Genomic DNA, 136,408 nt, shown 5'->3' with positions numbered 1-136,408 from the left:
GGAACAGTATATGACATGATTGGTAAAGCTCAAAAGTTTTGTAAACATTTATTTATTTATGATAACATTTATTTATTTTATTCCCCCTTTCCTCCCAGAAGCTCAGGGTAGCACATACATTCCCCACTCCTTTTATCCAAATAACAATCCTGTGAGGTGGCTAGGCAGAGAGAGAGAGGGGGGGGGGGCCTGCTCACAGTCACTCAGTGAGCTCTTCATGGCTGAGGATTTGAATCCAGACCTCCCCAAATTAAATCCAGCACCCTGACCACTATATCACCCTGGTGTGTGTGTGTCTGTGTCTGTGACAGATTACATCAGCAAGCAAAGGGCTTCCTATGTGTCGTCCGCCATCCCCCCTGCCCTGCTCTGGCTCCCCATGGCTAGACAGCCAATTTCGGCTGTCTAGCTGCAAATGCAGGGCAGCTGAAGCGCGGAGGGGACGATCCCCTCCATGCTGCTCCTGCCCTGCATTGGAAGGCAGTCACCTCTGAGTTCGGAGGCGGCCGCCCATCCCAACAGGATTGCACACTCAGTAAATTTGTAATATAGTGCACTAATATTTTTTCTTTTCTTTTCCCCACATAAAGTGCTGTCATGCTAAACAATTTTTTTTTAAAGAACAAGAAAATAAGGGCCAGTTTCAGTAATGAAGGTAGCAGGAATAAATGCAAGGAACAGCAAAAAAAGGGCCAGTTTCAGGAAGAATAGCCCACTTTGGTGTGATTGAAAGTGCCCCCTTTGTCCTGGCTACCAGCCTTTCAGAAAGCCTTCAGTCAACAAAGACCTCCTTGTTTTGTGTGTTTTAGTTCCCTCCTGACTTAGTTCAGGAAACAACTAATTAAACACACCATATGACAGCTTTCCTTGAGCTGGTGCTAAGCTGGCTGAGGCATGCTTAGAGTTGTAGTCCAACATATCTGGAAGACACATCTGGAAGACAGGGATGGTGTCAGGGAGGCTAAAGCTGAGAACGAGCTGAGGTTAGCGAGGGAGGCTAAAAGCAACAAAAAGGCTTTCTTCAGATACGGGCATAGTAAAGACTTAGGAACAAAATGGTGGTTCAACTATTTAGTGAGGATGGCAAAATGATAACAGATGACAAAGAAAAGGCAAAGTGCTCAATTCCTACTTTGGCTCAGTCTTCTCCCGAAAGAGGGTCTATGACCCCCCTGGCAAAAGCGAGGTACAGGTTGAAGGGGCAGGATTGCAGCTTGAGATCGATAGGCATATGGTCAAGGAACACCTAATGACTTTGAATGAGTTCAAATCTCTAGGGCCAGATGAACTGCACCCTAGAGTAATAAAGGAACGGGCAGAAGAACTCTCAGAACCACTGTCTATTCTCTTTGAGAAATCATGGAGGGTGGGTGAAGTGCCAGATGACTGGAGGAGGGCTAATGTTGTCCCTATCTTCAAAAAGGGTAAAAAGGAGGAACCTGGGAACTACAGACCAGTCAGTCTGACATCAATCCCTGGGAAAATTCTGGAGCAGATGATCAAGCAATCCATCTGTAAGCACCTTGAAAACAATGCAGTGATTACTCGAAGCCAACATGGTTTTGTCAAGAACAAATCCTGCCAGATGAATCTGATCTCATTTTTTGATCAAGTAACCTCTCTTGTGGACTGTGGTAATGCTGTAGACATCATATACCTGGACTTCAGCAAAGCTTTTGATAAAGTGCCCCATGATATCCTGATGAGCAAACTAGCTCAAAGTGGGCTAGATGAAACAATGATCCGGTGGATCCACAGGTGGCTACAGAATCGGACTCAAAGAGTGTTGATCAATGGGATATTCTCAAACTGGGGAGAGGTAACAAGTGGGGTACCGCAGGGCTCAGTCCTGGGCCAGCACTCTTCAACATTTTTATTTGGAGGAGGAGGTGCAGGGAATGCTGATCAAATTTGCAGATGACACAAAATTGGGCGGGATAGCTAATACTTCGGAAGACAGAAACAAAATTCAAAGTGATCTTGATAGACTGGAGCACTGGGCAGAAAACAACAGAATGACATTTAATAGGGATCAATGCCAAGTTCTGCACCTAGGAAAAAGAAACCAAATGCACAGTTACAAGATGGGGGATACGTGGCTCAACAACACAACAAGCGAGAAGGATCTTGGAATTGTTGTTGATCACAAGTTGAATATGAGCCAACAATGTGATGTGGCTGCAAAAAAGAGCAAATGCTCTTTTGGGCTGCATTAATGGAAGTCTAGCTTCCAAATCACCTGAAGAACTAGTTCGGCTCTACACAGCACTGGTTAGGCCTCATCTGGAGTATTGTGTCCAGTTCTGGGCACCACACTTTAAGAAGGAGGCAGACAAACTGGAGAGGGTTCAGAGGAGGGCACCAAAGATGACCAGGGGACTGGAAACAAAGCAATGTGAGGAGAGACGGAAAGAATTGGGCATGTTTAGCCTTGAGAAGAGAAGACTGAGGGGAGATAGGAGAGCGCTCTTCAAGTACTTGGAAGGTCGTCACAGAGAGGAAGGCCAGGATCTCTTCAACGTCCTGACTGTTAGAGCAGTACGACAATGGAAGCAATGACCTGGGGAGGTGTGGGCTCCCCCACACTGGAGGCATTCAAGACGAGGCTGGACAGCAACCTGTCAGGGATGCTCTGACTTGGATTCCTGCACTGAGCAGGGGGTTGGACTTGATGTTCTTATAGGCCCCTTCCAACCCAACTATTCTATGATTCTATGATTCTAAGATTCTGTACCGGGTTGAGAAAGGTGGTCATATGATGAGACCTTTGCTGATTGCAGGCTGCAATCAGGAAATGAAGGGCCAATTACCAGGAGAAGCAGAAGCCACATTCAAGCATACCAAACAGGGAAACCTTTGCTGCACTGACAGCTTCAGTGTCAGACACGCTTTCTAGCAAGTAGGCCGTTTTGAGTCCAGTGAGCCTCCCTTCCTTCTGAGAAAACATACGTTAGAGCTTTCCCACGGGGACAGGCACTGCTGTTTGCAATAGGGGAATGAAACAAAATATTAAATTCCACCTGGAGCCACAGTTTTAATTTTGCTTCCTGGTGATTGCGAAAGCGCAATGCCACAGCAGTGCTAAAGGGCCCCTACCGAGGCAAAGATGGTAGTTTTAATTAAGCGCCACCATTAACAATGCCTGTTACAGAGTAAAAAAAACAACACCCCAAAATATTGTTGGGAAGATTCACATGATATAGTCATCCTGGGACTACACTATTTCAGACTTGGATGGGGTTTTTACTATTTTTGCATACTTGCCCACATCAAAACTCCCTTCCTCTAAAAAAATGCCAATCAGGGAGAGGGTTTTTTCTCTGCAAAAACAGCTACTCCACTCCACACAATTACAAATACCAATAGAGGAGTCAAGTGGGAATCAGAGACGTTGCCGGCAGTTTGAACAAGAACTTGCCAGCCAGAATAACTTAGGGGGGGATGCCCCTCCTTTACAGTTGTGCCCCCCTATGTAGGCTCTCACTCATAGCCAACCGGGCGGAACGTCCGAGCTCCGCCACTAACTTTTCCCACTTCGCTCTGTGCCGGACTCTAGCTTCCTTCAGGTCACACCCTGCACTCTCCTCCTCCTCCAAGACCTGTATTGTCAAGGGGGAGGAAAGGGGGGCCTTCAGGTCAAGCCATCTGCCAGCCAAGTTCCTGAGAAGAATGCCTATCCATATCTGAGCTCACTAGGGAGGAAACCTCCCCAGGTTCTGGTTGTTCCCAATCTGAATCTGAGCTGCTAACTATCTCCACACACTCAGAATCATTCCTGACAGTGGGACTCTGATCCAGATTTGGAGGAGGGGCAAAGAGTTAAAGGGTAGTATCCAATGTTAGTCCTACCTAGAGTAGACCCATTGAAATGAACAAGGCTTGGGTTAGAATAATAGAATCATAGAATAGTAGGGTTGGAAGGGGCCTACAAGGCCATCGAGTCCAACCCCCTGCTCGATGCAGGAATCCAAGTCAGAGCATCCCTGACAGGTGGCTGTCCAGCCTCGTCTTCAATGCCTCCAGTGTGGGAGAGCCCACCCCCCCGGGAATCAGTTCCATTGTTGTATTGCTCTAACAGTCAGGAAGTTTTTCCTGATGTTCAGCCAGAATCTGGCTTCCTGTCACTTGAGCCCATTATTCCGTGTCCTGCACTCTGGCATGATTGAGAAGAGATCCTGGCCTTCCCCTCTGTGACAACTTTCAAGGACTTGAGGAGCGCTATCATATCTTCCCTCGGTCTTCTCTTCTCAAGGCTAAACAGGCCCAGTCCTTTCAGTCTCTCCTCACAGGGCTTTGTTTCCAGTCCCCTGATCATCTTCGTTGCCCTCCTCTGAACCCTCTCCAGTTTGTCGGCATTCTTCTTAAAATGTGGTGCCCAGAACTGGACACAGTACTCCAGATGAGGCCTAACCAGTGTTCAGTAGAGGGGAACTAGGTTAGATTAGTCATAACTAATCTAAGTCCCATTCATTTCAGTGGGTCTGCTCTAAGGAAGACTAACGTTGGATACTACCCAAAGTCCCCTACTACTCTACCACTAGGGTCCCAATCCAGATCTAGCCCTCCATGAGCTTCTATTTACTTTAAAGAAACCCACACACATGCATGCCGTTGCTAATAACTGCATGAATGGCATCTCATGCACTTTAACCCTGGCCGCAGAGCAGAGCTCAGTCCCAGCTATAGTGGGGGGTGGTTTCTCTGGAGCTCTGTCCAGGATGTAGCTGGATCATCATCCCAAGCCCATGGAATGTTTCTCTTATCCTTAGTGGTACCAACCATCACTGGCAACTGTTAGTGGGAAAATCTTTCAGGCTGGGTTGGACTGGGCTGGGTGGAAACACAGCTTAGTTCAAAGAAAAGCTGACCTGACGTTTCTCCCGAGACGTTTTGCTTCTGAGAACATTGCTGAGATTTTTTCTTTTCCTCGCCCTGTTCCCCCCCCCACACACCACGCCCCCAGAGAAGGCCCCTTCGTAGAACTTTCTCCAAATATTCTCCACCCTCTTTGGGGTGGGGGTGGAGGTTGCCCCAGGATGATGCAAGGTGTGGGACACTGTGGAGGATGCAAAACAGTGGCTAGGATGTCAACGCTGCTGCTGCTGCTGCTGTCGCTTTGCAGGATCAACCCCACCCTCCATACCCCTTACAAACAAAGAAAGAAGCTGTGCTGCCGCCACTGCTGATGGTGAACCCCACCCCTGAAAAACTGTTGGAGAACTTCCCCTCCCACAAAAGAAATTCGGTGAATGAGTCCCTCGAGTTTCTCTGCCCACAAACAAGGTGGAAAATGTTGAGAGGCCATTTGCATGCAGCAGCAACCTGGAACTTTCAAGGGTCTCCTAACCCTCCTGAGCTTGCAGTCTGGTTAGTGGGTCTCCCAGGAACTATTGTTCACCAGCCAAGATTCATGTAAAGAATGTGCGTGCAAAATAGCTGGGAACCTTCCATGGATTCTAGCAAGCTGAAACATCTGGGATGATGCTGTGGACAGAAGCACAGCTGGGGGACAAGGTTGCTAAGGGAAACAACAGCCATAGCGTAATCAATCAGAAAGGTCCTGCACTGAGCATTTCCAGCAGGTTGGAAGGAGATGTTGCCTGTGCCTTTGTCTACATGGCAAATCTGGAATCGAAACAGGCTTCAGCTGCAGCAGGTGACCCTGGGGTAGAGATGGATGAACCTGTCCACTTTCTCCCACATTCAGTATTTTTACATCTGAAGGACTTTCTTTCCCAAATACGAAGAACTTTGTGAATTTTGGTACACGTGTCTCAAAAAGGAACTGAAATGAAATTCTCATCCATCTGAAGTAGCCAAATCCAACAGGTAGAGCCATTTCCAGCATGAAGAGAAACACGGTGTACCTGCTTGTTGTAAAGATGCTGAAGATGAGGATTGTGCCAGAAAAAAAGAGGTGCCAACTCTAAGCAATAATATAGCTGAATACACAGGGGTTCAAAACACGCAAAGCCCCGGGCTTGGATGGATGAGCCTGTCAGTTTCGGTTTTCCCCAAATGACATTTTTTAAAATATCAAGTTCTTTTTGTCCCAAATATGGAGAATTTTGCAAAGTTTTGAAAATATGTATCCAAACCAAGCTGAAACAAAATTCACACACATCCCTACCTGGGCATGGGTGAAGGCACCCAAGGAACCCAGGACTCAAGTCTGCATGGGTTTTAAGATGCCCTTGCTAAATTATAACAGGGCACAAAGTGTGCTTTGGGACATTCATTGTTAGAAAATCCATCCCTTTTTGAGTCCGACTGATCCCCGCTGCCCACCTGGTTCAGCTTGCATTCATGAGCCAAGCTGTGGGTTTTTCCTGTAATCTGGGAACTTTTCTCAAGGGATGGGGGTTGTAAAAAGAATTTTTTGCAAATTGCAGCCACAAAATGCATAATTTGCACAAATTGCAGCCGTAATTTACTTAATTTGTGCAAATTGTGGCTGCAATTTGCACAAATTAAACATGTTGCAGATGCAATTTGTGCAAATTAAACAAATTACAGCCACGATTTGTGCAAATGAAACCCATTGTGGCCACAATTTGCACAAGTTAAACAAATTGCAGCCACAATTTACGCAAATGTCTTTTGCAAAAAAAAAGGGAAATCCATGAGCTGGCCTGACCTGATGCCAATCGAGTGGGGAAGCAAGCTGAAGTCTGGGGAGCCAAGCTGCTGAAAGTTCAGTGAGCTTCACCCCCTGGATGGATTTTCCTGACATCCCTAAGTGTGTTGAGGTGAATACTGGAATTTATCCCATCTTCCACTGGCGTTTTGGCTGGGGTTTGGGATCTCCTGTCCCTGTCTTTCATCCTCACTTATGATCAAGCTCAACCCTCCAGGTTTCCTGTTTCCTGATCTAGTCTAGCATTCAACTCCCCACAGTGGACCAGTCTGATGTTTCCTGGAAGACCACAAGAGAAGCATGACGGCAATAACTGCCTCCCCACCCTCCTCTGCCACACACACACTGTTGGCCAACCAACAAGTAATATTCAGAGCTAGGCTGGAGAGCCATGTGGTGTAGTGGCTAGAGCACTGGACTGGTACTTGGGAGTAGGGGTGTCGGAGAAATCTGCGATGGAAACCAAAGAGTTCAGATTTCTATGAATCTGACCCTCACATTCTGCAGTGGAATGGCTTTTCCTGAGTTGCATAGATTCCTCAGACAGGTGTGTGTGTTTTTTTACTACCCAGAATTTTACCCAAATGTAGTTGTAGAAAAATATGTAATTAAAAAAAAAATGGCTGAAAATGCACATTTCCCCCATAAGCTAAGGCATGAAAATGCACATTTGGGGGAAGATCTGCACATTTTGGAAAAGATTTGCACAATGGGGGGGATTTGCACATTTTGGGGAGGATCTGCAAATTGGAGGGAGTTGTGCATTTTTGCAAGTGTGAATTTGCGCAAATGAGAATTTGCACAAATTGGGAAACTGGAAGCAATCCAATTCTGCCAATGAACCAACTACAGAACAAAAGGCATCTGACAATCAACGAAATGGATTTGACAAAATCTGTACATCCCTACCTGGGAGATCTTGTCCCCACTTGGCCATGAAGCTCACTGAGAGTTAGGGATGAGTCCAAGTGCCTTCAGATGTCTGACAGCTCCAATTCTGAATCAGAGTTGGAACAGCTAGATCAGCGCTTGGGGAAGGGACCCTCCCTAGTGAGCCAAGACACTGGGAGGGATTCCTCTGAAGGCATTGACAAACAGATGGCCCAGGCTGAGTCCCTGCCAACCTCTATCCACCATGAAAACTCAACTTTCCAAGGAGGAGGAGGAAGAGGGGCACGACTTGAGAGATGCTATAAGCATCGTAAAGCAGGAAAAGTTAGGGGCAGGGCTCAGACACTCCACCAGTTTAGCCACTCATGGAAGCTCACGTAGGAGGGAGCCGCCCTAAAGGAGGGGCATCTCCACGAAGCAAGTTTGGCTGTGAGGTTCATGCCCAAACTGTCAGCAATTTCACCACCCTCTGGTTCGTCTCCTCTAATTGGAGATCGCAGATTAATTGTTTAGGGACCTGAGGCAGTCTGAGAGCTTCCTGGAATCTGCATTTGTAGAGAGGCTCGCCTCTAGCAAAATAAAGTAATATTAGCCTGAAGCTTTGTCTCCTTGTGGTGTTGATTGAGAAGGGGAAGGACAATCCATTTCTGACACTGAGTGACTTTGGGCCAGTCACTGACTCTTAGCCTAACCTACCTCACAGGATTGTTGTTGTGAGGATAAAATGGATGGCTATAAATGTAATAAGTGAACAATCTGACTGTGAAGGTTCTATTGAGCAGCGGTGCTTATTTGCGTTTTGGTAGATGACATGTCTGCATGCAAAAGACCCCAGGTTTAATCCTCATCATCCCTGGGTAGGGCTGGAAAAGACCCCCAGTCTGCAACCCTGGGTAGTCAATGTAGGCAGTCAGTGTACACCTGGGGTCTCCTGCGTCATCTCTGTGAACACCTATCTTGACACCCATCATGTCCTGGTTAGCTTGTTCGTCTGTGTGGTGCAGGAGTGTGGTGTGCTTTTGCCTTGTGCTGCTCGGAGAACCACCTGTTTGCCTTCTGTGAAACAGGTATTCTGTTGTGCTTTGTGGGGGCAAATATGTGATTTGGTATTTGAGGCTCAGACGCCACCTCTGCCTTGTACTCCATTCCTTGGCCAAGTTCTTTGTCTCCGAGCTTCCTTGGTTTGCCTTCTGTGAAATGGGTGTTGGTGCCGAAAACGGTGAGTTCAAAAGAGCGGGTGTTGTGTTTTGGAGTTCAGACCCCACCTCTCCCTGGTACTTAGGTTCTTAGGCAAGTTAGTTTTCTTTTTGTCTTGCTAGTTTGCCTTCTGGGAAATGTTTTGTGACTGGCCACACCTACCATGACAGTCTTTGGGGAATGGGCAAGCCTGCCATGGCAGCCATTTTGTGAGAGCACCCACAACAAATTCCAAATGTGCCCATCAACCCAAAAAAGTTGGGGAACCTGGTGTGGACAATACTGGGCACCATGGACCTGTGGAATGACTCAGTAAAAGGCACTGTCCTGTGTATCTAATCCTTTATGAGAACATAAGAAGAGTTCTGCAGGATCAGACCAAGGGTCCAACCAGTCCAATATCCTGCATCCCAGTGTGGCCAGCCGGATGCCTCCAGGAAGCCCACAAGCAGGGCATAACGGCAACAGCTTGCTGCTGGTATTCAGTGGCAGATTGGCTTGGAGGTTCCATTGTGTCTGACATCTGTTGATAGTCCTCTCTTTGAGCTGCTGCTGCCAGTCCGTGTAGACAATACTGGGCCAGATGGACAAATGACCAGCTATAAGTCAGCCTTCTATGAAATCCAATTTGGAAAACGGGCCGTTGCTCAGTGATATCACACATACTTTGCATGTAGAAGGTCCCAGGTTCAATTCCTGGCATCTTCTAGTAGAGCAAAGAAAGACCCCTGTCTAAAGGCAATTTCCACATGAAGCTTTTATCTCACATGTTTACTGGGACTTCTGCTTCCGGATTCTTTGCGGGATTAAGATCAGCTCCTTTACACACGTTTTTTCCCCCAGTGTTTTTCGTTCTCTGCCTTTCCAGGTGTTTCATTATACAGCCACTAGGTTGTATAATGTGGTATAGCAGAATTGTGCAATTACACGCCATAAATATAATGCCATTCGGGAAAAGAATGCACTTTCCTTGATCTAAAACCCCCCACGATGACGGTTGCAAAGCACATGAGAGGCCTTGGAGGATGATAACGTCATGTAAAGGACCCACAAAGTACCATGAGTGAGCAGTCTAAAACCTTGGAAAGCCACTGCCAGTCAGTGTTGAGCATACTGTTCTAGATGGACTTCCTACATTGCTGTTACTTGCCCTGAACTCTTGGGTACTGGCTGGCTTTAAAATTCAAACAAACAAATGAAACAGGAAATGCTTCAGGAAATGAAACAGGAAATCCAAAAAATGATACACTGGAAGGAATTGGTAGGCCAACTGTTGGCTGGGACCTTCTCTTGACTGATGCGTGAAGAGTGCCATCTTCTCTAACGATTCAATTTCCCCTTTGCCATGTGGTTTGGAAGCTCAAGGAAGAGTGATTTATTGCGGGACTGTGCTTTTCTTAAAGGGTCATAAATCAGGGATTTATTGTTCCTAGTCGAAGTAGTTTATGGTGGTGTACACAGACACCATTAATATGAAGGAAAGAAGGAGGCCGTGCCTAAAGAGCATTAACCCAGCTGGGTGAACTTTGGAACAGGTTTCCAGATTACCAGGTCGCCAGGGAACCCACATTGCACTGGGTCTGAGGGTAACCCTCACATGTACTCCAAGTACCCCTATATATCGGGAACAGGCCCTATTTTCTAGGATCTGCACCCTACATTTTTGCATTTGGGGAATGCTGGGTTAAAATGTTATTAGCACTAGGTGCTGCTACCGCCATTCTTCAAGGTCCATGCCTTCCCCAGGGTGTCTAGACCAGACTTCCCTGGCCTGGTGCCCTCCAGATGGGGTGGACTAAAACTCCCATCAGCCAGCATGCCAAGAATGATGGAAGTTGTAATCCTAAAACTAGACAAAACTAGATGGGCCAATGACCTGGCTAAATACAAGACAAATTTCTATGAGTGGTTCAGGGTGCAATCCTATGCCTGTTTAGACAGAAAAAAAGTCTTACAATTCCCAGCGTGCCCCAGCCACACAATGCTGGGAGTTGTAGGACTTTTTTCTGTCTAAACATGCATCGGATTGTACCCTCAGTTTTTTAAACTAGAAAGACAAGATATAAATGTTGTTAATAAATATTCTTAATAAAAAAGAAGGGAGGGGCAGTGGCCATCCGTTTTCAGTCTGTGAACCCTGAGAATTGCAGTGCCTCTTACCTTGTGGAGTAACAGAAGACAAGAGTGCCTCTGATCACATACAGAGTGCATTTCCTTCAGCGCTGAGAAACTATAGCCTACCTAGGCATTTCTGTGTTTAGAAAGAGAGAGGGGAAAGAAAGAAAAAAAACACCTGTTCCTGGACAGTGGCTGGACAGCGGCATGACAGCGGCATGACAGCGGCACAGAAAACATTAAAAGGGGATTGCACAAATTCATGAAGGAGGACCGGTCTATCAATGGCTACTAGTCATGATAATTAGATTGATCCTCCAAGTCCAGCAGCAGTTTACCTCTGAATATCAGATGCTGGGAATGCAATGTAATGAAGCACTGTTGCCTTCAGGTCTTGCTTGGGGGCTTCCCAGAAGCAACTTATTGACTACTGTGGGAAACAGTACTGTGACCTGATCCAGCAAGGCTCCTCTGATGTTTTTAGCCTAAAGACTTCCACCTAGGTCTGAGCTCGAGCATCTCTCTTTAAACCCCCCAAAACCACTGAGCTGTCTTATCTCAGATAAGCTGTTTCTACATTTGTAAACATTAAAATGAATGTAGACCCATCATAAACTAATCAATCCATCTAACAACGCTTGTTGAACACTTATCAATTGCCTTATTAATTCAGCTCACAAAGAACATGCTTGCGGTATTTGATCTTCCTGGTTGTGGAATTTTAAGTTTGCATTTATGCTGAAATCGTTGCAGCTAGGAGCTTCACTGAAATCCTGGATACAGTAAAGAGGAAAAGCTCCATGTTGATGCTTCTGCTTAATGCTGGGCTCATTTATGTTTTTTTTTTTCTCTCTCTCTCCTTTGCATCACCCAATGAACTGCTATCAGTATAATTTATCTCAGAATGAGAGGCCAGAAAAGGCACAGGCACTCTTCATTCGCAGAAATGTGTGTGTGTGTCTTAAGACTTCAATATTTCCATGACGATAGCCTCGGTAATTCAGCCTTCCCCAACCTGGCACGCCACAGACAGGGATCAGCAAAACCCGACCTCACCAAAGTTCTCCGAATTCCACCTCAAAGTTTATTCCAAGACAAGTTCATATCAGATGATGACTTTTGCTTTTTCCCTTTTCACATGAAAATCCATGTGCATTTCCATGTGCATTTCCCCCCCAAATGTACACAATTGTGTGCATTTTGGAAATGTACACATTTTGGAAATTTGAAATGTACTCATTTTGAAATGTCCGCATACCGTTGAACACATTTGGGGGGGGGGGGTCTGTGAATCATATTGTAAGCTCGGAAATGTACAGACTTCAACCGCAGATTGTATCCGAGTCCATGCTCGGTCCAGAAGTGTGAACTGGGTAAAATCCTGATCAAAAGCGAACTATAATGACTTTCTCATTCATCCCTACTGAAAGATGCCTGCCAATGGCCATGTGGGCTGTGGCTGATGGGAGATGTAGTAGTCCAATGCATCTGGATGCACTGGCTTGGGGAAAGCTGGTATAGACAATACTGAGTTAGATGGACCAGTTGACTGACTCAGGATAAGGCACTTGCCTAACTTTCCCCAGTCCACAAACGGGGGAGAAAAAGAGTAGCTCGAAGGGTGTGGATGTGAGAGTGAAGATGATGGGGTTAGGGTGGGGGTTGACAAAAAGGGCCTAATCAGATCCTAAATGAGAGATCTAGGATCGCGTCCCCCATACTTGTTTTGCAAATTTACTTTGAAACAGCTGTGGGGGGCAGCCGTCGATTGAAAGCGTGGCTTGGAGAAGGGGCATTCAGTCCTTTCCTTTTCTCAAGCGGATTCATACATAGACACATTGGCTATTAACCCAACTGGGAGTAAATACAGCTGCCTGAAGTATGCTTTTATACCTACAGATATAGATATATACAGAGATATATACGTCAGTTTTGAGCACTTTTTAAGTCACTGTACCTGTGGCGATTTTTATTGGATGCTTTTGAAAATGTGCACAGTTGTAGAAGCCGTTAGGTAGATCACAGAGACATCACATTTCAATTTATTCGCTCTACAGCTGTTGTTTTTATAAGCAGTAGAAATGCGAGACATATAACATTTGTCTCGGCACCTTTTTCATTCTTTTTGTGTGTGATTTGCCGTAACTAAAGAGGCACACCCGTGCCCCTTTGATATCCCAGTGGGGCTAATAGAAGTTTTGGGGGAGTGATATAGGTTAGGAAAATGACACAGATAGAAAGGGTTAAACACCCCCAGCTCCCAACTGCACTGCTTCAGTGAAAATCAGAGCCATACTCACCCCTCCATAGTTGCTTTACATTCGATGATAACAATAACGATCGTGATCACAACAACTTATGATCCAGTCCCATCATGTCTGTTTTATTTGGTTTAAAGGAAAGAAAAAGGTAAGGGGAGAGGGAGACAGACAATTGGGAGGTGTGGAAACAGTCTCCCCTCCAACATCTGGAAATAAGGATGTGCCTGCAACAGCCACATAAACTGGAACTCAATCCAGACAAGACGGAGGTACTGTTAGTGGGTGGTTCGTCTGCCCAGCTAGGTGATATTCAACCTGTTCTGGAGGGGGTTGCACTCCCCCTAAAGGATCAGCTTCGTAGTTTGGGGGTGCTCTTGGACCCAGAACTGTCACTTGAGGCACAGGTGAACTCAGTGGCATGGAGCACTTTTTATCAGCTTAGGCTGGTATACCAACTACGCCCTTATCTGGACAGAGATAGCCTAGCTACAGTTATCCACGCTCTGATAACTTCTCGTCTGGATTACTGCAATGTGTTATACGTGGGGCTGCCTTTGAAAACGGTCCGGAAACTTCAGCTGGTCCAAAACAGGGCAGCAAGATTGTTAACAGGGACTGGCCAACGAGCTCATGTTATGCCAGTACTTTTCCAGCTGCACTGGCTGCCAGTCCATTTCCAGGCCCGATTCAAAGTGCTGGTATTAACATTCAAAGCCCTTAACGGCTTGGGGCCAGGTTATCTGAAGGATCGCCTCCTCCCATATGTGGCTGCCTGGACCCTAAGATCATCCTCAGCAGCCCTCCTCCATGAGCCTCTGCCAAAGGAAGTGAGGCGGGTGGCTGCTAGGAGGAGGGCCTTTTCTGCTGTGGCACCCCAGCTGTGGAAGGAGCTCCCTAGGGAGGTTCACCTGGCACCTACATTGTATTCCTTCCGGCGCCAGGTGAAGACCTTTTTATTTTCCCGGGCATATTAGCATTTTAGCTTTCTAGACTTTTAGCTTTGCTGTTTTAAATCTGTATTTTAAATCTCTGCATTGCTGCTGGGTTTTATTCTGGTTTTATTCTGGTTGTATTGTTATATTGTGGCTTTAATGTTTATATATTTTATATTGTTTTACTGTGTGCTTTTTGGTTTTAATTTTTGTGAACCGTCCAGACAGCTTCGGCTATTGGGCGGTATAGAAATGAAATAAACAAACAAACAAACAAATTCTCTCCTCCATAGGATCACTCCCCTCCCCACCACTATTGCATGTCATATTGATGAACAGAATTGTCCTCCAATAGATGATCAACAGTTCAAAATATACCTCAGGGCTCGCCAAGAATAATAGGGTGCTATCAGCATAAAGTTCCAACTTTATTTCCTGGACACCCAAGTTTTATTTTTTATTTATTTATTATTAAATTTATTAATCGCCCATCTGGCTGGTCACCCAGCCACTCTGGGCGATGTACAACATACAATAAAACAGTTTAAAACAATAAAATTCTTCAATAAAAACATTTTCTAAATGGGCCTGGAACGCGAAATGGGCCTGGAACGGAGCACCTACCTGCTGCTGTCCGTGCTGACTTGCCATTTGCATCCCTGTGGAAGCCATGATAGGCTACGTAAGTATTTACGTAGCCTATCATGGCAAAATACAGGGACGCAAATGGTGGTCGCTATGGCTGCCGCCATTTGCGTCCCTGCAGGCTGCCCAGCGGCCGGATGTCCGGCTGCGGGCGGCCCCAGCCGGTGGCTCCGCGGAATCTCCGTGGAGAGGAGCCGGCCAGAGAGAATTTCGGGGGGAGGGACAGAGCACCTCCCCCCCACCACGAATGTCACCCTTCGAAAAGGTAAGTGACTTTCGTACATCCCTACACAGAAGAGATGGGGAGGGCATCGCTGGCTGGTACCTCAGCATAGGGGCAGTGGTGCAGTTAAGTAATTTTAGACCCTGTGCTGAAAGGTCTTACGGGGTCGGCTCTTTGGGCATGTGTTTTATTGTGTACTAATCTGTGTTACTTCATAGGGGGAAGAACACTCACCAGACTCCAGTGGGAATATGAAGTGAGTCAAAGCAAAGCTAACTCAGGCAGCCTCAGAGGGGTCGGCATATACAAGGCAAAGAAAAATTGAAACATTTAAAAATCTTTGGGATACATTTTTGCAGCTGTACATGGTCTAGATGCCACTTGGACCACATTTGGGGGGGGTCAATTGTGTGAACTTTAGCTATAAATCAAAAGCGTTTTGTATGATGTATGTTTATTATATATACCTATTTTAAAAAAGAAATTCCATTCCACCAACTACAATAGAAAGGGAATAGGAAAACATCAATATTTAAAATAAGGAGCCTATAGTTTTTTTCACAGATGATGGGCACAAAAGGTTGCCAACACATGTTTTCAGGAACACTTTTGCGTGACTGAGTTTTTATTTTCTTTTTTCTGTTAACTGCCCTTTCTCCTTTAATCTGTAACCAATCTTCCTGAAATTTTCAGGCTATGTAAAACAGACATTTCTTTCAGGCACATGCAAATTTCAGGAAGATTGGTGAAACCTTTTCAATCTTATTAAGGTTAGAAAGACCCACCCCCTGATTTCCTTTTAACCTTACAGAACCCTTATTTTATGGATGCCTTATCTAATAGGAGCCATGCCTGTGACTCCTATAATTACTGTCAGGGTGGAAACTGAGCCGATAGAACCCCAGAGCAGTTCTGATTCTGAGGAGGAACAGCAATCCGTGGGAGAGGAGCTCGCTCATCTCTCACAGGCACAGCAGCTGGCAGAGATTCCTCCTGCCAGCATTCCTGGGATAGATAGTGACCCTGGCAGCGAGAGAGTGCTGGAGCGGGGCTTGCTGGACGCTCAGCGCCGGCACAGAGAGTGCTGACAGATGGAGGGCGCGGAAATGAGGCGTAGCGCTCGTTTGGCGCGCAAGCAATGGTCGCGTCCTGAGGACCCAAGGGAAAGAGGGGGGATCTCTCCCTAGCCCATAAGTTCAGGGTCTTTCCGTAATTCTCCTTCAAACGGGGACCAACTGCCTACCCGGAGCATAGGCTACTCTGCTATCTTTCCCCAGTGCTGTTCCTTGCTTAGTCGCTGGTGATTAGCATCTGAAAGAGTCATTAAGTTGTAAAGGAATAAAGCCTTGAAAATAATCCTTTTCTTCTGTGTCTTGAGTTGGCTTTTGGAGTAGACTGTAAGAGGCAGCTAGGGCGCTCCTGACAGCTTGGTTCCCGTTCCTCTTTTTTTTCTCTCTCTCTGCTCCTACTGCCTCTGGAGGTTGCCATGGACCCGGCGGTGCAAGCTCTCACACAAGAGAACCAGGCTCTTCAGGATCAAGTGGCTCAACTGACCACTGCCATACAGAATCTGCAAGCTGCAGTTCAACCCCCACCACCTCCAATTCCCCCGCGCCGCAAGTGCCCGGTAGCTTTGCCAGAGAAGATTTCTGGTGAGAAAGGACTTTTTCAGACTTTCTGGGCCCAATCGGAGCTGTACATGTGCCTATGACCTGAGGATTTCTTGACAGAACAGGTTCGTGTGGGCTTCATCATTAACCTACTTTCAGGCGTGGCAGCTAAATGGGTCTCAGGACTTCTTCTCGCTAATGACCCCCTGCTTGGGGACTATCAAGTTTTCATGACAGCGATGGCCCGTTTTTTCGGTGACCCCCTGCGCATGCAGATGGCTTCTTGGGAGATTCGCCACCTCAGGCAGGGCAAGGACTCTGTTTCCAGCTACAAAGCAAACTTTTTTGCTTTTCACTTTTCACAAACTTTTCACTTGCTGATGCAGGATTTACAGTGGAACGATGCTGCGCTGGTGGCTCAGTTTTTGGACGGTTTGAACGACGAGATCTTGGATGAGTTGGCACGTACGCCTAGCCCACCTACTTTGGAGGACCTCATCCAGACCTGTCTTCAGATAGATAGTCGGCTGGAGGGGTGCCAGCAGACCCGGCGGGGCGCTGGGGGCCGGGATTTCCCTCCTCCCATTCCCCCACGTTTCCTGCCCCTTCCCCCACCCCCTGCCCCAGCGGTGGGGGCGGAGGAGATCCCGATGCAGCTGGGAGCTACCCAAGCCCTGCTGCCGCCAGAGGAACTAGAGCAGTGGTGCGCGGAGCGCCGATGCTTTCGGTGTGGAAAGCTGGGACATTTCACCAAAACCTGCCGCGCTAGACCCGCAGCCTCACTGCCTCCCCCTCCTCTCCTTCCTCCTCCTCCTCCTCATCCCCAGGCCTGACTAGGCTGCCCCCCAAGTCTATTGGGGGTCTCCACTGTGGGGGTCGGTTCCCCACCAGGTGGTTGCCTTCCGCAACCCCCCTCACCCTCCCATCTGCTATTGCATGTTCACCTCCGCTCCTCCCAGTGGGGTGGGGTGGAGGCCCTAGCTTTAGTGGACTCTGGGGCTACGACCAGTTTCATGGATGAAATGTTCGCTCTCTTCCACAAGATTCCTACCCTGCCTCTTCCTGCCCCCTTGGCAGTGGAGACCATCGATGGGCATCCTCTTTCTTTGGGCGCGGTGACCCGGATTACAGCTCCGCTCACTCTGCGCGCCCAGTCCCACATTGTGCAGATTCAGTTTCCCTTGGCCAAGGTTCCCCAATGACCTATCGTGCTGGGTGTTTCCTGGCTCTCTAAGCATAATCCTCAGATTTCTTGGGGGCTTCAGCAAGTGGAGTTTGCGTCTCCCTACTGCCGGGAGCATTGCCTCCCGATCCAGGTGCCAGTCCCAGTCCAGGCCTTAACCCTTTCCTCCCCCTCCTCATCTGCTTCTGGCAGTTCTTCAGCTACCGTGATCCTCCAAGAGAAGTATGTGGCTTTTCGGGATGTTTTCGACAAGAAGGAGGCCGACCAGCTTCCCCCCCACACCTTTTTGACTGTGCCATTAACCTCATTCCTAGGGTGACCATCCCTGCTGGCCGGCTGTATTTGATGTCAGAGCCAGAACTTCGAGCTCTGCGGGAGTTTTTGGACACAAACCTCAGACGTGGCTTCATTCACCCCTCCTCCTCCCCCGCTTGCGCCCCTACCATGTTTGTGTCCAAGAAATTGGGTGAACTCTGCCCAGTGCATGATTTCAGAGCATTGAATTCGATCTCGTTCCCTGACAAGTACCCCCTCCCCCTCATACCCGAGATGCTGGAGTGCCTGGGGTGAGCTAAGATTTTCACAAAGTTGGACCAGCGTGGCGCCTACAATCTGATTCGCATCCGGGAGGGGGATGAGTGGAAGACGTCTTTCGTGACCCGGTACAGAGCATATGAATACCTAGTGATGCTGTTTGGGCTTGCCTGCCCCCCCACCCACGTTTTCGCATTTTATGAATGCCATCTTTCGGGACTATTTGGACGCTTTCCTCATTGTGTATCTCGATGATTTACTTATATTTTCTGAGGACCCCCACGCCAATCAGCACCATGTCTCCGCCGTCCTCCAGCGCCTCCATGAGCACCATCTTTATGCAAGCTGGAGAAATGTGCGTTTGACCTAACCTCTTTGGACTATCTTGGCTACATTATCTCAGCTGACGGCATCAGGATGGATCCTGCAAAGGTCCAGGCTGTCCTCTCCTGGCAGGCTCCATCCACCAAGAAGGACTTTCAACGTCTGTGTCTTGAGTTGGCTTTTGGAGTAGACTGCAAGAGGCAGCTAGGGCACTCCTGACAGCTACATACTTATACGTTATTGCTTTCACAGAGGGTGTGGAGAGAGAGGGGAAATTACTGTTTATTCATGTATGTATAACAGTGGTGGGCAGCCCGCAGCCCTCCACAAGCCCCAGGGGTCCTGGGGCAGGGGCTTTAGCCCCTCCCCTCCCCCACACCCCACCTCAGTGATCCCAATGGACCAGAATGGCTGTTTCCCCACCACAAATGTCATCAGGGAAAAAGTGATCCCAGTTGGGGCTGCTGGGAGGTGGGACAGGTTTTAATCTCCCCTCCTTAGTGTTCCCTGTGCAGCTGAGGTATCTGTTTCCCCACCATTAACAGTGGGGGGAAAATAGTAATCTCAGAGGGAATCCCATCTCAGTGGTCAGGGAGCAGAAATTTAAACCTCCCCGTCCCTGTGCACTGAGATGTCAGGGATGTGTTTGTGATATGCATTGGAAGCACTAGAACGGGAGCCCAGCCAGAATGAGTCTTCATTACTTCATAAGAGTCTTCTGCTTGCAGAACCAGACATTGGTTCTGTTTCTCTAAAATGTGGATGAGCTGGGAAAATGGGAAGGGAGTGCATTCAGCTGAGTGACTGAGAATTCTGCCTGCAAATCCTATTCCTAGGACATTGCTTACGAGGGGCTTTCCAACTGCTGCACTTTGAGGGGGGGCCATTTATCCAATGCTATGAGGCTCCACTATATACGTTTTAAAAACCTCAAGGGTGCAATCCTATGCATGCTTAGACAGAAAAAAGTCCTACACCTCCCAGCATCCCTCAGCCAGCCATGCTGGCTAGGGAATGCTGGGAGTTGTAGGACTTTCATCTGCACTTTAAACTGCATTGCACTTCAAACTCCCAGCATCCCTCAGCCAGCCATGCTGGCTAGGGAATGGTGGGGGTTGTAGGACTTTCATCTGCACTTTAAACTGCATTGCACTTCAAACTCCCAGCATCCCTCAGCAGCCATGCTGGCTAGGGAATGGTGGGGGTTGTAGGACTTTCTTCTGCACTTTAAACTGCATTGCACTTCAAACTCCCAGCATCCCTCAGCCAGCCATGCTGGCTAGGAAGTGGTGGGGATTGTAGGACTTTCGTCTGCACTTTAAACAGCATTGCACTTTAAACTGCATTGCACTTCAAACTCCCAGCATCCCTCAGCCAGCCATGCTGGCTAGGGAGTGGTGGGGGTTATAGGACTTTCTTCTGCACTTTAAACTGCATTGCACTTTAAACTGCATTGCACTTCAAACTCCCAGCATCCCCCAGCCAGCCATGCCGGCTGGAGAATGCTGGGAGTTGTAGGACTTGCTTCTGCATTTCTTCTGCATTGCACTTTAAACTGGATTGCACTTCAAACTGGTTTTCAATCATAATAACTCCCTAGCCCCTGCATCTATCCTTCTGAAACTTTGCAGGTTTCTTGCCTGGGCTCACCTCTATGATTTGTGCCATTTTCATATAAATTACCCAAAAAAACCTGAGGGGAGGGGTGTGTCCAATTTTCTCAGATCAATTGTAGAAATTCTCCTAATGCAAACAGAATTTTGGCGGAGTGGGACAATGGGCAGTGTCATAGAGGAACAATAACGGAATGGAATGAGGGAAATACTCTTATCCATAGACACAATCGATGGTTCTCAGTGCAGCTGATTTAAAATGGGGGTTCTCCTTCACCCCTAAAGGTTGAGATTGCATCTGCTGCTGGAATCTGATCCGTTCAATAAAGAGCTGAATAAAATTGGTGGAACTGGCTGCTTTTGCTTTTTGAGTTGCATGCACGTGGCCTGTGCCGTCTTTGATTGCTGCAATATAAATGTGCAACTGTATATCTCTGAACCTACAGGCTAGCAATTTGCCAGCAATTTCTTTCCTGGCTCCCCATAATTTTGCCTAATGCAATTCAAAGCAAATTCAGCTTGGGCTTCTTCAACATGAAATTGTACATGCAAAAACCTGGGAAGCAAACTGAAGTCATACTCTCTGTGTTCATGCATATCCCCAATGTCTGAAATAGAGGGATGCAGGAGCATTTGTAAGGCACTCTGTGTATGTATGTGTGCACGTGTGCATCTTGAACCGGGTCCTCCATTTGGCACCATACCTCCTACACAACCAGCCATCCAGACCAGGATGCCTGAGAGAGTGACTCCTTCTTTACCAACCTGCCTGGTCATTGACGTCATCAGAGGGCTTCCTCCTGCTGGTTCCACATGGACCCATGGCCTGACTGGAGTCCACCTGGAGAAGAGCCTTCAGTGTGGTGGCCCCCTTCCTGTGGAACTCCCTGCCTTTGGAGGTCAGGCAGACACCAACGTTGTGTTCCTTCCAGCGCCTCCTGTAGACATCATTATTTCGAGAGGCCTTCCTTGAGTGACCAGCAGCAGTTTATTAAATTCAACCTTAATGGAATTTATCTTAAAAAAATGTTTTAACTGTTTCAACCTGGTGTTTTATTCTTTTACCATTGTTGTTCACCACTCCGAATTCTTCTGATGTGGAACGGTATATAAATATTGTGAATAAATACGTAATTAAGCTGCATAGTCCAAGGGTGCCCTCTAGGCTGCAGTACTGACCGGAATGCTATTTTGGGCTTAATTAATGGAAGCATCGCTTCCAAATCCCATGAACTACTAGTTCCCCTCTACTCAGCACTGGTTAGGCCTCATCTGGAGTTCTGTGTCCAGTTCTGGGCACCACACTTTAAGAAGGATGCAGACAAGCTGGAGAGGGTTCAGAGGAGGGCAACAAAGATGATCAGGGGACTGGAAACAAAGCCTTGTGAGGAGAGACTGAAAGAACTGGGCCACCTGTCAGGGATGCTCTGACTTGGATTCCTGCATTGAGCAGGGGTTTGGACCCGATGGTCTTATACGCCCCTTTCCAACCCTATTCTTCTACGATTCTATGATTCTATGCTGTCAGCTGACAAGGCAGTCTAAAAGTGGTCAGCTGACATAGCAGTCCAATGGAGATGGATCCGGCCCTATAAATCCCTTCCTTCTAGGCTGGTCTGGCAGTCTGAGCAGCTTGTCCCAATGGGTAACAAGTAGGGATGGACAAATGCGGTTTCTCTCATTTCCCTCCCCATGTTAAGTTTGGTTCGTCTGGAACTTTGATTGATTGAGAGAGAGATTTTTTAAAGTTTGCATGAAAATGCACAATCAGTTTTTGTGCACGTTTCCCCTAACTTGTGCATTTTTCCAAGCATTTTTGCCTAACATACAAATTTCTTTCAAGCAATTTTTATGATGCATTTTTCAATGTGATGTGCCCTTTTTATATGCATTTTGATTGGCGAACTCCATTGCACCGTTCAGAGAAGGGCAAATTTCACAGGATAAGTTTGGTGCGCGTAGTCGTTTGAAAATGCAAAATTAGGTAAGCTTGTGTTAAAATGTGAACTGAACAAATGTCTCCCCACTAGTAACAAGACACTTTTTTCTGCATTTCATGGGGGGCGGGCACTATGGTAAATAGAAAATATCCCAAAGATTGGGGCAGGGCAAATTTCTAATACATTTTCAGGGTAAGTGTTGGTTTGGCTTCTTAGGTTAGGGTTTTTCTCTTTTCTCTCTCCTTTTTATTTATTTATTTATTTATTTATTAAATTTATTAATCGCCCATCTGACTGGTCACCCAGCCACTCTGGGCGATGTACAACCCACCATAAACAATTTAAAACAATAAAATTTTACCATAATTTTTTTTAAAAAAAATACCCTAACCCACCCCAAATGCCTGCCTGAACAACCACGTTTTTAATGCACGACGGAAGCTCATTAAAGAGGGGGCATGACGGAGTTCCCTAGGGAGGGAGTTCCACAGAGTGGGGGCCACCACAGAGAAGGCCCTCTCCCTCGTCCCCACCAGTCTAGCTGTCCTGGCTGATGGGACAGAGAGAAGGCCATCCGAGGCTGATCTTGTTCAGCGGCCTGTCTGGTGTTGCTGGAGGCGCTCCTTAAGATAGGCTGGGCCGGAACCATATAAGGTTTTAAAGGTCAAAACCAACACCTTGAATTTGGCCCAGAAAACAACTGGTAACCAGTGCAACTCCTTCAGCACTGGAGTGATGTGATCTCGCCGGCGGCTGCCTTTAATCAGGCGAGCCGCCGCGTTCTGTACCAGCTGCAGTTTCCGAACCGTCTTCAAGGGTAACCCCACGTAGAGCGCATTACAGTAGTCTAAACGAGAGGAGACCAGGGCGTGTACTACCGATGGGAGCAGATGGTCGGGAAGGTAGGGGCGCAGCCGCCGTATCAGATGGAGTTGATACAGCGCTGTCCGGCTCACAGCTGACACCTGAGCCTCCATGGACAGCTGGGAGTCCAAAATGACCCCCAGGCTGCGGACCTGGTCTTTCAAGGGTAGCTGTACCCCATTCAACACCAGGTCAACATCCCCCAGCCTCCTCTTGTCTCCCACCAAAAGTACCTCGGTCTTGTCAGGGTTGAGCTTCAGCTTATTCCTCCCCATCCAGCCACTCACCGTCTCCAGACATTTGGACAGGGATTCTACGGCCAACCTTGGTGAAGATTTGAATGAGAGGTAGAGCTGAGTGTCATCCGCATATTGATGACACTGCACCCCAAACCTCCTGATGATAGCCCCCAGTGGCTTCACATAGATGTTAAATAGCATCGGGGAGAGGATGGAACCCTGTGGCACCCCACAAGTAAGTGGCCACGGGTCCGAAACCTCCTCTCCCAGTGCTACCCTCTGGTACCTGCCAGAGAGGAAGGACTGGAACCACCGCAATACAGTGTCTCCAATGCCCAACCCCTCCAGGCGGTCCAGGAGGATACCGTGGTCAACGGTATCAAAAGCCGCTGAGAGGTCGAGGAGAACAAGGAAGGAGCATTCACCCCTATCCAGAGCCCTCCTCATATCATCCACCAAGGCGACCAAGGCCGTTTCTGTCCCATGCCCAGGCCTGAAGCCCGACTGAAATGGGTCTAGATAATCAGTTTCTTCCAAGTGTGCCTTCAACTGCACCGCCACCACCCGCTCAATCACCTTGCCCAAAAATGGCAGATTTGAGACTGGGCGAAAGTTGTTCAGAACTTGAGGATCCAAGGAGGGCTTCTTTAAGAGCGGTCTTATCACTGCCTCCTTGAGGGCTGATGGCATCACTCCCTCCTCAAGGGAGGCGTTCACCACCGCCTTGATCCCCTCACCCAGTCTCTCTCTGCAGCTCATAATGAGCCAAGATGGGCAAGGATCAAGTAAGCAGGTGGTCGGCCTTACAGATGAAAGCACCTTGTCCACTTCATCAGGAGGAAGAAGCTGGAACCGATCCCACAAAACCGGTTTGCCACAGGCTGCCTCTTGCTCACTAACTGTATCCACAGTGTGCAGAGTAACACACCTAATCTGATCAATTTTATCTGCAAAGTGCCTTGCCAAAGCCTCACAGGAGGCCTTAGAATGCTCCAGTGGTTCCGGAGCCACAGGACCGACCAGGCTCCGGACCACTTGGAACAGCCTCCTGGGGCAGCACTCTGCAGACGCGATGGAGGCAGCATAATATTCCTTTTTTGCTGCCTTCACCGCCACGTGATAGCCTGAAGATACAGCTCTAGCCCGTGTCTGATCGTCTTTGGAGCGAGACTTCCGCCACCGGCGCTCTAGCCGTCTCACCTCCTGTTTCAGAGCTCGTAACCGCGGATTGAACCATGGTGCAGTCTGAGCCCTGTTCAGGGGGAGAGGGCGTTTCGGAGCCACCTGATCTAATGCCCCAGTGATTGCGGCATTCCAGCCACCCACCAGGGTCTCGACCGTGTACTAATGGATCTAATGTACCGTGGATCTAATGCCCCAGAGAATCCCCAAGCGCGTTCAGGAATCCATTTGGATCCATAAGACGCCTGCGGCGGACCATTTTAATGGGTCCTCCACCCCTGCGGAGGGGTTGTGGAACCGAGAAGTCCAACATCACCAGATAGTGATCTGACCATGACAAGGGGGTGGTGGATATTCCCCCGACTTCCAGATCACTCCCCGCTTCTCCAGAAACAAACACAAGGTCTAGTGCATGACCGGCTACATGGGTGGGCCCAGTTAGAATATGGTGCAGCTCCCAGGAGGCCATGGTCTCCATGAAGTCCCGAGGTGCTCCTGTGAGGATGGCCTCCGAATGTACGTTGAAGTCCCCCAACACCAGTAAGTTAGGGGACTGTACACGCACATCAGAGACCACCTCAAGCACCTCGGCCAGGGAGTCACTTTTTTCACTTATAAAAGCTGCTGCTCATAATAGTGGCAAGGTTCTCTGAAGCCTTCTGCATTTTCTGGTTCAGAGGACCCCAAGGAACAAAGCTATGTTATGACATAATGCTATTCCCATGGGCATAATGCCATTCCAGTGGGCCCAGGAAACATGGCTAGCAGGCCACAGAGGGGCATCATTACCACTGCAAGCAACAACAACAAAAGGTTTTTCTTAAAAGTGGCAGGGGGAGCGAAGAAAAATCTTTGGCCACTACATCTAAACTAAGCCAACTCACCCCCAAAGATTTCTTAGAAATTTGTTCACCCACCCCTAAAAACACCAGAATATCCCACAGCACACCTTTGGGGGGATGAATGGCCCCACGAAACAGGGGAGGATATTTGGTTTATCTCTAAGTCACAGACCCTCTTTCTCTCACATTTAGGGTGGCCATTTACACAGTGCCAAAACAAAAAAAAAAAGGAAAAGAGGAGGAGGAAATGCATCACCAAAAAAGAGGACACTGGTATGGATTAAATTTGCATGTGCTCCTCCAGGTGCCTAATCTGAGGGAGTCTTGGAAGACAGCAAGAAAGGACAGGGCCTTCTCAGTGGTGGCCCCACAATTTTGGAACGATCTCCCCAGCAAGGCCCGCCTGGCATGCCAACGTTGTTATATTTTCGGAACCAGGTTAAACTCTTCCTCTATTCTCAGGCATTTGGCAGCATAGCATAACCAAGCCCTGGATTTTCGTATTGCTGATTGTTTAAAATTGCATATATATATATATATATATATATATATATATAGTGTGTGCGTGTGTTGTGAGTGAGTGCTGTCTGTTTATATGCAAAAGGCTTTTATACTATGCAAAATATTTTATTTTTAAGGTTCTTAATCTTTGTAAACCTCCCAGAGAGTTTCAGCTACTGGGGAGTATAGAAATGTAATAAATGAAAATAATGAAATATGTGTAAGAAGCACATTTAGAAATTATGGCTAGTTCAATAGAACTACAGTGCTTCTCACCACAGCGAGGAAGTCTGAGCAGGCAAGCTGTGTGCCTGCTCTGTGTGTTGTCCAGGTGCTAACTGAGGATGGGCTACTTCAAGACCCCTGGGGTCTCTCTTCTTAGGGTTCTTTATCTTCAAACCGGCCTTAGAATCACAGAATAGTAGGGTGGGAAGGGGCCTACAAGGCCATCGAGTCCAACCCCCTGCTCAGCGCAAGAACCCAAGTCAGAGCATCCCCGACAGACGGCTGTCCAGCTTCATCTTGAATGCCTCCAGCTTGCGAGAGCCCACCACCTCCCTAGGTCATGGGTTCCATTGTCGTCTTGCTCTAACAGTCAGGAGGTTTTTCCTGATGTTCAGCTGGAATCTGGCTTCCAGTACCTTGAGCCCATGATTCCGTGTCCGACACTGGACTGGACAGCCCTTCAAACAGAGGACCCTTCCAATAGAGGTATGTCCTCTGATACCCCTTCAAATATAGCTGCCCTCTGTAAAGTAGAACACATGGCCAACATACTCTCACTTGCCTCACCTCTCCAATCCGGTATCTCACCTTCAACTTGTCCATGACGATGCCTCCTACCTCTGGCCCTCAGTTCCTGTTTGCCTGATCCAGTATCTGACCTCTGGCCCACTCACAGCCAGGGCCTCCTGCTCTGCCTGCACACCCATCGCCCCATGTCAGAGCCAGATTCTGAGGCGGCCTGTCACTCACAATCCACACCCCTGGCCTGTCAGCGTTGCCCTTGAGCTCCGGCGGCATTAGCAATGATGCCTCTTGTTAGAAAGGCAAGTTAGCAGAGAAAAACGAAAAGGCAAAACAGAATGAGTGTTTACCAGTCTCACATGCACACCGTCTATCTTAGGATAATGCAAGGGAAACCACGCCTTTCTTTCGTGAAGAAAGAAAAACAGTTTACTCACAAATGTTCTTGCACATACAAATGCAGGCACAGTGTAGGGTTTCAAGAGAGTTTGTTCAGTCCATTTTGTGTTCCTTTACACAGGCAGGAGCGAGAGAGCAAGCCCTGTGCTCCCAGCAATGGAGGAGGTCGGAGAGGGGGCACAGGGAGGGGATTGGAGGAGCAGGAAACCACACTGCAGGCCATAGAGATCCTAAGGCTAGCTCTGCCCAAATGCCCATGAACTAACTGCAACACTGCCCCCTTCCTGTAACTTGCAGACAAGGCTGCAATATTCCCAGCAGAGCACACCTTACAGGAATAAGCCAGGGGTTGTTAAGATCCGCAGCAGACGTGAGAGGGAGCCACCCGGTTGCTTCTCCCTGGGATCAGTTGTGGTATCTGTGCTCTGCACAGGATGGGGTGAGCACAGGGGAGCAGAAGAATGCACAGCCCATGTGGTATACAAAGGAACGCCAACTTTCCAGGAGCGAAGGCACGATTTAAACACAGTTTCACACACGATGGAGTCTTGATATGAATGTTCATAATTGCCTATGAAGAACAAAGCCTTTATCTGAATCAGGATTGATGTGGGTGAGGGTGGGTGCGACGGTACCTTGAACAGTGATGCATTTAGGTAATTGTAGACTCTGGATTTAATGGTCTTACGGAGCGGGGGAGGTTGTCTAGATCAGGGGTGCGCAACAGCGGCCCATGGGCCATATGCACCCCCTGCCCAAATTTCAGCCACGGTGAGAGGAAAAAAAGCCACATTTCCCATTTAAAACAAGGGAGCACAATTGTGCATTAAAACAAAGCCTTCTCACACGCTTGTTTTAAAGGGAACATGCTGACTTTTCTCATCACTGAATTCGGTGGCAATTCAGTTTTGGCCATACTGGGGGTCACAGCCCCGGGCGGGTTCCAGGGGCAGAAATTGGCCCCTGGACCCTCCAAAGTCCCCCACATCTACTCTGGAGGTGTACCATTACTTCATAGGGATGTTGGAGGAATCCTTCTAGAGGGTGATGCTTCTCGAGCTTTCATCAGCTCGCCCCCTCCCCCCGACTTTGGCTCATTTCCCCACATGCTGGCCTGACTCAATCTGTATCGAGTTGGGCCGCCTCTTGGATTTTTCCAGGTTTTAAAAATGCACGTAAAAAGAAATGTGCGCAAATTGCAGGGTGCAATTTGCATGCTTTGTGTAAATGCTGGCTGTCATTGCAGAACTTGTGCAAGTTGTGGCCGAAATTTGTGTAAATTGTGTCAACTGCGGCCAAAATTTGCCTAAGTCACACAAACTGCACCCTGAATTTGCACACGTTTCTATTTACGTAATTGAAACAAACCAAACCAGAAAAAGTTCCCAGATTTTGGGAAAAGCTCTGTGGCTCAGCCTGCAAACGTGAGCCAAGTCGGGAGTCCGTTGAGCTGAAAATTCCACAGCAATGGACATCCCGATTACTTCACTTACTTCAAAATGTGGAAAGACGAATCCTGCCCCTGTTGCATATGGGGCCCTTCTGCTGTGCGAGGAGCTGGACGTCTGCCTGGCACCCTAAGCCTTGACGTTCCAAAGGCAGAGAAGCTTCCTCAGTGGGATGTGCCATGAGCAGAGAGGGCTTTGCTGGTCTCCGTGTGCAACAGGCCATGTGCAGAAGGGAGGGAGCTTCTGAGTAAAGGACCGAGCAACCCTATGGCCCCTGGAGACGCTGCTATGACTGCTGGAGGGGGACTCCAAAATCTGATCCCTCCCTCTTGCAATCACTGCAGAAAGAACCGAAGCAAAAAGGACCTGTTTTCCAAGGTGGCAAAAGCGGCCTTGGAGGACAGAAAGGGGGAGTTCCAGTGGGCAGGGAAGGGAGGGAAGAGGACAGGATATGAAAAATCCTATGGCCTTTCCAGCCCCAGCCCACCCCCAGAAGCGTGCCTCCTCTAGACAGGCTCAGAAGCCCATCTGGAGGGAAATAAAACAAAAAGAGGACAGTGAAACAGAAAGCGCCTTTCCCACTCTGCTGGCTGCAGCCCTGCAGGGCACCGGGTACTCAGAAATCTGTGGGTTCAGAGGCTTCCTTCTCACAGGGGTGCAACCCATAGGACTGTGGCCTAAAGCCAGTTGTGTTAGAAGAGTCAGGGCTGCTGCAGCCCTTAGGAGCCAGCCTCCCAAAGTGGCATCTGGGAGATCTGGCAGCTCTCCAACACAAGCCAAGAGTGCAGCACTCCACTGTGGACACAATTCCTACGGACAAGGATGCTTCAGGTGTGCACGGATATGATCAATGTCCAACACCACTTTTATTTTTTAATTAAATTTCTTAATCGCCCATCTGGCCGGTCACCCAGCCCCTCTGGGCGGTCACCCGGCCCCTCTGGGCGATGTACAACAGTACAATTTAAAACAGTAACATTATACATTAAAACATTATTTAAAATACCCTAACCCACCCCAAATGCCTGCCTGAATAACCAAGTTTTCAGTGTGTGGCGGGAGCTCATTAAAGAGGGGGCATGGCGGAGTTCCCTAGGGAGGGAGTTCCACAGAGTGGGGGCCACCACAGAGAAGGCTTTGTATGTGGGAAACAGCCACACAAAGCAGATGTCTTCCAACTCAACCCCTCTTTAATATAAGGTACAGAAACACAGAACAGCTTTGTAAGTGGTACAGTCCTGTCGGCCCAGGATTGTCCTGACCTCTCAGGAGAATGTGTAGTTACTGCTCCTAGTGAGTTCAAGTGAAAGCATTCCTCTCACGTGGCCTGCTAACACTGAGGCCTTCTGGACTTATTTATTATTTATTTATTCATTTCATTTCATTTCTATACCGCCCAATAGCCGAAGCTCTCTGGGCGGTTCACAAAAATTAAAACCAAACAACACACACAAAAAAACAATTTAAAATATATAGAACATTAAAACCACAATAGGCAGTACACCATGACCAGTATTATTTATGAAAGCTTGAGTGCTCTGTTTGAACACTGGCTGTAACTGGTGCAAACTGAAAGAGCCGGCGTCAAGGGTAGGCATGATCAGACATCTGCCAAGGGCCCACGCCCCAGCAGGGGCCCACGGACAAGAGCCAACTGGAGCCGCTCCTCCTCTTCACCACTGCAACCTGCCTCTCGCTCTGTCCCAGACAACAGTGGTGGTGGTGGTGGTGGTGGTGGTGAGGAGGAGGAGGAAGAAGAGGAGGAAGAGATGCCATGGCCTCCTTGCTCACTGGCTGTCTACCTGTCAAGCAAGGAAGTGGTAGCCATGATGAGAAAGAGGATAAGGAGCAACATCAGCTGGCGACAACGGCGGCGAGAAGGGAGACTCGAGGGAGGGGCCCATTGAAGGTGTCTTGCCCAAGGGGCCTCCAAGACCTGGAGACAGAACTGTAAACCGGTGAAAGGGATGTGGGGCCATTCGACTTCTCCAGAGCTCAAGTGGTCACTTAGGGCAGTAATATTTTTAGCTTGCCAATGGCGACAAGGCTAGAGGGCTGGGATCCACTTCCATATTCAGGTTAAAATGGATGCCAGACTATGAAAAACAGAGGGAGTCTGAACGCAGACCCGGACTATAGTCCTGCCCTTTGGACAGGACGTTCTGTCCAAATGTGTGGCAACCATGTGGCAGGGCTGGTGGCGCGCTCGGGCATTTGCCAAGGAGACAAGTGGCCCAAGAGGACCCACTGGAGCTGATGTGGGTTGTGGGAACCGGATCCCCCACCTGCATGTACCTCTGGCTCTGTTTTCAAACCGAAGGACGGGCAGCAGTTTGCTACCTGCCATTTTAAGTTTCCCTCAGTGCTGTGCAATAGTTGCTTCGGCAGGACTCTGTGGGGAATTTAAAATGGAGGGAGGTGAGATGGTGCGGCCCTGCACCACTGGGGGTGGGGGTAGGAACCCACCACACGACACTTTGCTAGGGACCCCCTCAAATCAGGCACCAGCCCGGCCTGGTGGTAAGGGCAAAACACTCTGCATATGTTCAAAGGTACGAACTTCATTACTACTATTTCACACAAATGTGGATAGGGAGGCATTTTTCTCCCGCTCTCAAAATACTAGAACCCAACAGGGTCATCCCATGAAGCTGAGTGGTGGGAGATTCAGGACAGATAAAAGGAAGTTCTTCTTCACGCAGCGCAGAGTTAAAGTATGGAATTCTCTACCACAGGATGTATGGATGGCTGCCAGTTTGGATGGCTTTAAAAGGGGGTTGGAGAAATTCCTGGAGGACAAGGCTATCAATGGCTACTAGTCTTGATGTCTATGTGCTCCCTCCAGTACCAGGGGCAGTGAGCCTATGTGCACCGGTTGCTGGGGAACATGGGCGGGAGGGTGCTGTTGCGCTCATGCCTTGTTTGTGGGTTCCTGGTCCACAGCTGGTTGGCCACTGTGTGAACAGAATGCTGGACTCGATGGACCCTTGGTCTGATCCAGCAGGGCTCTTCTTAGGTTCTTTTGCAAAGGCTGATACTAAAACAAGGTTCTGGGTAGAGATGGGTGAAATCTCCCGCCATTCATCTGAGAGTTGTCTTGGTATTTGCAAGCTTTTTCAAAACATTCTCGGCGATGTCTTCCTATCCCCCCCCCCCGCCCGGTGTTCTCTCCCAGCTTGAAACTTTGGCATAGTAAGCCTTTCACTCGATGGGTGCTTGGGGAAAAGGGGGTGGAGCCAGAGGAAGGAGCCAATTTGGCCCACAGGCCCGAGGTTCTGCCCCCTGACCTAATGTGACCCCTTGGCCCCACCAGAAACATGGGCGACCAGCCGCCACTGGTAAGGACCATACTTCCTTAGACGCTCATAAAAAGGCTGCCCCCAACCACAGCGTCTGCAAGCAGTGGCAAAAGGATTTTATTTCATTTATATCCTGCCATTCCTTCAAGAAGCTCAAGATATGGCGTACATGCTTCTCTCCCCATCCTACATTTTATCCTCAGAACAACCCTGCGAAGTAGGTTAGGCTGAGAGATAGCAACTGGGCCGAGGTCACCTTGCGAGCTTCCGTGGCTGTGCAAGGATTTGAACTCAGCTCTCTCTGGCCCTATAACCCAAACACACCACACTAGTTCATGGGACTGGGCTTATCCTCTTCCTGGTGTCTTTGCTCAGAGATGTCTGTTTTAATCTTGAAATGCAAATGCCAGCCTTCAGTTTGTAAAAACACAAGAATTAGAAATAAAATAACGATGCATTTAAATCAGAAGAACAATATACACAGATCCACTGTAGGAACAGTAACATCTATGAATCCATCAGATTAAAGTTCGCCCAGTGCCATCTGAATGTCCTGGGCAAATGAAACAGGTCTTTGCCTGGCATCAGAAAGGTGACAGGTTCAGTGCCAGGTAAGCCTTCCTGGGAAGGGAAGGGTGCCCCCACTGAGAAGTCCCCGTCTTTGATCATCACCTGCCTAACTTCAAAGGGGGGGGCATGGAAGAGAGCAACCAGGCAAATACACATGAGAGGGAGCAGCCTTTTAGGTGGTTTGGGATTTTAAAGGAACACACCATCACTTTGCTCGGACCACACTTCAGAGTAGCCAATTAAGGACTAGCAAGATGTGTTTCCTACATCCAGCCCCAGTTAGAAGCTGTATTTTGAACCCACAGCAGTTTTCAGCCAGCCTTCAAAGGCAGCCCCATGTGCAACACATTGCAGTAGTCTAGTATTCAAATTACACAACCATGGATAAACACGGCCCTCTGACTGCGACAGACCCTTGTAAATCTGTGGGCCTCAGCCGGTGCCCAGACACACCAACACTGATGCTGAAACTGACCAGCAGGCATCCAATGCTCCTTTGCGCTAGTGCATCGCAAGAAAATATTGGTGCTTGTCCGAAGCCATATTTCAAGAAAGCTTGTCTGCCATTAAAGACCTTCGCACTCAGGAACTCCTGGAACACAATTTCAAATCCGCTGCTCCGGAGGTCTGTTAAAGGTACGAGCCTGAATACTTGTGAGATGTGTGGAAACCCTTTTCCTGCTCAGGATCACTCCAATTCCAGGGGAGGCAGTAAGGTACAATCACATCATCTTTAGCCAGCATCTTGAGGGCTCCAAATTAGGGAAAGCTGGAACAGCGTCTCTGCACAGACAACTATGTCCACGTAGGGTTCTCTCTGCACGATCCGGAGCCCTGCACTTTCAGGGCTGCTGAATGCAGGGCAACATGCATCTAATTGTACACATGGTGTCTCTATACCAAGTGGTACACATGGTGACTCTTATCCCACGCACACGAAGGGACACCATGAATGCATGGAGGACAGGAGTGTGGAGAGCATGTGCATTCCGCCCACCCTTTCACACATTCATGTTGCTCTCGTTGGTGGGATTCCTAAAGTTTTCTAGGTGCTGTACAAAGAGTAAAGAATAATACAGTCCCTTCCTGTGTTAGAAGCTAAAAGACATGAAACCAAAGAAAAGGGGGAAGGGGAGGGAACCAGAACACAAGCCCATTCGAGCACTAATTCTGCTTAAAGTTTCACGACCAGGTGGAAGAGTTAACGGACAATGCGAGATTTCTGTCGAATACCACCCCGCTCTTAAAAAGCTGTGGGTGGGTCGGTGGGTGGCTGCTTCAGCTCTTTGGTTTGGCAATGGTACATTTGCCTCTTGAGATTTTGCTCATTCTGCCAACGCGCAAGAGAATGTAACGGATCTGAAAGGCACATGCCGGAGTTTAGATCACGCATTTAAGCTGTCTCGGTGTTTGATTTCTTCCCCACAATGGAATGGGAGGGTAGGCTCAGTAGCTCTCACAGAGGTTGACAATAGAGAGCCTGTGATAAAAAAGGGCCAATCAAAATATGACAGATCTTACAGGGCTTAGTCTGAGACGAAGCTACCCTGCGATTAGCTCTCGCGCCTGTTTACGGCGCGATGACTGAGTCCTGAGTGAAACATGAAGACGATCAACACAACTACAGGGTGCTTCTGACTATGTTCCAAAGTGCTCTAGTCTTCTCTTCCCTCACTATTAACCACAACCGGCCCAAAACATCACGGAGCCATGGAAGGTCTTCAGGGGCAAACCTTCCAACCCTTTCAGAAGAGATGCCACCCTCCCCACCAACAGAACTCATTTCAAAAACACACCAAAGTGCTATTAAACGTCTTTCCATGCTTCAAATTATTTTAACTGAGAGCGTTCATTATGTTACAAACTGAGATAATATAGTGCAGTGAACGTATGCAGAGCTTTCCAGAGCAACGTAAAATCAGGTCCCTGCCCTGCACAGCTTACAATTTACATGTAATAAGGAAAAGGGGAAGAGGGAGGGAGGGAAGGAAGGAAGGGACAATGATGAGAAAGAAAAAAGAAGGGAGGAATGGGAGAGGTTCATAATGTTTCATATGATCTAGGGGCTTCGCACCCATTAAGACAATTAGTAAAACACAGTTATGGCTCTGATGAAAACCCTGATGGTTGGCTACATGTTAGCCAAGAGGAATGGTCTAGACATGACCTTCAGGTCCTTTGCAGCCTCACAGAGGCTCCGATTCTGTAAGGCAACTCTTTCTTCCATCACCTCCAGACATGTCAAACCTCAAAACAAGGCTGAATTCAGGAGTCAGATGGATCTGCTAAGGGAAGCGACAAAGATACCCTGGCTGGGTGATTGCTTGGCTAGGGTTCTGCTGCTGTTTTCTAAACACACACACGCACACACATCTTTATTTTTATTTTTCACCAGCAAAGAGAATTCAGTACAGATCCAGCCCGTTCCTGCCCGATTCCCCAAGCGTCTCTGCTTTTTACGATGCCTTTTCGAAGTGATGGAAGGTAATTATTGTTTTGATGGTGGGGTGGTGGGGAGTGGGTTTGTGCCATTTTGGCATCAGAGAAGCTGAACAGGTTCCTCTCTCTCTCTCTCTCTCTCTTTCTTTCTTCCTAAGTGTAAGCTCAGCTGAAGCCTGCAGAAATATTCAAACGGGGAAACTGAAGTGCCACGCACAACTAGGCATTATATACAGCACTTTGCAGGGAAAAGTACAGACACGCACAGACAGAAATACAGAGCCTTGCAGAGCAGTTCCTACCCACACGTACATGGAGGTCGAGAGCAGAAAGTAGCAATCTGTGTTGTCTCTCTTACCTTATCTGGAAGGAGAAGATGTGCTGGGAAGCTGGGGAGGGTGCGGGGAGGTGATGCTGGATCAACTTTGCAGCTTCCTGACAGCTTTCTCACTCTCCCCCTTCTCTCCTGCTGGGATCAGTGGTCCAGAAAGGCTGGGCGGTTCTAGGAGATGGCAGGCAATCCTTTCCTCACTTCTGCTCCCTCTGAAAGACACCCAGAGAGGAGACATGAGACAAGGGAGGGAGGGAACAACATGTGGCTTTCGCAATAGCGCCCAGCATCCAGCTAGCAGCAGCAGCTCAGCTATGCCTGGACCACTGCTCTCCATCCAAGTCAGGTGGAGGGAAGGCTTCAGCCTCACCTGAAGAGCGCCTGTCTGCAGCCACTTCTGTTTGCCTGTGAATCTCCTCCACCTCTCCTCTCTAGCTGTCTGGAGCTGTTTGCCAGCGAGGGTGCCTTTGCCAGCCGGCAGATCCACGCACCCTTCCCAGAGAGCTGTTTGGGTGACCATCCTCAAACAGACACCGACAAAAATACTACAGCCAGAGAAGTAACCATAGCGATATACCCCGGTGCACACCTGTGTCTTGTTCAGGCAACTTCTACCACTTCTCTTTGTGGTTGTCCTTGTGGTTGTTTCCTTCAGTCTCCTCCCTTCATTTTGGAAGGATTGGGAAGAAGTTCTTCAACATGCCAGCGATATTTCCCGCGTCTCAGTTTGGGATCCTTTGCATGGTTCAGCAGTTGCAAAGAACAGGTGGAAGCAGGCCACTTGGGTTGCAATCCTGTACCTGCTTTAACTGGGAGTAAGTCCCACTGAACTCAAGGGCACCTACTTCTGAGTAGATTGGAATGGGGTTACGCTGTGAGTGAGCCATTCCATAAAATAGTGTAGAGGGGATCATATTGTCTCCGACCATCCATTTCTGTGTGAGCTCCAATGGAAGCCCACTTTTATCCTTTCCCATCCCCAAACTGATTTTTGTTGTTTATTCGGTCAGTCGCTTCTGACCCTTCGTGACTTCATGGACCAGCCCACGCCAGAGCTTCCTGTTGGCTGTCGCCACCCCCAGCTCCCCCAAGGTTGAGTCCGTCACCTCTATTTATTACATTTCTATACCTCCCAATAGCCAAAGCTCTCCGGGCGGTTTACAGAGATTAAAAACCTTAAAAATACAATATTGTACATTATATAAAAATAGTTTACATACAAACATATAAACAGACTGCACGCACATGCATGCATGCGCGCACGCGCACACACACACACACACACATCCAACCAATTTTAACCATCAGTAAGAAATCCAGGACCCAAATTAAAAATTTGACTGCCAAATGCTTGAGAGTAGAGGAGGGTTTTAACCTTGCACTTGAAAAGATAACAATGTTAGCACCAGGTGGGCCTCTCTGGGGAGTTCATTCCACAACTGGGGAGCCACCACCGAGAAGGTCCTCTCCCTTGTTGCCACTTTCTGAACCTCCCTCGTAGAAGTCATATGAATATAAGAACATAAAAAGAGCCCTGCTGGATCAGGCCAAGGGTCCATCTAGTCCAGCATTCTGTTCACACAGTGGCAGACCAGCTGTTGACCACGAACCCACAAGCAGGACATGAGTGCCACAGCACCCTCCCGTCCATATTCCCCAGCAACTGGGGTACATAGGCTCACTGCCTCTAGTTCTGGAGGTAGCACACAGCCATCAGGACTAGTAACCATTGATAGCCTTTTCCTCCAGGAATTTGCCCAACCCCCTTTTAAAGCCATCCAAATTGGTGGCCATCACTACATCCTGTGGTAGAGAGTTCCATAGTTTAACTATGCACTGTGTGAAGAAGCCCTTCCTTTCATCCGTCCTGAATCTCCCACCAGTCAGCTTCATGGGATGACACCGAGGTCTAGTATTTTGAGAGAGGGAGAAAAATGTTTCCCTATACATATTCTCGACGCTGTGCATAATTCTGTAAACCTCTATCATGTGTCCCCTGACCCTCCTTTTTTTCCAAGCTAAACAATCCCAGCTGCTGTAACCTTCCCTCCTAGGGGAGATGCTCCAGCCCCTTGGTCATTTGAGTTGCCCTTCTCTGCACCTCTTCCAGCTCTACAATATCTTTTTAAGTCACATGGAGGAGGGCCTTGATGATGAGCGTTGTGCATGGGTCGGTTCATGCCAGGAGAGGCCCTCCATCAGGTACTGCGGCCCTGAGCCATGTAAGGCTTTATAGGTCTAAACCAGCACCTTGAATCAGGCTCAGAAACAGATGTGTACTATAATTCCCATCATCCCCAGCCAATGGCTGTGCTGGCTGGGGATAATGGAAGCTGTAGTCCAACACATCCGGAGGGTGTCAGGTTGCGGAACACTATCTTACCCCATCCCACCTTTTTAAAAGGAGCAGATATGCTGTGCTGTGATAAAAATGGGACAGACAACATGCAGAGGGGGACAGTGAGGCAAAGGAAAAGAGGCAGATCAAGGGATCTCAGGGGATCTGGGAAAGGCACTCTCAGTCTGTCAGAAAGGGCAGGGCATGCAGTCTGAGGATTCTCTCAAATTGCGGTAGGCCGTTTGTTGTTCTTGAGGACACAACAATTAGCTGAGCTTGCCACTCTCTGGCGCCAGGCCTGTCCGCAGGCATCGCTGCAGGGGGGGAAGTTTAGCCTTGCTGGCATTTCCTGTTGTATGAAAAAGGTTAGATGCGTGGTCGCACAGTATAGCATATCTTCCAGTGTTCCAGAGGATGAAACCTGAAGAACTCTCTTGCGTTCATTTGTGTCGTTTAATTGTGTTGCATTTTTATACTTTGATTTCTTGTGTTGCGAGCTGCTTTGTTTCATTTCTTGAAGGAGGAAAGAAACATATACAAATTTAAAATAAATAATAAAATAAACATAACACCAGATCCATTCCAGCAGTGCGTGTTTCCTCAGTGCTTCCAGGCCCAGCTCAAAATACCAATGCTTACCATTAACAAAAACCCTTTTATCACTTGCAATTTCTGTTCCATATATTCTATCTATCTATCTATCTATCTATCTATCTATCTATTTATTTATTTATTTATTTATTTCTATACCGCCCAATAGCCAAAGCTCTCTGGGTGGTTCACAAAAATTAAAATTAAAAAGAATATATGTACTCTTTGCTAGAGGTGCATACTATAACTATAAGATTCAACGCAGACCCCAATTCAGCACTTCAGAAAATGGTCTGATTCTTTCTTCTTGGATCAATTCGGATGCTGTCTGCTTCGACTCGAGTACTACTCCCAAGTTGTGATCTGGAAATCTGAGGCTTTGTGTCTCCCGTGGGTGCCTTTTCTGCCAAACTGCTCATCAGTAGCACTTCAGCTTGAATGAACTGGCTGCTTTGCCCTCTTGCCTTTAAATATCTCGCAATGCAGTCCATTCTCCTGTTCCTTTTCATCAACCATCATTGCTTTGTCCTCAGTTTTCTCTTCTTTTCTTCTTTTTCTCTTCACTTCACCTGGGAGTAGCAGACCATGTGGCATCTATAGTTCTGGCCTCCAAAATGTCACCTCACACCTGGCGCGCTGGAGGCTGCCTCAGTTTGTCTAATGGTAGGAAGAGTGTCAGCTGATGCAAAACACGGCAGCTAGACTGAAAACAAAAGTCTAAGTATTCAGTCCTGCACCTACAATATTGTATCATGTTCATCGGCTCCGGCTATGTTTTACATCCCAATTCAAGGTACTTATTTATTGTTCCATTGTTTTATTTTATCAGTGGAGGCTGCTGGCTCCAATTTCAGCGGGGCTTTGAATCCATCCCAAGCTTCAGTCAGAACCAGCCAGAACTCTAAAGGTGCTATCCAAGGTGCTGAACCCATTTTGGGGGTAGGGTTCAGCACTTTGGATAGTTCCTTTAGAGTTCAGGCTAGTTTTGACTGAAACCCAGACTGGATTAAGAGCCCAACCAAAATCGGAGCCACCTGCCTACACTGTATTTTATTATATTATTATTTTGTTGTTTATTTATGTTGCGCTTTAAAAGGGAGCTTGAAGAGGATAGCCACTTATGAATCACCAAAACAAAGGACAAAAGGGGACAGTGATTCACATAATATTTGCATGTTCTACTTTATATGTACAGATCCAAAGGTAGACATTATTATCATCATTTAAATAGAAATATAGGACATCTCAGCATAGTGTGGAAGACTGTGACCAGACGACCTGTCTGTCTGTTCAGTCTGCTGTCCAGGTGCTAACAAGTGTGGATGGGCATTGGGCAACGGTTCTTAGAGTTCTTTATCTTTGATCCATAATTGGACCAGACAGCCTTTCAAATAGAGGATAGTCCTCTGGCAGCCCTTCAAATAGAGGACTTTGCTCTGTGAAAGAGGACACCTGTAAAGGAGGACACAGAACTTGCCCACAGAACATGAGGAGGCCCTGGTCCATTCTCCTTCTCTCATAACACTAGAACATCAGGGCATCCCATGATGCTGATTGGAATTCCCTACCACAAGATGTAGTGATGGCCACCAGTTCGGACAGCTTTAAAAGGGGGTTGGACAAATTCCTGGAGGAGAAGGCTATCAATGGCTACTAGTCCTGATGGCTATGTGCTACCTCCAGTACCGGAGGCAGTGAGCCTATGTACACCAGTTGCTGGGGAACATGGGTGGGAGGATGCTGTTGCGCTCATGCCCTGCTTGTGGGTTCCTGGTCCACAGCTGTTTGGCCACTGTGTGAACAGAATACTGGACTAGATGGACCTTTGGTCTGATCCAGCAAGGCTCTTCTTGTGTTCTTATTACCTTCTGCCATTTGAAGTGGAGAGGGAGTGGAGGGATGTGGAATAGAGCCTTCTCATGCGTGATACCCAGAAGGTGGAACTCAGTGCCCTGTGAGATCCAGCTAACCTCTTCTCGGCACATTTAGGTGCTAGGTTCAGACAAGGCATGGAGGACTCATTATATTTCTGGTCCGTGTCAGCTTTGCATGCAGGTACAGTCTATTCTGTCCAGCTTCTACCGTAGTCTATGTGTGTGTTTTTAACCACATGAAAATTGCATTTATTGTTATATGGAATTTCCCCTAATGTCAGCATTTTTGTACACTACTTTCCCTAATATCTGCATTGTTGCATGCCATTTTTGAGCTGAGAACTGGGACAGGATAAAGAGATCTTTTAATAAAAGAGAGCCAGTGTGGTGCAGTGGTTAGAGTGTTGGGCTGGGACTCTGGAGACCCGGGTTTGAGTCCCCACTCGGTCATGACGCTCACTGGGTGGCTTTGGGCCAGTCACTGACTCTCAGCCTAGCCTATCTCACAGGGTTGTTGTGAGGATAAAATGCAGAGGAGGAAGAGGCCCATGCAAGCCACCTTGGGCTCCTTGGAGGAAAAGAAGGAAAGAAGGGATTTAAACGTAACAATAAATAAAATAGTTAATGAATTAAATAAATAAATTAGGGCCAAATGAGTAATCGCTGAGCAGGCACATCTCTTTAAATGGGGGTATATCTTCCCCGATTGTATTTAAATCAGAGGCTTGGAAAGGGTCAGATTTTAAGAGCATGGAGGAATGTGGAAGAAGGGTGCTAAATGCTCTCCCCCCTCACCCAAGCAATGGCTGACCTCCCTGCAGGCTGACCCCCAAACCCATCTCCAGTGGAGTCTGGTGGCCCCGATGTCAGTGGGGCAGTGAATCCAGGTTTTAATCAGAACCAGTCAGAACTCTAAAGGAGCAGTCCAAGGTAGCCAGGTAGAAATTTAAACAGAAATGACTATCCAAGGTAGCTCCTTTAGAGTTCTGACTGGTTCTGACTGAAACCCGGAGCAGATTCACTGCCCCACTGACGTCGGAGCCAGCAGCCTCCGCTGCTCATCTGTCCTGCATCTGGGGTCTGCTGGAAGGGAGCCTGGATGGGGCAGATCTACCCTGGGGAGATGAGCGATGAGCCATGGGGCGTGGGGTGGAGTTTTGGGCAGCCCTCACCCTTAAGCTGCCCATTAAGGATAATAGGGGCACCTTTGCAGCATCCCAGGTCTCAACCTGAGGATCCCTGCCAAAGCGCCCCCCCGATCCACACCCATTACTGCAGTTGACTCTGCATTAGCCCCTCCCCTTGATTGAAAAGCCCAAAGGGTGGCTAGCGAAACAAACATACTTGTGGGCGGGGGTGGGGGAGGAAAGGATGCTCCTCCAGGATGTGACCAGCAGCTCACACAATGCCTCGGTAGCAGGCGTGTGCCAATTTTGCCCTAGCGTTCATGCGCACGCATTGACATGGAGGCGTGCTAGAGACAAGATGCATCCATGCTCCCAGGGGCACAGCAAGGTAATTTTAGGCTCCTCCAGGATGTGACCAGTGGCTCACATGATGCCTCGGTAGCTGGTGTGTGCCAATTTTGCCCTAGCGTTCATGCGCACACATTGACATGGAGGTGTGCTAGAGACAAGATGCATCCATGCTCCCAGGGGAACAGCAAGGTAATTTTAGGCTCCTCCAGGAGGTGACTGGTGGCTCACACGATGCCTCGGTAGCTGGCGTGTGCCAATTTTGCCCTAGCGTTCATGCGTATGCATTGACATGGAGGTGAGCTAGAGACAAGATGCATCCATGCTCCAAGGGGCACAGCAAAGTAAGTTTAGGCTATGGGCTCCATGGTCTTATGGGAACTTCCGTCTTTAGGCGGCCAATGGTAGGGCTTCACTTGCTTCAAAATGTGGTAAGCCAACACCGGAGTCTGGTGGCGCTGATGTCAGTGGGGCGGTGAATCCGCTCTGGGTTTCAATCAGAACCAGTCAGAACACTAAAGGAGCTCTCCAAGGTGCTGAACCTATTTGGGGGGGTTGAGTTCAGCCACTTTGGAGAGCTCCTTTAGAGGTCTGACTGGTTCTGACTGAAACCCAGAGCGGATTCACCGCTGCACTAACATCAGAGCCCCCAGACTCCACTGCAAGCCAGCCCTCTTGCGTTTGCTGCCCGCTCCCCACCTGCTCATCCTGCTGGGTGGGGCCCTGAACTTCTGCTCCATGTTCGTGCCTGATGGCGCCACTGACAGGGCCGGCCCTACCCTTGGGCAGAGCAAGGCCATTGCTTCAGGCGGCAGACGCTGGGAGGCCGCGGCAAGGTTTTGGAGCGGAGAACTGTGGGCCTGCCTCCCTTGGGAGCGGCGGAGGATGCTGCCTCATTGCCGGTGTTGAAGAAAGATTAGACTGACAGTGCAGTCAGCTTTTCTACGTAAAACGGATGCCGCCATCTTGTCCTTTGCCTCAGGCAGCAAAATATCTTCAGTCGGCCCTGGCCACGGATTCCCCGCTCAGAGATGTGACTGCTAGAGGCTCTGGGGTGGGAGCCGAACCTCAGAGAGTCGGGCAACTCACGCCAAGTCCCAAAAGGCAAGGGGGGGATGGGGCTAGTAACTGGCTAGAGACCAGGTCCAGAAAATAGGGGTTATCCCTGGTGAATGGGAGGGGGCTGTTGGAAGGTATGCTCGCCCACACATCCCTTTTGCTCTGAAAATCTGATCTCCTCACACACGGCTTTACACATGATTTACAGCCCCTGCCCTATGCTTGTTCACTCAGAAGGAAATGTCACAACTGGGGTTATACATGTAGGAGGGAGGGGGCTGTGCCCGCCAGCCCTGCCCCAATGCCCCCCCTAACGTCATCTGTTCAGCAGGGAGGTCTGCAGGGGACTTCTACTTGCATTCCCTTGAACACGAGTGGAACCCTTAGTGTGACTGGGAACCCTGGTTAAAACAGAGCTCAGACCCTCTCCCCGCTTCTCAACAGGGTCAGGGACTTAGGATTTGGGGCCAGCTCACGAGACCCCATGTCTTTGCCCAGGTTACTGGACTCTACTCAGGCGTAACGCCTGAACAGGCCTTGTGCAAAGGAGCCTAAGGGTGCTTCCAGATGGAGAGGTCTGGCACTACGACTCAGATGGTGCTCTGCAGCTGCTTCCCTCTTCCCTCCCTACTGCTTTTTCCTTGCGTGTCATGACTTTTAGATGTTAAGCCTTTGGGCTGTCTGTTTTTATTGATTATTTGTAAGCTGCTCCAGGAACCTTTTTGGCTGAAGAGTGGGATAAAAATACTCCAAATAACTAACTAAATAAGTGCATCTTTCCCGCCTTCGTGGATTTTCTGCGGTAAGGGGGTGGCGGTGGAAGAAGCAGTAGGAAAATAGGGTTACGAATGGAAGACAATGACATCTGGACTTGCATAAAATTACATCTATGGGGCAGGTGATGGTGCTGTAAAAGCCTCATTTGGAAGCACCTTAAACCCCGGGTAAATGCGCACAGGATTTGCAGCCTGATGTTATTTGTCTATTTTTGTAAAAATACTGCCCTTCAGCACATGATTGTAGGCTGCGATCCATTATGTGCTTACCTGGGAGTAGATCCCGTTGAACTCAACGGGGATGACTCCTGAGCAGGCACGCCTAGGATTGCACCATGATGCAAGCGCACAAAGCCGCCGTCGCGTCTCCCTTGGCTCTTAGCCACTGCTCCTTCCCAGCAGTGGGAAGGACTGGCTGAAATGCAGGAGGGTCATTCTCGGTGACCGGCTGAAGGACGCAGAGGGAATAAACAGAGACATCCAAATGAGCGGGACATGGATGTTGCTGGCGTTCAGCCCAGCTTCCTCAACTCATTCAATCACGCTTCTACATTAGCTTGTCAGAACAACGCAGTGCCCTGATGGTGATGGGGTTGCAAGGAAAAGGAGGCAAAGGAGAGGTTGGCTGTCGGACTGTAGGACCCTTGCCCAACCGGGCACCGTCCAGATGTGCTGGACTACAACTCCTATCAGGCCAGAGTCGTACTCCAATACAGTTGAAGGGCGCCCGGTTGAGGAAGCTTCAAACTGTAGGGCAGCCTCATTTTGTGTTCATGGATGTTTCTTGAATGTGGAGATGAACAATTAGCAATGTTGGTCAAGAGAGACACTCGCCTATTAACAGCTGCTTTCCCCTGAGTCACACGCCTGGTCCCTCACGCTCAGTACGCTGACTCAGTCAGTACACACAAGCTCAGCACTCTACACTGCCTGGCAGCGGCTCCCCAAGGTTTCAGATGGGGTCTTTCCCAGTACTAGCAGGAGACGGTGGGGACTGTATTTACTGTATCTACTGGGATGCAGGTGGGGACCCTGTAGCCCTCCCATCATACAGTACACCATGAGCTATTGCACTGGGCTGATGTCCATATACAATCCTGAGCTGCAACAGATTTGCGATTTCAGCAGCCTAATTGTGCTCTTTTGAGGGAGGGGGGAGTCTTTTTGTTACCGCTACTCTTAAACATTTATTTATGTATTTATTACATTTATATCCCGCCTTTGTTCCTCCTTAAGGAACCCAAGGCGGCATACATAATCCTCCTCCTCTCCATTTTATCCTCATCACAACAACCCTGTGAGGTGGGTTGGGCTGAGAGTCTGTGGCTGGCCCAGAGTCACCCAGTGAGCTTCCATGGCCGAGTGGGGGCTAGAACCTGGATCTCCCGACTCCCAGTCCAGCACTCTAGCCACTGCACCACTCTGGCTCTCAGGAGCTGGAAATGCTTGCTGATCCACTAGCGATCTATCAACAGATCCTGATCAAAACCCGTGGTGTAAACAAGAGCTACTTCATAGTTCTGCCTTTGGACACAGGGGCTTTTCCTCCAGAAATTGCTTGATTTGGATTGCCCTCCAAATTGGAGTTAAGGTCACGGGTAGCTTGGCCATTAAGAGCTAATGGACCACTGGTCTACTCAGTACAAGAGACCTCACGAAAGCCAGCAATTCTGCTGAGTGTCAGCTGTCAAACACTGAACGCAGCAGCCTTTCAGAGGTTGACTGTAGTCAACTGTCAACTGATGAGGCCCACTTCTTCTCTTCATTATTCTGTTTTTCTCTCCAACATCTGCAGCAGTTGAAACACTTCCCATCTAGCCTCCATGACAAGTCTCATGATGTACATCACAACAGTTCCATTTTACAGGTGGACAACCGAGTCTGAGCGTTAGCGACTGGTCTGAGACCACCGACTGAGTCTGTGACTGAAGAGACGGATTCAAACTCACATCTGTGAGGGCCCAAGTGCCCTCTGTTAAACTTCCCTCTCATGTCTGACTGTCAGTTGAAATGTCTAGATGTGCAAGATCAACGGAGAAAAAGAAGTTCTACTGCTTTCCTTTGGAGTGGAGGCTGGTGGGTCCGATGTCAGTGGGGCAGTGAATCCACTCCAGGTTTCAGTCAGAACTCTTTAGATAACTCTTTAGAGTTCCGACTGGTCCTGACTGAAACCCAGAGCGGATTCACCGCCCCACTGACATCGGACCCGCCAGCCGACGCTGCTCCCTTGCATTGGGGGGCAGGGGTGAAAGGAATGTGATTTTGCACAGAGAGACTTTTCCAGTGCTATCTCTAATTATCTCTAAAATTATCTCTCTAAAAGACAAGTTTCAAACATTGCACCACTGTCACCATAGAGGTGTATAAAATCACGCATGATGTGGAGAAAGTAGATAAGGAGAGGTTTTCTCCCTCTCATAATATTATGGACATCTCTGCATTAAAAGAAAATCCGGGAGCCCCCCCGGAGCATTGTCTCCCATCTCCATGATTGACTTATTATTAGATGAGGAATGCGACCAAACTTTTGCTTTTTATAACTCCTACACTGATGATCTCATCCTAGGTTTTGGACCTGATCATACCGCTACTCTTGTTTCTTTCAACGTAGCTAGTTTTGTCATAGACACCAGTAACACCTAAATGGATGTCTTCTCCATCATCCCAGAGTGTAGGACACGGAATAATGGGCTTGAGTTACAGGCAGCCAGATTCTGGCTGAACATCTGGAAAAACTTCCTGACTGTTAGAGCAATATGATGATGGAACCCATGACCGAGGGAGGTGGTGGGCTCTCTCACACTGGAGGCATTGAAGACGAGGCTGGGCAGCCATCTGTCAGGGATGCTCTGACTTGGATTCCTGCACTGAGCAGGGGGTTGGACTCAATGGCCTTGTAGGCCCCTTCCAACCCTACCATTCTATGATTCTATGACTGTATCTCCTCTGCTTCCAATACTTAACCAACCCACTTGTGGCGAACTTCTTTCTCCCATTTCCAAGAACGCATTCCAGTGCTCCCCGTTATCTCACAACACACCGAGAACTAATCAGATCTGTTACTAATCACTCACAGTCAGCAGCCACAGATGATGGCTCCAATGGTTGCCAACCCTGCCACCATCACCGCCACAGCATGGCATCGCTTCCGCCAACTCCTGTCGATCCCTCGCTCATCTCACTCCCCAGGCACTTTTTCTGGGCGAGTGGCTGCTGGTGGTGGTGGTGCATTGGAACGGGAGCCAAGCCGGTGCCATTTTACATTACCCAGAATGCAATGCCCAACCCAATGCTGAGGTCTGGCACTGCAAGTTGGGTAATATAATATGGTGGGAAGCTGCTGTGGATGGGAGCCAAGTACTTCGCAGCTGCATCAGGCCCAGGTTGGTGTCTAGGGAAGGCCCGTTGGCAACATGTGGAGGCCCGGCCTAGTTCTGCATGAGGGCCCACAGTTTGGGCTACGTAAGGATCCACGCTTGGGGAACCAAGTTCACTATGAATACGTAGGATTGGTTAAATGATTCATTATGTATTTGTATTGTATTTTATCACTAGCTGCCTTGGGCATTTCGCATGGAAGGATATAAAGTTAACAAACACTTTTCTCCACTGTTTCACAGAAAGCTCTAAACAGCTTGGGACCCAAATATCTGCAGGAGCAGGTCCCCTATATCACCCATAAATCCCATATTTCATTCCTATTTTTCGAAGACCATTGCAGTACTTTCCACATTGGGCTTCAAACAGATTCATCCTTACCGACATTTTTGGGTACTCTTGAATATTACTGTTAGGGTTCTCTGTGCTTCACACATCTGTTTGCTTTTCTTTTGTCTTTGGGAACTTCCTCCTGCTGGTTTTCCACGCTTTAAGATCATCCTGGGAAACGTATTCTTCAAGTGCCATCGATCCTTCTCTCTTTTGGGAGCACCCTATGGAGGTGGGACTGATGCTGACATTATATTCTTTTTGGCACCAGGTCAAAACCAATTTGTTTTTAAACTGGCTTATTAAGCTGGTTGATGTGAGCTGTTTTACATATGTCCTATCTTCGATTGCTTTTATTTATAGTTGACGTTGTTGTATCATTTTTATTGCATGTTATATTAGTACGTTGTACAAGATATTGTATTTTATATTATATATGCAATAAGAAATTATTACATTGTGTATCACAAGACAGTATTGTGAGATGAAGGGTGGTGTAATGATAGATAAAATTAGCTTACTGTACAGTAGTCCGTTGTCCACCGTTTGAAAATCCAAGACCATGTTTGTTTTCTGGGTTAACGGTATATTGTGGAAACAACATTGTCCTACAACAGCCTTCCCTCAACCTGAGGCCCTCAGGACTACAACTCCCATAATTCCCATAATTTGGACTACAATTCCCATAATTCCCAGCCAGCATAGTCATGTTGGCTGAGGATTATGGGAGTTGCAGTCCAACACATCTGGAGGGCACCAGGCTGGGGAAGACTGCCCTACAATATATTTCTCAACCAATCAAAGGATTCCTCCACAGCTGCAGGGCTTGATATGGCAGGCTGCGCACCGCACGGCACCTTGGCGTTCATGCGCATGCATCGAGGCGCATGTGCGCTAGAGACAGGAGGCATTCCCCGCCTTGGAGATTTAAGAACTAGAGGAAGGGGACAGGGCCGAACCTTGTTGAACAACATCTTGCGCAAGTCACATTAAGACAAATTCCATCCTGCGGAGACACATTGGGACTGCGATGTAGCAGGGAGAGCGACCAAGAGACCACCCATGTTAAGTTGAGACAGAGTGTTTGCAGCAATGGCTTCCATGATAGACGCAAGGGCAGGGGGGGAGTGACAAAAGAACGTTCCCCTCCACCATTCACCACCCCACTTGTCACTGGGTCTTTTGCCATGCGGGGGCAATAGGTGGCGGCCAGGGGAGCAAGCTTCCCTGTTTGGTGCGGACGACTGTGGAAAGAACCCGAATTCCCCATCACGGCCTGCTCCCTGCCCGTCAAATGTGGCAGGCCTTTGTTGAGCAAGGATCTGATCAAAGCACATTTGCATCTCTGTGATTCATTTATTTTTATTGGCAAGGGAGAATGTTCCTGATCTCTTCGCAATCTCTCCTCCGGGTCTTCAATTAGGCTTTTAGGCTGCCGTTTCCCATTGACAGTCTCCTTGTGGCTTGCAGTCCACGGCAGCCTCTTAGGCCCAGCGACACGTTGCCATGGTGAGAGCTGTGATGTCACCTTGGAAAAACCAGGCCGCGAGACCCCTAAGTTCATTTCGGCGCAAGCGGGCAGCGTTCGAGAAGCAAAAGTTAATTAAGCTGTGCCGGGGGGCGGGGGGGAGCAGGCTGGGCAAAAATGCAAAACTGATTCCTGGTATGCCTTTCATACCAAGCAGCAAATATTCGGGTAATTATGGAGGCAAGAACAGCAGCTCCCAGACAGGCAAAAAAAAAAAAAAGCGGGGGGGAGAACAAGCAGACAGGTTGCAAGGCGGGAATGGGGCGTCTGCTATTATTCATACAGCGTTGCCACTTTTTGAACCTGGCAGAGCTTTAGCATGGGCACGCCAGAGCAGAAACCCCCAAAGTGCTGCTTTATGTCCTGGTACGGGGACACACGGTCACGCGGGGAAACCTCACCGATGAATTTCGGGCTGCCGGCCATGTAGGTGTTACAGCGGAAGCATGCGAAGTGGGAGCAGGGTCTGATCTTCTTAACCGGAGGCTGGGGACAAAGCAGCCAGGTATAACGGAGGCATGGTGGTGTAGTGGTTAGACTACCTTGAGCTTTGGAATACCAGCACGCACGCACATGTCAGGGTGGACACTGAGCCCATAGAATCCCAGAGTAGTTCTGATTCTGAGGAAGAGCAGTCGCTCCTGGGAGAGGAGCGCGCTCCTCTTTCCCAGGGCCAACAGCTGACGGAGATTCCTCCCACCAGCATTCCTAGCTTAGATAGCAGTCCTGGGAGTGACAGAGCGCAGGAAGCAGACTTGATGGACGCGCAACGCCGACGCAGAGAGCGGCGCCAAATGGAGGGCGCGGAAAGGAGGCGTAGTGCCCGGTTGGCGCGCAAACAACAGCTGCGCCCAGAGGATCCAAGGGAAAAGGGGAGGGACTCTCCCTAGTCCTTAAGTTCAGGGGTCTGCCAGTAATTCCCTTTCAAACGGGGACCAACTGTTCCAACTTAGGGCATAGGTACTCTGCTGCTCAGATCTAGTTGCTACCGGTAGAGTTGTTAAGTTGTAAAAGAAGAATAAAGCTTTGAAAGGAATCCCTTTGTCTGTGTCTGGACTTGGCTACTGGATTAGACTGAGAGAGGCTTCCAAGGAGCCCTTGACAGCACACATTAGGAGAGGGAGAAGGAGAAAAGACCAGCTGCCCAGGTAGACCGTTTTGTCATCGGCTGCCGTTCTCCAGAAGCGCCTGGTACCCAGGGAGTCTTTCCTCCTAGGAACCCAGGCAGTCTCCAAGAGCAGCTTCCTGAGACAGGGACAGCAGTAGTCCATGCTCTGACAACTTCCCGGCTGGACTATAATTGGGCGGTCAAGCTCTTTTGGTCCAAGGGCCGCATTGTTCCACCTCAGACCAAGCTGGTGGGCTAGACATAGCCCTCTACCTTGAAGCCCTTCCTGCTCCTGGCCATCATCCAGCCCCCACCCCGCCCACCCTTCTTTTTTCTGTGCAGACAGAGGCCAGCCCTTTGCAGGAGCTGGTCCTTTGTGCGGCTGCCTTTGCCTGCTTCGTGCACTGCTCGCATCCCAATTGGGAAGCGGGCGGTGTGCGAAGGAAGGGAGCCCAACGTTCTCTCTGATCTGTGATCGGAGATAACAAAGGGAGAGCGGCACACAAGGGAATCCCTCGGTTATCTCTGATCACAGATCGGAAATAACATGGGAATTCCTCTCGTCTCCCAGGAAGTGGGGCTTAGGGAGGGGCGGAGCTTGGGGCGGGTGCCCAACCCTCCATGGACTGCTGCTGGACTACAGCAATGCCCTCTGTGTGGGGCGTCCCTTGAAGACAGACTGGAAGCTGCACCTGGCACAGAATGCTGCTGTCTGTGCGTTAACAGCAGCAATGAGATATCCATTGTGAAATCTCTGCACTGGCTGTCAATGAGCTAGCGGGCCCAATTCAAGGTGTTAACATTAGTGTACAAAGCCCTAAAAGGCTCCGAACCCTGGTGCTTGGACCACTTTCCCTAGTACTGATGAACCTAGGATTTAAAGTTAGACGGGTAGGCTTTGCCTGCGGTCCTGCTGAGGGATACAACCCATGGGACTACCACAACTAGCAGGGCCTTCTCAGTGGTAGCACACCAGTGCTGGAACTCCCTTCTGGTAGAGTTTCGACTGTCCTCCATCACCCATTAAAGACATATTTATTTGTGCAAGCTTTGGGGGTATAGGCAAGTGCTCTATTTGTTTTTCTGTTGATTGTGACGACGGTTTTATTTTATTTTATTATAAATTTGTGGGTTTATATATTTAAGATTTTAATGGCATTTAGGTATTGTGTTGTTTTATGTGCTTGTTAGCTGCCCTGGGATTTTTACTGAGGAAGTGTGGGATATGAACATCATCATTATCATCATCACCGGGATGCTGTCTTGGGAAGAGAGACACTTCAGGGTGAACAAGAGTGAAGGCTACCCTATTTGCCGAAGAGTGGGGAGAAGGGAAAGGATGGTCTCTAGCTTTTACCTTTAAAAATGCATTTTATCTGAATTTTACATCAACTGATTGGGCTGTGGGACCACCACCTGCTGGCGGGAGAGGTGCATCTTGAAAAGGGGTGGAGAGATCGCGGGAAGGAGGGTGCAGCCATTTTAATACTAAGGGGCAGAGAGAGATAACGGCAGAGGAAGTTAAAGGGGAAGGGATGCACCAGGGTGTTGTTGCGCCTGGACTGTATTCACACAGCCTGCATGGCCCTGGGGTCGGAACTGCTGCTGCTGAATGTCAGGAGGGTGACTGGGAAATAGGGTTGGCGGAGAATTTCTCCCCGAAACTTCGGGGGGCCGAGCGCCAACGTGTTCGGCCCCCCGAACAAGTTTCGGGGAGAAATTCTCCGCACTCCCCCGCCCCCCACACCCCCCCCGGGACGGGACTTACCTTTGCCGAATGTCAAAGGTAAGTTGACAAACGCTATTTGCGTTGCCCTTATTTTCGCCGTAGTCTACGTAAATCTTTACGTAGACTACAGCGACCAAATAAGGAACGCGAATGGCGGCTCCCTATGGGGGCTGCCATTAGCGTACGTGCTTTTTTTTTTTAAAGTCACCCGTGATAGGCTACGTGACGATTGACGTAGCCTATCACGGCTGACTTTCCAGATCTAGCCGTGATAGGCTACGTTAATCGCCACGTAGCCTATCACGGGGGCGTTTTTTTTTAAAAAAAAAAACTTTCACGTTCGCGGCCGGGCAAGGTGGGAAGCCTCCTCCCTGGCCTGAATTTCGGCCGGGCGAGGCGGGAAGCCTCCCCCCCCGGCCTGAACTTCGCGGGGGGAGCAGCGAAGCGCCTCCCCCCCACCGCGAACAAGCTTCGAGGACAGGTAAGTGACTTTCGTCCATCCCTACTGGGAAAACAGCAGCCAACCAGGACTTGATCCTGGATGAGCGTCTCTCGTGCCTTTGAGATATGATAGAAGTGTACAAAATTATGCCTGGTGTGGAGAGTGTGGATAGGGATATATTTTTCTCCCTATCCCACAATACTAGAACCCAGCGGGGTCATCCCATGAAGCTGAGTGGTGGGGGATTCAGAACAGAGAAAAAGAAGTCCTTCACACAGCGCAGAGCTAAACTATGGAATTAGCTACCACAACCTGTAGGGCTTCTTCACACGGAATCTTTATCCAGATATTGAGATTAGTTGCTCACGCAAGTTTGCAGGCCCTTTAGATGACGTCGTCAACCTCCAGGGCGTCTCCCGCACTAAATGACCTTTATTCCGTTTTTTAAAAGATCAGAGATAATGAGCCATCAAATTACAGCGTAGTTTGTAATTTGTAGCTTGAGTTCTACTTGAGTTCCCTCTGTGGAAAAAGGAAAACTCGCAGAAGAGGAGCTAGACCACAGCGCCATCTAGCGGCTGTAGAATGAAACGTATCGAAGACTCGGAGAAGGGGGAAAAGGATGGCGGAAAGGAAGCACATGTCAAGGGAGTCCATTGTGGTCCTGCATTTCAAACGGAGGCAGAAAGCCCCATTTTAAATGCAAGATTTTAGGCTGGTGTAGAGATGCTCATAGTGATAGCCACCAACTTGGATGGCTTTCAGAGGGGGTTAGACAAATTCCTGGAGAAGGCTATCAAGGGCTACTAGGCCTGAGGGCTATGTGCTCCTTCCAGTACCAGAGACAGTATGCCTATGGACACCACTTGCTGGGGAACAGGGGTGGGAGGGTGCTGTTGCACTCATGTCCTGCTTGTGGTTTCCCAGTTGACAGCTGGTTGGCCACTGTGTGAACAGAATGCTGGACTTAGGGTTGTATGAAGTACTTACCCCGTTCTGGTCCAGAACATCCGCAGGCGGGGAGAGGCGATCCGGTCCTCCCCCCGGAATCCTCCCTGGCCGGCTTCGCTCTGTGGGGAGTCCACGGAGCCACCGGCCGGCTCTGGCTGCTGCTGGACTTCCGGCCACAGCCGGTCTGCGGACGCGTAGGGGACGCCATTTGCATCCCTGCCGTTGGCCGTGATTGGCTACATAAATATTTACGTAGCCAATCACGGCCAACAGCAGGGACATAAATGGAGTCCCCTACGCTGGACCCCATTTTGTTCCGCAGCCCGGCAGCGGAACGAAGACCGCGACCCGGACCAGCCACCGTCAGGTAGGTTCTGTCCCGGAGGGGATTTCGGGGGGTGGCGGGGGGGCTAGTCCATGGCAGATTTCTCCGCCATCCCTAGCTGCACTAGAGGGCCCCTTGGTCTGATCCAGCAGGGCTCTTGTTATGTTCTTATGAGCATGCCAACCTGGTTTGTATCACAGGAGACCTGGTTGGATGAGACTGGAAGGGGAGAATCTCTCCCAGCTTTGCCCACCTGGAATCTCCGTGTAGCAGCAGGCAAGACTTGGGGGAGCGGGGAGGTGGGGTTGCAGTGGTCTGTTACAATCCTGTCTGCTTGACAGGTAACCCATCCCAGAGGTAGTTGGCTGGGACAGAATAGGGATTCTGCTGGTGTACCGCCCCACCCCACTGCCCAACAAACCCCCTTCCTGAGCTAGCCAGGGTGGTTTTGGGGGTGGTGATGGAATCTTGCTGTGCTGGGGGACTTCAACATACATTCAGTAAGGCATACTCTGGATCTGGCTTTTGGTGTTAGCCGGGATGATGGTGAGATCTGGGTCTGCAGGAACTTTCTATAGTTCTGTTGTCATGGGCAGATCATTACCTGGTGGGGTTTTGACTTACTGGGACCCGGAGGCTCTGCTGGGGTGGGGAACAATTAAGATGGATCCAAGCGTTTTGCTAACGGCTCTTGGGGATCTTCCTGTCAACATGGCAGGCGGTTCTGTCAAAGCCCTTGTTGACCTCTGGAATGGGCAAACAGCCCAGGCGGTTGGCACAATTGCTCCTGAGTCCCCTCTCCCACTGAGCGGAGCCCAGATGAGCTGTCCAAGGAGCTGGGCATGGGATGACAGCTAGAGAGACGTTGGAGAATTTGGAATGGGTCTGACTGAACATGGGCTAGGACCCACATGAAGGCCTACTTCATGGTGCTGATGGCAGCAAACATATTATACTTCTCCACATCTGCCCAGAGTTCTCCAGCAGAGCTTTTTGGGTGGACAAAGGCTTATTACATTCTGGCCCACGAGAAGAAAATATAGATAACTCGATAGCTCAGTTGCTGCAGCAGAAGAACGGCCAGCACAGCTCTCTGGAGCAGCTGCCCGCCGATGCCTTGCTCCGAGAACTCCTCCTCAGAGCAAGGCAGTGGGCGGGTGAGATATGTGGAGAGCCATGCCAGCCGCTTTCCTGCTGTGGCAATGTCTTCCTCTCATGCCTGTCTTAAAAAAACAAAAATATTCCCAAGGCAGTTCACAATCAGCTCAACCATCCATAAGGAAACATTAAGAACAATAACAAATTAGGCCTTCCTGGTGGTGGCTCCTCAGTTATGGAACTCCCTTCCACATTCCAGCTGAATTATGCCTCGCTCCTTCAGTACAGGCATTTTGGTGGAAAGTCTGGTGTGACCTACAGCAGAGCTGCTTTAGTTTATACAGAGAGAAAACATGGCAACATAGCATTTAGTATTTGAGACAATAAACGCAGGCTAGAGTCAATTTAAAAAGAAGTGCAACTCACCTAAGAGAGCAATCCTATGTCCCTAGACAGCATCCGGGGGGGGGGGGAGATTGTTTGGTGTCTGGGATCCGAGGTGGGAACCAGGGCTCCGACCTTGGAGCCCAGAAACTGCGCTCCCCTCCCCCTTGTAGCCAGTGTGGTTCTCTCCACGCCGGCTACGTCTCCGTGCTCGGAAACGGAGTGTGGAGACAGGGAAAAGGGGGGGGGGGTCCTGTGGGTGGAGAGGAGACCACAGAAGCTACTTTACACAACTTCCTATTGGGTCTCCAGACTCCTTCCCTCCCCCTCACCGACGCTGCGGCTAGATGGGCAAGATCACCCATCTGGCCAAAATGCAGGGCGGTTGGAGCATAGAGACGAAGTTCCCCTCCGTGCTCCAGCAGCCCTACATGGGATAGTGGGCAGCCTCTGATTTCCAAGGCTAGCTACTATCCGGATAGGATTGCACCCTTACTTTATTAATGCTTTTACACACATTGTCAAAGAAGCATACAATCCGTGTACGTCTTGCAAAGGCAAGAGGGAGAAAGAGGAGAAGTGAAGAGGAAGCTACAGGACAACAAGGGGGTGAGCTGGACAAGGCACTGTTGATGCAAGAAGTTCTCTATCCCCCCCCGCCCCGGTGTCTGGAAAGCATGCGGAGTTGTTCCTATTATCCAACGCACCTAAGCTTTCCTTGACGATGTTTTCTCTTCACCAACGCCTTTGACTAGGTTCAAAAATAGCTTGTATTAACTGTACATCTATCTGAAGATAAGAATCGTGCTGGATCAGACTAAAGGCCTATGTAGTCGAATATTCTGTGCCCAATGGCCAACCAGATGCTCCAATGGGAAACCCCAAAGTAGGATATGAGTGCAGTAGCACCCTCCCACTCTTGTTCCCCAGCAACTGGAGGTGGCATATCGCCATCAGGACTAGTAGCATGCATTTCTCTAATCCCCTTTTAAAGCTGTCCAAGTTGGTGGCCATCACTACACCTTGTGGTCATGAATTCCATAGTTTAACTATCCGTGGTATGAAGAAGCCCTTCCTTTTAGTGTCCTGAATCCCCTGCTGTTCATCTTCATGGGATGAGCCCATTGGGTTCTAGTATTATGAGAAAGGTTTCTCCCTTCCCACTTTTTCCACACCGTGCATGATTTTATGGATGCTTAACAGTCTGCGGTAAAAGTCCAAACTGGACTTGGAGGTCCGTGCCCAGCTGCCCCCCAATTAAGCTCTGGACACACGGGTAAGATTCAACTCGAGTTTATTCGTGTACAACCAAGGCAGTTCTGTCAACCCAGAGGCAGCCCAGATCAACACTCACCAGCTACATTTATAATAATAATGTGGCTAAATAAGCGACATCAGCCAAACCTAGCGTGCATGTCTGCTCATTATCAATTAAACTTTTACTGGACCATCATCCCCACTTCTTCTCAGAGCCCTGCAACTTTTGCAATGATTCTTAGGTCTGGGGTGAGTTTCTGTGGAGACAAGATAACTTATATCTACTATCCTAACAGTTTCTTCTTTTGTACGAAATAGGGTTGGCGGAGAATTTCTCCCCGAATCTTCGGGGGGCCGAGTGCCAACGCATTCGGCCCCCCGAAATCGGCTGTGAAATTCTCCGCCCCCCCGCCCCCCCCGGGATGGGACTTACCTTTGGCGAATGTCCCTCCCGACAGCGGGTCCCGGCGGCGGTTCGTCGGCTTTTTGGCAGGGGCAGGGGCGGCAGCCGGTCTTCCGACCGGCTGCCGCTGCCGCCATTACAAAGTAAAGTTAAAAAAAAAAAAAAAACCGTGATAGGCTATGTAACGATTAACGTAGCCTATCATGACTAGATTTCCAAAGTCAGCCGTGATAGGCTACGTAAATCGTTACGTAGCCTATCACAGGTGACTTTGAAAAAAAAAAAGCGCGTATGCAAATGGCGGCGCCCCATGGGAGCCGCCATTTGCGTTCCTTATATGATCCCGGTAGTCTACGTAAAGATTTACGTAGACTATGGCGAAAATAAGGGCAACGCTATTTGCGTTGCCCTTATTTTTGCCGTAGTCTACGTAAATCTTTACGTAGACTAGACGTGCAAACTAAGGAACGCAAATGGAGGCACCCCATGGGCGCTGCCATTTGTGTATGCACTTTTTTTTTTTTCCAAAGTCACCCGTGATAGGCTACGTAACGATTTACGTAGCCTATCACGGCTGACTTTGGAAATCTAGCCGTGATAGGCTGCGTAAATCTTTACATAGCCTATCACGGGTTTTTGTTTTTGTTTTTTTACTTTTGTATTTCGCGGCCGGGGAGACGGGGCGCTTCTCCCTGGCCTGAATTTCAGCCGAGCGAGGCGGGGCACCTCCCCCCCCGGCCTGAATTTCGGCCGGGCGAGGTGGGGCGCCTCCCCCCCCGGCCTGAATTTCGGGGGGAGAAGCGAAGCGCCTCTCCCCCACCGTGAAGCAAGCTACGGGACAAGGTAAGTCCCTTTCGTACATCCCTAGTACGAAACAAACAAAGACAACAGTTATAGGCTTTCGAGGAATCTACTACGTAGGCACGAAAAGAAGCCGAGACAACATGGCCTTGCCTTGGTTATTTTCCGCAACACGACTCGCCTTTCTTCTAAGCAACAAGCCCCAAATGTTGTAAGGTTGCACCTTCTCCGTATTCTTTTCGAGCCGCCGTGATGCAGCCTTCCAACTGTGGTGACAACAGAGATTAGCGTGATGGCATTACAGTTACTCTCTCTGTGACATCTATTATCACTTGCATTGCTCCATTTCTTCGTACATGGGTCAGGGAGGCCGTGGCCTTAAGAAGCCACAGTATAAATAACTCGAAATAAATAAAAAGTGTATAAACGTGCATTTAACGTTGGACTGTTTTATTTTCTTTGACCCACCAAAGGGCAAGGTATTAACTGTGTCGATATTCTTAACATCGGAAAGACAGCTTTCCTCCCGATCCTTGATGTTGATTGATAGGCAGAGAGGAAAAGGTCTGGGCTATTAGAAAACCTCCGCGGGGAATGAAAGGGGCATAAATAAAAAGTGTATAAAAACGTGCATTTAACGTTGGACTGTTTTATTTTCTTTTGACCCACCAAAGGGCAAGGTATTAACTGTGTCGATATTCTTAACATCGGAAAGACAGCTTTCCTCCCGATCCTTGATGTTGATTGATAGGCAGAGAGGAAAAGCTCTGGGCTATTAGAAAACCTCCGCGGGGAATGAAAGGGGTGTTATGCGCGGGTGACGTGCAGATGCCCTTTAGCAATGGGGCAAAACCACAACATCAATTTTTTATTTATTTTTTTATTTATTATTAAATGTATTACTTGCCCATCTGGCTGGTCACCCAGCCACTCTGGGCGATGTACAACATACAATAAAACAGTTTAAAACAATAAAATTCTACCATAAAAAACATTTTCTAAAATACCCTAACCCACCCCAAATGCCTGCCTGAACAACCACGTTTTTAATGCGCGGCGGGAGCTCATTAAAGAGGGGGCGTGGCGGAGTTCCCTAGGGAGGGAGTTCCACAGAGTGGGGGCCGCCACAGAGAAGGCCCTCTCCCTCGTCCCCACCAGCCTAGCTGTCCTGGCTGATGGGACGGAGAGAAGGCCATCCGAGGCCGATCTTGTTGAGCGGCCTGTCTGGTGCTGCTGGAGGCGCTCCTGAAGATAGGCTCTTAAATTGTGATTGCGGGGCCGACAAACAAACTACCCAGCATATTTCATTTCATTTATTTTTATTTTATTCATTTACTGCGTTCATACCCCGCCTTTTTCCCCTCTTGCGAGGAACCCAAGGCGGCGTACGTTACCCTCCTCCTCTCCGCTTTATCCTCGCAACAACAACCCTGCGAGGCGGGCCGGGCTGAGAGCCTGTGACTGGCCCAGAGGCACCCGGCGAGCTTCCACGGCCGAGCGGGGACTGGAACCCGGATCTCCCGGCTCCCAGCCCAACGCTCTCGCCGCTACACCACGCTGGCTCCCCAGTGTGCGAGACTATCGACAGCAACTGTCTACATCTGCCTTCCCCAAGCTGATGGGAATGATGGGAGCTGTAGTCCAACACATCTGGAAGATCAGGCTTCCTGTAGGCCAGCCAGGGAGGCAGGACTACAGGACATAACCCTGCGCGGGGGAAGCGCGAGGCGGCCTGCAAGGCTGCGGCGGGAGGGGCGGCGAAGCGCGGCGGCGGCGGCGGCTCCCGCGTTCGCGGAGCGAGGCAGCCCGGCGGCAAGCCGCGGCCAAGGGGCCGGAACGCGTCGGCCGCGGAACGGCAGCGGCGCGGCCGGAGTCCCCCGGCCGGACGCTCCAAGGCGCCGCGCCGCCCGGCGCCTCTTCCTCGCGCGCCTGCGCAGCCCGCCCCGGCGGCGCCGCCGCGGCTCGCGGAACTTCCCTTTCCGGCCCCGCGCGCGAGCATGGCGACGGACTCCTGGGCGCTGGCGGTGGACGAGCAGGAAGCGGCCGCGGAGTCGGTGAGGCGGCGGCGGGGGGCCCCGGGTGTGGTGGGGAGGGGGCCGGATAGGCAGCGGGCCCCGTGAGAGGTGCCTGGACCGACGCACCGAGGTGGGGGAGAGATCGGCACCTGCGCCTGGACCTCGCCGCTTGAATGTGCCTGGATCTAAATGGGGGGGGGGGTCCTGTGTGTGAGAGGGATCTGCATCCATGTATCTAGCTCTCTCTCTATAAATATGGAGGGGGGTCCTGTGAGGGGGGGAGAGAGAGAGAGAGAGAGAGCTGTATAGCTGTATCTCGCTATATAAATATATCCATATATAAACATGGAGCGGCATCCTATGAGAGAGATATCTATATCTATATATCTAGATCTCGCTATATAAATATACCTATATCTAAATATGGACGGGGGTCCTATGTGTGAGAGGGATCTGGATCCATGTATCTAGCTCTCACTATATAAATATGGAGGGGGGTCCTGTGAGAGGGGGGGGGAGAGAGAGAGAGAGAGATCTGTATAGCTATATCTCACTATATAAATATATCCATATATAAACATGGAGCGGCATCCTGTGAGAAAGATACCTATATCCATATATCTAGCTCTCACTATATAAATATGGAGGGCGGTCCTGTGAGCTATATCTATATCAAAATATGGAGGGGGGTCCTGTGAGAGAGAGATCGAGAGAGAGAGATCTATATAGCTATATCTCACTATATAAATATATCCATATATATACATGGAACGGCATCCTATGAGAAAGATACCTATATCTATATCTCGCTATATAAATATACCTATATCTAAATATGGACGGGGGTCCTGTGTGTGAGAGAGATCTGGATCCATGTATCTAGCTCTCACTATGTAAATATGGAGGGGGGTCCTGTGAGAGGGGGAGAGAGAGAGAGTGATCTGTATAGCTATATCTCACTATATAAATATATCCATATATAAACATGGAGCGGCATCCTATGAGAGAGATATCTATCTCTATATATCTAGATCTCGCTATATAAATATACCTATATCTAAATATGGACGGGGGTCCTGTGTGTGAGAGGGATCTGCGTCCATGTATCTAGCTCTCGCTATATAAATATGGAGGGGGGTCCTGTGAGAGGGGGGGAGAGAGAGAGAGAGATCAAGAGAGAGAGATCTGTATAGCTATATCTCACTATATAAATATATCCATATATAAACATGGAGCGGCATCCTATGAGAAAGATACCTATATCCATATATCTAGCTCTCACTATATAAATATGGAGGGCGGTCCTGTGAGCTATATCTATATCAAAATATGGAGGGGGGTCCTGTGAGAGAGAGATCGAGAGAGAGAGATCTATATAGCTATATCTCACTATATAAATATATCCATATATATACATGGAACGGCATCCTATGAGAAAGATACCTATATCTATATCTCGCTATATAAATATACCTATATCTAAATATGGACGGGGGTCCTGTGTGTGAGAGAGATCTGGATCCATGTATCTAGCTCTCACTATGTAAATATGGAGGGGGGTCCTGTGAGAGGGGGAGAGAGAGAGAGTGATCTGTATAGCTATATCTCACTATATAAATATATCCATATATAAACATGGAACGGCATCCTATGAGAAAGATACCTATATCTATATCTCGTTATATAAATATACCTATATCTAAATATGGACGGGGGTCCTGTGTGTGAGAGAGATCTGCATCCATATATCTAGATCTCACTATATAAATATGGAGGGGGGTCCTGTGAGAGGGGGAGAGAGAGAGAGTGATCTGTATAGCTATATCTCACTATATAAATATATCCATATATAAACATGGAGCGGCATCCTATGAGAGAGATATCTATCTCTATATATCTAGATCTCGCTATATAAATATACCTATATCTAAATATGGACGGGGGTCCTGTGTGTGAGAGGGATCTGCGTCCATGTATCTAGCTCTCGCTATATAAATATGGAGGGGGGTCCTGTGAGAGGGGGGGAGAGAGAGAGAGAGATCAAGAGAGAGAGATCTGTATAGCTATATCTCACTATATAAATATATCCATATATAAACATGGAGCGGCATCCTGTGAGAAAGATACCTATATCCATATATCTAGCTCTCACTATATAAATATGGAGGGCGGTCCTGTGAGCTATATCTATATCAAAATATGGAGGGGGGTCCTGTGAGAGAGAGATCAAGAGAGAGAGATCTATATAGCTATATCTCACTATATAAATATATCCATATATATACATGGAACGGCATCCTATGAGAAAGATACCTATATCTATATCTCGCTATATAAATATACCTATATCTAAATATGGACGGGGGTCCTGTGTGTGAGAGAGATCTGGATCCATGTATCTAGCTCTCACTATGTAAATATGGAGGGGGGTCCTGTGAGAGGGGGAGAGAGAGAGAGTGATCTGTATAGCTATATCTCACTATATAAATATATCCATATATAAACATGGAACGGCATCCTATGAGAAAGATACCTATATCTATATCTCGTTATATAAATATACCTATATCTAAATATGGACGGGGGTCCTGTGTGTGAGAGAGATCTGCATCCATATATCTAGATCTCACTATATAAATATGGAGGGGGGTCCTGTGAGAGGGGGAGAGAGAGAGAGTGATCTGTATAGCTATATCTCACTATATAAATATATCCATATATAAACATGGAGCGGCATCCTATGAGAGAGATATCTATCTCTATATATCTAGATCTCGCTATATAAATATACCTATATCTAAATATGGACGGGGGTCCTGTGTGTGAGAGGGATCTGCGTCCATGTATCTAGCTCTCGCTATATAAATATGGAGGGGGGTCCTGTGAGAGGGGGGGAGAGAGAGAGAGAGATCAAGAGAGAGAGATCTGTATAGCTATATCTCACTATATAAATATATCCATATATAAACATGGAGCGGCATCCTATGAGAAAGATACCTATATCCATATATCTAGCTCTCACTATATAAATATGGAGGGCGGTCCTGTGAGCTATATCTATATCAAAATATGGAGGGGGGTCCTGTGAGAGAGAGATCAAGAGAGAGAGATCTATATAGCTATATCTCACTATATAAATATATCCATATATATACATGGAACGGCATCCTATGAGAAAGATACCTATATCTATATCTCGCTATATAAATATACCTATATCTAAATATGGACGGGGGTCCTGTGTGTGAGAGAGATCTGGATCCATGTATCTAGCTCTCACTGTATAAATATGGAGGGGGGTCCTGTGAGAGGGGGAGAGAGAGAGAGTGATCTGTATAGCTATATCTCACTATATAAATATATCCATATATAAACATGGAACGGCATCCTATGAGAAAGATACCTATATCTATATCTCGTTATATAAATATACCTATATCTAAATATGGACGGGGGTCCTGTGTGTGAGAGAGATCTGCATCCATATATCTAGATCTCACTATATAAATATGGAGGGGGGTCCTGTGAGAGGGGGAGAGAGAGAGAGTGATCTGTATAGCTATATCTCACTATATAAATATATCCATATATAAACATGGAGCGGCATCCTATGAGAGAGATATCTATCTCTATATATCTAGATCTCGCTATATAAATATACCTATATCTAAATATGGACGGGGGTCCTGTGTGTGAGAGGGATCTGCATCCATGTATCTAGCTCTCGCTATATAAATATGGAGGGGGGTCCTGTGAGAGGGGGGGAGAGAGAGAGAGAGATCAAGAGAGAGAGATCTGTATAGCTATATCTCACTATATAAATATATCCATATATAAACATGGAGCGGCATCCTATGAGAAAGATACCTATATCCATATATCTAGCTCTCACTATATAAATATGGAGGGCGGTCCTGTGAGCTATATCTATATCAAAATATGGAGGGGGGTCCTGTGAGAGAGAGATCAAGAGAGAGAGATCTATATAGCTATATCTCACTATATAAATATATCCATATATATACATGGAACGGCATCCTATGAGAAAGATACCTATATCTATATCTCGCTATATAAATATACCTATATCTAAATATGGACGGGGGTCCTGTGTGTGAGAGAGATCTGGATCCATGTATCTAGCTCTCACTGTATAAATATGGAGGGGGGTCCTGTGAGAGGGGGAGAGAGAGATCAAGAGAGAGAGATCTGTATAGCTATATCTCACTATATAAATATATCCATATATAAACATGGAGCGGCATCCTGTGAGAGAGATATCTATATCTATATATCTAGATCTCGCTATATAAATATACCTATATCTAAATATGGACGGGGGTCCTGTGTGTGAGAGAGATCTGCATCCATATATCTAGATCTCACTGTATAAATATGGAGGGGGGTCCTGTGAGAGGGGGGGAGAGAGAGAGAGAGAGAGAGCTGTATAGCTGTATCTCGCTATATAAATATATCCATATATAAACATGGAGCGGCATCCTATGAGAGAGATATCTATATCTATATATCTAGATCTCGCTATATAAATATACCTATATCTAAATATGGACGGGGGTCCTATGTGTGAGAGGGATCTGGATCCATGTATCTAGCTCTCACTATATAAATATGGAGGGGGGTCCTGTGAGAGGGGGGGGGAGAGAGAGAGAGAGAGATCTGTATAGCTATATCTCACTATATAAATATATCCATATATAAACATGGAGCGGCATCCTGTGAGAAAGATACCTATATCCATATATCTAGCTCTCGCTATATAAATATGGAGGGCGGTCCTGTGAGGTATATCTATATCAAAATATGGAGGGGGGTCCTGTGAGAGAGAGATCGAGAGAGAGAGATCTATATAGCTATATCTCACTATATAAATATATCCATATATAAACATGGAACGGCATCCTATGAGAAAGATACCTATATCTATATCTCGTTATATAAATATACCTATATCTAAATATGGACGGGGGTCCTGTGTGTGAGAGAGATCTGGATCCATGTATCTAGCTCTCACTATATAAATATGGAGGGGGGTCCTGTGAGAGGGGGAGAGAGAGAGAGTGATCTGTATAGCTATATCTCACTATATAAATATATCCATATATAAACATGGAGCGGCATCCTATGAGAGAGATATCTATATATCTAGATCTCGCTATATAAATATACCTATATCTAAATATGGACGGGGGTCCTATGTGTGAGAGAGATCTGCATCCATATATCTAGATCTCACTATATAAATATGGAGGGGGGTCCTGTGAGGTATATCTATATCTAAATATGGAGGTGGGTCCTGCGTGTGTGTGTGTGTGTATGAGAGAGGGAGAGAGAGAGAGATCTATATATCTAGATCTCGCTATATAAATATATCCATATATAAACATGGAGCGGCATCCTATGATAGAGATATCTATATCTATATATCTAGATCTCACTATATAAATATATCCATATATAAACATGGAGCGGCATCCTGTGAGAGAGATATCTATATCTATATATCTAGATCTCGCTATATAAATATACCTATATCTAAATATGGACGGGGGTCCTGTGTGTGAGAGAGATCTGCATCCATATATCTAGATCTCACTGTATAAATATGGAGGGGGGTCCTGTGAGAGGGGGGGAGAGAGAGAGAGAGAGAGAGCTGTATAGCTGTATCTCGCTATATAAATATATCCATATATAAACATGGAGCGGCATCCTATGAGAGAGATATCTATATCTATATATCTAGATCTCGCTATATAAATATACCTATATCTAAATATGGACGGGGGTCCTTTGTGTGAGAGAGATCTGGATCCATGTATCTAGCTCTCACTGTATAAATATGGAGGGGGGTCCTGTGAGAGGGGGAGAGAGAGATCAAGAGAGAGAGATCTGTATAGCTATATCTCACTATATAAATATATCCATATATAAACATGGAGTGGCATCCTGTGAGAGAGATACCTGTATGTATCTAGATCTCACTATATGCCTATATCTAAATATGGAAGGGAAGGTCCTGTGTGAGAGAGAGATCTAGATCCATATATCTAGCTCTCACTATATAAATATGGAGGGCGGTCCTGTGAGGTATATCTATATCTAAATATGGAGGGGGGTCCTGTGAGAGAGAGATTGAGACAGAGAGATCTATATAGGTATATCTCACTATATAAATATATCTATATATAAACATGGAGCGGCATCCTATGAGAAAGATACCTATATCTATAGATCTAGATCTCGCTATATAAATATACCTATATCTAAATATGGACGGGGTCCTATGTGTGAGAGAGATCTAGATCCATATATCTAGATCTCACTATATAAATATGGAGGGGGGTCCTGTGAGGTATATCTATATCTAAATATGGAGGTGGGTCCTGCGTGTGTGTGTGTGTGTGTATGAGAGAGCGAGAGAGAGAGAGAGATCTATAGCTATATCTCACTATATAAATATATCCATATATAAACATGGAGGGGGTCCTGTGAGAGAGAGATCGAGAGAGAGATCTATATAGCTATATCTCACTATGTAAATATAGCTATATATAAACATGGAGCAGCATCCTATGAGAGAGATACCTATATCTATATATCTAGATCTCGCTATATACCTATATCTAAATATGGAAGGGAAGGTCCTGTGTGAGAGAGAGATCTAGATCCATATATCTACCTCTCACTATATAAATATTGAGGGCGGTTCTGTGAGGTATATCTAAATATGGAGGGGGGTCCTGTGAGAGAGAGAGAGATCTATATAGCTATATCTCACTATATAAATATATCCATATGTAAACATGGAGTGGGGTCCTGTGAGAGAGATATCTATATCTATATCTCACTGTATGCCTGTATCTAAATATGGAAGGGAAGGTCCTGTGTGAGAGAGAGATCTAGATCCATATATCTAGATCTCACTATATAAATATGGGGGGGGGGGTCCTATGAGGTGTATCTATATATATATAAATATGGAGGGTGGGTCCTGTGTGACAGATGTATTTATTTTTTTATTTCATTTCTATACCGCCCAATAGCCGAAGCTGTCTGGGCGGTTCACAAATATTAAAACCAAACAGCACACAATAAAACAATTTAAAATATTAGAACATTAAGACCACAATATAACAATACAACCACAATAAAACCTAGCAGCAGTGCAGGAGTTTAAAATACAAATTTAAAACAACAAAGCTAAAAGTTTAGAAAGCTAAAATGCTATATAGCTATATAACTATATAACTATATAAATGCTATATATAAAATGCTATATATAAATGCTATATTTATATAGCTATATCTCACTATATAAATATATCTATATATAAACATGGAGGGGGGGTCCTGTGTGAGAGATATCTATATCTATATAACTAGATCTCACGATATAAATATGTCTGCATATAAATATGGAGGGGGGGTCCTGTGAGATATATCTGTATCTAAATATGGGAGGGTTCTGTGTGAGAGAGATATCTATATCTGTATATAAACATGGAGGGGGGTCCTGTGTGAGAGAGATATCTATATCTGTATATAAACATGGAGGGGGGTCCTGTGTGAGAGAGATATCTATATATATCACTATATAAATATGCCTGTATATATTTATGGAGGGGGTCTTGAGGGGTCCTGTGAGAATCTCTCTCTCTCTCTCTCTCTCTCTCTCTCACTCAATATATCTATATATAAATATGGAGGGGGTCCTGTGAGGCAGAGATCTAAATTGGGCAGGATAGCTAATACCCTGGAAGACAGAAACAAAATTCAAAGTGATCTTGATAAGCTGGAGGGCTGGGCTGAAAACAGTAGAGTGAAATTTAATAGGGATAAATGCCAAGTTCTGCACCTAGGAAAAGGAAACCAAAAGCACAGTTAGGAGATGGGGGATACTTCGCTCAACAATACTACAAGTGAGAAGGATCTTGGAATTGTTGTAGATCACAAGCTGAATAGGAGCCCAACAATGTGATGTGGCTGCAAAAAAGGCAAATGCTCTTCTGGGCTGCATTAATAGAAGTATGGCTTCCAAATCACATGAAGTACTAGTTCCCCTCTACTCAACACTGGTTAGGCGTCATCTTGAGTACTGTGTCCAGTTCTGGGCACCACACTTGAAGAAGGATGCAGACAAAGTGGAGAGGGTTCGGAGGCGGGCAACGAAGATGATCAGGGGACTGGAAACAAAGCCCTATGAAGAGAGACTGAAAGAACTGGGCATGTTTAGCCTTGAGAAGAGGAGACTGAGGGGAGATAGGATAATGCTGTTCAAGTACTTGAAAGTTTGTCACAGAGAGGAAGGCCAGGATCTCTTCTCGATCATCCCAGAGTGCAGGACATGGAATCATGGGCTCAAGTGACAGGAAGCCAGATTCCAGCTGAACATCAGGAAAACTTCCTGAATGTCAGAGCAATGCAACAATAGAACCTATTCCCTAGGGAGGTGGTGGGCTCTCCCACACTAGAGGCATTCAAGATGATTCTGGACAGCCACCTGTCAGGGATGCTCTGACTTGGATTCCTGCACTGAGCAGGGGGTTGGACTCGATGGTCTTATAGGCCCCTTCCAACCCTACCATTCTAGGATTCTGTGATATCTCTGTCTATAAATATATCTATATATAAATATGGAGGGGGGTTCTGTGATATCTCTCTGTCTCTCTCTTTCTCTCTCTCTCTCTCAATATATATATAAATATTGGGGGGTGTCCTGGTTGAGAGAGATATTTTGTTTGTTTGTTTGTTTGTTTAAAATAGTTATATCCCACCATATAACATTAAGATATCAGGGTGGCGTACAGCTATAATCAATGTGAGAATAAAACAATAAATAATTTAGGGAGCAATCCTATGGGAACTCAGAGGCGACGGCCTATCCAATGCACAGCGGGAGCAGCCCGGAGGGGATCGTCTCTCCTGTGCTCCAGCTGCCCTGCATTCGTGGCTAGATGGCCGATTTTGGCTGTCTAACCACGGGACATCAGAGCGTGGGGTGGGGAGGCTGGACAGCACATAGGAAATGTACCGGCACCTCTGCACTCCTTGGCCCACCCCAGCAACGCCTCCTTTTGCCTTGCTGCTCTTATGAGCATGGAGCGCAGGGCCAATCAGCGTTGCCTATGAGGGGGAGCGGGTGGGGAGGGGATTCTCCAGGAACTGACCGATCCTGTGGCCATCTAACCACTCTCTAGCACCAATAGGATTGCTCTCTTAAACAGCTAAAAAAGTATTAAACCATGAAGCAAGCTAATACCAATTTAAAATGTAAAACAATAAAACAGTTAAAACAGTGTGCTACTTTAGAGAATGCATATAGCCCTCAAAGGCTTTGATAAAAAGCCATGTTTTAACTTGGCGCTGAAATGAAACCAATGTCTGTGTCAATCGGGCTTCCAAGGGGAGGGCATTCCATAACCGGAGTGCCACAGCTGAGAAGTCCCTCTCCCACGTCACACCATAATGTATGTCTCGCACTGGTGGGATGCAGAGGAGTGCTCCTCCAACAGATTTCAAACCTTGGTCAGGCATATATAGGGGGAGGTGCTCCCTCAAATATCGAGGTCCCAAACTGCTTAGGGCCTTAAATGTCATTGCTAGCACCTTGAAGTCTGACCGGCAGTGTATCAGCAGCCAGTGCAGTTCCTTTAAGACTGGTGTTGCGTGATTTTTGTGAGATGTTCCCATCAGCAGTCTAGCTGCTGCGTTTTGCACTAGCTGCAACTTCCAAGTCATCTTCAAGGGCAGCCCCATGTAAAGTGCATTGCAGTAGTCTAGTCAGAAAGTTACCAGCGTGTGTACTACTGTGGCTAGGTTATCCCCATCCAGGAAAGGCCATAGCTGGCGGATCAGCCGAAGCTGGCCCCAAGTACTCCGGGCCACGGAGTCCACCTGGGGGTCCAGTGACAGAAATGGATCTAGGCGTACCCCCAAGCTACGCACCTGCTCCTTTAGCGGGAGTGCACCCCCACCCAGGACAGGCCACTTATCCAATTCACAGACTCTGGAACCATCAATCCACAGAGCTTCCATCTTGTCAGGATTCAGCTTCAGTTTATTGGCTCTCATCCAGCCTTTTAAAGCCTCCAGGCACCGGTCTAGCACCTTCACTGCCCCAGCTGACTCTGAGAACAAGAAAAAATCTATATCGCGCTCTATAAATATATCTGTATATAAATATGGATTGGGGGGCGGCCTGGAGACACCCCCCCACACACACACACAAAGATAGAAAGACTAACAACAGAGTATTAAAAATTCATATTTTAAGCTAAACGTTTCGACTTCTGCCCTCATCAGTAGCTGTGCTGTTAAGTGGGGATCAGGAGTAGCAGTTTGGAATGCATGGAGATGAAAGTTCCTTAGGAGAATAAAAACCAGAGCTATGATTGGTGTAATGCCTACCAATTGTCCTCCAGATTAAGGCCATCTGGACTAAGAGTTCTGAGTCTGTAGATCCAGACATTTTCCCTTTTTTCAAGTCATAAAAATGCATGGATCTGTGGACTCAGAACTTAGTCCAGATGGCCTCAATCTAGAGGACAATTGGTAAGCATTATGCCACTCGTACGTCTGTTTTTTCTCCTAAGGAACTTTCATCTCTTGGCATTCCAAACTGCTACTCCTGATACCCATTTAACAGCACAGTTACTGATGAGGGCAGAAGCCAAAATGTTTGGCTCAAACTATATTTTTAAAAATACCCTGTTTTTAGTCTTTCTATCTTTCTTATACATTTTACCTTAAGACTTCATCCACAATAGATCCAGAACTTCCTTGTTGCTTCCCTGTTGGTCTGCTTTACACCAACCTCTCTATATACATATCTGTTTGTTTTATTAATTACATTTCTGTACTGACCAATACCCAAAGCTCTCTGGGCAGTTCACAAAAATACGCGCGTACACATATAGATTCCCCCTTTCCCCCATGGAGTTTAAGGGAGAGTATATATTCCCCCTCCCCCATTTAATCTTCACAACAGCCCTGTGAGGTAGGTAAGGCTGACAGATGGTGACTGATGCAAGATCAACTAGTTTGCGCCGTGGCCAAGTGGAGATTTGAACCTGGGTCTCTCCAGTCCTAGTCCAAACACTCTATAACCACTGCACCATACTACCCTTGGGCTTACAGTCTGAATAGGACATGCCGAGGAAGGAGAACGGAGGGTTTGGAGTTATGTTGGGGAGCTTGGAGGAATCCTTGGGCTCGTGTGTTCCATCCTTGCCTCACATGCTCCTTGGTTATATTTTATATCCCACCGTTCTCTGAGGCGGTGTGTTGTTGTTGTTGTTGTTCCCCCTCCCATTTTATCTACACAACAACCCTGTCAGGTAGCTTAGGCTGAAAGGTGATGACTGACCCATGGTCGCTTGGGGAGTAGGGATTTGAACCCAAGTCCCCCGAGTCCTAATTCAACCCTCTAATCACTTCACCACACTGGCTATTAGCATTATTAGTATCCCTCTTAGCATTATTAATATCCCTATTATTATTAGGAAGAGGCGGGAGAAAGCATTTTTCTGAGACTTGTAGACTGGGGGGCGGGGGGCAGTGGCCGACTTCCCTAAAATAGTGGGTGCTGGGATGATTGGTGTCCATTGGAATGATGGTGGGAGCGTTTTTGAGATTGGTAGGATTGGGAAAGGGTGGTTGGGGCAGTTTTCCTTAAAGTAGAATTTATCGCTATTGATATTATTCGTATGATTGTGAGTGTCTGTTGGAGAAGTGAAGGAAGAAAGTGTTTCCCTTGGTCTTGTGGGAGAAGGAAGAATGGGGTGTGTGAGCGGAGATTGCCTGCTGGAGAGAATGAATGTTGTAGGCCAGGTATCTGCTATGGTTTAATGATATATCAGCAGCTTAGTCTAGATGCATGGGACATTTTTGGGAAAATGTTCCAATTCAGAAGCTTCCGGAGAATTCACATCACTAGGGACAGACCAAAGAAGAGTCGAGGCATCTGAGAGAGAGAGAAGAGACCTCTGAGGTGCACCGTGAATAAAGTTTCTTGATGTAAGGCCATTCTTCATGGGCAGCTGACTTGATCTGTTTTAGCTATTCCTTGAAGAAATGTGAATATAACTCTGGTATAGTGCATGTACGTCTGTTCTGAAGTAGGTCTTATTAACATCAGTGGGGCTTCCCCCCAGGCCAGTTTGCTTCCTCTTCCCGCCTCTGTTTTCCCCAGTGTCTATTTTAGATAGTAAGCTCTTGTGGGGCAGGGACTTGTTGATACTGCTCATTTAACTCTGTAAGTTGCCATGTACACTGATGGTGTTGTAGAAGGGGCCATAGCTTAGTGGTAGAGCCCTTGCTTTGCATGCAGAGGGCACCACGTTCAATCCTTGGTATCTCCAGGCTGGCCTTGGAAAGAATCTTGCCTAAAGCCCTGGAGAGCCATTGCTGCCAGTCAGGGTTGTCAACACTGGGCTAGATGGTTTGACTTAGTATGAGGCAGCCTCCTATGTTCCTTTAAATAATACTAGCATTGATCGCATGCCCTCAAAATACCTCACGTACTTAATCTTGTACATGAAGATTGCAACAACCCTGCAAGGTGGATCTATAGTATTGTCTGCAGATTAAAGAGGGCTGAGGCTAAGAGAGGGTGGCTAGGCAAAGGTCTCCCAGCGCATTCATTGCAGTGGAAAACTGTGGTAGATTCACATGTCCATAGGGTTTGTCAAAGGGCCTGGGGCCAGCAACGCCCTGTTCAGAATGGGGCTTGTTCTGCTCTAACACTGCTTCTGATCGGCTCCAGCGACTCTCACAAGATCTGGACATACCGTGCATAGATACGAGGAAATACGTTTCCATAAATATCCTCAAGCATGATCTTCAGTTTAGCCACATCTCCCCGCCCCCATGTTAATTGGGTTGTAGCCTCAGCTGCCCCCCCCCCCCCCGAATTGCTTCCCCATCCCAGTGAATCTCCAGGATTCCCTCCCCACTCTATGCTTAGGCCCTGATGACATATGAACTGAAGTTGTGGTGTTTTTTTTCACGTTCCCTTTTGAGGAACATCATACTCAGTGAGGGGTACCGAAAACAATCCAGTAATGAATGTCAAGCAGTTGAGTCTGCTTTCTCTCTGCTTTGCTCCACCTGGTTTTGTCCTTTTCAGTTGGGCAAAGCTCTTAATACTTCATTTATATTTCGTAGAAGAGTAGGGTTGGAAGGGGCCTATAAGACCATCGAGTCCAACCCCCTGCTCAGTGCTGGAACCCAAGTCAAAGCATCCCTGACAAGTGGCTGTCCACCTTCATCTTGAATGGCTCCAGTGCGGGAGCGCCCACCACCTCCCTAGCTACCTTTGCTTCGGTAGCTCCCATTACCTTTGCTATTTTCTGTAGCAAAACCTTGCACAACTATTCCATCACGTGATGGGCTTTCAAATAATGTTGTCTTCTTATATGGCCTGTAAAACCAGCTTGTCCTCCTTCCTCCCCACCATTTCCATGTTCTCTTTTCTTCTATAGCTGTTATACTACTGAGTCTCGTGAACTGTTTCCAGGTCATAACGTTCTAGGAAGCTGGGGAGAGCTAGAGTATCGAAAGGAATCTCGCCTCTGCCATGATCTCACTTGGTTCAGGGGGCCCTAGCCGGCCTCTTTCAGTCTACTCTAGTAGCCAACTCCAGACACAGACAAAGGATTCTTTTCAAGGCTTTATTCCTTTTACAACTTAATAACTCTATCACCAGCGACTAAGCTATGAACAGCAGAGTAACCTATGCCCCGGATTGGAAACAGTTGGTCCCCGTTTGAAGGAGAATCACTTGCAGACCCTGAACTTATGGGCTAGGGAGAGTCCCTCCCCTTTTCCCTTGGGTCCTCTGGACGCGACCATTGCTCGCACGCCAAACGGGCGCTACGCCTCCTTTCCGCGCCCTCCATAGCTCGTCGCTCTTTGCGTCTGTGTCGAGCATCCAGCCAGCCCTCCTCCCACGTTCTTTCACTCCCAGGACCGCTCTCTATGTCTGGAATGCCAGCAGGAGGAATCTCTGCCAGCTGCGGCGCCTGGGAGGGATGAGCGCACTCCTCTCCCACGCACGGCTGTTCCTCCTCAGAATCCGAACTGCTCTGAGGTTCTATGGGCTCAGTGTCCACCCTGACACTTGGTAGCCTTTGGCAAGCCACTGGCCGCCATCGCACACGTCGGTAAGCCAGACTTCTGGAGCATCCTGGCTTACTGTGAATGAGCTATGTGCTGGTGCGTATGTGCTGGTAGCTCCTTCACTCCCACTTGGCTGCTTCTGCCAGCGGGAGCAGCTAAAGTAACCAGAAAATGAAAGGTTAGCACGTCTTCCAGACTGGAACTCCTGGCTTGCTGCTCCCAAACAAGCCAGGATTTGTAAACCAAGAACAAACCCCAGTTTGCGATCCTGGTTTGTAAGGGGCGCAGCAAGCAAGCCTCCCTCCCAAGTTTGGAGAACATCCCCCTCCGCCCCCCAAGTGTTCAGTTTCTAGTTAATTTAGCTGCTCCTGGTAGCAGGAAGAACCAAGCGTGGGCTTTGTGCACTCAGCGCATTCATGGTAAGCCAGGATTCTCTAGAACTCTTGTTAACCATTGTGTGCATTCTCTGTCTGTCTGTCTCTTTCTTTCCCTCTCATTCTCAGGGTGTTCTCCTCACTGCCCCCCCTGCAATCTGCAAAATGGGAGATAATAATAATGACTTCTCTGATAGGGTTCTTGTAAATGGATAGGATAACAACTTGATAATGCTTTGAGCACTTGAAAATGCTTAACAGAAATGTTAAGTATTATTATTGTTACTGTTATTCGTTAGTTTGGTGTATTTTTGGATTCGCTGAATAAGCCCTTGAGGTGATGTCCGATGCTGCTGCTGAAAATAATATATTAATTATTCGTTATACTTCTTGACGGTGGTGGTGTGCTCCTATGAAGCTACTACTCTCATAGCCTTTTCTGCTGAAAAATGGGATAAAATTACTTTAAATAGAATAATGCCAGGGTCGCTGTATCTTTTGTTATAAATATGTTGTGTGTGGAAAAGCACTACCTTGCCAATCTAAAGTTGTTCTCCACATGTATCCTTTCTTATATATATCAGATTCCCAAAGGGCGGTGATGTAACCAAGAACTTGAATGTCATTCTGTACTTTATTTAGGCATAGTTTCCTGGATGCCCGCTCCGTTAGTCAGCATTTTAGCCCCGGGGCAGGGAATCTGCCCAAGTTCAGACTCAGCAATACATCTGTCCTCTGCTTGACCGAAAGTAAGCATCAGTAACTCAAAACTCAGGTTCTGTGGTGAGAATCCCATTCTGCGAGCCTGTAAATGCAAGGTCACATTGGCTTATGCATTCCAGAGACAAAGGCATCTTTCCGTTCTAAGGCTGGGTTTGACAACATTTTAACAGCCTTTTCCCCCCCACCTCCTCTCTCAGATGCTTATACTGGTGCCAGATATGCATAAATACATTAAAGGACTTTAAAAACACAGTGTGTGTGTTTTTAAAGAATATCAAGAAGGCAAGTGTAACCTTCAACCAAGTGTTGCAGTTTGTCTTCGCTGCCTAACAGCAGTGCCCTCCTCCAGGATATCTTAGGGCAACCATCCCCAACATGATGCCTTCCAGATGTATTGGACTACAATTCCCAGCATGCCCCAGCATAGCTGGCTGGGGCATGCTGGGAATTGTAGTCCAATACATCTGGGGTGTCCCAGGTTGGGGAAGGGTACCATAGGCTGTAACCCTGCAGCAGCCTTCCTCAACCTGGTGCTCTCCAGATGTGTTGGACTACAACTCCCATCACTGCAATTCCACTCCATCCTCCCGACCCGTTTTCTGTTTTTCTTTTCCAGTCAACATTCCATGGCTACCCACTATCACTCAGTCCCCTTTGGGCTGCTGTGGGGTTTGCCGCCTTCATTTGTTTTATAACTGTAATTCCAAGAGCGAGTGTAGTAAGGATCTGGTTGTCGGCTAGGAAGCCCTGAGCTCAAATCTCATATGCATCCCAACCACCGTTGCTGGCGTTAGACCAGGGGTGGGCAACCATTGTCACTCAGCCTGATTTCAAAAGCCCTCTGCGTGCAAGCAGGTCAAGCCTCTGGCAAGAGCAATCCGTCCTGTCACCGGCAGCCCGCTTTGCAAGAAGAAAGAGGAAGAGAAAGAAAAGGGGGTGACAGAAAAAGAAAGGGGCGACTAACCTACTTTTATCTCTGGCCCTGCTCGCCGCTGACTTATGGTCCCTGACAGTTAACCCTGACAGAAAAAGGTTTGCTCACCCCTGCATTAGACAGACCATTTTTGCTCAACCTCAGATCTCTCCCCCAACTGGCATATCTTATTAGACTTCTGTAAGAGTGTACGGATGTGCTTGTATACTTAGATCTTTACTGAAGGGCATTCTTTGTATTCCACCACCGATTGAGGTATGGCAGGTGGATGCGTAGAACCAGGCCATCTCAGCGGAGGTGCTCCCTTCACTGAACAAAGGTGTTCTTTGTTTAGAAAATCCTGTCTGTGCTTGTTCTGCCTTCAGGTGCCATGTTAAGACACTCCGCTTTGGGCTGGGATAGCAAGTGGCTTTGTTCGATTCTTTTGCTCCTACTTTTTTTTGAGTTTGCTGATTGGTGTTCTGTTTGTAATGCATTTATTAATATTTGGTAGCTGCTTTGTGGGTCTATAAGGATAGGCAAACGGTTAAAATATTTAAAGAAGCAAGTAAAGTAGATTATGAATGCTTGAAAAGCTCTAAGCAAAGCTAACTTTTTTCATTTATGTAAAATGCATAATATGAAGAAGCTTTAGTAGTTGTCATGTTTGGGTGACTATTTCTCCACTTCCCCTTCTGTTTTGTTTAGTTAAGCACCTTGCATCTGAAGGAGGAGAAACTCAAGCCGGCCTCCAATGGTGAGTGTAGCCACGATGTCCTGGGTTGATCCGACCATCGGTTACTGTCACTCCTGCTTCCAAATCTCTTTCCTGTTTTCTGCTCTTGTGAGTTGGCACCCACAGCGAACGGTGATGCTGCTGACACTGTGCCTACCTTACAGCTAGGATTTTAGCCTCCTAAGTACAAGGCAGGACTTGTACACAGTACAAGGGGTTCTGAGCAGTTGGCTTAGTAAGGTACAAAAATAGGAGTCCTGTGGTACATAGCCACTAACAACTGTATTGTGGCCATAAGCTGTTGTGGCCCAGAATCCACTTTGGCAGATGCAGCAAGCGGTGTTCTAAGCTGCTTCGTGGGCATAGAGGTGACAGGAAGAGAAATTGTAATTGTGGGGCAGAAAGGCCATGAAATACGTCTATTTGCAAGACAGCCCCTGAATACAAAGTTCCATTGGCGTGGGTGTGACCCGCTCCCAACTAGCAGCCACGCCTGTTAAATTTGACATAGCAAGATGGAGAGAGCAAACTCCTGAAGTGGGAGTTTTGTAGCAAGTTCTGCAGCAAGAGAGCTGCTCCCAGTCCTTGCTGAGTCCTGCAGCATCAAGTTTGCTTTTTCTTGTATTGGCCCCAGGAGCGTAGCCAAGTCATTTGTAGTGTTAGAGGGGCCTAGAGAGCCATAACACTTTGCTTAAGTTCATTACTGGTGCAATTCCCTTGCTAGTAAGCCTCTGAGCATGTGAAGATGATTCAAAGGGCCGATAACAGCCTTCTCAGTGCATTCCGTACTAATGAGTAGAAAGCCTTATCAGGCCGTGCCTGAGAAGTGAAGCTGTGTGTTTATGCTGAGCTGCAGGTGGCTGTGCGGAGAACCAAACACTTCTAGCCTGTGCTGGGAACGAACGCCAGGGGCGCTTGCTAGTGTCGTGCTGCGTTATTGCTGACATGTATGGTGCAAAACCCATTTGACCCCATGGCTCGTGGTTCAGAGAAGCTGCCTGATGCAACCATTGGGTACGCCTGTGTGCTGTAAGCTACTCAATAAAGTCTCCTTGTAAGTAAACCTGGATCGGATTTATCACTGTCTTGGCACCTCTAACCTAAGAGTTAGGGGCAACACAGTTGGCGCAGTGAGCAGGGTGCCAAAGAATGCTGCTATGTTCAGATTCAAAGGGAAGGAGGATTGGGGGGTCGACGTGTTAAACCGACCCCAGGCTGGCTGCAGTTGGAGCTGTGGGGTCCAGCTGCAAGCAGTTGGCGGTCCTGAGCGGCCCGATTGCATGGCAAGTTACTCAATGAAGTCTCCTTGTAAATAAACCTCTGAATCCGATTTATCACTATCTTGGCACCTCTAACCTAAGAGTTCAATGCCCGCGGCTGGGGCGATACATCATCATCATTAACATTTCTATACCGCCCCATAGCTGAAGCTCTCTGGGTGGGTTACAGAAGTTGAAACATTAAAATACAACATACAGAGTTTAAAAGTTTATGACTGTGACGTAGCTGCTTCAGCCTCCCGTGGGAACTTGGAAGTGTGGCGGTTTTAAGGTCAGCAACAGCATGTCGTAGGAGGTTTTGGTTCCTTCCTGACTGCAACGTTCTCACTCTAATCAATGGTTGTGAGAAATCGGACTTGGACACCCTTGAATTAGAGGTTCGTGAGTACGCGGCCTGCATAGACACGTGGAGAACCTAGTACCGTTGCACAGCTGAACTCCTTGACTGGGTGGCTCGGTCGCACAGCGCGGGGTGCTCAGCGCAGGTAGAGTGAGCATCCTTTGCAGAGCAGAACTCCATTGTCCCATGAAGGAAGCCCGTCCCATTCAGTCTGACTGCGCGGTAACAACTGCTTTGTCCAAACGTAGGGGCTGTTGTCAAGACAGATGACAATGCAGAGAAGACTGAAGAGGAGGAGAAAGGTAAGCCGCTTGGGGTCTGGAGAGGGGAGGGGAACGGGGCGGGGGGAATAATGCAGTGGTAAAACATGTGCCTGGCATGTACAGAGTCTCTGGCCCAGTCCCCTTCGTCTCCAGTTAACGCAGGGCTGAGAAACTTGTGGCCCTCCAAGGATTTTGGCCTACAATTAGCTAACAATCCATGTACAAGGTTATGTTATTGTCATACAAAGCCCTAAACAACTTGGGACCTGGAGAGGTAGCAGACCGCCTTCCCTTCTACATACCCACATCATCAGAGGAGGCCTTGCTGGTCATTCCGAAACTAATGGAACGTCGCCATGCAGTACCCAGCGGTAGGCCTTCTCGGTAGTGGCACCCCCACTGTGGAAAACCCTCCCTCGTGCCGTTTGGGAGGCAGAAAATGTGGCATCATTCAAACCCTTCCTGAAAGCCCCCTTGTTCACCCAGGCTTTCCCTGGGCTGTGATGAAATGACTCGTGCTGCTCCATCTTCCTGCTCCTTGTATCGCTTCGATTGTAATTGGAATGGTTTTTAATGCTGTGTTTTTAATACTGTGTGTTAGATGTGAATTTAATATTTATTTGTGAACTGCTTAAGGATTTTATTATATTTACCAGTTTGTAAATATAGTTGTATATAAATATCACAAATAAATACAATTCCCATCAGCCATAGCCAGTGGTTAGGGATCATGGGAAGTGTAAGCCGAAACATTTGGAGGGCCACAACTTGCCCAGCCCTGAGTTTAAGGATCTCTGGTAGCAAGGTTGGGAAATCCTTCCGTCAGCCTTTGAGAGCTGCTGCTGGACTAGTCGATGCAGAGCAGGATCAACCGATGGTCTGACTTGGAATGGCAGGTGCCTGTCAGGGAGGGCCCTGAGCTCAGAAGGTCCACCATTCCATCCCTGGCATCTCCTGTTAAAAGCGGGTCGGGTACCAAGTGATGGGGAGGGACCCCACCTGTCAGGGAGGGCCCTGAGCTCAGTGGGAGAGCACTTGCTTTGCGAGCAGAAGGTCCGCCATTCCATCCCTGGCATCTCCTGTTAAAAGCGGGTCGGGTACCAAGTGATGGGGAGGGCCCTCACCTGTCAGGGAGGGCCCTGAGCTCAGTGGGAGAGCACTTGCTTTGCGAGCAGAAGGTCCGCCATTCCATCCCTGGCATCTCCTGTTAAAAGCGGGTCGGGTACCAAGTGATGGGGAGGGACCCCACCTGTCAGGGAGGGCCCTGAGCTCAGTGGGAGAGCACTTGCTTTGCGAGCAGAAGGTCCGCCATTCCATCCCTGGCATCTCCTGTTAAAAGCGGGTCGGGTACCAAGTGATGGGGAGGGACCCCACCTGTCAGGGAGGGCCCTGAGCTCAGTGGGAGAGCACTTGCTTTGCGAGCAGAAGGTCCACCATTCCATCCCTGGCATCTCCTGTTAAAAGCGGGTCGGGTACCAAGTGATGGGGAGGGCCCCCACCTGTCAGGGAGGGCCCTGAGCTCAGTGGGAGAGCACTTGCTTTGCGAGCAGAAGGTCCACCATTCCATCCCTGGCATCTCCTGTTAAAAGCGGGTCGGGTACCAAGTGATGGGGAGGGACCCCACCTGTCAGGGAGGGCCCTGAGCTCAGTGGGAGAGCACTTGCTTTGCGAGCAGAAGGTCCGCCATTCCATCCCTGGCATCTCCTGTTAAAAGCGGGTCGGGTACCAAGTGATGGGGAGGGACCCCACCTGTCAGGGAGGGCCCTGAGCTCAGTGGGAGAGCACTTGCTTTGCGAGCAGAAGGTCCGCCATTCCATCCCTGGCATCTCCTGTTAAAAGCGGGTCGGGTACCAAGTGATGGGGAGGGCCCCCACCTGTCAGGGAGGGCCCTGAGCTCAGTGGGAGAGCACTTGCTTTGCGAGCAGAAGGTCCGCCATTCCATCCCTGGCATCTCCTGTTAAAAGCGGGTCGGGTACCAAGTGATGGGGAGGGCCCCCACCTGTCAGGGAGGGCCCTGAGCTCAGTGGGAGAGCACTTGCTTTGCGAGCAGAAGGTCCGCCATTCCATCCCTGGCATCTCCTGTTAAAAGCGGGTCGGGTACCAAGTGATGGGGAGGGCCCCCACCTGTCAGGGAGGGCCCTGAGCTCAGTGGGAGAGCACTTGCTTTGCGAGCAGAAGGTCCGCCATTCCATCCCTGGCATCTCCTGTTAAAGCGGGTCGGGTACCAAGTGATGGGGAGGGCCCCCACCTGTCAGGGAGGGCCCTGAGCTCAGTGGGAGAGCACTTGCTTTGCGAGCAGAAGGTCCGCCATTCCATCCCTGGCATCTCCTGTTAAAAGCGGGTCGGGTACCAAGTGATGGGGAGGGACCCCACCTGTCAGGGAGGGCCCTGAGCTCAGTGGGAGAGCACTTGCTTTGCGAGCAGAAGGTCCGCCATTCCATCCCTGGCATCTCCTGTTAAAAGCGGGTCGGGTACCAAGTGATGGGGAGGGACCCCACCTGTCAGGGAGGGCCCTGAGCTCAGTGGGAGAGCACTTGCTTTGCGAGCAGAAGGTCCGCCATTCCATCCCTGGCATCTCCTGTTAAAAGCGGGTCGGGTACCAAGTGATGGGGAGGGCCCCCACCTGTCAGGGAGGGCCCTGAGCTCAGTGGGAGAGCACTTGCTTTGCGAGCAGAAGGTCCGCCATTCCATCCCTGGCATCTCCTGTTAAAAGCGGGTCGGGTACCAAGTGATGGGGAGGGCCCCCACCTGTCAGGGAGGGCCCTGAGCTCAGTGGGAGAGCACTTGCTTTGCGAGCAGAAGGTCCGCCATTCCATCCCTGGCATCTCCTGTTAAAAGCGGGTCGGGTACCAAGTGATGGGGAGGGCCCCCACCTGTCAGGGAGGGCCCTGAGCTCAGTGGGAGAGCACTTGCTTTGCGAGCAGAAGGTCCGCCATTCCATCCCTGGCATCTCCTGTTAAAGCGGGTCGGGTACCAAGTGATGGGGAGGGACCCCACCTGTCAGGGAGGGCCCTGAGCTCAGTGGGAGAGCACTTGCTTTGCGAGCAGAAGGTCCGCCATTCCATCCCTGGCATCTCCTGTTAAAAGCGGGTCGGGTACCAAGTGATGGGGAGGGACCCCACCTGTCGGGGAGGGCCCTGAGCTCAGTGGGAGAGCACTTGCTTTGCGAGCAGAAGGTCCGCCATTCCATCCCTGGCATCTCCTGTTAAAAGCGGGTCGGGTACCAAGTGATGGGGAGGGACCCCACCTGAGGCCCTGGAGAGCCGTTGCCGGTCTGAGGGGGCAACGTTGGCCTAGATTAGGGGTTGCAGAGCCTCTTTCAGTGCCCACAGGCCAAATCGCATTTCGGAGAAGCTGTCAGGGGCCACGTTCCAGGGGTGGCTGGGCAGGCCGAAGGCAAAAGGGGTGGGCAGGCCGAAGATACAGCGTAATTTAACCTAAAGCTCTGACTGCCAATAACTCAGCCTTAGGAGTGGCATTTCAGCCTTTTAGAATGGGAGGAAAAACTGCACAAAAGCCGGGAAACCATCAAACAATTGGTGGTTGGGAGAAAAGGATTGGGGCCAGGGGAAGGGAGCACAGCTGTGTTGGGAGCCCAGGAGCTAGATAGACCAAAAGAGGATGGCTTCATATTATTATTACATTTATATCCTGCCTTTTTTCCTCTTGCAAAGGAACGCAAGGTGGATTACATGGTCCTCTTCCTCCTCTCCATTTTATCCTCACAACAACCCTGTGAGGTAGGCTAGGCTGAGAGTCAGTGACTGGCCCACAGTCACCCAGTAAGCTTCAAGGCTGCGAGGGGACTAGAACCCGTGTCTCCCGGGTCCCATTCCAGCACTCTAACCACCACAACACAATGGCTTTCGGTCATATGTTGATATGATGTTCCCTTGTCACACGCAAGAGACTGCTGTGTTGCCTAGGGCTGACAGGGCAGAATGCAAATGGCAGGACTCGATCAGTGAAAAGGTGCAAGACTGAAAGTGCACTGTCTATCCCTGCTTCCTAAATCGCAGGCATCATTCTCCATAGTTAGGGAAAGGCACTCTGGGCATGCTCAAGAACCAAGTTCTGCGTTCTGAGCCTCAGTGTTGGAAAAAAGGTTCCGGGGCTTAGCTGTGGTGAGCTCTGGCTTGAATTAATCATTGCTGCTTTGCTCCCTGTGTTTAAATAACCTACCTACCTTATTTTTAAGATGCGTAACTCCATTGGACAGACATTTCCAGCTCTGAAACGCCCTCGATCCTTGACACTTTGATCCAACAACCCTGTGCAATGTATCTGGGACACTTTCATTGGGAATTCTTCCAGCTTCTTACTTCCCAGTGATGTTAGCATGTGTTTGCATTTTATGTACTCAGGGCATTAATTGGATTCCTATGGTTAATTTTTCTTGGGAGCATTTCTAAATTGCCTTCCTACTAACAGCACCCTCAGGCAATGAATAATAAAAACTTTGGAACAGTTCAGCAATTTAAGATGGCAGGATATTAAAACAATTGGTGAAAATGAGCACAGCTGAAAAATTAAACCTGGAGAAAGTCTTCTAATATTTGCAAAGTTTTTCACTCCAGTGGCTTGAAAATGTACCATGGGAAGGCCTGGAGGGCTTCTTGAGGGAGGCTGTTCATACCATATCTGAGCAGGCTAGACTTACAGACTGTACAGGGCAGGGGGGCTTTGCAAAACATCCAGAAACTTCAGTGGGCGCAGAGTGCAGCAACAAGATGGATGACGGGAACCTGATTGCATAGACGCTGATATTATGCCTGCTCTGTTGGCTTGGGATTTGTTTCTGAGCCCGATTCAAAGGCTGGTCTTGACCCTCAGGGACCAAAATAGTTTGGGACCTGGATATCTGGAGGACCGCTGCCTCCCATTTCAGGCTGCTCACTCACTTTGGCCTTTAGAGGAGGCCCTGTTCCACATCTCATTCCCATTGGAAGCTCAGCTGGTTGATAGATGGGTGTCAGGAGCGCCCTGGTGGCCTCTTTCAGTAGACTCCAATAGCCAACTCAAGACACAGACGAAAGGATTCTTTTCAAAGCTTTAATCCTTTTCCAACTTAATGACTCTTTCGGATGCTAATCACCAGTGACTAAAGCAAGGAACAGCAGAGTGGCCTAAGCTTCGAATAGACAGTTGATCCCTGTTTGAAAGATAGTCACTTGAACACCCAGAACTTATGGGCTAGGGAGAGATCCTCCCTCTCTCCCTTGGGTCCATGGGAGGCGGCCATTGCTTGTGCGCCAAACGGGTGCTACGCCTCCTTTCCGCACCCTCCATTGCTCGTCGCTCTCTGCGTCGAGCATCTAGCAAGCCTCGTTCCCGCACTTTCTCACTGCTAGGATCACTATCTATCTCAGGAATGCCGGCAGGAGGAATCTCTGCCAGCTGCTGTGCCTGGGAGGGATGAGCTGGCTCCTCTCTCACGGATTGCTGTTCCTCCTCAGAAACAGAACTGCTTTGGGGCTCTGTGGGCTCAGTTTCTACCCTGACAATGGGATAGAACATAAGAAGAGCTGTGCTGGATCAGACCAAGGGTCCATCCAGTCCAGCATTCTGTTCACACAGTGGCCGACCAGCTGTCAACCAGGAAACCGCACGCAGGACACGAGTGCACGAGCACCCTCCCGCCCATGATCCCCAGCAACTGGTATACATAGGCTCACTGCCTCTGGGACTGGAGGTAGCACATAGCCATCAAGACTAGTAGCCATTGATAGCCTTCTCCTGCAGGAATTTCTCCAACCCCCATTTAAAGCCATCCAAATCGGTGGCCATCACCACATCCTGTATAAGAACATAAGAAGAGCCATGCCGGATAGGGGAGACTCTCCAAACCTGATGTCCTTTGGGTGTATTTAACTACAACCCCCATCATCCTTGACCATGCTGGCTGAGAATGATGGACATTGCAATCCAACTCATTTGGAGGGTGCCAGGTTGGGAAGAGACTCCTTTAGGTGTCAATTAAAACCAGCATTGTTCCAAAACATATTTTAGTAGTGCCGCCTTTGAGAAATTGTTGTCAGTGTTGCTGTTGATTTCCTAGGTTTCACTTTTGTTTTTACGATGATTAGCCACTTTGGGGATGGAAAACCAGGATGTCACATATGGAATGGGCTGCCCCAAGATTCCTGGAGGAAAAAGCTATCAGTGGCTACTAATCTGGATGGCTCTGTGCTACCTCCAGTACCAGAGGCAATGAGCCTATGTGCACCTGTTGCTGGGAACATGGGCGGGAGGGTGCTGTTGTGCTCGTACCCTGCTTGTGGGTTCCTGGTCAACAGCTGGTTGGCCACTGCGTGAACAGAATGCTGGACTCGATGGACCCTTGGTCTGATCCAGCAGGGCTCTTCTTATGTTTTTAAGATGTGGTTTAGAGCAGGGGTGGGCGGAAGGTAGATCTCCAGATGTTTTGGACGTCAACTCCCAGCATTCTTGACCATTGATCATGCTGGCAGGGGCTTCTGGGAGTTGAAGTCCAAAACATCTGCAGATCTACCTCCTGCGCACCCCTGGTTTAGAGGGCTTTAAAAGAGACACATTCATGGAGGAGGAGATCTTCAAGGGCTACTAGTCATGATGGCTGTAGGGAACCTCTGCTGGCAGCATAACTTAAGAGTACCAGTCGCCAGGAAGAAGAGCAGCACAGGCCTGTTGGCTTCCTGAAAGTATCTGGCTGACCGCTGTTAGGGTGCTAGACTGGGTTTGTCTATTCTATTTATTTAAAATTATTGTTAAGCTGCTTTTTTAAGGATGGAGCCCTCCCAAGGCAGAGCGCACAATAAAAGAAGGAATGCAAAGCAAAACAAAAATCTGTACAAACAGCCATTGCCAATAGTTCAGCAGCCCCAAAACACTATTTGTGAAAAAGCAAGCAAGAATAAGTGGATCTTCAGAGGTTTTCTGAAGGCCTGCAAGGAAGTGGCCTGACAAGCCCCCAGTGGAAGCTTGCTCCAGCAATGTGGGCCCACTACCAAAAAGGCCTTCTCCCTTGTACTCAACAGCCTAACCAGCCTTGACAACAGGCAAGTGAGAAGGGCCTCTCTTTCTGACCTTTGAGTGTGGGCAGGCTGGTACGGGGAAGGTGGTCCTTCAAGAAACCTGGCCTGATCCAGTAGGGCTCTTAGGTTCCTAAACTTTGCTGCAGGCAGCAGAAGAAAGAAGGCGCTGGGAGCAAAGTCTCGCCAGTGTAACTTAAAACATAGCGGGAGGGAAGTGATCCTGCAAGGAAAATCCGCACCCTCCTTTTCTTGGCAGGCCTGGGTGGCCCAGTGCCCAGCTCTGTTATGTCCGGAGGTAAAGCAAAGACCACCCAGTGTTCTGTCTTCGGTACCAGCAGCTTTTCCATCTGCTGGTTCTATCCTCAAGCACTGGGACAAAAGGAAAGGAGACCCGCGGCCTTTCTAGGGTGAAAGGCCCTCTAGACAAGAGTGTGGCTCTTCTTTATTTTATTTATTTATTTATTTATTTATTTATTTATTAAATTTATTAATCGCCCATCTGGCTGGTCACCCAGCCACTCTTCTGCTTCTGCAGTGGAGAAATGGTGGTTGGTAGACTGAATGGATGGGGTTTTATGGATGTCCAGGAAAGAAAACTGGAAGGCACCAACCGCCAGAAAAAGAAGGAAAGACGCCTCTGGTGCACACAAAATGTTTTAAATGACATGCCACATCACCTGTATTGCGTGCGATGGCCAAAAATGTACCATGGGGCCCACGAGCCTCTCTAGGGAGGCTGTTCCACAACTGCTATACACACAAGAATAGGCTTCTTACAGCAGGCATAATTTACAGTCTTAGGAAGCGATAACCACTGGCTTACTTTTGCTTCTGCATTTCAAACCTTTTCTTTGCTTCCTCCCCCTTCCCGTTTTCTTTTTCTGTATTTGCGTCCTGGCAGAGGACAGAGCGGCCCAGTCATTGCTCAACAAGCTGATTCGCAGTAACCTGGTGGACAACACAAACCAAGTGGAGGTCCTGCAGAGGGATCCGACGTCGCCCCTCTACTCCGTGAAGTCTTTCGAGGAGCTGCGGCTGTAAGTGCCTCTCTCGGCTTCACTTCTGAGGCCTGTTGCTGTGTTGGGACTTTTCGGGGAGGGCCCTGGCTCGCCTTTCCTGCACCAGACAGGTGGGAGGACCAGCTGCACTGTGACTCTGTGCTACGCCAGTGCTGCTGTGGCTTGCAGGAGGATGATTTTGGTGCAAGAAGGAGCTGAAGTGACACCAAATGAGGTGGTCCAATTCCAAACTGTTTTACTTCAGACTGTGGGGGCAGGGGTGTCTGTTTATTTTTAAATTTTCTCCTGCCTTTTGGCTACAAGAGCCCCAAAGGCAGCTTACAGCAGTTAAATATATAGTAAACTCAGCAGTAGAATACAGTACAACTGTGGGTTTGAATGCCAGTTTGGCCTGGTGTTAAAGAAGTACGGCCTGTAACTTGGATGTAGGGACAGTGTAAAATCTGCTCTGTCTGTGTTTCACGGATTGTCAGGCGCCTTTTGTGCCGTCGTCTGCTCACAGACGGATGCAAATTATTTTTTTTTGTCATGTGGAAAAATACGCAAATTGCGGAAGAAGTTTCATAACAATTTACATGATTTACCTTCGTACGTAACATTTATCATACTGTCCCCCATTCCATTCATCTTTTCTTCAGCAGAAGCTTGCGTATTTTCCTACGAATAAATATGCGTAAATTTATGGGAAAGTAAAAAAATAAATAAATCTAAAAGTCCACAGACTCCGCACGACCTGAGGGGGTCGTTCCACAGTGGATTCCGCAGGTCGGATTCTTAGAAATCCGAGCTCATTTTAGTCCATCTCAAATTTCTCTAGCATCCCCTACTCACATGTAACTACTGTTCAGACCCTGTACACCTGGGATCTCCAACGTGGTGCCTGTAGCCACCAATGTGCTCACAGATACTTGGCTCCTGCCAGGCTCCGCGCCTCTCCTGGTTTTTATATTATTTAATTATTATTTTTAAACTGGGAGGCTGGCATGCTGCAAAGTGAAGGTTTGCCTTCCAGCATCATCTTTATTTGGGTTCAGAATAGTATGTGTGTGTGCGTGCTTGTGTGTGTGGGGGGGTTTGTTTTGGAGCTCAGACCCCCCACCTCTGCCTTGTACTTAGCTTCTTGGGGAAGTTACTTTCCTTTCAGCCTCACCAATTTGCCTTATGGGAATTGAGTGTTTTGTGACCAGCCATGCTCACCATGGAAGCCATTTTAAGAATGGGCAAGCCCCTCTAGCAGCCATTTTGTGAGAGCACCCATGAAATGCTCTGAAAATTCCAAATATGCCCACCAGCCTAAAAATATTGGAGACTGCTATACATAGGCATACTGCCTCTGATACTGGACACAGCATATAGGTATTGTGACTGGTAGCCATTGACAGCCTTCTCCTCCGGGAATTTGTCTAACCCCCTTTTAAATTCATTCAAATTGGCAGCCATCACTACATCTTGTGGCATTGAATTCCATAGTTTAACTGTGTGCAGTGTGAAGAAGCCCTTCCCTTTATCTGTCCTGAATCTCCTTGTTGTTGTTGTTCAGTCGTTCAGTCGTGTCCGACTCTTCGTGACCCCATGGACCATAGCACGCCAGGCCTTCCTGTCCTGCGCTCTCTCCCGGAGCGTGCTCAAGTTCATATTCATTGCATCCGTGATGCTATCTAGCCATCTCATCCTCTGCCGTCCCCTTCTCCTTTTGCCTTCAGTCTTTCCCAGCATCAGGGTCTTTTCCAGGGAGTTTTCTCTTCGCGTTAGGTGGCCAAAATATTGGAGCTTCAGCTTCATTATCTGTCCTTCCAATGAGCACTCAGGGTTGATTTCCTTTAGGATGGACTGATTTGACCTCCTTGCAGTCCAGGGGACTCGTAAGAGTCTTCTCCAGCACCACAGTTCGAAAGCATCAATTCTTCGGCGCTCAGCCTTCCTTAGAGTCCAGCTCTCACAGCCATACATTACTACTGGGAAAACCATAGCTTTGATTAGACAGACCTTTGTCGGCAAGGTGATGTCTCTGCTTCTTACTATGCTGTCTAGGTTGGCCATAGCTTTCCTCCCAAGGAGCAAGCGTCTTTTAATTTCATGGCTACAGTCACCGTCTGCGGTGATCTTGGAGCCCAAGAAAGTAAAATCTGTCACTGCTTCCATTTCTTCCCCTTCTATATGCCAGGAAGTGATGGGGCCAGATGCCATGATCTTAGTTTTTTTAATGTTGAGTTTCAAACCAGCTTTTGCACTCTCCTCTTTCACCCTCAACAAGAGGCTCTTTAGATCCTCTTTGCTTTCTGCCATTAGGGTGGTATCGTCTGCATATCGGAGGTTGTTGATAATTCTCCCAGCAATCTTAATTCCGACCTCTGATTCATCCAACCCAGCATTTCTCATGATGTACTCTGCATATAAGTTAAATAAGCAGGGTGACAATCTGCAGCCTTGTCGTACTCCTTTCCCAATTTTGAACCACTCGGTTGTTCCATGTCTGGTTCTTACTGTTGCTTCTTGACCCTCGTACAGGTTTCTCAGGAGACAGGTAAGGTGGTCTGGTACTCCCATCACTTTAAGAATTTGCCACAGTTTGTTGTGATCCACACAATCAAAGGCTTTAGCGTAGTCAGTGAAGCAGAAATAGACGTTTTTCTGGAATTCTCTTGCTTTCTCCATGATGCAGCGAATGTTGGCGATTTGATCTCTAGTTCCTCTGCCTCTTCTAAACCCAGCTTGTACTTCCAGTAGTTCTCGGTTCGCATACTGCTGAAGCCTAGCTTGTAGGATTTTGAGCATCACCTTGCTGGCATGTGAAATGAGTGCAATGGTGCGGTAGTTTGAACACTCTTTGGCGTTGCCCTTCTTTGGAATTGGAATGTAAACTGACCTTTTCCAGTCTTGTGGCCACTGTTGAGTGTTCCAGATTTGTTGGCATATTGAATGCAGCACTTTAACAGCATCATCTTTTAGGATCTTAAATAGCTCAGCTGGAATACTGTCATCTCCGCTAGCTTTGTTGTTACTAATGCTTCCTAAGGCCCACTTGACTTCACTCTCTAGGATGTCCGGCTCAAGTTCAGTGACCGCACTATCATGGCTATCAGGGACATTCAGATCTTTCCTGTATAGTTCTTCTGTGTATTCTTTCCACCTCTTCTTAATCTCATCTGCTTCTGTTAGGTCCCTGTCTTCTTTGTCCTTTATCATGCCCGTCTTTGCACAAAACGTTCCCTTGAGATCTCCAATTTTCTTGAAGAGATCTCTAGTCTTTCCCATTCTGTTGTTTTCCTCGATTTCTTTGCATTGTTCATTTAAGAAGGCCTTCTTGTCTCTCCTTGCTATTCTCTGGAACTCTGCATTCAGTTGGATATATCTTCCCCTTTCTCCCTTGCTTTTCACTTCCCTTCTTTCGTAAGCTACTTGTAAAGCCTCATCAGACAGCCACTTTGCTTTCTTGCATTTCTTTTTCTTTGGGATGGATTTCGTTGCTGCCTCCTGAACAATGTTACGGACCTCCGTCCATAGTTCCTCAGGCACTCTGTCTATCAGGTCTAATCCCTGAAATCTATTCCTCACCTCCACTGTATATTCATCAGGGATATGATTTAGGTCATACCTGAACGGTTTAGTGGTTTTCCCGACGTTCTTCAATTTAAGCCGAAATTTTGCAAGAAGCAGCTCATGATCTGAGCCACCGTCAGCTCCAGGTCTTGTTTTTACTGACTGTATGGAGCTTCTCCATCTTTGGCTGCAAAGGACATAATCAATCTGATTTCGATATTGGCCATCTGGTGACGTCCATGTGTAGAGTCGCCTCTTGTGCTGTTGGAAAAGAGTGTTTGCTATGATCAGCATGTTCTCTTGGCAAAACTCTATTAGCTTTTGTCCTGCTTCATTTTGTACACCAAGGCCATGCCTGCCTGTTATCCTGGTGATTTCTTGACTTCCTACTTTAGCATTCCAATCCCCTATGATGAAGAGGACATCTTTTTTTGGTGTTAGTTCTAGAAGGTGTTGTAGGTCTTCATAGAACCGATCAACCTCAGCTTCTTCGGCCTCAGTGGTTGGGGCATAGACTTGAATTACTATGATGTTGAATGGTTTGCCTTGGATTCGTACTGAGATCATTCTATCATTTTTAAGATTGTACCCCAGTACTGCTTTTCCCACCCTTTTGTTGACTATGAGTGCTACTCCATTTCTTCTAAGGGATTCTTGCCCACAGTAGTAGATATGATGGTCACCTGAATTAAATTCGCCCATGCCTGTCCATTTTAGTTCGCTGATTCCCAAGATGTCGATGTTCAATCTTGCCATCTCATGTTTGACCACCTCCAGCTTACCTTGATTCATTGATCTGACATTCCAGGTTCCTAAACAATATTGTTCTTTACAGCATCGGATTTTCTTTTCACCACCAGACACATCCACAGCTAAGTGTCCTTTCGGGTTTGGCCCAGCCGCTTCACTCTTTCTGGCGCTACTTGGAAATACCCTCTGCTCTTCCCCAGTAGCATATTGGACACCTTCCGACCTGAGGGGCTCATCTTCCGGCGTCATATCTTTTAGCCTTGTGATACATTCCATGGGGTTTTCTTGGCAAGAATACTGGAGTGGGTTGCCATTTCCTTCTCCAGTGGACCACATTTTGTCAGAACTCTCTGCCATGACCTGTCCGTCTTGGGTGGCCCTGCACGGCATAGCTTATGGCTTCACTGAGTTACGCAAGCCCCTTCGCCACAACAAGGCAGTGATCCATGAAGGGGCCTGAATCTCCTACTAGTCAGCTTTTGATGATGAGCCTTTGTGTTCTAGTATGAGAGAGGGGAAAAGATGTTTTCTTAACCACACCATGCATAATTCTGTACAGCTCTATCTTGCCTCCCCTTACTCACCTTCCTGGGTGACCCTGGGCCATTTTGTATCGCCTCCTGCCTTGCCTTGTCCAGTAGTTGTGAAGATAAAAGGGGGATGTGTACACTGTCCTGAGCTCTTTGGAGGAAGGGTGGGAGAGGAATGTAAAGAATTATTAAAATAAAATGGAGAGCCATTTGGCAGGGTGAGTGTCTGCAGCTTTCAACCAGCCAATTTGCTCTAGGTTCCTGCAGGCGACCCAGGAGTCACTGCTTGGGTCTGTCTTACCCCATGAGGCTGGCTTCCATGTGGATTTACTTCAAGAGCCCCGATGCAATGGCCATGCTGCATTAATTCTCTGGCTCTGTGCCGTGCGAAAACTGGTGGTGTGCCTTGAGAAAGCAATTCAGTTCAAGATGGCTGTGAGCCCAAGGCGCCCCTTCCAGAGGGGGTTGCCCGTTCTCCCTCTGCACGAGTTCTTCCTGCTGGAGGCCAACTTGGAACAGCGACTCTCTCAGAAATGGAGGGGCAGGGGGTAATTCATGTCTGCTCCAACTGAACGCTTTTGGGGAACAAGAGTGAATTTTAATATGTGGGAAAGTGCACCTTGGGCTGCTGGGAAATGCTGCTGTAGAGTGCTCAGGAGTGGAATTCAGAGAGGGCCCAGGTGGGCCTCACTTACCTAGTTATTTTAAAACAGCTTCTACTTGGTGCACGGTGTCTTGGAACATACGAATTTCCCAGTGGAAATTCCCCGTCCAGCCTGCTTGCCCCTTTTGTGTGTGTATTCTCTTCATCTTACTATCGGCCCTAATCCAACCATCCCAAACTCGTCTTTCCTCTTCAGTACATCTTTACAGAGACGGCTCCCCTTCCCATCCCTGAATTTCCATCATAGCTTATCACAGCACAGATTTCCTGATTAAATCCGCCTCGCTGGGTTTTGTGCCTCCTGCTATCAAGCCCAGCATACATTTTTCCCTCCACGTTGATTGTGCTGGAAAGTCTCCGTTTGCCAGTGGTGTCAAACACTTTGCCTGCTGCCAATCACTCAGTTCAACTTGAGGGCCTCTTCCCTGCCGAGCAGTGCCATCCTTAATTGCTTTCAGCATCGTGTTCCTGCCAGATGTTCTGGAGAGGGGTCTGGAGGGACCTGTTTCTTGCCACAGAGCGGCTTTATCCGTGGGGGACCCTGTCGCTGCACAAGATGCTTTAGAATGGATCGGGCACTTCTGCCTGCTTTCAGAGCAAATAACTGAGCTGCAAGAATCAAAGGCAAAGCTAATGATACTGATGGGCTGTGTGTCTCCTTGGCAACTGCCTTGAAAGAGCAGGCCGTGGTCGGTCTCTTACTTGGGAACTGACACCTGATTTCTTTACAGAGGGCTTTTTCTATGGCCCAAACTAGACGTGATGGTCTCAGGCCTGTCACTTTTACATGCAGGTCTGCCGTGATCCTATATGAAGCGGTGTGTGTGTGTGTGTGTGTGTGTGTGTGTGTGTAGGGGGGGGGGGGTAGAGCAAAAGGGATGCACTGATGAGGGGCATTGAACCCACCCTGCAATCTGCCTTCTTTGGCATAGAAATATGGGAAGCCTTAGACCATTTGGGACTGTCCGTCTAGCCCAAAATTGTTTCTTCTAGGGGTGCTGAACCTTTTTGGAGAAGCCCTTGCAACTAAAATGATCAAGGGACTGGAGCATCTCCTCTATGAGAGAAGGTTACAACAGCTGGCCTTGTTTTGCTTGGAAAAAAGGAGGGTCAGGGGAGACATGATAGAGGACTACAAAATTATGCACGGTGTGGAGAAAGTGAATAGGGAGACATTTTTCTCCCTCTCTCAAAATACTAGAACCCAATGGGGTCATCCCATGAAGCTGATTAGCGGGAGATTCAGGACAGATAAAAGGAAGGGCTTCCTCACACAGCACATAGTTAAACTATGGAATTCACTTCCACAAGATGTGGTGATGGCCACCAATTTGGATGGCTTTAAAAGGGGGTTAGACAAATTCCTGGAGGAGAAGGCTATCAACAGCTACGAGTCCTGATGGCTCTGTGCTAGCTCCAGTACCACTGTCAGTGAGCCTACGTACACCAGTTGCTGGGGAACATGGGCGGGATGCTGTTGCGCTCGTGCCCTGCATATGGGTTCCTGGTCAACAGCTGGTTAGCCACTGTGGGAACAGAATGCTGGACTAGATGGACCCTTGGCCTAATCCAACATCAGGGCTCCTCTTATGTTCTTATGGTGGGTGGGCCAAAATGGCAGCATATTGTAGCTTAAAGCTGCTCGTGACAAAGCCTTAGGAGAGGCATTTCAGCCTTTTAGAATGGGGAGAAATACTGTGCAAAAGTGGGGAACGTCCAAACTATCGGTCGCCAGAGGACAGGGTGTGGCCAGAGGATGGGGGTGCGGCCATCTTGGGAACCCTGTAGAGCTGGATTTGGCCCTTGGGCCTGAAGTTCGTCACCCTGGGTTCATGACTCTCCTGAGTCTTGGGCGGAAGTCTTTCCTATCACCTGCAACTGGATTCTTTTAACTGGAGGTACAGGAGATTGAATTTGGGACCGTTTTGCACAGGGACGCATGCTCTGCCCCTCAGTTATAGTTCCCCTTGGGTGAGGAAACACAGCATGGCTACGAAGCAAAGATGTTGTCTGCTCCCCCGAAAATTCTGCGGATGCAGCAGGCCGATTGCTCAATAAAAGCCGCACTTAGCGTATCGGAGCTCAGCTCATAGGAAGGTATTGGGGGGGGCGGGGATGGTTCCCCACCTTCCCTGCTCCATACACAGTTGGGGCAGACCCACATTTAAAGAGGGGGTGGTGCTGCCATTTCATCTAGTTAGCAAGGAATAAGATCACGTTGAATCCGTCTAGAAAAGGGAATTGTGTTTTTTTCCGGTCTGCGCTCACCACTCCACTTCCATGACAATATAGAGAGTATATTGTCTCTATATTATATAGAGAGCTAGTAAGCGCTCTCTATATAAGAGCAATATATGTAAGGCGCAAGTAAGCGCCTTACAGGAGCAAGTAAGGCGGCCCGATGGCTGATTTTCCTAAGAGTAAAAAAAATCCTGATCCTCCTTTAAGGCCTTTGCATTCTGCACAGGCTTGAGCTGGCAAGCCGTGCCTTCGCAAGGACAGAGTCCTTGTCGCTTGATAAAGGCACAGCACGCAGCTCAGCCCTTGTTTGCCTGTTGCTTAGATTGCGGCATACCAACCCTAGCCAGTGTTGCTGGCTTCTGACGGCGTGTGTCCTGGGTTGATGTTTCCCTTTCCGCCCACAGCCTCCCATTTGAGCACTGGAAAGTGGGGCGTGAAATCATGGCCGCTTGCAAACTAGGACCGGCTTCTGAAATCGCCATGAACCATCCCGGACTAAAGGCTGCTTTTCTGTGTAGAAGGAAGAACCGTGTGCAAAAATCTGGAGTCAGGCTTTAGAAATGGGCCACGATAAGCCATACATTCTTATCTGTCAGTCCCCTAGATCTGCTAGGAAGCCCACAATCTACTCCCACAAGTAGAGGATTCCAGCCAAGTTTGATGTAGAGTTCTAACACGTCTGGAAATTTTGAGGCCATGGGAAAAAGCCTGGGTTTTTCCCCAGAAAAAAATGGAAATTTGCGCAAAAATAGAAAAATAAGCAATGCTTATGCTTTCCCTGGCCTCAAAATGTCTGGAAATGTTTCATCTCTACCCAGGCCAGCATGGCTCGTGTCAGGAATGATGGGAGGTGTACTCCAACAATGTCGGGAGGGCCGCGGGTTCCCTACCATGCAGAATTATCGCAGTGTTACAATTCAGCAGAGAAGCAGCGCATAGGGAAGGATTAACATTTATCATGAAGAATTCAAATTTAAAAAAGATGCCAATAAAGCATTTTTAACGATGGATTGCCCCAACAGAGCTTTTAGCATTCCAGAAGACTCTTAAAAGAATCTTTGAATCATAAAGTAGTAGGGTTGGAAGGGGCCTATAAGACCATCGAGTCCATCCCCAAATTCTTTCCCATTCTTCCCCAAACCTATTCATACTAGATTTTCCACATTGGATATTTGTGCAAAGCATTTCATATATCTCCTATTATCAATTATAAATATGCCATCAATTATAAACATACTAAGCACTAATGCAGGCAATGCGTTACGGCAGCAACATAGCTGAAATGGGGCCACTGAGAAACGGGCCTCACAGGTTGCAGAAGGGTCTTTAGGAAACAAAAGTTAAGGGGGCAAAAGTCCCCTCGCCCACTGAAAATTGAGACTGCCCAGTGGCCATTGAACGCTGAATATTGGGGGGGGGGGGATGGGGGTATCCTGAAATAAGGCACAGTTGACTGGAACACTGAACAAGAGTTCTCCGCACTGCAACGTTTTCTCGTGAGTCACAATTGATGTAGTTGCGAGACCCCCATGATTTAACATACCACTCATTCAAATGTGCCATATCCTTTCTTTTCCTATATTTTGCATACCAAAGCCTTGCTGCTAAAACTATATGAAAGAGCAGTGTATCTTTATTCGTAGACCCTGCCTCTTCGAAATATGTCAGTGCATAGTTCTTGGAGTTTGTACGTGCGTTTCCCCCCCTCTTTACAGACTCTGGGAGCCAAATAAACTGCTTTGAGCTCCTCTGTAGGAAGAGCACACGAGTGGATTGATTTTACATCGGCGATTTAAATCGCCGTTCCCCATTAAGGGAAAAATGGGTGACTCGCAAAATGGAGAATGGTGATTTTAAGCCATGACAACCTACATACACCTACCCTGTGCTCCTCCTTTTGAGGAGCTCGGAGTGGCTTGTACCTGGTTGATGGAAGGTATGGGGTGTGGGAGACACATCCGCAGGTGCAAAAAATAAAAATGAGGGGATGTCCCATCCAGACAACTGAAAGACCCATCGCTGCTTTGGTTCTGTGACAGGGGATGCACTGCCATGCACCTTCAGGGTGCCTTTGGCTTCCTTCTTGAGCAACCCTTCTGTATTTTCTCTTCTAGGAAACCACAACTATTGCAGGGTGTCTATGCCATGGGTTTCAACAGGCCATCCAAGATCCAGGAGACTGCATTGCCCATGATGCTTGCAGAGCCGTATGTATTTGAGCATGCTGTTGCAGTGCCCGGATGGGGAAAGAGGGGGCCGGGTTGGTTGCTTATATACTCCCTAGTCGAATCCTAGGGTTGGGAAGCGTTCAAAGATCAGTAATGGTGGAAGAGCTTCCCTGTAAAACAACCCATCGCCACTGATCTTCTGCTGTCCTCCCACTCCCCGTAACATGGATGAGTGTGTGGCGTTGTTTTGTAAAGCATGGGCTTGGTTCAGGTAGGGCCATGATGTGGCCCAACAGAACCGACCAGCGCCCCACATGAATGGAGTGTTTCCAGAGTGCCCTGCAAGGCAGACGGCCAAGTCCTGTCTTTGCGGAAATGGTTGCTTAAATTAGAAAGCTTGAAAACCACTGCCGTGCGTGCGTGGCTCGCACATGCGGGATGAAAGTCGGGTGCGTTGTCAAGTGTGAAGAACGTTCCTGTGTGCACGAATTAGAAAGCTATGTTCCCAACACCTCTACACAGGGTAAAATGTTTGGCTTGGTACCTGAGGTTGGAGAGAGAGTTCCCACGCAGCCTCCCATCCGGGCAGTGGCCGGGCCCAGACCTGCATAGCTTCAGCAAGGTGCCTGCCTCATGCACCCTCAGACCACGGCCCTGGGACCTGCTGTCTTTGCACAACTGTATTGTTCGGTTTCCCTTCTCCTCCCTCAACAGTATTTGGGGGAAACCATGCCCCCCCCCCAACCACTGGAAGCTGGGCAGGTTGTACCTGCGCTCATTCTCTTTACTGTGTGAACAGGAGAGAGGACAATTGGAGAGCCATCAGCTCTGGCCGCCCCCAGTCCTGGCACTTCCTGCTGGGTGAGGGAGAGACAGCTGTAGGCTGAACTGCTGGCGGGCTTCAAAGGGGCGGCATCAGGCCATTTATTTCTGCATTTGGCCACAGATGACCAGCCCTCATTCTAACCCTTCGGTAAACCTAGCGTGGGCCAGCCTGTTAACTTCTGCTGCTACACCATTGAATTTCCTGCAGAAACGAGTCTTGAAATGTCCTCCTCACTTTGATGTGTGTCTTCAGTCCGCAGAACCTGATTGCACAGTCCCAGTCTGGTACCGGTAAGACGGCGGCTTTTGTCTTGGCCATGCTCAGCAGAGTAGAACCCGAGAACAAATACCCGCAGGTAACTACAGGTCTCTTTGCCCGACATGGCTCCCACAGAGCCTAGTCTCCTCAGAAGGGGGTGGGGGGGCTCTCTTTTCCCCAAACATTGTTAACTTTGACAAATCTCACCCCACTTCTTATTTACAGTGTGGCTGAAAGGTCTGATGGATTGATATGCTAAAACTAGTTGATAGATCAATTACTGTGCTGGAGACCTAAAAATTGAACGAAGGCCGTAGACTATAAGGGAATGAATGAATGATAATATTTGAAGATGGTCTTTGACTGGTCTCCAGAAGTTGTTGGACTCCAGTTCCCATGAGCCCCAGTGCCGATGGCCAATGGCCAGGAAAGATGGGAGTTGTAGTCCAACATCTAGAGGGCCACGGGTTCCCTGTCCCTGGTTTCGGCCGGCCTCCAACTGTGTAGACTGCAACTCCCATGGTTCTCAGCTATTGGCCAGGTTGTCTGGGGATGATGGGAATTGCAGTCCGACACATGTGGAAGGCGACGGGTTGGGGAAGGCTGATCTAGCCTGTGCATCCAAGGTTCTTTGGGAAACTGAATATCCTAAAGGTGATGAGTCTCCTACTGTAAGGCACAGGTGGGCGGCACTGCCATTTGGGGGCACGCCTGCTAAATTGGCTACTGTGGAGGCAAAAACAGTGGTACTTTTGCCAGGAAACAAGGTGCATGGGGAGCGCTCACCTTCTTTGCAGGCAGAATTGTGCTCCCAGAAGCCTCCTGGGCAGCAAACTTGCAATCACCACTTTGGCAGCCCTTGCAGCTCAGAGCGGGGTTTGCTCCCGCAGCCCCTGGAAGCTGCCCACCCCTGCTCTAAGGACCCAGCTATGCCCATTTATGCCTGAGTCAATGCATCTCCCGGCTGATTTGCCCTCTCCCCTAGGCAGACATCTTCCGCCTGTAACCGGCAGCTGGTAGCCAGAAGTGAAATGTGTTTTTCCCTATGAAGCTCCTGTGCTAAAAGGAGCACGTTGTCCGCTTTCTAGCTGTGCCGCAGCACCCTCTAGAGGATGCATGCCAACTTCGAACATTGCAGGGCTGGGCCCGAGGCTGTTGTAGCAGACAGGTTTCCCTAGGCCTTCGTGACAGTTGAATGAGCCTTTCAAGGGTCTTGAGCTGCCTCGAGGACAGTGCATCCTGTAACGCCTGTACCGTAGCGGCTGCGACCGAGCTATGAATCAGGAAGTCCTTGGCTCACATCTCACGTCTAGGTGGCCTTGGACAAGCGAGCCTCTCCTCCTCTCTCTGTCTGCAATATGGCGGATAATATTGACTTCCCTTTCAGAGGTGCTGGAAGGATTGCAACTCTAATGCATGTAAAACACTTTCGGTACTTGAAAGGTTTCGATACTTGAAAGCATACAAATGTTAGATCGCCCATATGGTCAGGGAACCTCTGGCCCATGGAGGGCTGGGAACCCTCTCCAGATCCCTCCCCCTCTCCGAGCCCCACCCCCTGGCCTTTAGGCTACTAGGGGCTTGGGGAGGAGGTAAGGGAAAGGAATCTCCATGTTATCTCCCATCTGTGATCGGAAATAACAAGGGGATTTCCCTGCGCACCGCTCCCCCACCCAATGTCAGAGGGAGGGAGATGAGAGATAATGTGGGGAGTCCCCTGGGGGAGGTCCTGCACCGGATTTGGCAGTTGTTTGCAGGACCTTGCCCCTGAAGTGCTGGCAGAGTCCCTTTCTCTATGCAGAGAGCGGCACAGAGCTCCATGCCTCTCCTTGTGCTGAGAAAGGAAAAGTGGGTGGGGCTGGTGGATGATGGCATGAGAGGGGTGGGGCTTCAGGCCAGGGCTCCGCCCCTTGATGTCATCTGTCTTGGTCCAGGGGGACAAGCAGGCCCCCAAAAGAGGCTGCTCGCCCCTGCTATGTTATAGTGAACTCTGCTGTCTCTGTGTGGATTCTTATACTTGAAGTTCAGGGAGGTCCCCAAAACAGCCCGATGCGGACTGAGCATGGCCACAGAACCCGAAGCAGAAATGGGGGCGGTGGGCAGAGTGCAATGAAGTCTCCTTGAAAAGGGTGTGGCTGACTGGAACCCCACATACATTTTTCACATGGTCCCTGAATTCCCATGGAGAGAGTTCTTTCCCATGGAGAGCGTTCTTCACTGCATGTTGAAGAGGCAAGTCCAGCTTTAAACTTAACTAGTGCATGCTTCTTCAGCTACAGGGGTGGCTTCAGTGGGAACTCAGAATCATAGAATAGTAGGGTTGGAAGGGGCCTACAAGGCCATCGAGTCCAACCCCCTGCTCAGTGCAGGAATCCAAGTCAGAGCATCCCTGACAAATGGCTGTCCAGCCTCATCTTGAAGGCCTCCAGTGTGGGAGAGCCCACCACCTCCCCAGGTAATTGGTTCCATTGTCACTTCTAAAAGTGCTTCCGTCCATCCTGGCCCAGAAACATAATTCAGGATGGGGTGGAAACAAGGCTTCTCTCCCCCCTGCAGTCCCCACCCACAAACAAACCCCTACATCCTAGAATTTTTTTTTCCCCCAAGGGAAACATTGGAGACATATTGCCTCCTTCCCTACAACCCTGGAGCTGAATTCAGGTTGTGGAGGAAAAATAAAGGGATCCCAGTCAGTGGTGCCTGAACCACTCAGGTATTGGGGGACGGGGTTGTGCAAAGGGGGATAACCTTCTCCATAAGAATGAAGAGCAGCACTTTGCAACTAAGAACTAGCATCTGAGTCTGCCTTTTTTCTCCACCCTCCCAGTTGCTTTTCTTTTTGCGTACCCCTCCCCCTCACTTTTTTCTAAAAAAGATTATAAGCCTGAAGGACTATCTTATTATTGTTCTTTGTAAGCTGCTGTGGCAGGTTGAAGGGTCGGGTAAAAATCCTTCAAGCAAGTAATCCGTTCGCAGGTGTAGCAGAAAGGGGGGGCATGTGGGGCTGGGTGGAGGCGGGCATGCCTTGGGCACACACCATAAGGAGTGTGACTGGGAAGCCTCCCACAGATGAAAGGTTGTAAGTACTTGAAAGGTCGTCCTAGAGAAGAAGGCCAGGATCTCTTCTCGATCATCCCAGAGTGCAGGACACGGAATCATGGGCTCAAGTGACAGGAAGCCAGATTCCGTCTGAACATCAAGAAAAACATCCTGACTGTTAGATCGACAGTGGAACCCATGACCTAGGGAGGTGGTGGGCTCTCCCACACTGGAGGCATTCAAGACGAGGCTGGGCAGCCATCTGTCAGGGATGCTGTGACTTGGATTCCTGCATTGAGCAGGGGCTTGGACTCAATGGTCATTAGGCCCCTTCCAACCCTACTAAGCTATGATTCTATGAGTCTCTCAGACTTGCCTCCTTCCTCTTCTCAGTGTCTGTGCCTTTCCCCAACGTACGAGCTGGCCCTTCAGACGGGGAAGGTGATTGAACAGATGGGCAGGTTTTATCCAGAGCTGAAGCTTGCCTACGCAGTTCGAGGCAACAAACGTGAGTGTGGACCATCCTGTTGAGGTTGGGGTGTGTGGGGGGGTCTTGATCAGAATACATTGCAGCTTAGGGTTGGGAAGGTCTAGTGAGTGAAAAAAAGAGTTGTGCAATATGGCTTGTAATGCGGTGGGTGGTGGCAGCTGTGAAAACTAGGGATGTGCACCGCTTTGGACCATTCTGAAGCTCTTTGGGCCGCTTTGGCCTGATCCACCCAGCTGCGCGAGACCCCTGCTCCTTCCAGACCTGTGGGTTGCGCCTGCAGCTGTCGCCGTCTTCGAGAGAAGTGACTCCTCTTCTTCCGGGAAGTGAATGGTGTGTAGATTGTGACCATAAAGGGGCCAGATACACAATATTACAGAAGTAAATGGGCCATTTATGCCTGTAATATTGTGTAGATGGCCCTTTTACAGCAGCAATGTACGCACTGTTTACTTCCTGGAAGAAGAAGGGGGGGGGAGGCATTTTAAAAGAAAATGCCGACTCCCTCCAAGACGGCAGCGGCTGTGGGCGCTCCCTAAGGGTCCAGATAAGGTGGAGCTGGGGGCTCACATGGGGGGGGGGTGCTTTGGCTGTCCAGCTCTTGCTTCGAATCCAGAGGCTCAAGCAGGTTGGTCCAGCCCTGAATTGGCCTTAGGCAGGTCGGAGCCGATTCGGAAGGCCTGAATCGGCCTCCAGACCAGGTTGGCCTCCCTGCACAACTCTAGTGAAATCCTGAAGTTTCCAGAATATCTCCCAGGATAGCAGAATGGTCTGGATTGGAGCGGCTCCTTCACCAAGAGCCAGGATCAGTCAAAACCACCTCCCATATGAGCCTACTTGTGCTGCAAGGTGAACTGCAAAAGCCCCGCTTTGTGGACCTACCATCTTGGTGGGTGGATAGGTGGGGTAGTTAGATGAGATGGGGGCCTTTTTAGTGGTGGCACCAAGATTGTGGGATTCCTTTGCTGAGGGAGCTCTCTGCTTTGTCCTGGTTTGGCTTTGAGACACTGTCAAAGCAGTGCTCTTTTGGAAGGTTAGCTGATTTAGGACACATGTTTAGTGAGCAAAAAAGTCCTACAACTCCCAGCATCCCTCAGCCAGCCATGTTAAGTAACCAGTGTTAAGTTGGGTCTTGCTGCTGATCTATGCTGGCTTCATTGCTTAGCTGTTTGTGGCTTGTATTTCGCCACCTTTCGATTATTATTTTTGAATCATGGATAGGCAGCCTGCCTTCCAGGGGTTTTGGACTACAACTACCATAAGCCTCAGCTAGCATGGCCAGAGGTCAGGGCTTATGGAAGTTGTACTCTAAAACTTCTCAAGGCCACCAGGTAGCCTACTGCTACTATAGATCTCTTAAGCAAATAAGATAATTACAGGATACCCTCTTGAGTTCTAGGACAAGCCTTGTTTGTCCTGCATTTCCAGACACGTTTGCTGGGGCAGAAAAGAGCGGGAGAGGACAAGGAATGCCACCAGGAACCAGTCCGACAGAGGCTGCCTATTCCTTCCCCTAGTCCTGAATGGATTCTTGGAGAGGGAGAGGGAGGGAGGGGTGCTCAGACATTTCCCTAGCAGAAGGGTCCAACTGGACAAGGAAAGTGGCAAAGGTGCATGTAAGGCCACCAGGGATGGGCCGAGTCCTAAGTGGCACGCATCCAGATGAGCCTGAGCCAGGCAGTCACCTGCCTGGGCTGGCAGGATCTGGGCCAGGCCGCTCTGACCCTCAAGTGAGTGCTTCTGGTTTGGTTATAAGCCATTTTTGTTTTTCCGTTTTCAGACTAGGGAGTGCTTTACGTGCAGAATTTTAGACCCTGCCTTTGACAGCTGTGGTGGGGTTTGGGCAGAGATCTCTTGCCACAGATGTGAGAAGCAGAACCCCAGTTTGGTTGCTCCAGTAGTGCAGGAAAACGTCCCCAAGTATATTGTGCCAGTTTCCAAGATGGCTGTGGTCTCGTCTGTCCACAGTGGAGCGTGGCCAGAAGATCGCCGAGCAGATTGTCATCGGCACCCCGGGGACCGTCCTGGACTGGTGCTCCAAGCTCAAGTTCATCGACCCCAAGAAGATCAGGGTCTTTGTCTTGGATGAGGCAGACGTCATGATCGCCACCCAGGGACACCAGGACCAGAGCATCCGGATCCAGAGGTGAGCCTGGGCCCCCTCCCTGCCCACTCGCCTGGGTGCCTGGCCCGCCTGGTGCTGTTGCAGCTGGGCAGTCAGCCAGCACCCTTTCTGCGAGTTGTAGATTTCAGCAGAAATGAAACTCGCTCTCGATTTGGGTTTTCACCTGGACTGGCCAGAAAGTGTTTGTGCCTCGCTCAGGGGTGCAGAACCTTGGCCCGGGTGCCAAAACCCACCCTCCTGGGGTCCCGGTCTGGCCCTTCGGGATTCCCCAGAAGGCCACACCCCCTTCCCTTGGCCCACCCTCTTCCCACCACCACCAATTGTTTGGTGGTTTCCTGGCAGTCTTTTCCCCACTCCCAAAGGCTGGAATGCCTCTCCCGAGGCTTCGTCATTGGCAGTCAGAGCTTGAAACTACCATATGCTGGCATGTTTTTCTATTTTGGTCCTGCCCCTTTGCCTTCAGCCCCGTCCACCACTGGAACGTGGCTCGCGAAAGCTTCTCCAAAGTGGGATTTTGCCCTCAGGCTGAAAGAGGTTCCCCACCTCTGGCCTGGCATATCAGATGTTTGTAGCTGCTTCCGGAACCCGGTGCCCTGTCTCTGCCCATCTCGGTCTGCCAAGAGCGCCGATTTGTGAGCCAAGCAAACGCAGACAGGGCAGTTTCCTCACTGGCCGTGGGTGAAACTGCGACTCAGGGAAGGCTTTTATATTCTTTTAGCTTGCCTTTTGTAAAGCCCAAGCTACGTGGGCTGTGCAGTGAGGTGTTAGGGTGGGCCGCGCCCCTTGGGCCTGCAGTTGGCTGCACCTGTGTGCTGAATGCTCAGGAAGGCCAGCAAGCCAAAATGCGGCACTCCGGGATGAGCTGCATTCTCCCCACCTAGCTTTTTACACTCGCAGGGAGTCTTTCCTAGGGGGAATTCCAAAATGGTGCCGTTACCTCATAACCGTCCACTCACGGCACGCTACGGCTTCAGGATTCCACGACCGCACCATGCTGCGTGTGTAGGCCGGGGGTCTAACTTGCCCCCTCCCTGGGGCCTTAGGCGTCAGCAGGTTTGACGTCTGTGGCTGGGATCCCAAGAGTCCCAAGCCAAGCCAGCCTCCCATCGGAATGACAAGACTGCCGCACTGCACACAGCTTTTGGAGACGCCCTTCCCTTCCGGGAGCTGCCTGACCTCGAGAGCAAGTAAAGCAAGGCTGTGGGCATCCCACTGTTCCACACAAGCCCAGAAAAGGCATAGAACACAGCATTGGGGTGCAGCTGCCTGAAAACCACTTTTTTTTTAAAGCAAATTTCCAGTCCTCAAGGCTACAATCAAGTATGGCCAATACTCAGCTAAAGGCGTAATCCTATCTATGCATGTTTAGCTGGAAAAAAAAGTCCTACAATTCCCAGCATTCCCCAGCCAGCCATGTTCGGGAGTTGTAGGACCTTTTCCTGTCTAAACACGCATAGGATTGCACCCTAAATCTCGGAAGCAAGAAGGGTTTGCTGAGAAATGCAAGTCCAAAGCTCCCTTGGGCGCCCAGAATGAGGCACTCATCCAGGCCTGTAAATATCAGTCCTGGGTGCTCTTCCAGGCCTGGATGCTCTTTGCATGCAGAAGGCCCAGGTTCAACCCCCAGCTTCTCCAGGTAGGGCTGGTAAGAATCCTGCCTGAAAACTTGGATCGCTGCTGCTGCCAGTCAGTGTCGACAATACTGGGCTAGATGGACCCAGGGTCTGACTCGGTATAAAGCCACTTCCTGTGTTCCTAAATATAGACAGAATGCAAATAGCTTTGGTGCTGAATTGGTCCTTGAGTTTTCTCTGTAGCCACAAGCCTCTTAATTGGTTTAATGCAGCCGCCCCCAACCTGGTGTCCTCCAGATGTGTTGGGCTGCGTGCTAGCTGGGAATCATGGGAGTTGCAATCCAAGTCTGGAGGGCACCAAGTTGGGGAAAGTTGGTTTAATGGGTAGATTAATCAACTAAAGCTTTAGTTGATTAATCAGTGGACTTAAGGGTATACTTAAGGGTTCTTTTAATGCTATTTTGGGTCTGAAATATTGCAGTAATAGGAAATGAAAAAGAAATAATTTCCTTCCATATCTCAAAAGAAAACCTTTATTGAGTCTACTGATGGACAGATCAGTTCATTTCTGGTCTGCATCAGTTTCACATGTATCCATTCATAAGTTCATTTTTTTTAACCACACAGATTTGCATTATTTTCTAATGTATTTTTCCACAATATGCATTTTTGTACACATTGTGGTAGTTATTTTAAAAACTGTCTTGCAAAATTTAGAAGTGTGAAAGCCGAAGGGTAATGGTGTTCTGATCCACATACTGGTCCGGGAAGCACAAATTGGGTTGGTGTGCTTAAAAATGCAGACCGAACAAAAGCTTCGAACTTCCCTAGTTGAAGCTTGTGTGAACACATAAATGCACACGCGTGCACTCACACTCAAATTCAGATTTAAGCCCCGGCATCACCAGGCGTAACTAACTGGATGTTGCTCTTGGGGTCATGGTGAATGAAAAGGTCGACTTGGTGTGCAGCAGCTGTGAAAAAAGCAAATTCCATACTAGGGATTGTTAAGTAATCGAGCAACTATATAAATCTATGATGTGGGACACCTTCAAATGCGGCGTACAGTTCCTGATCACCCCGCTTCTAAAAGGATACAGAGCTGGAAAAGATGCAGAGACGCGCACCCAATATGTGGCTGGAGCACCTTTGCCATGAGGAAATGTTCCATTGTGTGGAGCTTTTGCCTTCAGAAAAAGAAAGACCATTTTGGTCTTTTCTCTAATGGGGAAAAGGCTTACAGAACTATTTGCAGGGTGTGGACAAGTCGGATTAAAGAAAACTGCTTTGCATAATAGTAGGAGTTGGAATCGCCCAGTCATGTTGATTGGCCGTCGATTCGGGATGGACTCAAGGCAGTCCTTCATACAGTGCAACATAGGGGGTTGCTGCCAGCCAGCTGCTGTGGGATTATGGGAGTTGTAGTCCAACATGCTAGGGAAAGTGGAAGGCAAAAGGAAGAGGGGCCGACCAAGGGCAAGGTGGATGGATGATGATATTCTGGAGGTGACGGACTCGACCTTGGGGGAGCTGGGGGTGGTGACAGGAAGCTCTGGCGTGGGCTGGTCCATGAAGTCACGAAGAGTCGGAAGCGACTGACCGAATAAACAACAAGTCCAACACATCAGGAGAGCACAAGGCTGGGGAGGGCTGCTATAGGATGTGGTGTTGGCCACAGACAATCCTGTGCATGTTTGGCTGGGGAATGCTGGGAGTTGTAGGACTTTTTCTGTCTAAACATGCATAGGGAAGACTTGGAAAGGGGATGAGATAGATTGATGAAGGATAGGTCTGTCAACAATAATAGCTGTGATGGCTATATTGAACCTCTATGTTTTGGAGGCGTATGAGAGTGGGGGGCTTTTGCCATCAAGCCCTTTTTGTGGGCCTTTGGGAACATCTGGCTGGGCACAGGGTGCTGATCCAGCAGGGCTCTTCTCTTAATATGAATCTAGTCAGGGACGGCATGCGGCTTTTTCCTCCCCCCTCCCAGAATGCTTCCCAGAGACTGCCAAATGCTGCTCTTCTCGGCCACCTTTGAAGACTCAGTGTGGAAGTTTGCCCAGAAAGTTGTTCCCGACCCCAACATCATCAAGCTGAAGCGGGAGGAGGAGACGCTGGACACCATCAAGCAGTACTATGTCCTGTGCAACAGCCGGGAGGAGAAATTCCACGCCCTCTGTAACATCTACGGCGCCATCACTATCGCGCAAGCCATGATCTTCTGCCACGTGAGTGATTTCGGGGACGAGGCAGGGGTGTCTTGGCTCCAGTGGAATGTGTGGGCAGATGGGGCTGCTACATAGTTAATAGGCAAGCAAGAGGCGTACTCGTTGCAGTCCAGTATCAAAATAAGTAAAACATCCCCTTTCCTGTGTTGCTTCATTATTACTACTACTACTATTTTCATTTCTATACCGCTTAATAGCCGAACTCTCTGGGCAGTTTACAGCAATTAATAAGGCAGTAAAATGTAGCATAAAGTACAGCATTAAAGTACAGCATAAAAATTAAAATATACAACATTTAAAACCATTTAGACAGCTAAAAACAGTTTCAGTAAAATACCAGGCCTGTTTAGATGGCTAGTGTGGCGCAGAGTGGTAGGCGGCAGTACTGCAACCGAAACTTTCCCCACGACCTGAGTTCGATCCCAGCGGAAGCCGGGTCTTGGGTAGCCGGCTCAGGGTAACTCAGCCCTCCATCCTTCCGAGGTCAGTGAAATGAGTACCCAGCTTGCTGGGGGAAAGGTAGTCACAACTGGGGAAGGCAATGGCAAACCACCCCGCTATAGTCTGCCATGAAAACGCCAGTGCAAACGGCGTCCCTCTAGGGGTCAGTAATGCCCTGGGGCTTGCACAGGAGGACCCTTTCCTTTAGATGGCTGGCATAAATACCCCATCATATGCCATTAAATGCCTGGGAGTACAGGAGAGTCTTAACCTGGCACCAAAAAGATGATAGTGTTGGTGCCACGTGGGCCTCAGTGGGGAGCTTTTTCCATACTCGAGGGGCCACCACTGAGAAGGCCCTCCCCCGTGTCTCCACCCTTCAAGCCGCCCTCATATGCTCCATTCTCTTCTATAATGAGGAGCTGGACTCTTTCCTCCCCTCTTCCATTGTGTGTGTATGTTTTAGTTTGAGGGTCTGAACAGGCTGCTCTTCTTTTTACATTTTGCAGACCCGCAAAACAGCTGGCTGGCTAGCGGGGGAGCTCTCGAAGGAAGGTCACCAGGTGGCCCTCTTGAGTGGCGAGATGATGGTGGAACAACGAGCCGCCGTGATCGAGCGCTTCCGAGAGGGCAAGGAGAAAGTTTTGGTGACCACCAACGTCTGTGCCCGAGGTAAGCACGGTGCCTGGCTCTGGAGAGGCGTCGCAAGTTGCGTTGCTTGTGACGCACGCATGGAAATCCATTTTCTGATGCACGTTGTTGCCCAGATGTCCTTTGGAGGCTTCCAAAGATATGTTGGCGGTGCTTGTCCAGGGGATCTGCTTTCTTAAAGCCTCACCTGCCTTTGCAGTTGTGCAGCAAAGGGCTTCGAAACAAGGTCCCAGTTAATCACGCCAGCATCTCCCTCCTTGCCTGCTGAAGCCGGAAGCCCAGCGGCCGGGGTTGGAACTTCTCCTCAGCCAAGACAGCTTTTTACAAGAGGAGCCCCTTTTATAGCTGTCCTCCAACCCAGACCCCCCCAAAGGTTATTCATAGGTTGTTTGTATAGCTCAGCTGCCAGGTCATGTGAGGCTCCCATAGGTGAGGTGACCACCGGATTGAGTCCTATGACCACCTGGCTTCTTGAAACCCTCCTTGTTAAAACATGGCGCATGTGTCAGAAGGCTTACAAATCAGACAGGGTTTGGGGGTCGTGCAGCTCTTGCTGTTGTCATGGGGTCAGTTTCAGGACCCTCAAGCCCTTCTGTGCCCCACATGAGCTGCTCTTTCCCATTTCCAAGGCATCTCCACTCCTTTTTCTCCCTACTTTATGCAACACCCCCCCCCCCCAATCTAAACTGTTGGAAAGCTTTAATAATGGAAGCAAAATAGATTTATGCAAACCAAGACCTGCAATGCATCTAAGTTCTAGAAGGTCGTTAAGTTCAGTTCAGTCGTTAAGTCGTGTCCGACCCTTCGTGACCCCATGGACCATAGCACGCCAGGCCTTCCTGTCCTCCGCTCTCTCCCGGAGTGTGCTCAAGTTCATATTCATTGCATCGGTGATGCTATCTAGCCATCTCATCCTCTGCCGTCCCCTTCTCCTTTTGCCTTCAATCTTTCCCAGCATCAGGGTCTTTTCCAGGGAGTTTTCTCTTTGCATTAGGTGGCCAAAATATTTGAGCTTCAGCTTCAGTATCTGTCCTTCCAATGAGCAGTCAACTCTTCGGCGCTCAGCCTTCCTTATAGTCCAGCTCTCACAGCCATACGCTACTACTGGGAAAACCATAGCTTTGGTTATACGGACCTTTGTCGGCAAGGTGATGTCTCTGCTTCTTACTATGCTGTCTAGGTTTGCCATAGCTTTCCTCCCAAGGAGCAAGCATCTTTTAATTTCATGGCTACAGTCACCGTCTGCGGTGATCTTGGAGCCCAAGAAAATAAAATCTGTCACTGCTTCCATTTCTTCCCCTTCTATATGCCAGGAAGTGATGGGGCCAGATGCCATGATCTTAGTTTTTTTAATGTTGCGTTTCAAACTGGCTTTTACACTCTCCACTTTCACCCCCAACAAGAGGCTCTTTAGCTCCTCTTCACTTTCTGCCATTAGGGTGGTATCGTCTGCGTATCTGAGGTTGTTGATAACTCTCCCAGCAATCTTAATTCCGACCTGTGATTCATCCAACCCAGCGTTTCTTATGATGTACTCTGCATACAAGTTAAATAAGCAGGGCGACAATATACAGCCTTGGCTGTATATTTCCCAATTTTGAACCAATTGGTTGTTCCATGTCTGGTTCTTACTGTTGCTTCTCTAGAAGGTCATACTCCCTCTCAAAAGGGGTCTTCTGCAAATGGAGCCCCAGCCCCTTAGTGTTTAGGTGCGCCTGGACCCCTTTCTGTTTTTGATGACCCCTCTGTGATTTCCATCTTGTCTGCTTCAATGATGAACATCTGAAACTGCCTCATACTGAGTCAGAACTTTGATTCATCTAGCCCAGTACTGTCGACACGCGGCGACTTTCCAAATTCTCAGATAGGGGCCTTTCCCAGCCCTACCTGAAGATGCCTAGATTAAACCTGGGACCTTGTGCATGTAAATCGTATGTTCCACCACTGAGCTATAGCCCTCCCCCAATTGATGTATGGTGTCTGGCATTGTTTAGCGTGGAGAAAAGGCAAGGAAGGGGAGACATGATGGAGGTGCACAAAATTATGCCTGGTGTGCAGAAAGTGGGTAGGGAGGCATTTTTTCCCCCTCTCTCATAATTCTAGAACCTAGTGGGGTATTCCCATGAAGCTGATGATGAGATTCAGGACAGATAAAAGGACTTCTTCACACAGCACATAGACTATGGAATTCACTTCCACAGGGTGTAGTGATGGCCACCACTTTGGATGGCTTTAAAGGGGGATTGGACAAATTCATGGAGGAGAAGGCTATCAATGGCTACTAGTCCTGATGGCTATGTGCAACCTCCAGTATCAGAGGCACTATGCCTATGTGCACCTGTCGCTGGGGAACATGGGCAGGAGGGTGCTGTTGCACTTGTGTCCTGCTTGCGGGTTTCCCACAGGCAGCTGGTTGGCTACCGTGTGAACAGAATGCTGGACTAGATGGACCCTTGGTCTGATCCAGCAGGGCTCTTCTGAAGTTCTTATGTCTCCAAATTCAGTGTGCATTCATCTGGAAAACAGTGGACTTCCCCACTGGACTAACGTATGTGTGCATCTTATGCAGTTATCTTCACTGACTTCCACATAGCTTAGCTATAGTTATCCATGCTCTGATAACTTCTCATCTGGATTACTGCAATGCGTTATATGTGGGGCTGCCTTTGAAAACAGGCAAAGATTGTTAACAGGGACTGGCCTGTGAGCTTATATTATGCCAGTACTTTTTCAGCTGCACTGGCTGCCAGTCCATTTCCAGGCCCGATTCAAAGTGCTGGTATTAACATTCAAAGCCCTTAACGGCTTGGAGCCAGGTTACCTGAAGGATCGCCTCCTCCCATATGTGCCTGCCCGGACCTTAAGATCATCGTCAGCAGCCCTCCTCCGTAAGCCCCTGCCAAAGGAAGTGAGGTGGGTGGCTACTAGGAGGAGGGCTTTTTCTGCTGTGCGCCCCCCCCCCCCCCCCAGCTCTGGAATGAGCTCCCTAGTGAGGGTCGCCTGGCACCTACATTGTATTCCTTTCGGCGCCAGGTGAAGACCTTTTTATTTTCCCAGGCATTTTAGCATTTTAGCTTTCTGGACTTTTAGTTTGCTGTTTTAAATCTGTATTTTGAACCTGCACTGCTGCTAGGTTTTATTGTGGTTGTATTGTTATATTGTGGTTTTAACGTTCTATATATTTTAAATTGTTTTATTGTTTGCTGTTTGGTTTTAATTTTTGTGAACCGCCCAGAGAGCTTTGGCAATTGGGCGGTATAGAAATGAAATGAAATGAAAGAATAAATAAATAAATTCCACATGCATCTGATAAAGCAGACTCTTGCCCACCAAGTCCATGCCACAGTAAATGTTAGTCTTTCTGGTGCCAGAAGTCATTCTAAATGTAACGTATGCATGGAATTTGGTTTTCATGGGGCAGCCCTCTGCTACTCCTTGGCTTGATAACTATATGCCACCCCTAATTTCCCTTGTCAGTGTTTCCGCTTTGCAGAAGCTAGAATAAGAGGCATGTATGCAGTTACTTTGCAGTGTTCAAAGTGCTTCACACACGCCATTCTCTCAGTAATCCTTGCAACAGCCATGTTAGTAAGGCAAGTCACAATTACTGGAGGGATTGGCCAAACTAGACGTTACACAGGTGACGAACAGTCTCAGACGTGTGTGTGTTAAATGAAAAGGACTATGAAAAAGGATTACTCCGGTATAAACAAACTTGTGAAGCTATGAGAAGTAACAATAGACCTCTTTTGTTTGAATATTTCCAGCCCCTTTCCTGATTGTGCCCTGGAAATGTGTTGCTTGATGTAATCGGTGGCTGCCCAGCTTACAAAAGGGCACATTATAGCTCTGCTATAAATATTTAGCAATACAGCAAACGTCTCTGTTGAGGAATGGAATTAGCCGTCCTCTCAGTCTTCGATGCTCTCCTCCTCTAGGGATTGATGTGGAGCAGGTCTCTGTCGTCATCAACTTTGATCTGCCAGTCGATAAAGACGGGAATCCAGATAACGAGACGTATCTTCATCGCATCGGCCGCACGGGGCGCTTTGGCAAGAGGGGCCTGGCCATTAATATGGTGGACAGCAAGCACAGTATGAACATCCTCAACAGGATCCAGGAACATTTCAGTACGTCCCTCCTGGCTTCTTTCTCACTTGGAGCACAGGTTCTTGATCTTGGCCAGCCGTTCTCTTTGGAGGCTTGCATGAGCTGGTGTTCTACGACTTGGCGCAGCGCTCTGAGTGAAATCACTGTGCACAATTCTGGTTGCAGCTCTTTCAGAAAGAGAAGTGAGAGGAAAGTTTGAGTTAGAGCAGGAATGGTCAGCTGGTTCCCTGTGGATTTGTCTGGCCCGCTGCCTCCCTGGTAAGAGGTCCTCTCACTGAGCAATGTGTGAATATCCCCGAGTCCTCTGAATCCTCACACAGGCCCATGGGACAGCCCGTCATTTCTTGACGAAAGCAGTGCCTGTTGGGTTACACTCTGCTCAGACCACTTGGGAGACAAGTATGGTGGCCTTCTCCCCTCTACGCAACTTGGCCAGGGAGAATTCTCTCCATCCTCCCAGGTTGAAGTTAACAGTCATTTGGATTAGAGCAGTAACTTTGGCCCAGGGAGAGAAATGGCAGTGCATTGTATGGCTTTATGAAAAAAGGAAAAAGAATTTAATGGCTCCTGCAAGCACAAAGCATCTATCCCCCAAATGCACCTGCCTGCTCTTTCTGTGGAAGCAGACAAGGCCAGAGCAGTGGCTCATGGCAACGGACACTGTTGGAGGCAGATCTTTCTATCCCATCACTGTGCGCTGCATGTGAAGGGATCATCCCATTACTCCCAGTGCACAGAAGGAGCACAACTGCCTGCCTTCAGAGCAAGTGCAGCTGTTGCACCTCTGCACAAGTCTCTGCTCTGGGCTTCCCTCCTTCCATTTGGAGACATGCTCTGATACTTAGAACAGGGGCGTGTCGTAAAAATGGGGTGGGCTCCACAGAGGTCCGGTAACGCACTGTGAAAGTAAAGCTTTGGTGAAGTGTGCCTCCGGTTTTTTAATTCAGAAAAAAGTGCTCGACTATCCCAAACTGAAATGTCTTTCTCACGCCCTACACACAGACCCTGGAGAATGCGATTGGACTGGTTTCCTGGTGGTGATCTGCTCTCCTTTTGTACAGACTCTGACTCCCAATGCCTTCCTGATATTGACTCTGTTTCCTTGTTAATATAGATAAGAAGATTCATAAACTGGATACAGACGATCTGGACGAAATTGAGAAAATAGCTAACTGAAATGGCAGCTGCCGGAATTGGTGCGCATGCCCTCCCATGGTAGCTCTCCCACCACAATTGGATCAGCATCCTGATTGGCACGAGTCTTAGCCAGTCACACGCAAAGGGACGTCTTTAAAGATAATGAATACACAGGAATTACCTCATCTTAAAAAAAAAATGTGGCTGGACTTGATTTTTTTTAAAGAAGTGCAAACTCTGGGGAAAGAAGAAATGTTTACAGTAACTTTTAACTTTTTTTTTTTTAGTTTAGCCTTAAAATGGGAAGATCTCTTAAATTCTAATGATGCCAAAAACATAGCCAATTGATTAGGTGAGATACATGCCTGTTTTTATCTCTGAGAGGAGAGTAACTTCTTAAACATGCCCAAGCAGTATATTAGTTCAACAACCAAGTAAATATATCTATATCTATATATCGAAGCTAGTTTACATGAAATGAGGTTTTCACTTAGAGCTCTCCATTTTCTAGACTTTTGTAGATTGCCCTGCTGTTTCCGTAGGTAGATGATCCAGAGGGCTTGCGCCTTAGTGGGTTGCACAATCAATTGACTTTTTAGCTTTTCTCTCCCCCCCCCCCCCAGGAGCTTTGGGAACTGTAATCTTGGATGGAGTCTTGAGAACTTCAGCCACTGCGCAGGCCAATCCAAAGCCACCTGGGGCATCTGTTGCAGTGAAAACTATGCAGTTAAGTTCACAGGGCAGAGCAGACATTGCATTTAAAACAGCGTAGTGGTGAAAAGTGCTGACTTGATACAGTGGACACGGGCTGTACTGCAACCCTTACATACCAAACAGGCACCCTGCGCTGGTTCAATCAGGAAAACAGACAGGATGGTCCCTGTTGAGCACACATCTTCCGCTGTGTCACTGTAGCAGGGAGGTCAGCACTTTGGGAAGGGGGCAGTGTTTGTGTATGAAGAAGGGAGGGAGGGATCGTGAACGACCCAATACGCCTGCGAAATATATTTCCAGTTTGCGCAGTTTCAGGATAGGTGGGTACCACAACTTTCGTGCTGTAACTCCCTCCCACCAAGCTGTTCCCTAGCAGAATCCTGCAAAGGCCCTGAATCGAACACAACTCCTTCCCTCTCTTGCTGCAACACAGCAAACAGGACTCGGTGGATGGCAGTGAAAGCTGAAAAAGTTGAAGGGCTCAGGAAGGGGAGGGGGGCAGATGGTGCAGTGAAAGCCTTCTTGTAGGAACACAGTTCTTAATTCACCTCTGAGCACGTTTAAAGGGGATTTGGTTTGGTTTGAAGGGGAAAGTGCCAGTTTTTGCGAACCGCGCAACTCTGCACAGAGGGGACGTTCCACACCAGATCGCTACTGGTGGATTGCACCCGATGTTCTTTTACAGGGCTGCTGTCCAGACAGTTGCTACAAAATGTGTAGGTGCTTGGATTTGGGTACAAAAACAGAATGATACCTAGGATTGCGATGACCAAAAATATCCTTCAGTGGGGACATGTTGTGTGTGCTTGTTCAATCCCCGCTGCTTCAGTTACAGGAGACCATCTGCCTCCATTGTACCTGTACTATTGAGACTCATCACAGCTTTTCTCTTTGCATTTGGGTTCTCCAGTTCCACGACAGCAATGTTAACTACACAGCCAGGGTTTGGGAAACCGCCTACTATATATATTTTTTTCTGGGCAAGGTAGAACTTAAGATATTTTTACTCACGATAGGTAGAGAATTAGAACAGGCAGTAACACAACCCACCGGCCTCCTACTTGGTACAGGAATCTCTTCTGAACTAATAAATAAATTGTAAATTCTGAATGTTTATCTGTATTTTTTTTTAAACTTTGGCCATTAACTGTTCTGTTCAGTGACAGAAACTGGGTTCTTTTACCAAGTAAAACAAAACTCAAGACACAATCTCATTTTTAAAATGTACCTAAAATTTTAGGACGTTTGTGTGCAGCCTCTTACCGATCAGTGTAAATGGCTTCAGGGGTGGTGGGGCAAGTTTAAAAAAAAAAAAAATCCACAGATTTTGTAGGCCGGGGTATATCTATTTTTATTCCACTGGAAGCGGCAGGTGAGTGTGTGCTGTGTGTGTGGCCGAGGGCCTTCAACCACCTCCTCTGGCACTATTGAATGACAATGTGAGAGCAGCGTGCTGGTGCTGAATGGTTGCAGATGCTGCAGGGCTGGTGTGCTCTTTCTGATGTACTTTTCAGTTGGAATAAACATAAAAGAGTGACATTGGTCTTGGCTGCCTTTCTCTTTCTCTCCCTCTTTCTCTCTCCAACCCCCAGCCAGACTTGGCTACGGGGGCATGTGACAACTTGCTTTGCAGCTCTGGACCTTGGTGGGAGAAGGGTGAAGAGTGGAGGCAAGCAAAGAACTCTGGCGGTGCGGAAATGTAATAAATAAAATTGTTTTCAACGGCAATTTGCGGCGGGGCCTGTGGAGGCCAAGGCCACCCTTGCCTCCTGAGTTAAGGACCACCGCATATGTAAGCACTCGCCTGGTCACCATCTGTGACGGGGAATTGTATGCAGGTGAGTTGGCTGGCAGAGGAAGGACAGAGATCCATCCCTCTTCTACCGTCTCCATGAGGCAGGCTAGTAAAATTGTTTTGCAAGCAACATTGCAGAGATCTTGGCAAGCCTGCTGAGCAGGAAAGACAGGCTGCAGTGATGTGAACAGACAGATTTAATACTTGAACTTGGAACTTCCCAGTTAAACTGGCAGTAGTTTCTGGATAGAGAAAAGGAAGCACTGTTGTCCATAATGGGCTTGTGCAGAAGTAATGCTGACATGAACGAGCCTCGGACTCATCAGCTCCACCTCCCCTCTTGCCCTCTGGCACAGCTGAGATTAGAGGCTTTTACTTTGACTAGCTAATTGTGGTTTGAGACCAGGGTCCAAACCCAAACAAACTGGTTAGCCTTAACTGTAGTTTTGGGAAACAAGTGAGGCTGAGACGGATTGATGATCCTGACTTGTTCCCCTGAACCATAGTTAAGATTGACCAGTTTCACATTTGGATGCAAGGGTAAACGGAGGTTAAATGAAAACAGGAGCAAAAGCTTCCAGCCTCTATGGCTGTGCTGGAGGCCGGAGCAGAAGCACATCAGCCTGACCCTCATGCATGTGGCTGAAGCAGCCTTCCCCAGGAGAGTGCACCCCCAGATGTGTTGGACTGCAACTCCCAGCATCCCTGGGGTGCTGGGAGCTGTAGTCCAACACATCTGGGGGCACCAGGTTGGGGAAGGCTGGGATAAGCACTGTGTCCAAACTGGGTCAATGTCCAATTTATCAAATTGGTTGCCCCAAGATGTAGTGATGAGCACTAGCTCAGACCCCATTTTTAAAAGGGACGGACTGCCGTGAAGGAGGTGTATCAATGGTGATACAAAACCTCCATATTCAGAGGCAGAGTAGCTTAACAGACTGGTTCCGGGAGAGGGCTACTGCCTCACTACTTGTTTGTGGACTTCCCACTCGTGGCGTATAGGATGCTGGATCTTTGGGCTGATTCAGCAGGGCTGCCCTTCTGGCCAGCTGCAGCCCCCCCCCCCCTTGCAACTTACTTTGGCTGCAAGCGCCACAGCGACCACGTCCTTGTTACGACGCTCTGCATATCGACGTCATGTGCTGCTTTTCATAGACTTGCTTACATTTTTGCATCCTATCTTCTTCCTGAGGTGGAGGACATTTTGGGTGTAGCCTGATGAACACCCCCATCCCAGGACACCCAGCAAGAGTAGTGCACAAGAACAACTCAAAACCTTTGGCCTACTCAATTGCCCAGTTGCTAATCTCATACAGGAGGTCTATATAATAAGGCAAAAACAATACTAAAAACTGGGCTACATAAAAAAGAAAAAAAGCATTACACCCAGAATACCTTTATTGGATCTAACAGCACACATAACATCTTTTCAAATTATTTAAGTGCAAAAAGCATATACTCCCCCCGCAATACAGTAACCTGTTCACTGTTTTAAGCCTGATTTCCACCCACCACACCCCCTTGACAATTCCTGGTGGGGTTTTTTCCTACTGTTCCTAAGGGGGAGAAATGGATGTTTTCAAGGCATGTCTGCAGCCCCTCCAAACAATGCAACCTTGTGGATCTTGCCCTTGCGCCTGGGATTTCAAAAGAACTTGCTCTTTCCCAGATTGAGAGATGACATTGGCTCCCCAGAGAATCAGGAACTGGTTTTGAAAGTCAACATTTGCTCAGCATGAAGGTCATCTTTCTCTCCTTCCCCATCTTCTCTAAGAACAATTCCTCTTATCCTATAGAATCCAACTGGAATGTATGAAACAGTTTATACACTGAGCGGAACTGAGTGGTAGAAGTCTTTCCTAGACTGCCCCTGCAGCCAGGGGACAATGTCTGACAGTTCCCTGAACACATGAAATTAATGCAAGGTAGTTGTTGTCTGTGGGGGGTGGGGGGTGGGGGGTGTCCAGCCTAGCCTTATTTCTGCATGCATGGCATTTGTCATGGGGAGCATTCAGCATCCAACCCAGCCTGAAATGAGTGCAGTCCCAAGAAAAGCTTTACTACTCAAACCTGCTGAATGTGTACACTGACCCTAAACTGGTTGTAGCTTAGGAACTCCTCTTCCCTCTTCTCAGCAGGGAACCCCACCACCATGTTCTGAGTTGTAGAAAACTTGCTTTGTCCCTCCACCCTCCCTGTTGCAGTTGCTGATAATCCGGTGGCAAGTAACCTTTGAGCAAGCCTAGGCTGCCGATACTACTTTCTCCCTTGGCGCTGCGCTGACACCGATCAACAGAACGGTGCTCCCCTGCTAGAGCCTGCTGCATCGCTTAGGAAGGCAATCCACAGTGCACGTGAATCCTCAGGCTATCACCAGGATCAGGCCTTGCTACCTCAGGACTGCATGTGAATATTCAGTCCAGAGCTGACATTGCTCTCTGTCGCCTAGATCTCAAAGGTGACAGCCCAGGACAGCTAGCTAGTTTTTCTTTTCCTTTCTGCCCAACTGCACACCACAGGGTACTGACAGGTGGCATGTCAGCCCACCCTGCTCCTACCGGCCTCTGCTCACTGCTTATAACTGATGAGAGCAGACAGGATGCAGGCCTCTGCAAAGACAGAAATCCAGCTTCTGTAACTGAGGCAAAGCTGGACATCTAACTAGCCTGGCCTGTGACAAGATAAGGAGAAACGTGACTGACAGAGAGGTGAGGAAGAAAGGACCAAGCCGCCTGCTCTACCCAGCCCGATCCTGTGTGCCAGCATCGTCAAGGTGTTCACTCTTGGCCTATTCAGCAGCTGCAATCAAAGGGCAGGCAAATTTCCTACCAACTTCTAAGGTTAGTTTGGCCATCTCTGTGAGGCAAAACGTCAGAGAAATTAACACTTGGAAGCAGACCGTTTTGGCAAGCTGCCTGCTCGTTGAGCTTAATCCATTTTTTTGAATAATACCTGGATTTTAATCCCTGCATGCGGGCAGGAAAGGGTTTTCTTTAAAACATTACAATGCAGTTTAAAATATAGATATAAAATGGCATTTTGATAAACACAAACAGGCCCAGTCTTAATCAAAACAGGTTGATTCGTTTTTGAAAACGTAAGAGAGCAGCTTTCAAGAAAAGCCACTTGCTCATATCCAGGCAAAACTCGATTGATAATAGAATACCAAATCAACATCTGTTTGCAACTAACTCTTTTCTATTTCAAAAAAGTAAAGGCGCTGTTCCTGTTGCCAAACAACACTGAAATTTAAATTTGTACTGGATAAACCCACTTAGGATCATTCCAGATGAATTTGTGCCATAATCTCATGAAAGAAAAAATTGATTTAAAATACAGTAGCATACCCAGGAAGGTTGAGCAAAGACAGCTTTGCTTAACACAGCCTTCCCAACCTGGTGCCCCCCAGGTTTTTTTCAACTACAACTACAAGCATCCCACAGCCAACTATAATGGCTGGGGATGCTGGGATTTGTAATCTAACATCTGGAGGGCACCATGTTGGGGAAAGCTACTTTCTCTTGACTTCTACCATGGAAGATAGAGGAATCAAAGCGTTGTGAGTTAGCTGCATAGCCCTGTCCTTCCATCAAAGCCAAAAGCTCTCTTTGCATCTTGAATGGAGGAACTAAAGAAAAAATAGTTCTGGGCACAACCACCAGAAACCTCTCTTGCACAAGCCCTGTTGAACAGAAGCTGCACAAGCAGATAACAATTTAGTTGAATGCGACTTGTGAAAGAAGTTCCTGGTGGACTGTGCCTATAGTTCCTATCCACCCATTTAGATTTTTCTGGGGCTCTATTCCAAGAGCTGAATCAAAAATGTAAAACTTCCCAGCAGAACAGACTATCTTGAAAACAACTTGGCAACCTACAAAATGGCATGGGGTATATGGGAAGCTGGGGGAAGGGGAACAGCACAGAAGGGAAATTAAATGGAATGCTTTAAAAGCAAAATGGTCCTGCACACTCCTGATGGGTATGCAAGGAAGAGCCTGGAAAAGTGCAACACCGGAGAAAAAGCCTGAGCTTAGTCTAAAGGAGCGGACATTGGAAGAAAATCCACAACCTCCCATGGCATTTAATGCAAAGAACACCCTCAGGCTGCTCAAAGCTCCCCCTCTCGCTCTTCCCGCAGAATGCACAGCACTGACTTGTGGACGATTGCGCACTCTTGCAAGGACTTGGCAAGGTCGGAGAAGGTCCTCCGAGGCACTTCCGCCGTTTCGATGCTGCAGCGCTTGTACGCAGCCGAGTTCTTTTGCTCCGCCACGGCAAGGACAGTTTCCAGGTTGTCTGTCGGCCGGAAGTGACGTTCAAACCTTTGGCCCGAAGGAGACCGGATGGCCAGCAGCAACCGCGGCTCCTCCTCGCACGGTTCTTCCACAGTCAGTGCCGGTGTGGCAGAGGCCCCTTCTCTGGTTTTACTCGATGGCTTTGTCTCCAAAGGGAGCGGTGGCATCTGAGCATATTCTCCACTGCCCCCTTTGTGCTTGGCCAGAATCAGAGCGGGCACCTTCCCCGCCGAGGGAACATCTCTGCAGCCCTGCTCCTCCTCCTCCAGCTGTGCACGTGCCTGGAGTTGACCAGCCTGTTCGGACATCACTTCCACAGCACTCTTCCTCAGTTCCTTTCTGCTGATGGACGGGAGCACTCTGTACTTATTTAAGGAGGAGGAAGTTCTTACGGGCACCTGCTGGAGGAGATCTGGGATTTCAGCAGGAAACACCTGAGCGGGCTGGTGCAGCTGCTGGGAAGAGGATGCCCGACGGGTACCGCCGGCATCTTCGCAGGGAGCTAACGGCTGAGGGGATGTTGGCACTTGGTAGGAATAGGCCTCCACGCTGTGGGAGTAATTCAGGTTTGGCCTCGTGCGCCCCTTTGCAGATTTCGGCCGAGTGACGTGCATGGCGAGAGGGCTTGGATGCCAGGCGGAAGGCTTTGCAATGCCAAAGGAGGTCTTCCGTTTAGAGGGTGCGATGTTCAGGTGCGAGGCAGCGGCCATGGCTTTTCAGGACACCTGTGGGAACAAGTTGGGAAGTGAAAGACACAAAGGGCCGGGTGGCAGCAGCTTTATCTCCCGCAACATACTACTTTTCAGCCTGGCTTAATCAGGCCTCTGGCTGAGTTGACAGGAATTCACACAACCCCGTCACTTCATGTAGGTACGATAAGCTACCAATTTCTCTCATATCCAGCGTACATGCTCCCACTCCTCAACTGTTCTAGACTTAGGCTGTATTCGCACAGAATGGTAAGCCAGGATTCTGGTGCACACAGCCCATTCGCTCCCGCTTGACTCCTCCCACTAGTATGATTGGCCAAACTAACCAGAAACAGAAAGCTTACCATGATGGCCAGACCTGGGATCCTGGCTTGTTGCTCCCTTTACAAGCCAGGATTGCAGAACAGGGTTTACAAATCCTAGTTTGCTGGAAAGCAAGAGGCCAGGATTTGGGGTTTCAGATGACATGCTACACAAACCATTACTGGTTTGTTTAACAGCTTGCGCCAGTGGGAAGAGCCAAGTGGAGTGAACAGTAAGCCAGGATTTGCCAGAATCTTGTTTTGCTGTTCCATGCTAACACAGCCATCATTGAGGAGAACATTCAGAGGGGTAACAGAGTTAGGCTATGGGAAGAATAACCACCAAGAGTCTTCTGGCAACTTCCAGACTAACGGATGTAGTGTGGCAGACGTTTTTATGGGCTGTTGCCCACCTTGCCGGATGCACAAGTTCATCTGCCAACTGAGCATAATGTCTCATGCATCTGACAAAGTGGGCAATAGCCCCCCAAAGCTTCTGCAACACCTCATCTGTTTTCCTGTGGCACCTTTACAGACGCTTCTCTTGTTAGAGGTCAGCACTGGCAGTCATTTGGAGGAACCACCTTTATCATTCAGTAGTATACCCCACCAGCATACTGGTGAGATTATCTGAGGCCTTCCTGTGTGCCCCATTTCCTTCTGATGTAGGGTGAGCAGGGTACATCTGAAGGGGGCCTCGTCTGTTGTGATACCGAGAATACGGAACTCCTGGCCCTGGGTAGTTTGTTTGGCCCCCTCTTTATTAGTGTTCTGCCTATCTCAATTTAAATATGAATTAATATTTCTCATATGAATTCCTTTTATCAAAGGATTATGATGTGGCCAAATTGCTCATAAAGCAGAGGATAGCAGATACATCGTGGCAAATGGACACAGCCAAAGTAGCTAATTGCAGGTCAAATGAATTATATGCTGCGTTGCCAGCTACATTCAACCAGGCAGCACAATACCTGGCACACCCATGTCCCTATTCATTACAGGTTCTTATTACAAAATGCCGACTGAATAGCATTCCCTTGAAGGAAGTAGAGGGGAGATTTCATAATGTACCCAGGCCATGTCGGCTATGTCCGTTCGGTTGCAAGACAATAGAGGATTGAATTCACTTTCTGCTAGAGTGTGCTAAATATGATAACTTGAGATCCAAATATATTTTTCCACTCCTAAAGAAAAAGAGGTTGGAAACATCAAAGGATAAGGTGCTTATGTTATTAAATGGATCAAACTATTATGTTGCTTTTAGAACAGCAAAATATATTAATTCTGCTTTGAAAGAGAGACAAGGGGCTTTGAATTCAAATCCCCAAATTGTGCTTAGTTCAAGGTAAGATAAGACAAAATGGTTTGGTCTTAGGTTTTAAATATTAAATTTTAAGGGTTGTTGAATATCTGGAGGTAACCTGTGGTTGTTTTGTTGTTGTTTTTTAATTTAATTATGTTTTAGCTGCTTGTTATTTTGCAAATTGAACAGAATTTAAATAACAGAATACCAAATCAACACATCTGCAATTAATTCATTTCTGTTTCAAAAAGTAAAGGTGCTGTACCCATTCCCAAACACAGACATTAAGATCTGCACTGGATAACCCACTTTTAACTACAGTCTTCCTGGGCTATTCCAGCAAGTGTTTAGTTCGTGAGCTGCTCAAAATTTTGACACCTTTTCCTGTTATTTTTAATCTGCTGCTTTCTGTCTTGTTTAGTGGCTTTTTAAAATTACTGATTGTCTAAATTGTTTTTATTGTAATTTATTTTAGGTTTGTACACCGCCCAGAGCATTCCTCCCGAACTGTTAATTTTCCAATAGCTAAATAAATTAGCTAGTCATGCACAACCTCCTTTAAAATAACTGTATTATCTTGCTGTTGCATAAGAGCAAGAGAATTCGGTTCTTATGCACAAGAATGCCACCACTTGCTAAAAGCTGCTGCTTTAAAAAATAACATATTTGAAAGAAAAACAAGACTCGGTGGGGGTCGGCTGTGCTAACTGTTCAGCCAGTGGGAGAGCCCCTCCGAATGAAGGCTCTGGCTCATTCACTAGCTGGTGTTACAGTTTGTTTTCATAGAGCACCATCAAAGTACATGGCACTTGTACAAAGTGTAAGAGGTCAAGTCCCTGCCTTGAGGAGCATACAATCAAAAATTCAATGGGGAACAGAAGAAGGGGAAGGAGAATGAGGCAGAAGTAAATAGCAGCATACTGTAAAATTCTTACTGTCAGTAACTAGGCCTTAAGAACATAAGAGCCCTGCTGGATCAGACCAAGGGTCCATGTTCACACAGTGGCCAGCCAACTGTCAACCAGGAACCCACAAGCAGGACACGAGCGCACCAGCACCCTCCCACCCATGTTCCCCAGCAACCGGTGTACATAGGCTCACTGACTCTGGTACTGGAGGCAGCACAGAGCCGTCAGGACTAGTAGCCGTTGATAGCCTTTTCCTCCAGGAATCTGTCCAACCCCCTTTTAAAGCCATCCAAATTGCTACCACAGGTACTACATCCTGTGGTAGTGAGTTCCATAGTTTAACTAAGTCCTTCACAGGCCTTAGGAAAGAAAAAACTGCCCCCAGACTAGGAAACCACCAAACCATCAGTGGTTTGGGGAAAGGGGGTGGGAACTGGGGAGGGGGAGCACGGCCACCTGGGCAACCGGAGCTGTCCCAGTTTCGGACTGTAGGAGGGCTGGATTTGGCCCCCAAACCTGAGGTTCCTCACCCCTGCCATAGGGTATGGGGGACAGTGGGATTCACATGGAAGATAGATTTTGAGGAAGGATTTGAATGCAGCGAGAGATGACACCATGTAAGTGTTCTGCGAGCCAATTCCAGGCATAAGAGATAGCAAGACGGAAAGGGCAGAGTTATTTGAGGGAGCAAGAGAACTCCAGGTGGCTAAGGGTAGTGAAGGTGGAAGACTGACTATCACAGGCAGGGGTGTACCAGCATATAAAAAGGGTGGAAATATGGGGAGGGGGGCAAAGCTGTGGAGAGGTTTGAAGGGAAGGGCAAGGAGCCTGTGCTGAATCAGGAAAAACTTCCTGACTGTTAGAGCAATAAGACAATGGAACTGATTCCCTAGGGAGGCGGGGGGCTCTCTCACACTGGAGGCCTTCAAGAGGAGGCTGGGCAGCCACCTGTCAGGGATGCTCTGACTTGGATTCCTGCATTGAGCAGGGGGTTGGACTCGACGGCCTCGTAGGCCCCTTCCAACCCTACTCTTCTAAGATTCTATGAATCCAGGAGCAGGCAGGAAGCCAGTGTGGCACAACATGGAACCCTGAGGAACACCACAGGCCAATGGCCACAGCATCAAACAGGAATCTCCCAGTACCACCTTCTGAAAACGCCCCTCCAAGAAGGACCAGAGCCACGCTAGGACAGTACCTCCAAGTCCCACTGCAGAAAGACACCGCAGAAGGATGCCATGGCTGATGGTATCAACAGCTGTTGAGAGGTCCAGCAAAGCCAACAGGGACACGCTCACCCTTTCCAGTTCCCAGCATAGATCGTCCACCAAGGCGACCAAAGCAACCTCTGTCCATAGCCGGGCCTGAAGTCAGACTGACATGGGTCTAGATAATCCGCCTCATCCAGAAATCCCTGGCTATCCCTGCACGCTAAAAGTTATATATTGCTCATTTTAGTTTAGCCTTTCAAGAAACAGACAGCAAGCCCAGCAGTTGTTTCGTTTGATTACATGACGCCCCTTGTCAAATCGCTATTTAACATATACAGCAAACTCCTGGGAGAGGCTGCCTGGGGTTTGGGGGTTCAGTGCCACCAGTATGCTGATGACATACTTCTTGTTGTTGCCCCCACGGGCCTTGCCTCCATCCAGTTTGACATACACCTCGTCCCCTGAGTCCGGGTGCGGCATCACACCATTGCTGGCATAGTCGTAATTCTGGTCTGCATCCTGGGCAAGGGCGCTGGCTTGCACCTGCCCGTTCTCGCAGAGGTCCGCCCACATGCTGGTGCCGTCGCCGCCCCACATGAGGATGTGGTAGGTGCAGAAGTAGATGCTGCGCCCCTGACACCCAACTCTGTCTGTCCTTTCCACCTAAATCCTAGGTGGCAGTTCTAGTTCTAAATCAGCGTCTGATGTTGGTGACTGACTGCATGACGCTTCATCCAGATGTGCCCCTGCACAGTCAAGAGGCAGATCAGGGAACAGGGATGCGGCCTGTGCTGGATGGGGCTGCACTCCCCGTGAAGACTCGAGCTTGCAGTTTGGGTGCGCTCCTGGATTCAACCCTGAACCTGGAGGCCCACGTTTCAGCAGTGGCCAGGAGTACGTTTGCAAAGCTGAGCCTAGTGTACCACCTGTACCTGTTCCTAGATGCCTGATCTGGCCACAGTCACACATACATCCCGCTCGGACTACCGCAATGCGCTGTACGTGGGGCTGCTTGGAAAAGCGTTCAGAAACTTCCACTGGTCCAGAATGCTGCGGCCAGACTGCTGACAGGAGCCGGTTACAGGGAGCACCTGACTCCCTTGTTGCAACAGCTTCACCTGCTACGGGTCTGTTTCCAGGCACAGTTCAGAGTGCTGTTTATGACCTATGAAGCCCTATACGGCTTAGAACCAGGCTACGTGAACGACTGCACTCTCCCACAGGAGCCTGCCTGGGTCTTAAGATCTTCAGGGCAGCCCCTTCTCTCATTACCACCACCATCAGAGGCACATTGGTGGGACATGAGAGAGGGCCTTCTCAGTGGCCACTCCCAACCTCTGGAACTCCCTGCTGAGGGAGACTAAGTTGGCCCCCTCTGTTGTCCTCCCAGCAGGCCCAGACTTTTATTCAGGCAGGCCTCTGGCATATCAGCTGGCCTGTTGCTGAAAGGGGTTTTAACTGGTTTGGTGCTGTTTATCTTTTATTATTGTGTTTTAAATTTATTTGTTTTTATTATTTTTAGAAATTAAGATGTTGTTTTTAATCTGTCTATTATTTTATTCTTGTTAGTTGCCTTGAGAGCCATTTTGGGGGAAACAGGCAATTCATTAATTAGATGAGAAGTCAGCTATTTCTTTATTTATTTGCAAGGGCCACCTGATCATCCAGGTAGCAACTGGGCAGGAGCAGGAAATCAATTTTGCCACCCATCTGAACACACGTACGCTTCCTGACATGGTCTTGCACCACAAACAAGCTGGTACCAGATATTACATATACATATTATATATATTACATATAGAAACCACAAGGAGATGTTGCATTCTGGTTGCTAGTACCCCCAAGGATTCTAGTACAGCTTTGGTCACCCCGGCTCAAGAACATATAGAGCTGGAAAAGGTGCAGAAAAAGACACCAACACGAACAGGGAGCTGGAACACTTTCCCTATGAAGAAAGGCTAAGGCTTGGGGGCTTTGTAGTTTAGAAGAGAAGATGACTAAGGGGTCATATGACAGACATTTATAAAATCATGAATAGTGTGTATGGGGGGAGAGAGAGATTAGAATGTGGGGTCACCCAGTGAGATGGATAGGCTCAGGACAGACAAAAGGAAGTTCTTTTTCATACAGTGCATAGTTAATTTGTGGAACTCACAAGATGTGGATGTAACCACTAGCTTAGATGGCTTTTAAAAAGGGTTAGATAGATTCATGGAGGGGGAAGAGGTATATCAGTACCTTCATTTGGGACAGCTATATAGAACATCCAAGTTCAAAGGAAGAATGCTGCTGAATGCCACTTGCTGGTAGTGCTGTTGTTCCCATGTCCTGCTTGTGGGCATCCCAGAGGCATCGGGGAGCTACTGTGGGGAGCAAGGTGCTGGAATCTGTTCTTATTAAGATGTAGAATCTCTGCCCCTTTCACACTTAAAAAAAAGCAAGTTATTTTTCCTTGTGTGTGAAACAGGGCAACGTCTTCATCACACTTGAATTAAAATCTGGCAAGGCCACTAGGGTGCAGGGAGGAAATCCAGCTTGCTGGTTGCCACCTGGCCACCCCTGTGGTAGGTTCAACCTTTATAACAGCTTGGATTCGCCATCCCTGGCCTTGTCTCATCATGTCTTCTGGACTATCTCATCCAGGATGCCCAGTTCAAGTAGAAAGGTATAGTCAAGTACCTTCAGAGAGGCATTCTCGCTGCATAATTCACTTCACCTAGAGGTCTGTCAAAGTCTGAGCATGAATCCCAGATATCCTTAACCCTTCCCTGTTTTGAGACAGCATTCAACAGTCATGGTTTAACAAATATGGGGTGAATCTTAACATCTAACATTTTAGATTAACTGAGATTTTGTGTTAAATTGTATTTTTGTACAACACTCACTACTCATCCTGCGCCTTTGCAAAGGGATGGGCATAGAAACTCAACTCATGATCTCATACATTGTCTGAGACTGGTTCCCACTCTTTTTTTTACCATGCTACTCCCTTGAATTCTCTTAGAATTCCACCCGATTTAATGCAGTGAACTGCACTGTGTCGTTATCTCTTGAATTGTCATCAAAGGGAACTACCGCCTGCCTGAAGTCTGCTGCGAAGCAAGCGAGAGATTTGCAACCTCAGTGAAAGACTTAAAAACTGCCATACCCTGGAAGAGAGAGCAGGGGAAAGAGGACATGAACTTGGTCAGTATGCAGCATGACGGTGCGCTGAGTGAAGTGCTGCCTCCTGTATGCTTGCTCCTGTACCTGCTCAACTTTGTAAACAAAACTATTGCAAAATAAAAACCAAACTACCTTGTTTTGAGTGTGAGGCTCTGTTGCACAAAGATCTCTTTCTAAAGTTTATTATGCCGTTGCCTCAGGGTTACAGAACACTGAGAAGACTGCAGCAGTAGGATTAAAAGGCAGCAGCAAAACCATCCCCAAATGCTTTAGAAACCAGACAAAGCGTTTAAAGCTTTGTTGTGAAGGTCATGTTAAGAAAAAACCGAAAATATAATACTCACATACAGAAGATGCTCCATCGGCTCAAAGTGACTGACAGCTCAGAGGCTCCCAAGGATCAATAGGCCAATCAGTCTGATAGGATCTCAGCCTGCACCTCCAGGGAGTCGCAGAATTTCAAGCCTGAAATCCAGCAAGAGAAACAGAAGGAGGGAGTGACATTTCTCTCTGTTAATTTGAGGTGGAGGCTGGCATGTGCCACCTAGAAGACCAGGTGGGTATTAGGGCTGCCCCATTTCCAGCAAGGCTCCTGTGCTTCTAGAAGCCCCGTAACAGGCAGAAATGCAACGGGTGCAACTTTCCTTCAATTTCCACATGTTAAAGATATAGGACCCCTGCAATAAAAACAGGCAGAGGCGAATGAACCTTCAAGGCAGCCAAGGCAGATGCTCTGCTGGGGCCCAGACCTTGCATTAACACCAAGGATGCACCCCTTCACTCTGTCTGCACTAGAACACTTGGCCCTGCTCCTGTGAGCTGTTGGTGGCTCACAGCCCTACGAACACTTGGACTCACCCAGAGTCTGGCTGCATCCAACACAGAGTTAAGGCAGAAGATTAAGCCTACTGAAACCATTGGGCACAAACACGCCTATCTCCATGCTGGATTTCAGCCTTGTTCAAGCAGGGAAAGAGCTTCACCCTCTCTTATACTGTTCCTCCTGGATCTATCAAAGGGAGCGCCACCATTGCCTTGGTTGGGAGCAGTCGCCATTTGGCTCAAACTGCCTCCTGTAGTTCTGTTATGGAACCCCATTATAACCCGTACAACAAAACAATAGATGAACAAGAGAGAGATAGCAAACAACACCCACACGCTCAGCACGTGTAGGATTAAAGGAGGGATTCCTACTCTTTAAGGGGCAAAAAAGTGCATTTCCTCCATTTTAACCATTATCTCCTATTGCGTCAACGCAAGCACACTTTGTGTTGTGTTTATCTGTTTATTTGCGTTTGTTAAGATGCCTTTCCTCCAAGTCACGCAAAACCAAATTAAAAATATACAGTCACACACTAACATATACGAGGACACTTTAAACACGGCATTCAAAGCCAACTTACTAGAGAACGCAGAGATACAAATACTCCCACCTTAAAAGCCAAAACACTTTATGAGATGCCAAATGAAAACTAAACTTGGAAGGCTTTTTAAAACAAGAACAACAACGAGGGGGGGGGGTTACCTTCCAACAAAACACAGGGCATGAAAGGGGACTGGCAAGTCTTACTAAGGAAACTCTAAGACAGGGCATGCGCTACTGCCTAGAATGCTCTGCCCCCCATACATTGCCAGAACGTACTTCCCTAAAGGATGGTAGCTGGATCTCCCCCACATCTCAGAGCCTGTGGGAAACGTATGGACAAAAGTGTTGTCTGACATAGGGCCAGGCCATGTTGGATTTTGAAAGGTAAGAACCAGCGCGCCTTCAATGGAACCCAGACGTTGACTGGTCATTCAGGCCATCCGGCCATAATTTTACTGAACACTGCCACAGAAACTCAAGAACAGTGCCTTCCCCACATTCTAAATAGCCTCTCCCTCCCCAACAACAACCAACCTAAGTCTGGGATTATTCAAATGTACAACCCTTTACAACTTCTTCACCATGAACCTTCCAGTCTGTTACGATCCACTGCCAGTGGGGGCTGGTGGCTCCAGTTTTGGAGGAGCAATGGTTCCATTCTGGGTTTTATTTAGAACCAGCCAGAACTCTAAAGGTGCTATCCAAGGTGCTGAACCCACATTGGGGATAGGATGCAACACCTTGGATAGCACCTTTAGAGTTCTAGCTGGTTCTAAATAAAACCCAGAATGGAACGGCTGTCCCTCTGAAACTGGAGCCACCAGCCTCCACTGTCCACTGCCTTTGGAGGTTCGGCAGGTGACTGCCTTGTCGGTGGTGGTACCCAAGGGCTCTTCCCAGGGTTGTGTGCCTGATACCCTCCTGAATGCTTTAGCTGACAGGCAGTGGTCTTTTCTCTTTAATTGGCCCAGGCTTTTAATGAACAATAATTTTGATGCGCTGCTGTTTTGGGTTGGGTTTTAATGTTTATCATCTTACTAATTTACTGCATTAGCCTCTTTGATTTATGGACTGCGTTTCCTTTTAACATGGCTGATTTTTTATTTAGTTTTTCAATTGCATTTTCATAACCACCTTGAGGATCTCCAAATTACATGGCAGGATACGCATTGTTTTTAAAAAGCACACACATCAAAGCTACCTTCCCTGTCCAAATCGACCCCAAAGCCTGTTACTCCAGCAACAGATATGGATCCTGCTGCTGTCACCGAACTGAGGGAAATGGTGCTCTTTTAACACCTTTGTCCTCCTGCTGCAGCCTCTCGTCTCCACAAAAAGTGGGAACCAGAAAAGAGTCCCTAGCAAAGACAAAGTCAACTCTTGAGACAAAAGCCAGGGTGCTACCACCCCATTTCTAGCTGGAGTGGTAAAGTGCACCCTGCCCTGCAAGCAACAGAAAAAAAGAGGGCCCATTGACTTAGGACACAATAAAAGGTACAGCAATGCCAACTGGAGTTAGCAGGGCAGCCACAGAGACCAGGGCCCCTGCAACAATAATTTGCCATTATCTCGGAGTATATTAAAAAGAGCAGGCGTGTTGTGTGTATTTAGCTGAATATGCCAAGCAACAGATAAACTCCAAGGCAGCACAATGAATACAAAAAGCTATGCGCTTTGTTCTGAGCAAACAGGAGTCCAAGTTATGTCTAATCTAATCTAAAAAATGTAAAGGAGCATTGGCAACGATTAAAAGAACGAATTCCCCCACGCATGAGTTTGCGCTCCCAGAGACCAGCAGGATCATCTCCGCTTGATCTTTTAAAGCAAATATTCATTGTTTTAAACTGAGATGGGGCAGACTTTAAATATGGGCTTTCGTTGTTCGAAAACTTTTAATAGTAAGGTGATGTGGAGTTGTGTGTATGTATGGGGGCGGGGGGCAGTTTAAAAAGGGAAAGGTGGAATATCTACAACAGTTACTTATGTCTATGTATTACAGTGTGCTTCATGGCTGAGCGGGGTTTTGAACCTAGATCAAGGAGGGCAAAATGTAGATGTGGATCTACTGGTAGATCTCTGGGTGGTTTGGAGTAGATCACCAAGGTGTCTGGTTGACAACATCCATGGGGTACCCAGGCAGTCTCCTAGGTGTGCTCAGCTTTAGCAAAGACCCAGGTGCGCTTAGCTTTAGCAAAGTGCCTTCAGACCACACGCTTCTGACTGCCAACAGTTTAACAATCACTGCATTTGTGTGTAGGCCACTTAGAGATTTTATTATATTAAGCAGTAAAAGTATTGTAAATGCCAGGGGTAACAGCATTTCTGTGCCAGAGCAGGCTTGGTGCTAAGGGCTTCTCTCTCGGCCTCTGTGGTTCTTCACCTGTCAAGCAGGAGCCTTCGCGGGTTGCCTTCGACCAGAACTTGTGCAGCTCGGCTGGCCAGTTTTACAGCTTTGTGTTGGAACCTCTCATCCGCAGCCACTGAGAGGCGGCCTTGTGCTGGTATGTGAAGGTGGCCCACGGGGCACAGCTGAGCCACCTCTTATGCACCTGGTTTTAGTGGGTAGAGCTCGGAGGGGGAGGGGGTGCGCTCTAGTAAAGAATAAAGTAGATCCCCTGCAAGATTTAAGCCTGAGCTAGATCTTCCCGGTCCTTGTCCGACACTCTAGCCCAGGGGTAGGCAACCTGGGCTAGTCTCCAATGTTAGTCCTACGCAGAACAGACCTACTGAAATGAATGGAACAAGCAAGTCTTGACTAACGTGGGCTCGATGGCTTTGCAGGCCCCTTCCAACCCTACTATCCCATGACCGTTCTATGAACTGGAGCCTCGTTCCTTTCAGTGGCTCTACGCTACAGAGGACTAACACTGCAGACGACCCAGTTACCTGCAACCCATGACCCAGGGAGGCGGGGGGCTCCCCCACCCTGGAGGCATTCAGGACGAGGCTGGGCAGCCACCTGCCGGGGATGCTGCGACGTGGACTCCTGCACTGAGCTGGGGGCTGGACTCGATGGCCTCGCAGGCCCCTTCCGGCCCTGCCCTTCCCGCGGCTCGATGATTCTACCCCCTGGTGCCGTCGCGATGGCTTGGACGACGACTCCCATCAGCCCCACCCCAGCAAGGGCAATGGGCAGGAATGACGGGAGCTGTATCCCGGAACAGCTGGAGGGCGCCAGGGCGCTCATCCTTGCTCTGAAGAAGCCTTCCCCGAGCTGGCGCCCGCCAGAGGCGGCGGACTACAACTCCCAGCATCCCCGGCGGGGATGCTGGGAGTTGTAGTCCGCCGCCTCTGGAGGGCGCCAGGCTGCTCTCAGCGGCCTCCCTCCCTCACACACACACCGGCAGGTCCCCCACCCAGTGGGGAGGTGTCTGGGGGAAGCCGCTTCTCCTCCTCCCCGGGGCGCCTCGCAGACCCTCCCGGGCAGCTGCAGGAGGCGGCGGGCCCTGGATGGGGGCCCTGGCGGGAAGGAGGGCGGCCTGTCTGCCGCGCCGAGGGAGGCGGAGGCCCCCTCCCTTCCTCACCCACCTACCTACCTACCTACCTCGCAGCGGCTCCATCCAGCAGCCCCGCTCGCAGCTGGTCCCGTCCTCGGTGGTAAACAGCGCCGCGTTTCCACGGCAACGGGCGCCAGCGGCCTACTTCCGGCCTTGACCGGAACAACGAGCGACCTCCAAGCGCCATGGAAAAGTGGCCTAGAGAAGCCGCACGGGGAGGCATAGAGCGGGGCGGCGCCGCTCTATCCCTCGGCCACTCTATGGTGAACATTCTACCATACCATAGAGATAGGGAAAGGGAGAGTGGCCATATATGGCTGGGTTGATTGATTGATTGATTAATTGATTGATTAATTGATTGATTGATTAATAATTAATAAAAATTATTTAAATTTATGGTTGAAAAGGCTGTCTGAGGGGCAGCTGAGGGAGGCCAGCCTTTGCTGCAAGCTGAGGGCTGCCTTATGTGGGGTGCAGGGTGGGGCTGGCTGGGTATCAGCCCCACCTCTACCCTGAAAAACAGCTGGAGTACCTTGCAGGGCTGTCGTTAATTAACTCACACACACCCAGGCTTCAAGTGTGGTGTAATAGCCACAGACAACACCGTGGTGTGCTGTTCTGCCAGTCCGACACCCAGCCACCCGCTACGAAGCGGGGATAACATCACCAGACGACACGGCTGGGATGTTGTAGGCCCAGCGCTCTGCCTCAGCTCGACCGCTAACTTGCCATAGGGATGCAGTTCCACCGGGCTGCATTTCAGGGGTGTTCTAAACCGCGCTCTCATTCTCAGCTTGACTCCCCCCACACAACTGGAAATATCCAGAGTGCACTGCACCAGAGGGCTGTTGTAAGGCACTCTCTTGGCACATGCCAAGATGTATGCACAGGTGTGCACATGTAAGGCACATGCGTACACACGCATGCACACACACAACCTGCGACATGGGGATAATGAGCAGCATTGGCAGATGCGTTTCTTGCATGTTTTAAAAACTAATGAAGGACATCCCCACCCCAAGAAATATTATTTATTACATTTCTACACGGCCCCATGGCCAAAGCCTCTCTGAGCAGTTTAAAAAGATCGAAGACATTAAAAATACAGTATAAACAGGTTTTAAAAAAAAAAACACCACATGAACAGACAATATACACAAAGACAAAATATACCTTTAAAATCTTCAAGCAATCAACCATAACCATAAGACAAATCCAGGATCAATTAAAACTCATCAATTAAAACTCATCATGCGGGAAATTTAGGGGCTCGTGCCTTTAATGCTACCTTTTTGGGGTGGGGAGGACCCCACTGCTGCCCAGTCAAAGCTCCAAGTCAACAAATGTTTCACATCCTTCATTTTACCAAGGCAGAGGAGCACAGCCAGGTTGCTTGTTTAACAAGGGCAACCCAATTCTTTGATTCCACCAAAAAAGATATATACACTGAAATTACTAGTAAATTACTAGTAAATGTACAAAAGTCACTTACCTTTTGACGAAATGTGATTCGAGGTGGGAGGGAAGCGCCCCGTCCCTCCCCCCAAAAATTCTGGCTTGGGGGGAGGCACCCCGTCCCTCCCGCGGCAAATCCTGGTTGGCTGGGTCTGCAAATGGCGGCGGCCATAGCCGCCACCGTTTGCGTCCCTGCAGTCAGCCGTGATAGGCTACGTAAATGTTTACGGAGCCTATGAACAGCTGAGTGAAAAAAACAACAACCGCGTGTACGCAAATGTCGGCGCTCATGGGCACCGCCATTTGCGTTCCTTGTTTTGGCATGTCTAGTCTACGTAAACATTTATGTAGACTATGGCGAAAATAAGGGGAATGCAAATAGCGTAGTGTCTACGCTATTTGCGTTCCCCTTATTTTCACCGTAGTCTACGTAAATGTTTACGTAGACTAGACGTGCCAAAATAAGGAACGCAAATGGCGGCACCCATGGGCGCCGCCATTTGCGTACGCGCGGTTTTTGTTTTTTGTTTTCACTCAGCCGTGATAGGCTACGTAAACATTTACGTAGCCTATCACGGTATTTTTTAAAAATCTAGCTGTGAAAGGCTTCGTAAATCTTTACGTAGCCTATCATGTTTTGTTGTTTGTTTTTTTTAAACTTGGAAATGGCGGCGGCGGCAGCCGGTCGGAAGACCGGCCGCCGCAGCCTCCACCGCCGAACCGCCGCCGGAGCCGCTGCCGCCAGGGAGATTCGCCCAAGGTAAGTCCCGTCCCGGGGGGGGCGGGGGGGCAGACCGTTTCGCCACCAATTTCGGGGGGCCGAATGCACTGGCATTCAGCCTCCCTGAGATCCGTGGGGAAATTCTCTGACATCCCTAGAAATTACTATTTTTCGAATTGAGCCTATCAGTGAAGAGGTTTCAAGCTTTTGAGTCCCACTGAGCGCTTCACTTGACAATGAGCATTCACAGTACAAAAGCTGGGAATGGCTTTTACTTTGTTCCTGTTTGTGGCAATTGCAGTCTGGCGTGTTTGTCTGTTTGTTTTCCAGATGAAAGGCTGATGCAATTGCTGCTAATCTGATTCCTAGAATTGACCAGATGTGGCAGGTGATAACATTGCTCCTTGCAATGTTAAGAGTTGGCATCTATTTCACCCAGCCAGATAATAATCCACCAGGCCTCCTTTTTGCCAACTGCAAAACATAAAATAAACTTGTGGCACCTTAGACACTAACAGGACAGTCAGATCACCAGGCTATTTCTCCGAGCCCTGCTGAGGTCTGATTTCCATCCCAGCTGATCATCAACTTTGTAACATTAAAAATTGGTGCTTGGCTTGGCTTGTTTTCCTCTCCCCTCCCCAGCCCTTTTTCCTTTTATGTCATGTCTTTTTAGATTGTAAGACTGAGAGCAGAGACCGTCTTATTTTTCATTGGTTTTTACTTTGTTTGGGGAGTCTTTCAGGCTAAACAGCAGGGTAAAAATGCTTTAAATAAGTAGAATGGCACAGGTTTCCACATATGGGAAACTACCTTATACTGATTCAGACCATTCGTCCATCTTGCTCAGTATTGTTAACACTGAACTGGAAGCGGCTCTCCAGGATTTCAAGCAGGGGTCCTCCTTTTTCTCCTTTTAAAAATGCGATACAATTAAAAAGAAGAAGACACAGAGGGAGCTTCTAGACAAGAATCACTTTTCAATCAGAGGCACTGGGCTGGTTGGGACCCCTGAAAGATTATTCAGTCCAACAACTCCAAACCTAGAATGATATCAAGGATTTTGATGTCTAAACTCATTCTCTAGCCCAGGTGAAATCTCTCCCCGCACACCAGCAGTCTACCCGCCCTCATTCCAGGTTTACTCTTGGGAAACAGGTTTCTCCAAAAGCTTCTCTCAACCCATGTTTAGGTAGAAGAAAGTCCTCCGACTCCCAGCATTTCCCAGCCAGCACGGCCGGCTGGGGAATGCTGAGAGTTGTAAGGGAATGCATAGGATTGCACCCTCCATCTCCAGCTTTCTTGCTTCTGTAATTCTTTTCTGTTTTGACCACTAGAGGGCAATAAGCTTACACCAATGAACTCTGTGTAAATGAAAATCAGGGATGTAGAAGAATTTCAGTTTTGCTCACAAAACATGCGAGCATGCCCTGTTCGAAGTCCTGAACGTGAGCGTGAACACGACTGCTGAAAACACTCACGTTCATCCTGTTCCCGATTCCCAGTTTGATTTGCACAAATTTCCTAGTTTGCAGAAATTTGCTAATTTGCGCAAATTTCCTCCACAGACTGAATCGGCCCCGCTTAAGTCTATGGATCCTCCAGCAACACCAGACAGGCTGCTTAACAAGATCAGCCTTGGATGGCCTTCTCTCTGTCCCATCAGCCAGGACAGCTAGACTGGTGGGGACGAGGGAGAGGGCCTTCTCTGTGGTGGCCCCCAGTCTGTGGAATTCCTTCCCTAGGGAACTCCGCCATGCCCCCTCTTTAATGAGCTCCCGCCACGCATTAAAAACGTGGTTGTTCAGGCAGGCATTTGGGGTGGGTTAGGGTATTTTTAGAAATATGGTGTTTTTACTGCAGAATTTTATTGTTTTAAACTGTTTTATTATACACTTTGTACATCACCCAGAGCAGCTGGGTGACCGGCCAGATGGGCGATTAATAAATTTAATAAATAAAATAAAATAAAATAAATGGAGAAAATGTGTGCAAATTAGGAAATTTGAGCAAATTTGGGGAGATTTGTGCGAAATCTCCCATTTGCTCTCCGCTTGCTTTGCACAGGTTTTCCATACACGCGAAGTGCGCAGTGACTGCAAATGCAAACAGGAATTGGGCAAGTCAAGCAATCCTAGCGATCTTGAACGTTGCTCGTTTGCCCATCCCTACTGAAAATACGGATGTACGAGAACTTCGTTTCTGTTTGCAAATCATGCGAACATGTCCCATTCACAACCCCAAATGTGAACTCAGGTAGGAGAGCTCTCTTCCGAGAAATGTTTGCAAGTACCCAAATATACGCATTTTCACACATTGGTCAGTGGGGGGGGGGAAAGTGCACGCTTTTGAAAAAACACACAGAGAAACGTGCACTTTTCCCCATTCAAATGAGCTGAAAAACAGGCCGAAAAGAAAAACGAGAGCAAGTTGAAACAAGCTTCAAAGCGAGTTTCACAGAATTCAGGCAAGCTTGAAAATTGCTGGTTCCCTGCCGGAAAAGAAATATAGTTTCTAAGGGATTTTTTAAAAACCCGACAGTTATATCTCACCGTTCCTCCAAAGAGCT

The 136,408-nt window shown here is 48.4% G+C and overlaps 2 protein-coding genes and 1 non-coding gene across 8 annotated transcripts; 2 read left to right on the top strand and 1 right to left on the bottom strand.

The window, feature by feature from the left end:
* Window positions 1-58,786: 58,786 nt before the first annotated feature.
* Window positions 58,787-114,648, top strand: LOC146335435 (ATP-dependent RNA helicase DDX19B). Its single transcript, XM_084821787.1, has 12 exons — window positions 58,787-58,867; window positions 75,683-75,731; window positions 77,579-77,632; window positions 85,508-85,643; window positions 95,465-95,557; window positions 96,597-96,699; window positions 100,035-100,149; window positions 102,097-102,274; window positions 105,821-106,058; window positions 107,009-107,171; window positions 111,089-111,280; window positions 112,375-114,648. Exons 1-12 carry the CDS (start codon window positions 58,811-58,813, stop codon window positions 112,434-112,436), a joined length of 1,440 nt encoding a protein of 479 aa, XP_084677913.1. The 5' UTR covers window positions 58,787-58,810; the 3' UTR covers window positions 112,437-114,648.
* LOC146335436 (small nucleolar RNA SNORA57) lies at window positions 84,846-84,986 on the top strand. The gene has a single exon (XR_014786092.1). It is a non-coding gene; the product is annotated as a small nucleolar RNA SNORA57 (small nucleolar RNA).
* Window positions 114,649-116,287: 1,639 nt separating the features above from the next.
* On the bottom strand, window positions 116,288-131,863 carry UBXN10 (UBX domain protein 10). 6 transcript variants are annotated; one of them, XM_084821791.1, is made up of 4 exons: window positions 131,711-131,827; window positions 127,145-127,265; window positions 125,874-126,403; window positions 116,289-119,926 (listed from the first exon to the last, which is right to left on the bottom strand). In XM_084821791.1, the coding sequence occupies exon 4, from the start codon at window positions 119,909-119,911 to the stop codon at window positions 119,015-119,017; it is 897 nt and encodes a 298-aa protein (XP_084677917.1). In that variant the 5' UTR covers window positions 119,912-119,926; window positions 125,874-126,403; window positions 127,145-127,265; window positions 131,711-131,827; the 3' UTR covers window positions 116,289-119,014. The 6 variants fall into 6 exon arrangements, with proteins under 6 accessions (XP_084677914.1, XP_084677917.1, XP_084677919.1 ...); XM_084821793.1 differs by having other exon boundaries at window positions 131,707-131,822; XM_084821788.1 differs by lacking the exon at window positions 125,874-126,403 and having other exon boundaries at window positions 116,288-119,926.
* Window positions 131,864-136,408: the final 4,545 nt, after the last annotated feature.

Source organism: Heloderma suspectum, chromosome 15 (genome assembly GCF_057233095.1).
Source record: "Heloderma suspectum isolate Gila_16-S chromosome 15, 16-S_ref, whole genome shotgun sequence".
In the NCBI taxonomy this organism is placed as follows: domain Eukaryota; kingdom Metazoa; phylum Chordata; class Lepidosauria; order Squamata; family Helodermatidae; genus Heloderma; species Heloderma suspectum.
This window is presented reverse-complemented; position numbering and strand designations above follow the sequence as displayed.

Excerpts from the sequence above, each read along its gene's own strand:
- UBXN10 (XM_084821789.1), bottom strand. The coding sequence starts at position 119,911 with ATGGCCGCTGCCTCGCACCTGAACATCGCACCCTCTAAACGGAAGACC.
- LOC146335435 (XM_084821787.1), top strand. The coding sequence starts at position 58,811 with ATGGCGACGGACTCCTGGGCGCTGGCGGTGGACGAGCAGGAAGCGGCC. Across the intron at positions 75,732-77,578 it reads ACTCAAGCCGGCCTCCAATG|GGGCTGTTGTCAAGACAGAT; the intron begins GTGAGTGTAGCC and ends GTCCAAACGTAG. Across the intron at positions 102,275-105,820 it reads CAGAGCATCCGGATCCAGAG|AATGCTTCCCAGAGACTGCC; the intron begins GTGAGCCTGGGC and ends CCCCCCTCCCAG.